Source organism: Colias philodice, chromosome 8 (assembly GCF_061535455.1).
Source record: "Colias philodice isolate Cphi_HAF_F1 chromosome 8, ilColPhil1 Martin Lab GWU primary, whole genome shotgun sequence".
NCBI lineage: Eukaryota > Metazoa > Arthropoda > Insecta > Lepidoptera > Pieridae > Colias > Colias philodice.
The window spans coordinates 403,498-546,042 of NC_143093.1; the positions used below are offsets into that span (position 1 = coordinate 403,498).

General features: G+C 33.9%; 8 protein-coding genes and 1 pseudogene across 11 annotated transcripts; 4 read left to right on the forward strand and 5 right to left on the reverse strand.

Moving 5' to 3' along the window:
- Positions 1 to 1,845: 1,845 nt before the first annotated feature.
- On the reverse strand, positions 1,846 to 46,444 carry lqf (epsin homolog lqf). 2 transcript variants are annotated; one of them, XM_089697720.1, is made up of 11 exons: positions 46,233 to 46,444; positions 27,752 to 27,841; positions 24,904 to 25,195; positions 23,428 to 23,600; positions 22,775 to 23,010; positions 21,427 to 21,562; positions 19,427 to 19,531; positions 18,521 to 18,644; positions 16,346 to 16,509; positions 5,825 to 6,316; positions 1,846 to 5,163 (listed from the first exon to the last, which is right to left on the reverse strand). In XM_089697720.1, the coding sequence occupies exons 2-10, from the start codon at positions 27,818 to 27,820 to the stop codon at positions 5,831 to 5,833; spliced, it is 1,785 nt and encodes a 594-aa protein (XP_089553846.1). In that variant the 5' UTR covers positions 27,821 to 27,841; positions 46,233 to 46,444; the 3' UTR covers positions 1,846 to 5,163; positions 5,825 to 5,830. The 2 variants fall into 2 exon arrangements, with proteins under 2 accessions (XP_089553846.1, XP_089553847.1); XM_089697721.1 differs by lacking the exon at positions 46,233 to 46,444 and adding an exon at positions 45,793 to 46,166.
- A 2,141-nt stretch (positions 46,445 to 48,585) lies between these two features.
- On the forward strand, positions 48,586 to 56,015 carry Nup75 (nuclear pore complex protein Nup75). Its single transcript, XM_089697717.1, has 9 exons — positions 48,586 to 48,795; positions 48,874 to 49,563; positions 49,800 to 49,922; positions 51,723 to 51,935; positions 52,322 to 52,431; positions 52,984 to 53,201; positions 53,802 to 54,011; positions 54,815 to 54,914; positions 55,104 to 56,015. Exons 1-9 carry the CDS (start codon positions 48,721 to 48,723, stop codon positions 55,306 to 55,308), a joined length of 1,944 nt encoding a protein of 647 aa, XP_089553843.1. The 5' UTR covers positions 48,586 to 48,720; the 3' UTR covers positions 55,309 to 56,015.
- A 225-nt stretch (positions 56,016 to 56,240) lies between these two features.
- Positions 56,241 to 56,982, reverse strand: LOC149486259 (oxidized purine nucleoside triphosphate hydrolase-like). The gene has a single exon (XM_089697781.1). It carries the CDS (start codon positions 56,899 to 56,901, stop codon positions 56,401 to 56,403), a length of 501 nt encoding a protein of 166 aa, XP_089553907.1. The 5' UTR covers positions 56,902 to 56,982; the 3' UTR covers positions 56,241 to 56,400.
- A 3,294-nt stretch (positions 56,983 to 60,276) lies between these two features.
- Positions 60,277 to 63,027, forward strand: LOC149486260 (ecdysone oxidase-like). Of its 2 annotated transcripts, XM_089697941.1 has the most exons (4): positions 60,277 to 60,317; positions 60,556 to 60,699; positions 61,184 to 61,317; positions 61,390 to 63,027. In XM_089697941.1, the coding sequence occupies exons 2-4, from the start codon at positions 60,561 to 60,563 to the stop codon at positions 62,983 to 62,985; spliced, it is 1,869 nt and encodes a 622-aa protein (XP_089554067.1). In that variant the 5' UTR covers positions 60,277 to 60,317; positions 60,556 to 60,560; the 3' UTR covers positions 62,986 to 63,027. The 2 variants fall into 2 exon arrangements, with proteins under 2 accessions (XP_089554067.1, XP_089554066.1); XM_089697940.1 differs by lacking the exon at positions 60,277 to 60,317 and having other exon boundaries at positions 60,442 to 60,699.
- A 142-nt stretch (positions 63,028 to 63,169) lies between these two features.
- LOC149486261 (uncharacterized) lies at positions 63,170 to 64,562 on the forward strand. Its single transcript, XM_089697943.1, has one exon. The coding sequence runs from the start codon at positions 63,200 to 63,202 to the stop codon at positions 64,457 to 64,459; it is 1,260 nt and encodes a 419-aa protein (XP_089554069.1). The 5' UTR covers positions 63,170 to 63,199; the 3' UTR covers positions 64,460 to 64,562.
- A 1,434-nt stretch (positions 64,563 to 65,996) lies between these two features.
- Positions 65,997 to 74,007, reverse strand: LOC149486262 (uncharacterized). Its single transcript, XM_089697868.1, has 9 exons — positions 73,962 to 74,007; positions 69,990 to 70,103; positions 68,986 to 69,122; positions 68,104 to 68,464; positions 67,844 to 67,997; positions 67,255 to 67,360; positions 66,864 to 66,959; positions 66,370 to 66,528; positions 65,997 to 66,041 (listed from the first exon to the last, which is right to left on the reverse strand). Exons 1-9 carry the CDS (start codon positions 74,005 to 74,007, stop codon positions 65,997 to 65,999), a joined length of 1,218 nt encoding a protein of 405 aa, XP_089553994.1.
- A 7,148-nt stretch (positions 74,008 to 81,155) lies between these two features.
- On the forward strand, positions 81,156 to 83,516 carry LOC149486263 (uncharacterized). The gene is made up of 6 exons (XM_089697782.1): positions 81,156 to 81,230; positions 81,338 to 81,451; positions 81,748 to 81,888; positions 82,112 to 82,306; positions 82,460 to 82,702; positions 83,246 to 83,516. The coding sequence occupies exons 1-6, from the start codon at positions 81,176 to 81,178 to the stop codon at positions 83,428 to 83,430; spliced, it is 933 nt and encodes a 310-aa protein (XP_089553908.1). The 5' UTR covers positions 81,156 to 81,175; the 3' UTR covers positions 83,431 to 83,516.
- Positions 83,517 to 86,133: 2,617 nt separating this feature from the next.
- LOC149486264 (uncharacterized) lies at positions 86,134 to 88,886 on the reverse strand (annotated as a pseudogene). The gene is made up of 6 exons (XR_016315936.1): positions 88,637 to 88,886; positions 88,192 to 88,269; positions 87,933 to 88,107; positions 87,850 to 87,886; positions 86,983 to 87,237; positions 86,134 to 86,405 (listed from the first exon to the last, which is right to left on the reverse strand). The product of XR_016315936.1 is annotated as an uncharacterized LOC149486264 (transcript).
- A 12,398-nt stretch (positions 88,887 to 101,284) lies between these two features.
- Positions 101,285 to 102,324, reverse strand: LOC149486265 (hemolymph lipopolysaccharide-binding protein-like). Its single transcript, XM_089697768.1, has 2 exons — positions 102,074 to 102,324; positions 101,285 to 101,753 (listed from the first exon to the last, which is right to left on the reverse strand). Exons 1-2 carry the CDS (start codon positions 102,252 to 102,254, stop codon positions 101,590 to 101,592), a joined length of 345 nt encoding a protein of 114 aa, XP_089553894.1. The 5' UTR covers positions 102,255 to 102,324; the 3' UTR covers positions 101,285 to 101,589.
- Between the last annotated feature and the right edge of the window lie 40,221 nt (positions 102,325 to 142,545).

The window sequence follows — 142,545 nt, forward strand, 5'->3', positions numbered from 1 at the left end:
AGGAATTATATTGTCTGCATGACTGCAGCAGTAAGAACGGATTTGGCCAAACGTCACTTTAATGTTGGTAGCTCATTTTTATATAACAAAATAAATAAGTCTCTCAATATTTACTCTCTAACCTGTAATAAAATAAAACCGATTTTAAAGGAATATCTATTAAAACTATCATATGAGGACACTGAAGCTCTATTATTGTAAAGATCATAAAAAAAACACACACACACACACACACTCTACACAAACGTATACACACATTCACACACCCATACATACTCTCTTACATACTCATGTTTATTGTAATGTACTTAATGTAATTTTATCTCCAATGTAATGAAATTATAATATAAACTGTAATTTTAATTTTAATTTTAATTTTAATTTTAATATTAATTTTAATATTTAATTTTAGAAATAACATAGTCATTTCTAGTTAATTTGAGGGGTGGGCGCAGGTGTCTGTAGCACAGTTTTTACTAACACAGATACCGGAGTTCCTCCTATTTTTATTGTATAATTTTTCAAATAAGTTTATGATATTAACTTTATGTGTAACTTTATGTGTTATTTTGCTGAATAAATGAATTATGAATAAAAAAAAAAAAAAAAAAAAAAAAAAAAAAAAAAAAAAAAAAAAATATTACATTCACATAGACCGTATCTAAATGAAAAGTGCAACAAAGGCATATTTTCACACAAGTAAGTTTGCTAAAGTTTCCAAAACAAATGGAGAAAATGATGCCATTCCGGTCTCGATAGATACACACCCGTAATTCCATAGTTGCAAAGTTGCAGCACTCAAGAATATAAAAGATTTTTATCGAGTAGCGCCTTGTGTTTTCAAATTTACAAAAACATCTACTATTCTCTAACTCGACAATAATATTCTGTAATATAATTCTGAGGCGCTTTTTTTAAAACACTTTCTCAATTGCAACAAAAGTCAATATTTAGATACCTAGTCATGAATTAAGTAAGTTCTGAATGAGCTCGATTGTTGATCGTTTTTACTAAGTTACATTTTGATATTGATAATAGGTAATTAATATTATGATCAAAGATTACGATTGACCTAGAGATAGTAACTAGGTAATTAAAATTTAATTGGGGTTGCGTATTTTAAGGCTTTATTTCGCTAGATAAAATATATGTATAGTCATTTAGGTGATTAGTTTCAAACCTTTTTTACTGTATAATTGAATGCAAGACATGTAAGCTAATGAATTGAATACATTTTTGTTCCTATTTTTTTCATAGTGACTAACTGAATAACAATTGAATCTGATATTTTTGGTTTTATGGCATTCAAATGATTTATAAATATATATTAATAACAAACTTATTAAAGTAAGGGTAAGGCAAAAAGTAACGGTCATAATTTTAACGCTAACTTTAACCGCTCGTGTTCGGTGTTTCCCCCGATAAAGCTATTGTTAACGTTAAATAACTTGACAGTTATTGACAGCTACTGACTAACGTCAAATACAAAATGAGATATTATTTGACTGATAACTTTAACTATGCTAAAAATACGCTGGTGCAACCAATTTCGCTGTCACTGTAAAATAACTTTTATACCGTTACAGTTATTGTTAAATTTGACATTAACGTTAACTATAACTGCAATGGTGCTACCGATCTTAATTTTAATTATATCCTTTTCTATATTTGTAATTGAAGTGGGCGATTTTGCAGGATGTGCTTGTATTTTTGTTTTTATTCTGTTTCAACTATGACGTTTTACCTAAATAAATTAGATGTTGCATTTTGCTTTGTGTTTTGTTGGTACCGGGGTCACGTTAATATAATAAGGTTAAGGATAAGGATTGAAATAAAAGTACAGTATACTGAAAAACTTATATATTTTAATTAAATAGTTACAGTTATCTTTACAGTTCTCCCTAGCTAAATGACATATTGGATTAGCATCGATGCATTTTATTGGTCAAAATTAATATATTAAAAATAATAATTTATCTACATAACTGATAAACAAAAATTAATAACCATTGAAACCGCTACTTATAAACTCATAGTAAAAGAAAAAAAAAAACATATACAAACGTAGTCAACGCAAAACGGTAATAAAATATATTCAGCAATAAATCCATTTCGCGCCAACTAACTGTCGAATAATTAAACATGGCGACTTTCGAATTGACATTAACGTCAAATTGACACAGGCCAAAGTTCGCCGACGTACAGATGCGTGAAATAAAATACAAACGTAGGTAAATTAGCACATACGACATATAAATGGAATATTTGTTCACACACATGATGAGACTTACAATAATTTCCAAAAACATACGATCAAAGCAATGATATAAAGATAATTCTATTTAAAATACTGACAGTCGCAATATTAAATGATAACTTCACACTGATTCTTAGATTTCTAATAAATAACGGTGTAAAGGCAAGACTGATGTCCACGGACATATAGATTTAGTTGCAAACGAACAGAGTACAGATCAAACGAGTGTACAAATATAGAGAAACTAAAAACAATTGCTTACAAGTAATGAGCAAATTATTTTGAAACTGTGTTAAGAAATGCGTAGATTGTAGTATAGATCGATGCAGCGAAAAATACTATCAAGCGAGATAGCGAATATTTGAAACGTTATTTCTGAACGTGAAATAGACAATACAAAGAGGAAGTTAGAAAATCGTGAACGTGTCGTGTGTTACGAGTGACAAACAGACAAACAGATAAATGTAACGACTGTCTAAGGCACGATCTCCCTCGTCGCGTCACACGGCCGAGTCTCCACAGTGCAGAACGCGTGTAAATGAGACATTTTTATTTATTTTATAAAACTTATACATCTAATATACACTGTCTATACGCCAAGCCGTTATTGCATTTCATTACTTGCAGTTTGGTCAACTCATTCTTTAGTTACCTTTGACATAATTGTATAATAATAGTATAATTATTATTAGAAACCTGCACTGTGCAAACCCAAAGTACCTTACTTGTTAATTCAGCCGATAAGTTATTTTGGACTGATATTGCTATAAATTATCACTATTCAAATATAGATACGTCGATTGAGGTCACAATAATAAATTGATCAATACATTAGTATAATATAACGTTTGAAAATCTTCGAGTTACAGCCATGTACATGCTTTATAATAATTATTATTTTTATAAAATCCGTTATATTCTAGTCAATCAGTGTCTATCACTCTAATGTTTTATATTATAGCTATATATTTTACGGACATTGCATAAATTGCTTGTTGCGAGAAATTTTTTAAGTTCATGTAAACAAAGCCTAACAGGCTCATTGGATTAAATTGACGTACTATAAACAACTACACACAATCACTTATTAAAACAAAATATGTCCGATCGACTTTGTATAATCATTCATTGAAATTAAGACCTTATTTCGTGGCTGTAACGTTCAAAGTCCATTGTATCGCTCATTATAAAAGTCTGCCTTTTAGACGCGGAGGCAGAGTTTTTCCTTAATTCTTGAGCGCAATTGTGATTATAGTTGTTTTTAGTATGTCAATGTTAAATTCCGATAAATCTCGACATACATATTACTTTATACATAAAAAATGCACATTGTACGACGTCGGTCAACAACTAGTCACTAATTTTCAGCCATATATTATTTTTTCCTTTATCATAACTTTTTAATCATTTCTATACGATTCCGTATATTTAGACCGCCCTTTTCACAATGTGACCTCAACTCTGGCAACCCTAGAACGTCGTTAATTTAATAAAATACAATTTGGTGTTGCTAGTTTCCGCACTATTGCAGTAATAAGGCAATTTTATCAAGTTTCACTTCACTCGTGTTACTTTCAACTGTATAAAAATAATGAAACAATCTGTTACAGCTGCACAAAAAGACAACGAAGCACCTGATATTTATATATTTAGTTAGTAGGGAAATTACTGAATAATAATTTAATATTTATCATATTTTAGTTTTATTGCATTTTTCTATCAATTTTTTTTAAACTATTGCATAGCTTCTATCGCAGCCTTGAGCGCGGGGACCGAATCCAGAAATTCCGTAACGAAAAAACCTCACGCGCCCCACTCCGACGGGCGCGGAGGTGTGGCTTGACTGGTGTGGCTTGCATGCAATAGCTTTACCGCGGCAGTCCCCGAGTGCCACACGTCTTTTTTTTTATTTGAAAGTTTATATTTTCATAGAATCCTCTTTTTATAAATTTATAGACAAAAAGTCGCGTATTTCAATTAGTTTAAATAAGATTTACTTTTTCGGTTTTTCTATTCAAAGTGAGTCTTACTTTTATTTAATATATTGCAATTTTTACTTTCAAATATTAATTTTATTGTAGTAGCGATGATGTAGGTATTACAAATACGCTCAACCAAAATTAATAAAACTATCTTATTGATAGCGCATCACCATATCCATTTTTTACGACCGTAACCAATTGCTTCAATAAAATCCATTGTTATTTAATAAAATAAATTAATAACAGCATAATTTTGTATCCTTAGGGCTGATTTTTCAATCCTTGGATAAAACTTATTCGTCGAATAATGTATAAAACTACTATTTTCAAAACGTATTCTAATTGCCCGTATTTGACAGTTTGAGTGACATTTTAATATTATCGTGTAATACTTTATTGGCCGGATAAGATTTATCCAAGCATTGAAAAATTGGCCCTTAATATATTTAGTTTTAAAGGCAACTAAGTTATCAGCCTTCTAGCTAGACCATTTAACACGCTTTTATTAGCTTCACCTGTATGTTTGTATGTAATTCCTTTAGAATCGATTAAACTTTAAACCAACAGATTAAATTCAAACATTGTACACTTATCAAAGATTGTTGATAATACAATATTTTCATGAGCTCGTCTTATCGCGTGTTTTTTTTTAATTTTTTATTATATTTATCACCAGAGCACAAAAACTGAGTCAATGCAGCTGCCACAGATAAAAAACATTTTATTACATGAATAAACATATTTTCACCTATTTTCGATTGTCAATACAGTCCGCATCTAGAAGGCTCAACAAAAAATGCGGGTAGTTACAAAAATACTACTTCGATCGGATGCGGGTAGTTACAAAAATATATATTATCTAGCACAGTCCCGTCGGTGTGAAGCGAGGCGGTGCGGGGCGACGACCAGCTGCTACGCGGCTCTCTGCGGACAAACATACGAAACTTTTAAGCATTTGTAACAATTTACAAAAAAAAAATATGTGTGCGTGTACTAGTGTACACACGTAAGAAGTGAAACTTCTTTATGACCTTATTTTTCAAAAAAAAATTTACTATATGCAACTTTACAGAAATACGTCGAATCAAAGATGGCGCGTAACGGAAAAATGTCACGCGTAACGAAAAAATGTTACACAAAATTTTTTTCCAACCCCGATAAAGAAGTTTCACTTCTATAATTATAAAATTAGTGTAATTTCGTTGTTATTAATAATATCAATTAAAAGACGGCAAAATCGAAGTTAAAAGTGACTCAAATAGGACAATTTTAGTTAGAACGACGTATTGAATACTGAGAACATCATTGTAATGAGTCCAGTTACTTATGCATGTCATGCATGCAGTCAAAACGATTTAGGAATGAGGTTGATTGATTCGAAATGTTCATTGTTCTTTATGGACAACGAAATAAAAAGACTTCACAATTTAGTTTAGTCTAGTCATAATATGCTGTCATTAAACTACATTTTTAACGTCTTCTCTAATTGCAAAATATTTTTTTATAACAATACAGTGGTCTTTGAATTTCGTACAAAATACAAGTCATTCCTGTTTATAATATTAGTGTAGATAAATATACTCACTAGTGGCTAGGACAGGAAGGGGTTCGGCGTGTGCCTAGTGGGGGGCGGGGACCACGGGGACGAGGACCTTGCGGGGGCCCACGGGTCAGACGCTGTGGCCCCGGGGCCTAGCCCCATGTTCCCAAGCGGGGCCATACTGTTCCCGAGTGGGGCCATACTGTTCCCGAGTGGGGCCATACTGTTGCCAAGTGGGGCCATCGTGGAGTTTAACGACGCTGCGGTGCTAAGCGGGGCCATGGTGTTGTTTAGAGGGGCCATCGTGTTGTTTAACGTGGGCATCGTGTTGTTTAACGGAGCCATTGTGTTGTTTAACGGAGCCATTGTGTTGTTTAACGGAGCCATCGTGTTGTTTAATGGGGGCATGGTGTTGTTAATTGGGGCCATGGTGCCGAGTGTGAGGGGGGAGGAGAAGGCTGGCGATGAGGAGGGGAAGCTTAGGTTCGGCGCTAGACCCATCTGCTGCTGCTTTATCTCGTTGATCGATAGTTTTGCCTGGAATATAAGAAAGAATATTAAATTTTTAGTTTTTAATGAAATATAAGCTTAGGGGCCGTTCAAGTATTACGTAAGCAGATTTCTTACCATTTTTTACCCCCCCGCCCGCCTTGTCATCAAAAGTAAGCAAAGCACTTACCCCCTCCCCCTATGCTTACGTAAACATTTTTAGTAATAAATGTTTTTTTATATTGTTATTTTTAAAATTGGAAAATTCATGAAAATATTAGGTTTAACTGATACACATAGAGTAAAGCGCGTCACACACGGTGAAGATACTATAATATTTTATCTTAAGATACTGTTATATCACCTAGTAGTAGTAGTATCTTCACCGTGTGTGACGCGCTTTAATGACAAAAAAATATAATCAGAAATAAAGAACATAACTAACATAAAGAATATTTTCGGAACACATTAACAGTCTTCAGTCCATAAAACCTGAATCCACGATTCTAAGTTATCGTTGACATTGGATTGCTGCTCAGTGTTGTGACTTGTGAGTCTGCTAATTCACCATAGAAACCCTTCACATACAGATATTGAAAACACCGTGTATTTTGTGACCAATTTCCGGAGTCGATCTTCAGAAATAAAATATCATTCATTTACCTTTTTACTTTGAGATAGGCCATCATATATTTTTTTACTCATAAGTCGTTTTAATTGTTACAGAACGTAAAGAGAAACTCTGTACTTATATTTACTCACCTTGGAGAAAAAAAGAAGCAGATTGGATTTATTTTTAGTCGCCGCTTGCAATTCTTCTTCAATTCTCTTAGATACAATAATATCTAGTTCCTTATCTGACTTTGCTTGTAATTTATAATTTCGCCAAACTTCGATAACTAACTTTTGTACATTTTGCACTTTCGTACCAGTATGAGATTTTTTAAAACTTTCGAACAGTTTTTGGTATAACTTGGATTTGACAAGTGAATAGCGCACGGTAATTTCCCTAATGCGCGGTAATTCCCCTAACTAGTTCTCAAAGCGAGTGCCTACGCATTAAATGTATTATTTGCGGGAATCCCCGAAAAACTTAAATAACTAACGATGACGTAATCATCATCTAGACCCCCCACCCCCCATGTCATCCAAAATAAGCAAAACAGAGAAATTGATGCTTACGTAATACTTGAACGGCCCCTTAAGGTGATTGCAACGATCTGTTCCCAGCCAATATCCCGCTAGATGGCGCTGAATTCTACATTTCTAGTTTATTTGAGTTTTTGCGTAATTGGAATAGTCATCAAACCTAGGAATAGTCATGGCGGTTACTGAATATTATATTTTATTGAAATATGTTATATCATTGCCTTAAAATCCACCCAATTCGGTAAAATTATGCGTTTTAACATCTGTCATTGCATACAGGGTCGTTTACACACACAGACGTATACAAAAATGATAAAGATTTAACTCTAGATGGCGTGAATGTAAAGCGCGTCACACACGGTGAAGATACTACCTATAATATTTTATCTAATCTAGTAATATTTTATATTACAGTATCTTAAGGTATCCGGTATCAGCGTTCTGACCATCATTTTTCTTTTTTCGCTGTAGAACCGCCGCGCCATCCTGTTACAAATGACCCACAAAGGAGAATGACCACGGGTGGTATCGGTAAAATTTTAGTTGTGCCACGTATTCGTTATATTGTTAATTCCTATTTGTATTTATAATGATCATATGTATCAATATTAAGTCTTAATTAAACCGGATAAATTGAAATAATAGTAAAAGTAAAAGTTTTTCTTTTGAAACATGTATGACTACGTATGGAATCGGTAAAATACTAGTTGTGTCACGTGTTCGTGATATTGTTAATTCCTATTTGTATTTATAATGATCATATTTATCACTATTAAGTTGTAATTATACCGAATAAATAGAAATAAAAGTAAAAGTTTTGTTTTGACACATACCTATATCTATCTCTCTTGCAAACGTCATATGTCATAGTTTCTATTTGAAATGTCAAATGAATGTGTTCGACGCATTGTTCGATGTTATTTTGAAATAATGTTTAAATTACGATTTACTTTTCACATTTGTCTTGTAAATTAAAATATTACCTATGTAATAAATGTAAAACTTAACGTTCATCGTTAGTTTAAACTCGATTAAGTAGTTTTTTGAAGTGTTGAATAAAACTATTGTTTTATTTTTATTGTCGCGAACTGCGGCTTATTTACATAAAAACTTTAATCATATCTAAAAGTACTAACATCAAGCTTTAAATTGAGCTATATTTCATCTTGACACAATAAGTTTGATTGCGATACCAAGTGCCATAGTCACTTGGGCAATCTCCTGTGGTTTTCATTTTTCTGTATGGGTAGACAAAACTTCAAAACGCCACCTGCTACGGTTTATATTATTATGAACGATTAGCTTTCCGCCCGCATTTTCAAAAAAAAAACCCGTATAGTTCCCGTTCCCGTGGGGTTTCCGGGATAAAACCTATTCAATGTGTCCAAGTTACGTTCTATATGTGTGCTAAATTTCATTGTAATCGGTTCAGTAGTATTTGCGTGAAACACACACATACACATCCTCACAAACTTTCGCATTAGTAGGAAGTAGGATTGTTATAAAAATAAAAGTTATATTTGTTGGCGTAAACTATTTTATTGTAATTTTGGGAAATAAATAATGTCAAAATTGATTACCTACAATAAAACGCAGTTTTATTTTATTACCTACATTACACTATTGTTTTTTTTTTATCAAAACATGTATTTGAAGTAGCAAATATGATATTATGCTGATCCAAGCATTTTCACTCAAAACTAATATCACTAATGATTTGTAAAAGTAAATTATTTCAATATACATTTCATAACCAACAAGTAAGAATAATTATTCATAAGTACAACAACAAATCAAAAACACTATTTACTATGGAAAAAAAACCAGGAAGGTGAAAAACATATTTACGATTTCGATGCACTCGACTTTTAGTAAAATAATAGGTAAAAATATTATTATGGTTTTGATCACAGACATATCTGTGGTTTTGATTTTAGCTACTAGTATCAGAAAGCTGCGTGTTCAATGCACGTCGGGGTCCCACAACTGTGGAGGAAGGAAGGTAGAATACCTCCATCGAATAAGTGAAGTTTCTCGACATACTCGATTTGCCGGCCGGCCTCAATGAAGATTGTCCGAAAGTTGTATATGTGCTCTGTAACGAAAAAATTTCACTAGCGCGATTCAGAGTGAGGTGTCGTACAATATACCTAATGAAGTTTTTCATCTTTTTATTTTACTGCAAATACAAAATAAAAATTAAACAATGGTAATGTAAATTCTAAACAAACTACTAAGTACTACCAATATACAATTAGAACAAAAATCATTTGACTTGTTTATTTCACCCAGAGGCCAGAGGCGGCTCGTGACAAAATTGTATAGGTGTTCACTTGAAAATTGAAATAAAACAACGAAAATACAATAGCGTTCGGGATGATTTATTACAAAAAAATGAGCACCACATTTTATAAATGTCTATAACACTAAAAATTACAAAGTACAGGCTATTTCAAAACGAATTCAATGACTAGGTATCAATAATTAGTAAATCACCGAATTTGCATTCGCGAGCGTAGGTATCCATAGTGTTTGTCACTGACGGTCACTGACCTCTATAACTTATAGTTATAGAGGTCAGTGGTGTTTGTTGTGTAAACATGTATGTATTTGAGTAGTTAGTAGCATATTATATTCTGAATTTCTGATCCATGCCTATTCACTCAAAACTAATAACACTAATGATTTGTAACAGTAAATTATTTCAATAGGTAGGTATTTGAACATTTCCCAACAAGACGTAAGAATAATTATTCGTAGGTATACAAGATACAATAACAAATCTAATACACTATTTATTATTTTATTATTTACTAGCGGTCCGCCCCGGCTTCGCCCGTGGTACATGTTTACGTTTTCTCTCCATAAGAAGTAATAGCTAGAGAGCTAGCGCAAAGCTACCTGTATGTATTTGACCAGACCTGGATTTTTGTGTGTTGATTCCCCTATACCTACTATACATGAGATGAGGAGTCACTAAGCCCAGAGTGGTGGACGGGGCGCGCGCTTAGGTAAGACAGGTGGAAATTTTTGGCGAACTTTGAAACCATTTGACCACGTCTGCCATTTTGATATTTGAAAATAGATTATTATTACTATCGGAAAATAACAATGGCAGACCATTATCACGCGGATAACATTCTGGCAGACACTTATGAAAGTGCTGAAAAAAATACAATTTTGAAAGTATTTGACCAGATCTGCCATTCATATATTTTATTTATTAGGGTCTTAAAAACTTATTTTCGAAACGGCAGACATTTTCATTGCGTACAGACTTCAGCAGACAACAAAACTTTACAGACTTCAGCAGTCAACAAGACTTAGCTTCTACATGGTCAGATGTATATATGTATTACGTTCCCTGACCTTACATCAATGATTTACTTTATTAATGTTTTTATGGTCATTTACATTTAATTTTGAAAACTATGGAATAAAATTTATAAATTTGATGATACAAAACTAAATATACATTTGTAAAGAATCTCAAATATAAAGTTGTGTTGCAAATAACAAATCATCATTTAAATATTTAGTTTATTTCTTTATTTAAGAAACAATTAACAATTACAAAACAACATAAAAAAACACGCATGCATTTATTGAAATGTTCATTCATCATCACTATCGTATGGCGTTGTGTGACTCGTCTTCATAATCCATTGAATCGGATTCTGTAAAAGTAAAACGTAAATTATATAATAAAAGAAATGAGTCATTATAAACTTACCTAGTAAGGCAATGCCTTTGATGTCGCACGATGCCGCCGCGCCGCCAGTGTAGGTACTTCTGCTGCTACATGAAAATATGCTAGGGTTGCAACAAATGGGAAATAAAACAATTGTGATTATTACTATTATGATGTAATCATTTATTCATATTATGTACATTCAAAACAATTGCTATTATTAAATCTGATGTAATTATTTTTTCATAAATATATAATTATTATTAATTACATAATATATTGCACTGTGAAATATTTACGTATCACTTTATTTTTGATGTTCTTAATTGTCTTTTATAAAATTTAAGTGACGCATTCGCATTGGGATCAACAATCCGATAAGAAAAGAATGGAGACAACATATACATAGCTTTGATTTCAATTCTACAGATACAAAATATACAATCTATCTAAAATGATACAACGGATGTTTCCTGCGTTTTCTCGTCAAAATACCGAAACAACGTAATTATTGTATAGTAGTTGGGCGTGAAAGTAAAAAAACAAATGAAAAGTGTTTTCCATATGATTATTTATTAAATTTACGCGATTAAGAATAATTTCAACGATACAATTTAGTAACCGAGAATTCAGAGGATTAAAGAAAATACCTGCCTGATCATTTTATCAAACTCTAAAAGAATTATGGTTATTTCGCATCACTCGGTTTATTAGTTTGGTAATAATTATTAAAGGTAGTTACAACCCTAGCCATTGAGTCGAACGGTAGGCAACACAATATCGACTTTGTGCGGGTACATATGGTATATTTCTTCTTGCTGTGAAGCGTAATTATTATTATTAAGATTTTTTAGGCTATTTTGAATCAGCTGTTCTAATTTAATTCTAGAAATTTATTAAAACGTGATTTTTTTAAAAGTATATTATGAGTTTATAAATACCTCAACCAATAGTTATTGTGTCCTATCCTCATTTCTTTATATCTTGGTAGTTAACTAAAGTGTTAAATTTACATAACCTCAACAACAACATTTACACTGCCACTGCACTAAAACTAAACTAACTAGCTCTCTAGCTATAAGAACCATCCTCGTACTTCAAGGGATATAATAAAAAAAGAATTATCGAAATCGGTTCAGCCGTTCTCGAGTTATGCGCCTACCAACACATTTTGCGATTCATTTTTATATATAAGACTAGCGGTCCGCCCCGGCTTCGCCCGTGGTACATGTTTACGTTTTCTCTACATAAGAACCATCCTCGTACTTCAAGGAATATAATAAAAAAAGAATTATCGAAATCGGTTCAGCCGTTCTCGAGTTATGCGCTTACCAACACATTTTGCGATTCATTTACATATATATACTAGCGGTCCGCCCCGGCTTCGCCCGTGGTACATATTTACGTTTTCTCTACGTAAAAACCATCCTCGTACTTCAAGGAATATAATAAAAAAAGAATTATCGAAATCGGTTCAGCCGTTCTCGAGTTATGCGCTTACCAACACATTTTGCGATTCATTTTTATATATAAGACTAGCGGTCCGCCCCGGCTTCGCCCGTGGTACATAATATTTACGTTTTCTCTACATAAAAACCATCCTCGTACTTCAAGGAATATAATAAAAAAAGAATGATCGAAATCGGTTCAGCCGTTCTCGAGTTATGCGCTTACCAACACATTTTGCGATTCATTTTTATATATAAGAAGATAAGATTATGTGAAAATAACCAGGAAGGTGAAAAACATATTTACGAAAACATAGTAACATAATACCTATGGCTGTCGCTACAATAATTATATTTCAATTTTATCTTTTTATACCTAGTAGAACTGGCCGACGAATAAAAAAAATCGTATTAGAATAAATACAATAAATTACGGAACAAAAAAAGGATTGTAACTGAATTAGGTATGTTTGTTTCTGGGCGCACCGTTTTCGACGACGCGACGCGCGACGTAAGCGTATAGGTATAGGTACCTACTTTGCTAAAACAAACTAATAAAATTGTGTGTCTGTCTGAAAATTCGGAAAAGCATATTTTGCAAGTTTGTAATTACTTTGATAGTTTACCGATTTATAATAATTGTAATTGTAATTGTATAATATATAATTTGCAATGTGGTGAAATTTCATAAAAATCACGGGCCAATTTTTTGTTTTGAATCCCACCGAAAATATAATTGCGTTATTAGAATAATTAATTACTATACCTACCCACGATCAATTATTACAATATAGTCTCAAATGCATACTAGAGAAATATTGCAATTTGATTCAATTAAAATGCATAGCATACAAAAATAAATTCACAACACAAGAAATTCCGCGCGCAAATCATAGCGCGTGTCAATGAAATCAAGAATGTTTTATATCAAGCCGACGCGGACGACGACGCGACGCCGAACAAAAGTACCTACGACGGACGACCACGCTTCGAGTTGCCAAACAACATGAGTAATAAATTGTTTACAAAAAAAACAAGTTTTCCATTTTTCTGTATGAGTAGACAGAACTTCAAAACGCCACCTGCTACGGTTTATATTATGAACGATTGTTATAAAAATAAAAGTTATATTTGTTGGTGTAAACTATTTTATTGATCAATAATTGTGGAATTTAAAATTGTCAACATTGATTACAATAAAACGCAGTTTTATTTTATTACACTATTGTTTTTTTTATCAAAACATGTATTTGAAGTACCATATAATATTATGCTGATCCAAGCATTTTCACTCAAAACTAATACCTATCACTAATGATTTGTAAAAGTAAATTATTTCAATATACATTTCATAACCAACATGTAAGAATAATTATTATTATTCCTACCTACAACAACAAACCTAAAACACTATTTACTATGGGAAAATAACCAGGAAGGTGAAAAACATATTATTATTTACGATTTCGACGCACTCGACTTTTAGTAAAATATAGTAGGTAAACATAATATTATGGTTTTGATTTTTGCTACTAGTATAAGAAAACTGCGTGTTCAAACTACTTGTTTGTCTGTCTGAAAATTCGGAAGTACTTTGGTAGTTTACCGATTTATAATAATATTGTATATATCGTTGTTTAAAAAATATTCAAACACAATAAAATATGATATACCTACTGATTTATCACTGGTTTCAGTGATGAACTGATGAGTCAATTATAGCCACTATACTTTCGTCATACGTGTGTATGATTGATGTGATTTGCAACGTGGTGATATTTCAGAAAAATCACGGGTCAAATTGTCCCACCGAAAATATAACTGCGTTATAAGAATAACTATACCTACGATAAATTATACATAATACAATATAGTCTCAAATGCATACTAGTGAAATATTTTATTTGAATCAATAAAATAAAAAAAAAATAAAAAATAATAATAATACAAAAATAAATTCACAACACAAGAAAATCCGCGCGCAAATCATAGCGCGTGACAATGAAATCAAGAACTTTCGAGCCGACGCGGACGACGAAGGAGCCTAACAAAAGTACCTACAATCATAGGCGGCTCGTGACAAAATTGTATGGCCGTGTTCACTTGAAATAAAACAACGAAAATAGGTACCTACAATAGCGTTAGCAGTACAAAAAAAATGAGCACCACATTATAAATGTCTATTTATACACTAAAAATTATAGAGTATTTCAAAACGAATTCAATTATTATTTAGCAATAATTAGAAAATCCCCGAATTTGCATTCGTGATCGTATTCATAGTGTTTGTCTACACTAATATTATAAAGAGGAAAACTTTGTTTGTTTGTTTGATTGTAATGAATAGGCTCATAAACTAGGTACTGGACATTTTACCAATGTTTGCAAGTTTGTGATTACTTTGATAGTTTACCGATTTATAATAATTGTATACTTATATCATTGTTTAAAAATATTCAAACACAATATGATATAGGTACTGATTTATCACTGGTTTCAGTGATGAACTGATGAGTCAATGTTAGCCACAATACTAATCACTTTCGTCATACATGTGTACGAACTATGATTGATGTGATTTGCAATGTGGTGAAATTTCATAAAAATCACGGGCCAATTTTTTGTTTTGAATCCCACCGAAAATACATATATTACTAATTGCGTTATTAGAATAATTAATTACTATACCCACGATCAATTATTACAATTTACAATATAGTCTCAAATGCATACTAGAGAAACATTGCAATTTGAATCAATTAAAATGCATAGCATACAAAAATAAATTCACAACACAAGAAATTCCGCGCGCAAATCATAGCGCGTGTCAATGAAATCAAGAATGTAATTTTATATCAAGCCGACGAGCGACGACACCGAACTAAAGTACCTACAGTACCATTTACCTTCAGTGTACAATACAGTTTACAGACCTACGACGGACGAACAATAATGAGTAATAAATAAAAAAAAACATAGTTTCTAAGGTCATTAGTTTTATTTTATTTTATTGTTATTTTCTTTGAACGATTGGAAATGAAATTACTCAATTTTTACACAGAACTTTGATTTATTAGAATTATGCTCATTATGCATAAGATAACGAACGCGAATGCACGACATCTAGCGCGTCAATGTCTAAACATCGCCTTTCGTTAAGACATTGACGCGCTAGATCTGTAATAAGTATATAGTCTATGCGCTAGATGTCGTGCTTTATGTCGTGTTATGCTTGGCAAAAGTCACGCACACTACTGTAGAAGTGTCAAATTTTTCCGGTATTTTACTGTTGTTTTTCTAAGTAAATATTGTAAATTATTGATTAAAAAGGTCGAACGCGCACACATTTCATTATAGAGAAGTGATAAAATGATTAGTTTTAAAGAAATAGTGTCTGTGTTAAGTGTTTAGAGGTAATCAAAAATGTATGGAGGGACGGTCGGAACATCAACCTTAAATAGAAAGTTTTTTTTCTAGAACTCATACTATAAATGTATATTGTATATATTATGGTTATAAATAAATTATGCAGTTGTTTTCCCATCACGCAATTACAAATTCCAGTTAAACATTTGAATGATATAACTGGGATTAGCACTAACGATACTTTTTCGGGGGCTTCTGTCTATTTCTGTTATATTTCAAGGATAACAATATTATGTCAGTAGTCAAATTGGCAGTTTGTTTTGCGATTTACACGTCAGTGGTAATTTATCGGGAGTCAGTGGGGGGTTGCGAGGGGTCCACTTGTGTAGTGCGCTATATATGTTGGGGGTTGCGGGCACTCACCGGCTGCGGGGTTGCGAACATCTGCTTGGGGGGTTCAGCGGCGAAGGGGTTGGGGGGCGCGGGGGGCAGCAGCCGCTCCAGGTTCACCAGCGACGAGTTCTCGCCGAGGAACGCTGAGGGGGACTTCTTGATCGCCCCCGTGCTGCTGGGGGTCAGGTTGTCGTCTGCAAGTGGGAGGGGTGATTAATGATCGATGCATTGCTACGTAGAAATCAGTTTATATTTGTGTCTGTATTAATTATATTTTACATATTTTTACAAATTACATAGGTATTTAATTTCGCTATATTTAGTGTATGTGCGAGTATTTACGGACGTGACATTTACGTGCGAATAGCTTAGATCATTAAGTAATGGATAACACTCGCAGGCGTTTCCCCTTTTGCCGAGGTATAAGATTATTCGCATCGAAAAATCTTATGCTTTCATAAAAACTACTTGCGTAATCGATTACAAGCACTCTGCGTATTCGTAAGACATCGAAAGGACGTCTGCGAGTGCTCCGCTAAAAATGCCGTTTTGTACTGTCAAGTCTTGCAGAAGCAATTCAAACATGTTGAATATTAAAAAAGATGGAATAACCTTTCATTTGTATATATTTTTTTATTTTTTTAACGTACATTTCTAATTAAATGCAATTTCTAATAATCGTCGATGTATCGTTTAGCGATATGATCAAGACAAATAATCGAGTCATGTTTACTCGATCATTGATGCGGCCCCACGAGACTATCATGGAAAGAAAATATACAAATTTAATCTTTATGAACTAGGAGATAAAGATGAATTTAAAACGCGTTAATGAACCGCATTCCTTACGAGACTATCTTGTAAAGAAATACAAATTTAATCTTTATGACCTAAGTGATAAAGTTGAATTTAGAACGCGATATTGAACCCCACTCCCCACGAGACAATCTTGGAATGAAATACAAATTTAATCTTTATTAACTTAGTGATAGAGTTGAATTTAAAAACTCGTCGCTTAAAAGGTCGTAAATTTTTACGACTTTCGTGACACAAATTATTTTTGTGAATGTGTGATTATGTTTCATTGTGTTTCATCAGTGTGAGTTACCCTCCCCGCACCAAAATCAGCAGAAAGTTTAGTTCGAACATTTGCCAGCGTACTCCATCCATTACTTAATGATCTAAGGCGAATAGATAAATTGCCGTGAATGTGTGCGTTATATATGCGTATACGGGTGGGTAAGCACACATACATACTTTTACACCCGCGTGTATGAGTAAGTACACATCAAGTGTCTTATATTATGTATTCATATGCACGTACTAACATATAAATATGAACGCGCGCACGTGTGTGAGTGTGTACGCGTCGAGTATCTTGTTTATGTGTATGCTCGTGCTTTGCGTGTGTTCATTATGTATATATGTCACGGCTAAAGGTAGGTGAGAACATAAACTTAAGATTAGCCGGCTAAACTTAGGTTTATTTTCGACGAGGTGTTAATGTTAGTTTGTTCTATCTTTAGCCGGCTAAACTTAAGTGTAACCGCAGGCCCGTGGCTAAAAATGTCGGGGTGGGTAGATTTGGTTAGCGCCGGGCCGGTGGAGGGCTTGAGGGGCCCGCACAGTGCCAGAAAACACTCGCCCTGTTCCTTACATGTATTATAGTAACCAAATCTACCCACCCCGACTCAGGGCAGAAAGCTGGTGGCTAGGTTAGGTTAGGTTAGAACTCTTAAGACCCGCACGAGCCGAGCGAGCGCAGCGAGCGTGCTGCGGCAGCAGCCGGCGAAGTGCCAGAAAACACTCGCCCTGTTCCTTACATGTATTATAGTAACCAAATCTACCCACCCCGACATTTTTAGCCACGGGCCTGCGGTTACACTTAAGTTTAGCCGGCTAAAGATAGAACAAACTAACATTAACACCTCGTCGAAAATAAACCTAAGTTTAGCCGGCTAATCTTAAGTTTATGTTCTCACCTACCTTTAGCCGTAACATATATATTATTAAGCTATTGCATAACTTCTATCGCGGGCTTTGAGCGCGGGGACCGAATCCTGAAATTCCGTAACGAAAAAACCCCACGCTCCCCTCCCCACGAGGACGGGCACGGAGGTGTGGCTTGAAGGCATAGAATGCAATAGCTTTACCGCGGCAGTCCCCGAGTGCCACACGTCTTTTTTTCTGTGTGTATGTACTCACTAAGCGCGGATAGATCGAAGGGATCCGCTTCCTGTGCACCGCGCTGGACCGGCCGCTGCGACAGCGCGTCGAACTGCTCCAACTCAGAGGACGGGGACGATATCACCGATACCGGCGATTTGCTCTGTGAAAACAATATACATTTCATCTTATTAGTATTGTAAAGGCCGATTTTTCAACCCTTGGTTAAAATTTATCCGTCCAATAAAGTATTACACGAACATTTTAAAATGTCACCTGTAAACTGTCAAATACGGACAATTAGAATACATTTTTGAAATGGTAGTTTAATACGTTATTCGATGAATAAGTTTTAACCAACGATTGAAAAATCAGCCCTAAATGTTGTAGTTTGTGCGGGATGTATGTTTGTTAGTATTTAATGAAAAATTCTGAATAGCTTATATATTACGCTACTATCGAAAGGTATCTTATGGGGTTTATAAAGCGAAATCCTCAACGCGGTATTCGTGTTGTCAAATCGTCAACTTTATTCTCATGGATACATAGTATAGTCTCTGTGTCTGAATAATCATTACGCAACTGACTTTGATGAGGGATTTTTCAATAGATATAGTGATCCATGAGGAAGAGTTTATTATATCTTATCTTAATATATGTATATAAATCTCGTGTCACAATGTTTGTCCTCAATGGACTCCTAAACCACTAAACCGATTATAATAAAATTCGCACACCATGTGCAGTTCGATCCGACTTGAGAGATAGGATAGGTTTTATCCCGGAAATCCCACGGGAAAGGGAACTATGCGAGGTTTTCTCTAAAAACGCGGGCGAAGCCGCGGACTGAAAGCTAGTAATTTAATAGGTTTTAGATAGCGGAAAGCTAGTAAATTATACACTGAACTAAAACTTATATGTGTAAGTATGAATACAATAATATACCTGAGCCAACGGTGCCCAAGGGTCAGGATTAGAGTTAGCCGCCAACGGAGCCCACGGGTCGCGCGCCGGACTGTTCACACCCGACCACGCTTCTGAACTTGTATCCTGCGAAATATCATTATTAATTTTAAAGAAATGTCTCAATTTTATCAAATATTATTATTAATTGCAAGTTTAAGGGTAAACGTAGGGTACAGTTATTACCTAAGTAAAATGAAAAGTGCATAAGTGAAGTCCCGTGTCCCCGAGAGGGGTAAGGGGAAGATGCATTATGCATACATCTGTTTCACTGATCGATTTTCTTCAGGGACAAGTAGGTGATCAGCCTTCTGTGTCCTGCCAGACCGAGACATTTTTTTTTCTTCGTCTCCACCGGGAATCGAACCCAGGACCCCTCGGTTCTACGCTCACGCGTCAACCACTGTACCAAGGAGGCGGTCAATTGTAAAATGAAGTGTATTTTAAATACATTTACAGGTCACTAAGAAAATACAATATTTTTCAATTATTTCGACTACCTACTAAAACTTTATGACATTTTGCAATTATAATTGGAAACCTTAATTAATAAGACACTACCTAACATGTGCAATATTGAAAATTTATAAAAGATTTAAGTGATTTCAATATTGAAGATTCTCTATCTAACCACAAATATATCAATATTATAATTTATAATATTCATAACAGCATTATTTATAATCCGCTAATACAATAACACAAAATCAAAGGCGTGTATTATACACGCTAGCATATTTAGCACTAATCATATAATGAGATAATATATTATAGCACATGGCCTATTACATAACATGTAGCTCAATGAAGTTTTTTTTATATAACCTTGTTAGAGGATTCAACGTATTTATATATTTAAAAAGATATATAAGCCGTTTTTTATTTATTTTCATATCTGAGACGAAAGTTGCCTAATATGTATGTTGCAAATGAAATATTAATTACCTTTATTTTAATATATGAGAAATATAATAAACTGACTGAGAAAACGAACTTGAGTTACCCTCAATTCTTAAATTACGTGCGTGAAGTCGCGAACTGGAGCTATTAATATTAATTGAAAATATTAGAGCAAAATATGTTTGATAAACTACACTAATAAATTGATGAGATTAGCTGAATATACAAAACGAGATTTGTCTAGCTCAAGTCTTTCTTACCATTGAATCCGAAAATATACTAACATCCAATGTATCCGGCTAGAAATTATTATGGGAATTAAATTTAAGTTTATCTCTGAAATTACATTAAATCATATATCAGTTAATAATGAGAAGCTTATATTTGCATGTCAATATGATCGATGGACGTATTGTATTTAGTACAATTTGTAAAACTACATTTATGCAAATATAGTTAATATTATAATCGTCCTATTCATTAGTAGGATAATAGGAAAGCGAGTGGGATACCCCACTACATGGTGAACGGATGATAATAATCGTAGTATTGTTGGCCACAATTGGCGGTTAAGACCGAGAGCTCATTGGTGTGCTTTAAGATGCCTACGTCCAGAAGTTGTCTACATCTGGACGTAATATTAATTATGAATGGAATTATGTTATCTCTAATGTCTAAAGCATTCACAAATGCTATAAAAATAATACATTTTTGAAGAAGTCGAAAGACGCAGTTTCAATTCCCGCCGGGAATCGAATCATAATTATTTATCTTCATAGTCGGTAGTCTCAAGAAATCGCTATATATATATAAAAAACTCAAAGGTGACTGATATAGTGATCTATCAACGCACAGCCCAAACCACTGGACGTATCGGGCTGAAATTTGGCATGCAGGTAGATGTTAGGACGTAGGCATCCGCTAAGAAAGGATTTTCCGAAATTCTTGCGGGAACGGGGAAAAATGGGGATGCACGTACAAAGTCGTGGGCGGAAGCTAGTAAAGCAATAAAACCGCCGATTGTGATCCTTTATAAGGTAGTTTCATTGTAAAATTTACAGTATAAATAAATATGGCGTCACCTGTTTCTGCTCCTGCGGCCAAGGCTCTTGTGGTAGGGTGACATCGAGCAGATCAAGCAGATGGGATTGCTGCCCGTTGGTAGTCCCACTCGCCCCACCCACTGCCCCCACTGTACCACCACTCCCTGTGGGCGATCTGGAGACGAAAAATATATTTTATATAACAAATATAGATTTTACATTTTTTTATTTGTTGTTTCAAATTATACACAACAAAAGTTTGCAAACTGAAATAGAATTATTATTTCTATTTAAGAGACTGAATTCAAATTAGGAGCTTTTTATGTAAATAAATAATTTTTATATTCCGACCGCTAACATACTAAAATCTAAACTAAACAAAATATCTATGAATTACAAAATAACAATTCGTTATGAATGAATTTCGAATTTATGACTCATTCTTTCAATGTTTATCATCTGACTGTGTATCTGACGATTACTTGATTACACTACTTAAGTTATATTTTTTTTATAAATTAACTTTTATTTTTTGTACCCCATTACAAAAATTGTTTAAAACTCACCACTTAAAAATATATATACATTTCTTTTAAATACATATAATTTATTAGGAAAATAATTTATTAAAATAATTATTAATAATGTTCTACACATTACAAGCTACTCGCGCAAGTTGGCACAAACTCAAGTGACGTCACTAACTGAATTACATTCGGAAAGCAGTCGACGGTGCCGAACACCCAGCACTGGCATAGCTTCGTTGTTCTGCGCAAATAGCGCTTTAATCTGTATATAATAGGGATCAATTTTCAATAGCAATATTATTTTGTATTACTTTCAATAGCGGATTATGGATACATATTTTTGAAATATGTAATTTTATTTTAAACTAGCTTTCCGCCCGCGGCTTCGACTGCGCAGTAAAGAAAAATTCGCATAGTTCTCGTTCCCGTGGAATTTGCAGGATAAAATTTTATATATGTCGCAGTCATGTGGTTGAATTTGCTATTTGATTGACTATTTAGCGTGTTCATTGAATTGATATTTAATTCAATGACTAAAGGACAACTCGTTAAGTTGTTGAATGTAACGTTCAACGTTTTGACTGAACGTGGATTATTCGATCGAAAAAGGAAGGATCTTCGATCAGTCTACTCGATTGGCCTGATTGGATTGATGTCGGAAAGTTGTTTATATGCTTTGTAACGAAATCATTTCGGTTGCGCAATTCAGAGCGAAGTGTCACTACAGATCGAGGCGAGCAATTTTATGGGAACAACTATGTATAATAACAAATAAAATTGGCACAATTCCACTCATATGAAGTCGACCCGGTTTCTAGTCGCAACTGAAGCTCCCCACTGAGTGGTCACCGGTCACTCACTGGAAGTCGTTCTGCGACTGGCTGATGGCGAGCTGCAGGCGCACGTCGTCCGAGCGGCGCCGCCTCTCCTCGCGCTCCGCCTCCTCGCGCGACATGGCCAGCGCCAGCTGCAGCTGCAGCTCCTCCTCGCCCGCCGTCAGAGGCCGGGCCAGCTCGGCCTCCCGCCCTGACCACGAGCTCCCGGAGCCCCCGGAGCCGGCTGCACCAGCTGAGCCGAGCGAGCCGCCGCTGCCGAGCTGTGGATACACGCCAATTAGGAATGTTTCGAAACGACCTAGAATAGTAGAGAGCTTCAAGAGTTCAGGCATGGGTCGCATGTGCAAATTGTGGCCATAATTTGCTACATTTTTAGGATTGAACTGCAAATGTTCTAGTGACTATGTCAAATATAAAACTGTAATATAACTATAATAAATAAACGTTCTTTCTTCTTTCTAATAATATGCTGATATAATTTTTTAATACAACGGAATAATTATATATATATATTTAACAATTCTGTAAAGATGTAATGCCAGCCAAATATTAGTCAAAAGCAATTAATTTTACTGATTACAATTTACACTTTTGACTTCTTTTTCACACACTTCTTATCATTCTAACCGACACATAAGAAACAAAACATGTCCAATATTGTAAAACAGGCTTCTCACCGCAGGATACGTAGGACTCGAGGGGGTATCAAGCGCTCCGTCACTACCAAACGCACTAGCGCTTTGTGCAAAGCGCTGCTTCGCTTTGAGCGCACGCGCACGCTCGTTCTTTAGCCGCTCCTCGTCTTTCAGCAGGTGGACTAACTGCTTCGCTTTCTCGCGGACGTTTAGACCTGGAAAAGTTCAGACGTGGAGGTTAGCTGAAAGTTTATAGTTGAATATACTTCTTTATGAAGACCTTAATTTGATGTTACATCGATTTTTAGTAAGATAAATATGAAGAATGTTTGCAAAACCCATAAATCTTACAAGATGCACAATATCTAGTTTTCCTAATGGACAGATATATATAAAAAAACGAAATGGAAATAAGATGTTGATGATAATAATATGTTAAATTATTATTCATTGTCACCATCAAAATAATTTTGCAATAAAATTGCCACACGTTCGTTTATATCTTTCTAAAACAATCTTTAAAAATACAATTTAAATTTGGCTGACCTTTCGTTAAAACACAACTGTTCTCCCCGATCTCTTTAAACAACTACTCCCATAATTTTACAATTTACTAATATATGTTACTAATTTATAAATGTAATTTATGAAAAACCCAGTTCTGTTTAGATAACGAATACGCCCACGTTTAGTCATTTAAAACAATACCTTCAAATTCTTTTGTACTCTTAAAAATGAATTCTATACTACAAGAGTTAAAAACTATTGTGATTTTTTTTTAATTACATACAATATAAAAAAAATTATATTGTGAAATTTTTAAGGACCCAGGGAAACAATTACACACGAGGCGCGTTTCGCATATATTGAGCATTCAAATGCTATAAAACTAAATATGCATTGTTTATCTACCAAGTTACAAATTTTAACTTGGAAGATAAACAATTTTAACTTTAAAATCATTAAAAATATCTATGTAAAATCTGTTTTGTTTTGTCCTACAAAATATTTGTTCGAATGACAGACCAACAGCTTACGAAAATGTTTAGCAGCTCTCCCATCTCAACAGACATTTACTGCCTAAAACTCGAAACACGTACGAAATTAGAGACGTCGAGTAATTCATCAAAGTAATTGATATCACTGGCAGAAATCGATACGTTAATTCGATTAGACAAGCTGTTTACATCGCAAGAAGACCTGCATGTGTTTTAATCAACGTGTGTATGACATGTTGGATCGTAGTGCGAATCCTGAGTTCTGTAGGAAATATTTGGGAAACTGATTCTAACAAGGCATATTTCCAGTCAGCAATTTATAGTTCACTCTTAGATACAGTTCATGTTAAATTTCCTTTCAAGTATAATGACAAATTACAAAAACTGGCACACCAGACAACAATTTTTCTATTATATTACACATACATACATGAAAAAAGGCACCTTGACCATTCCTAACGATCATTAAAGCAATAAATTGTATATTTTCATTGAAGAGTCAAAAAAAATGCTCACAAACCTTGATCCTTCCCCTCCTCCATATACTGGAAGTCCTTCAGCGTGTGTATTGCAAATATATTCTCTTTGCACTGCATCGCCACCTTCTCACTGCCCGTCTTGATCAGGTACTCCATGAGCACCAGCGCCTTGTACACGTGCCGCCAGTTCTTGCCGTGGTCGTTGAGCCGCTTCCATATCATCTGCATGATCTCCGTGAACGCCATCACGTTGTACGTGAGGTCGGCGATCTCCGCCATCAGCGTGCTGGACGGGCCCCATGGGTCGTTTGATGTTGCTTCGCGCACTTTTACCTGTAATACGACGGTTGTATCTATGAAATATAGGAATTTAGTCCTCTCCTTATTCTAATCCTGCTTATTGACAAAACGTTCGTCCAATTCCACATTGGACGAAGTTTTGTCAAAAAGGCAGGATTTTTACTAGTTTGGCAGTTCGTTCTGCCTGCAAGACATATCATGCGCTATGAAATTAGGTGTTATATGACGAATTTTGGCAATATCTCCAGATTTTTGAATAGTGTTGCAGTTCTTATTTGCCTACGAGTCATGTCATGGGCTTTTGTAGAGAATGAGGATTACGTTATTATGTGTGGTATTTTTTCGTAATATTACTTTTTCATACGCAACGCATCTCGAAAATTGTTATCTTATCTTTACAACTTTACAGAGACAATTAAGCAATACTATTTCTAGCTGGATAACGAATTTCACTATCTCTGATCATAGTAAGTCAAACCCAGAAAAATAGACTATTACACATTTAAATTGAATTTGCGTTATTAAGAACTGATTACATTCTACATAGAAAAACGCTCCTTATTAAATAGAAATCATTATGGATTAGAAATTGTACCCTTGACAGTAATATTAATTAATAATATTTTCTTCGTTACCAAGGCTGTGGTCTATACAAACAGTTCTTACACGTGGTTGGTGAAATTTCTAATTAGCATTCAGACGGTGTTCCGTGTTGGTTGTATAAGAATGTAACGGATTAGTCCAAGGGCGAATGCCTTTGATGCGGGTGTTAACGTAACTCACTTGCCTAATTTAACTCGTTTAGTTTCTCTAAGAACTTAGTATTGAAGTAAATCTCTACGACTCTGACAAAGCGTGAGAGTAGGTAATAGGTAAGTGAAATTCTGGCAACATTAAACTTGTAAATATCATCGAGATCATCGATTGATCATCGGTTAAATAAAAACAAAGTTATTCTCTATTTGATATTTATTCCTTCACAAACGGTAAATATATTAATTACGTACGCTTACAATGTAATTTTGACACTTTTAGGAATTCCCAATACACATCGTATTAACACCATCTGGCGCTTGTCACTAAACCCTAACCAATGAGTCGTCAATAATGCATGCCACGAGGAAATTTACATTTCCGAAGCTCTTATATCCCCATTATGACCTATAGAAAGAACCAAAGATATCCGTAAAGTCAGGCATGTTTCTTGTACGAAATTACACAAGGTCAAGGGTCCCTTCCGCACCGCAAACGCCATACGAATCTCAATAACCCCACTTATTTGGTATTCATCGAGCCTGTAGGAAGAGGATCTTGTATCTTCATAACTCAATTGATGTGCACTTCCGCTGTCTGTTTATCGCGCCATGAACTATCATTCGCTGATGGAATGAGATTTATGTTTTTAACTTTTTATGATGCAGGAAAGCAAAAGTGTGGACGTGCTACTTAGAGATGACTAGACTATCAATGTAACATTCGATACTGTACTAAGGGAAAAAAAAAAATATTAAAAAAAAAGAAAAGGGGATTAAAAGCTACTCTACTAATGTTGTTCATAATTCGATAACGGAACAATAATTTTTACCGAAGACAAATAGCTTACTATACTAAACTTAAGTCCTACAAATTGACACACATTAATTAATACCAGCGCGGCGGCCGGAAGCCGGACGAATTTCAAATCATAGCTTAAAGGCTTATTAGACCACCCAATTTTTAGGGACCCTAACCCTAACTAAGAGTGGTGTAATAAGACTTAGGGAGTTAGTGTCCCGATTTAGGGCGATCGGGTCTGCCCGATCTGCCTAGCTCCCTAAGCGCCCTGCAGATTGGGTGATGTAATAACGTTTAGGGCGGTTAGGGAGCTCAGTTGCCGCGCGACTAGTGCGTGGAGTGGCTGCTTTTGTATGTAAGGTGTCACCAAACTTCCCTACTACAGGTTTATATAACTTAAAAGGGAAGTTCCAAATGTTTGTGATCACACCGCCATGTTAACAAATAAATAAATTGTTTAAATCAATTGTTTATTTAATTGTTTTAAAACTCAACAAGTGTTCAAATTGTTCTGCACCTACTCTAATTAATTCATTAAAACTCCCGGTTAAAGCACGCTTAGTATTTGCATATTTGAAAGCTTTTCACGTAACCGCAAATACTCTTTCATCCAGATCTTTCTCTTCTTTTTTTAATATTTGTTATTGCGTCAACGGTTGCCACTGCTACAGTAACTTTTTGAAGTTTCGATACTGACGGCGGCATAATGTAAAATGCAACAATACGTTTATCTCTCTAGACATTCGCGTATAAACTGAGTTAGGGCCCAATTCGCAGAGAAGTGTAATAAGCGCCACACTAACTAGGGAACACGCCCACCCTAGATGCAGGGCCCTTCATATCGGGTAGTGTAATAAGCCTTTTAGCTTAATACTAAATCACATTTACACCTTAACGCGGAGTATTTACCCATAATCACCTCCTATTAATTGTCATAGAATCTAGCTAGTGTCGTATACGTAAGCTAATGTATTTACGTCACAACTAGCAAATTGTCAAGTCATAGTGCGACAAAAAAGGATTGAATCTTCTCACCTGAGCATCAGAGTAGTTGTGCGCAAGATTCTTGATATTTCTCCTTAGCCCCGCCACGTTTACTTGCATTTCGTCCCCGTGAAGGGAGTTCTGGAACAATACAGAATAACGTATTAACCACAGAACATTATTGAATTTATTGTAAACTTCTTTTCAGTTGCTATTAGTTACCAACTAATCTAGAACAATTTTGGCTTAGGAGCTTAGACGGCGCCAATGTAAAAGGCTTCTTCACTGTAGAAGGTTAGTAAAAAGCAAGTCATTCTCATTCATTATGTAAAATAACTTGTTGAAACAATATTATATTAACCTACCAAGTTAGATATGAAATCATCCCAAAATGTAATCGCATTTGTTTGCTGGATCTACAAAGGCCTGTCTATCAAATAGTTTTCATTAGATATAGGATTGGCTTTTCATATCAACTATCGATTCCCTATCTACAAATGCACATAAAGACAAATAAATGCAATCCAATAATGTTTTCGAAAGTCGATTGAGACAAAGGCTTACCCAGGGGCTCCCGCTCAGTCTACGCTTAGATAAAATTAATTTTTACAGTGCTATTGACCTGCGCGACCAATGTTATTTGTTACGCTTTTAAATTGCACAGATAAGATAGTTCTATTGTATTATCGCTGTTTGCGCTCATGATACAATGCCATCACATGTGTATTGTTTTAGCGAGTGTGAAACAACCTTCGCACAAAGTATTTTTGCATAGATTAATGACTTTTGAACTGATTTCAAACTCGCTTTAATCACGCTTACTTGTTTAAGCTGTAAAGACGTGTTTGCAATCAAATAAATCACCGACAAGGTTTTTTCATTTACCTATTACCTCATCTGCGTTTTTCTTCTACACATTTAGTATTGCGATAGAAGACAACCCGATGCCGGACAACATGTCGTATTATTTTATCCTATCCTACCAGTCACATATTCCTACATAAGAGTATTACATCCTGTTGATAGCTGTATTATAAATGAATACAATTTTCACGGAGACACCACAAAACAAATTCTGATTACACTTGGCAGTTAAATAGCTTATACATCAGAACAGCCCATAGGCTGTAATTTACTATAAGCTACTGCCTAAGGTCGTGCGAGTAAAGCCGGGACATCATCTAGTTTGCTTACATAAGCCACTGCAGCCTTCTACGTGGTTATGAGCGCTGCAGTGGGAGGAAGCCCTCCTCCGCCTGGCTGTTGGCAAGTGAACATTATTGCATGTTCATGTAATGGCTTACATAAATTATGATATAGTATTAGGTTAGAATCTGGAGCGTGTGAAAGACATTCTCGCTAATTCTTATTGAGACGACATTTTTAATCGCATTTTTAGGCACTTGTTGAAATTAAATTTGAGTATCTGAGTATCGAGTTTAGTGAGTCAGGGTTGTCGAGGTAATTACAACTAAACAGCAATTATTATCTATCTGGGGTATTATCTGGAACGATTGGATGATTTTGAGAAGACTTAAAACTATGCTGATATAGCTCTAGTGGCATCTCTTGTAGCACTATTAAACGAATCACGAAATAAGATAGTTTGTTACATTTTCTGAACAGGGGCGTGCACAGAGTTTTTGGACAGGGTAGGCAGAAATATTGCAATGATAATAAGTCATAAAAACTAATATTTCATATTGCAGTACTGATATTTGATTGGAGATACATAGGTATAGTATTTCCGCAAAATAATGGAAAACATATCACGAACATAGGTCATATTATCTATAAAATAATTTTCAAAGTAAGTAGGTACCTAGTTAATAGTTATGATATCCTAACTAGCATTCTATATTATGTAATTAATGATTAACTTTACCTTTGTGTATTACAAATTCCGGTATAGATCCATTTATAGATCGGCCTTTTTCCTATCACTCTCTGTTTGATAAAAGTTTATTCATAAAACAAAAATAAGAATTTTTCGTTAAATTAGGTATGCCTTATTATCTTACAAAATACACTGATGATATACATAATCTATTTAGTTACTCTCAAAACACTTCACTTGCAAATTGTAGTAAACATTATTAATTTTCTCAAAAAACAAATTTAACCTCAAAGTAAACGTTTGTTATTTCCAAAACAAAACAAACGAATAATGATACTATTTGCAGATGGTCTTGACCGCTACAAAATTGTATACATTATCACACTTCTTAAATTGGTCGCATATTCAACTTCAGTTTCGACTTTCGATGTAGTTCCGAATTCGGTTCGTACCTAATTCGTATATCTTCGTAAAAAGACACTGCCTACCTTGTGTGTTTGTGTGCGTGGTTTTATTACATCAGTGTGCCGTGCTTATAGGCACGCACACATATAAAATATGCGTAGACACGCAGAGCATACATATAAAAACTTAGACACGGATAGTTTGTGTCTTTGCCGTCCCGTGACGTACTGGGTCCTGTGGCGGCGCTAGTGCAGCGCATGAATAGTGACTTGAGCCGAGCCGGTGTTATAGAAATTAGACAATGTAGTCCATTGAATAAAAAGTTCTAGAGTGCGTGAGTTAGTAACGTAAGATGTTTCTTCGGAAACATGTCAAGAGTCCCTAGGTAATAAACATACTAAAACCCCGGGCCACTAGGAGGAGCCCCGGAGTCGGGGGAGGGGGGAAATGGGTCCATTTTTTCATTTTTCGCTTAAATCTCAAAAACGGTACATGTTACAGAAAAACTTTCAAGGAAAAGTTGAAAGGCCATAAAATTATCTACAAGTTGTACCTGAATCATTTTTTCCTATATCCTACCGTTTCTGAGTTATACGCGGTATAACATGATTTTGGCTCAAACAATTTCCACATCAATCGATCAAAAAATATTTCTTTCTTCCAAAAAACTCAAATGTGCAACTTGTGACCGGTACTGATAGATTGCTCTTAATTAGGTCTATAATTGGTAAAATAAACACATTCCTCCATGGAAGCCTTTAGGAGGAATCGATTGTCAAAATATTATAATATGGTAGTTTGAGTTACTGAACTTGATCTTTTTATTTTTTTCTTCCAAAAAACTCAAAAGTGCAACTTGTGACCGGTACAGATAGATTGCTCATAATTGGAACTATCATTGATAAAAATACCAGATTCCACCACGGAGGCGTTTACGGGGAATTGAATTTTATTAGGGTAGTTACGATACTTGAACTTTTTATTTTTTTTCTCCAAAAAAACTCAAAAGTGCAACTTGTGACCGATACTGATAGATTGCTCTTAATTAGGTCTATAATTGGTAAAATAAACACATTCCTCCATGGAAGCCTTTAGGAGTAATCGATTGTCAAAATACTATATTAGGGTAGTTTGAGTTACTGAACTTGATCTTTTTATTTTTTTCTTCCAAAAAACTCAAAAGTGCAACTTGTGACCGGTACTGTTAGATTGCTCTTAATTAGGTCTATAATTGGTAAAATAAACACATTCCTCCATGGAAGCTTTTAGGAGGAATCGATTGTCAAAATACTATATTAGGGTAGTTTGAGTTACTGAACTTGATCTTTTTATTTTTTTCTTCCAAAAAACTCAAAAGTGCAACTTATGACCGGTACAGATAGATTGCTCATAATAAGGTCTATCATTGATAAAAATACTAGATTCCACCACGGAGGCGTTTACGGGGAATTGAATTTTATTAGGGTAGATACGATACTTGAACTTTTTATTTTTTTTCTTCCAAAAAAACTCAAAAGTGCAACTTGTGACCGGTACCGATAGATTGCTCATAATTAGGTCTATCATTGATAAAAAAACCAGATTCCACCATGGAGGCGTTTAGGAGGTATTGAATTTTATTAGGGTAGTTACGATACATGAACTTTTTAACTAACTACCCTAATAAAATTCAATTCCCCGTAAACGCCTCCATGGTGGAATCTGGTATTTTTATCAATGATAGACCTAATTATGAGCAATCTATCTGTACCGATCACAAGTTGCACTTTTGAGTTTTTTTGGAGAAAAAAAATAAAAAGTTCAAGTATCGTAACTACCCTAATAAAATTCAATTCCCCGTAAACGCCTCCGTGGTGGAATCTGGTATTTTTATCAATGATAGACCCAATTATGAGCAATCTATCTGTACCGGTCACAAGTTGCACTTTTGAGTTTTTTGGAAGAAAAAAATAAAAAGATCAAGTTCAGTAACTCAAACTACCATATTATAATATTTTGACAATCGATTCCTCCTAAAGGCTTCCATGGAGGAATGTGTTTATTTTACCAATTATAGACCTAATTAAGAGCAATCTATCAGTAGCGGTCACAAGTTGCACATTTGAGTTTTTTGGACGAAAGAAATATTTTTTGATCGATTTATGTGGAAATTGTTTGAGCCAAAATCATGTTTTACCGCGTATAACTCAGAAACGGTAGGATATAGGAAAAAACGATTCAGGTACAACTTGTAGATAATTTTATGGCCTTTCAACTTTTCCTTGAAAGTTTTTCTCTAACATGTACCGTTTTTGAGATTTAAGCGAAAAATGAAAAAATGGACCCATTTCCCCCCTCCCCCCACTCCGGGGCTCCTCCTAGTGGCCCGGGGTTTTAGTATGTTTATTACCTAGGGACTCTTGACATGTTTCCGAAGAAACATCTTACGTTACTAACTCACGCACTCTAGACCCCCCTTGGAGGGACTCATTCAATGGACTAATAATGCTACCAAAATACCGATAGATGGATCTAAAATATATTTGAAATATATTTTTATTTCATAACTACATTGCGCAATTAATAAAATTTAATGACGCTGTGAATTTCATTTATGCATATTAAATATTGATCAGAGTTTGGTAAATGGTAGGGTAGGCAGTGTCTTTATGTCTTTATGGAATGCACGCCACTGTTTCTGAATATTAAAAAATCCTTGAAATCACTTTTTATAGCTTCACTTCCAAAGGCTGCATATTGCCAAACGGAGCGTCACAGACCACAGTGTAACGGTTTCATCTTTCTTAATAGATCCACTACGTTTTATCAAGGCCACGCAAAAAATTTTGCGTTCGTGGTCGGAATTCGAATACATATAATGTAAGCAAATTAATATGTAACTAAATATACACTTATTTTGTTTTTATTGGTATTTATAAGAGAACCAGTTGATAACGTCAATAATTAAGGTCAAATATATTTTCAGAACACCTAAAATGTTAAGGTACTTACCAGTACCTGAGCGTATTTATAGTAAGTAAGTATCTGAAGTCAAGTAGATATCATTTAATTTTTAAAATTATTCTTTTTGTTTATTGATTTTGGCGTTGTTTATGTACAAAAATTATTTACCTTTATAACTAATTATCACTAATTATTTATTTAACAAATAAACGATAGGACGGTAAGGAAGGATATTAATAATCATTTTTCAGATTAGATTTGTTAACATACCACCTTTTCCTGATACAGCTATCACATACATAATTGGTACATTGTTTACACAAAGTTATTTTAAACAAAGTCACTTATAATATTGCTGTTACTTTGAAAATAGCAAGTCACGATACTTTTAAACTATCTTCGCTTGGCTTAGCTTGCATGACGTCATCGTACAGCAGACAGGCAAGGCGAAACCAAGGCTGTTGCACGGAAAAGTGATAACAGATAATTAGTATGTGTGTTCATATTTATGGTAAGTACACAAAGACGTTGCCATGGTAACGCGACGAGGAAAGGGATAGTTTGACCAAGATGGTCAGAACTCAGAAGGGATCAGCTGTTCAAAGAGTTATTGTATTAGTAGGGTCAATGGTCAAAATTAGTCATGAGACCACACATATGTTACGCCGCGATCATCATGCTTCTTAGAAGGACTACTCTTGAGTCTTGAATACGCAGAAGCCCACGGCCGCGGCGTGTTAGATGAATTACTTGTATTTATAATATGATATCATCGACGATAAATAATGACTGTATAAAAATAGTTTAACGTCCGGAAGTTAAGGGGGGTTAGGCGGTCAGCGAAAATTCAGCTATTCGGGCCTGAGGTAAGCGGTGAGGGGGTCCGCGTTTAGTATGGAATCAACGTGCTCGAAACTGAAAATCGTAAGCGCCATTCACATTTTTATCAAAAAGTGAATAAAAATATTTAGTATTTTCTAAATCTAAAACAGACACGAAATCGAGAAGGTAAATAGTAAATACCTATGTATTTGTGATTTTATACGAATAGGCATGACGACAGTATCCATAAATGATCGAATTAGTGTTTTTAAGGGAAAATTTATAATAAAGAAATTAAAAATAGTCACTTAGAAATAGTAAAAACATTAAGATTAATGAGATTATCAATAAAATAAAACATTGAAATTCTGCAGTCGGCCATCTTGACTAAAACACGCGTGACGTCACGTCTATGTAAACAGCTTCGCGTCAGGTATATATGTTGAGAATACGCATTTTTATTTATTTTCTATTTTTAACGTATGCTTTATCGACTCAGAACAGAAATATAATTGCGAATTCACGAATATGTGGTTCGGGTTTCTCTCCGTCCAATTTATACAATCATTTCATATTATTTTCTCTTTAATACTTTTTTTGGGTATTATTTTTATGTAGATTCACATTGCAATACTGCACACCACTTATAAACTTTGAAATTAGATTCTATAATACTTAATAATTAAATATTTGTTTAATTTTGCTTCGCTATGCATTCAGATAATTACGTATTTACGTAAGAGTGACGTCACGCCTACGCCATGACACCTGTGAGCTGTTTTGGCACAGTTAATAAATATTTTTTGGAAAATAGCTTTTATTTTATCTTCGTTAAATTTAAGTATATTAGCGAAATACAGGGTTTTTCTTGTTTAATAAACGTATACACACATTATGGAAGAGGTTTTGAAAATCTTTCGTCATGCCTATTATTATCGTAAAATACAGTTGTAATGAGAATTTATATGATATTTTAGAGGTAACTTTAAGATTTTTTTTTATCGAGCAAAATTTTTCCAATCGTGTTTTGGAAACAGTCATCCCATCACACATACGTTCTGTAATACATATTAGAAATTTCAGTGCGAAAAAACCTCAATATTTTCAATTATAGCTCATAGAAAACAGTCCATTTTTCCGTTTTCACCTACTAAGGGCCCTTAGGGCTCTTTCAATTTATGCGTTTCGTATCGGACCGCTACAGTGCCGTAGCGGTGTGTTTGTCGTACGGCGCACGGCCCGTCGTTTGTTTTCATACAAAATGCACGGTGCGGCAGCAGCGCGGCGTCCGTACCGCGAACGCTCGACATCAGGACGGCAACGTCGCAAGTCCCATAGGGATGTCGGAAATGCAATAAAGTATCGATATGTATATCATATCGATGTTTTTCGAAAATATCAATATCGATATTGATATTTTTATTAAAAAATATCGATATATCGGTATGATTTGACATATTCGTGCTCTAAAAATTAATTTTTTGGTCTTATCTAATTCGACCATCTTACATTTCTACGGGCACTCAAGTACAGAAATACGCGCGTTTTGAGGTTATAATGTATAAGTCAGTCGTGGTAATAATACGGACGGGCAGTTGAAATTGAAATTGACTAACAGAGTTGCCAACTTAAAAACCAAACTATAAATTTAAAACAGCACTAGCATACAAACGCACGGCAGTCAGATACGCTTTCAATTTAAGCGTTTGGTAACGGACTGCTACCGTACTACAACGGCACGGCAGCGGGTTATAACTAGCGGCACGGAAAACGTACGGCAGCGGTCCGATAAGAAACGCATAAATTGAAAGAGCCCTTAACCTCAGTGGTAACATTTCGAGTCCCTTAAAAATTACGCGATACAAAATTTTCGCGGGTTTCATACATCAGCTGTTCATTAAATACTGCTCATACATTATAATAACTACAACATATTCACGTACATACATACACAAGTATATTATGTATAATAATCACCGAATCGTATCAGGTAGCTCGGTTCGGCGACCGTTCATATGTTAGGAAGATAGGGTATTGAACCGTCGCGCGTCGGAACGCGTCCGGTCGCGCGCGCTGTCGCACTATCTTCCTATTCGCTAGCCACGGTGATGTATGGCAATTTTAACTGATTTTCAGTAAGATAAACGTTTAGAAACAAAAATATAACATTGAAAAAAAAAACATCTAGGTACAAACAAAGAATTAAACCGAAAGATGAACGAGAATTTGATACTACACAAAATAAAAGAGCGAATATCGAATACTAACAGATTTTTCTTCAAAAAATTTCATAAGAATTTCACGTTATGTTGTTATCACGTCTTAGAAAAATAAGTTGCATTTTTTTTCATAATCTAACGAATGAATGATAAAAGCGTTTTACAGCTTATCAATTACGAACAAACAAATGTAAGTAATCTTTTTGATAAGTATGCAGTAAAACAAAGTCGTGCCACTATAATTCAGAACGGCTGGTCTGATTTTTATGATATTTAGCTTGTGGGATTTATTAACTCGAAGTACTATAAAGTTTATCCTTCTTTATTTATAAGCAGACTCACTAACCAAACCATGGAAAAATCACGATAAAAATATAAGGATATTCATGCCACATTAAGTTGTTCGCAGTCAACTAGTAGGTACATATTATTATTTATTATCATGGATATAATAGATAGTCGAAAAGATTATAGTAGGGGAGCCCAAGAGGGGATTTTGGGATTTACTCGAGCGCGTCAGATTACTATAAGGGACGGTACCTTAGCTATTCATTAGTACCTCTAGTCAATATGAGCAGTTATGGTTGGTGGGTGCGCTCAGGGGCCCCGCTGGAAAATTTGAATAATCCATAATTTCCTAAGGTTGAGCTCGAATCATCAGATTAGCGAAATGGGGACTTCTTATATTGTAATTAACCCCCCCATATATTAATCTGACGCGCTCGAATAATATTACTTAAATTTTTTACCCTTTCTTCATAGCGATTAAATCGCCACTTAAATCGTCAGATTAACGTATACTTTTTTTCAGTGACGTCCTGGAGCATGCAAAATATCAATATCTAACGCGCTTGAGTATTTCCAAGCCAATTTTTTTCTTTTTTAAATTAAAAAAAATCAAAAAACCCTTCCCCACCGCTAAAAGTGAAAACATTATAGGACCTTTTTTTCTCGCTATGGTCTAATCTACCAATTCTAATAGGTTCCCGTGACGCTCGAGTAAATCCACATTTAGCATCCTGGGCTCCCCTACTATTAGCTGACGTGACGTTGATAAAGTTTTAGTTTAGTCATCAACAGAACACAAACATGGAGGGTTTCCTGAGAAGTAGGTGTGTAGCAGTTGGCAGCTTGCAATAAAGCGGAAGAGTTTGTTTGTTTGAACGCGCTAATCTCAGGAACTACTGGACCGAATTCAAAAATTCTCTCACCGTTGGATATGTACGTGATAGGTAGTTACTACAGGTTACACAGTACATAATTCGTAATTTGCCACGGGCGAAGCCGGAGCGGACCAGTAGTTATAATAATTAATAATAACTATAACTAAACAAGACTGTTGGTTTACTGACCTCCATCCTGAGAATTGGGCTATTTTGGTAAAGACAAACACATTTTGCAACAATGTCACATTAACCGCTCCTGCGAGGTCGACGCACACGAATTTATGATTACGTCCAACGCGATAGAGGTCACTTCGCTTAGCACGCTGATAATTATCCTGCATCTTGTTTACCTAGTGCTTAATATAATCATATCGTTATTTTTAGTTGATCAAAACGCTCAACATCAAGACATGTTACATGATAATATAAATTGAGTAGATAAATACAAATGAATCCCGACATAGAAGAGGTCGTAATCTCTTATTCGATTCAAAAGGCAGATTACGATTTTTTGTCATGTCTCCACATTTCTTTAATAATTCATCCAAATCCGATTATGAAAAGCTCAGTCTTGAAAACGATTTTCGCATTTATACTATTGGTATACATACATGATTTGTGCTAATTATCATCATGACGAGCCGAGAAGTGCCTAGGGATAATTTATTTATTCGTATTTTATTAAGTCATAATTCTGAAAATCAAAAATATCCTCATAATTTTTGTATGCAAACTATCATCACGGGTAAAACCATTGCAGCTTCATGTGAATCTCCGAGATCCTGCCCATCTGACTCACATTAGTTACCGCGAATATTAATCATGTTTAAAACGTAACAATGTAGATAAAATATTTCGCATTTTATCAATAATATTTGGAAAGTGAGCGCTAATTTTAGATATCGATTCATTTTTGTTTACACGATCTTGTCTGTGTTTTTAGTAGCCTATGTTTTAAAAGTTATTATATTATATTATTATTATATCAGCCTGTCGTGTCCCAATGCTGGGCAAAGGCCTCTCCAAGTCGCTTCCACGAATCGCGGTCTTGTCCTAATGAGAACCAGTCATTTTTAAATTGGTGAAGTTCATCTCGCCATCTCTTCTTCGGCCTGCCGCGACGTCTTCTATGTGTTCCTGGGCTCCACAAAGTGGTTATCTTGGCCCACAGTTCGTCCGGCATGCGACTTATGTGTCCTGCCCAACTCCATTTCAACGCAGCGGCTTTTTGCGCTACATCGGCAATTTTAGTTTTGGAGCGCAGCTCGGTGTTTCGAACACGATCTGTTAATTTAACACCCAGTATACTTCGCTCCATTGCCCTTTGACAGACCTTCAGTTTGGACTTTTGTTCCTTTGTCAGCGACCAAGTTTGCGCACCATAAGTCAAGATAGGAAGAATACACATGTCCATAAGCTTTCTTTTGATGTTGATAGGGAGATCTCCTTTAAAAAATTCCTTCATGGACCAAAAACTCCTCCAAGCATTTTCTATTCGCCTTGTGATTTCGCGATCTTGTCTTGCCTGGAAGGAGAGTACTTGTCCGAGATATATGTATTCTTGGACATATTGTATATCTTCGTTATCGATGGTCATTCTGATCTTGGTGGTATTGGTCATGATTTTGGTCTTGGTCCTGTTCATTTTTAGTCCAACCTCAAGGCTGACGTTGCTTAGGTCTTGTAGCATTTCTTGTAGTTCGCGAGCTGAAGAAGAGAATAGAACCACATCATCAGCAAAGCGCAAGTTGGTTAATTTTGCTCCACCGACAACAATGCCCCGTTCCATCCAACCAATCGTAAGTTTTCTAAATATATATTCCAAGGTACTATTGAATAATTTAGGAGATAATGGGTCGCCCTGTTTAACACCCCTTTGGATTTGAAATTTTGGTCCAATTGTTTGCAATTTTATTGAAGCTGTGCTGTTGTTATATACATTTTTGAGTAAATTAATATATGTAGAACCTATATTTTGAGTTTGAAGGGCGTCGAATATTGAATTATGTGTTATACTATCAAACGCTCTAGAGTAATCTACAAAGGCCATGTACAATGAGATGTTATTTTCTTGACATTTTTCAATAATTTGATTGATTGTATGAAGGTGATCGGTGGTGGAGAGTCCTGCGCGAAATCCAGCTTGTTCGGGTGGTTGTTCGTCGTCGAGTTGCTTTGCAATACGGTTATTGATAACCTTGATGAACATTTTATACAAGTGAGATACTAGGCTTATTGGTCTATAGTTGTTGACGTCAGATTTATCTCCTTTTTTATGTAAAAGAATAATATTTGAATGACAGAACTGTTCAGGGATATTACCGGTTTTTAAAATTGAATTAAACAAATTGCATATATGTGGTAGTAATTGGTGTTTGGCTATTTTTAGCATTTCCGTACTTATCCCATCCTCTCCAGGCACTCTATTATTTTTCATTGTTTGTAGTACTGTGTTAACTTCAAAAGCTGTGATCGGTGGTATATCATCAGAACAAATATAGTTAATTGGTGATGTGATGTTTTCAAATGAAATGCTATTTTGGGAATATAGAGATTTGTAGTAATCCGTGCATATGTCCATTATTTTTTCTCTATTGCGTTGTTTGACTCCATTTTGGTCTTTTAAACAAGTTATCCAATTTTTGGATTGTGAAATTCCGTATTTAGCTGTTTTTAAAGATCGGGTGTTCTCAATGGCTGACATTATTAAACTGTTATTGTATCGTCTAATATCCTTTCTAATACTTCGTTTCACTTTCTTGTCTATGGTTTTAAACTCTGCACTGTTCTTATTGGTACTTAATCTTTCATTTAATAAATTTTTTGTGTAATTTGATAATTTGCGTTTATTCGAAGGAACTTGTTTGATTGATTTACATGCATTCTTTAAACTATTTTCTATATTACTGTATTGTTCCTGAACATTTTCACTCGACATATTCAGTGCACTAAAACTATTTTCTAATTGTATGCAAAAGTCATCCTTGTTATTAATTAGGGTTTCTTTATCCAGTCTTTTAATTCTGTTGCTAAATGTTTTTTGTCGCTGAATTTTTGTGTTTAATTTCAATGATGCTCTAATTGGTCTGTGATCTGATTTAAATTTAATTCTATTTAAAACTTGTATATTATTGACAATAGTTTGTTCTGAAATCAATATGTAGTCTATTTCGTTTTTAGTTTCTGTATTAGGTGAGATCCAAGTCCATCTGCGGGAAGATTTCTTATGAAAGAAGCTATTGCTAATGAAGAGATTTTGAGCCCATGCAAACTGAATAAGCCGTGTGCCTCTATCGTTTCTTAAACCTAATCCGTGGGGTCCTAAGAATTGTGTATTATCGGTGGGTAGTCGTGTACCTAACTTGGCATTGAAATCACCTAGCACGACATTCCATGTTGCTCTGTGACTATCCAGAGCTTGATTTAATAAGTCATAGAAGTCTTCTATCTCATCGTCTGTATGACTTGATGTAGGAGCGTATATTTGTATTACAGTTAGAGAATATTTATCCGAAACTTTAAATTTAAGAAGAGCTATTCGGTCTGAATATGACACAAATTCCAATATATTGTTTTTCCACTTTTTGTTCACTAAAAATCCTACTCCATATAAGCTTGTGGATGTACCATAATGATAGAATATGCTATTTTCCCTTTCATATGTGTTTTCGCCCTGTCTTCTTACTTCACATAATCCCACTATATCCCATTTTATTTCCGATAAAGCATTCTCTAGTTCCAATAGCCGTTCTTCTGTTCTCAATGTTCTTACATTATACGTTAAAATATTTAGATTTTTATCGGTGTCCTTTATCCTAGCCTTAGTTGTATGACGGTGCATCGATCCCGCCCGGAGATTCACCTGACCCCGAGCTCCGGAGCTTGTCTGCCTACCGTCATCGGCAGGGCTACCAGAGCCGCCGGGCACTAGGGGTATATTATAATTGTTGCGATTCATGTTTCTTTTTGGAGGTTTGGACGTATAACCCACCATGCTCGTCCAGTGCATGTTGGTGGGTGAACGGTAGACCGACTGACTTGGCCCAGGACTACCACCCTTAACATTACAAGAATGTTCTCGGCCACTAGTCTAAGTTGACATCCCGTTCTAATATCAACTGTTCCAATAAAGCCTGATCTCTATATATAAAATATATAGTACATCAGCCTTATATTGGCTATTTCACACTCTTAAGAGTATGCGACAGTTTAAAGTCTTATCTGTGTTTTTAGTAGCCTATGTTTTAAAAGTTATTATATAGTTATTACATAATCGTGTATACTTACGTAGATATACAGGTATGATACAATGTAAACAAATTAACACAAAAGACAAATGTTCACACTTAGGTAAATAAAAATAAAAATGATAAACCTACCTACACAGATTCTCCGAAACTGCTGATGATATTAGAGTTTTTGTTAAACTTTGAAGGAAATTCCAATTGAGAAAAATATACATTTGAGAGCCCTAAGAGCTAGCGCGCACGAGCAACTTTGTCTCCGCAACTATTTTGTCTCTCCACCCATGGGCTAGTATGAAAGTGCGCGCACGTAGCGACGCAACTCCCCATACAAATTGATGGGAGAGACAAAATAGTTGCGGAGACAAAGTTGATCGTGCGCGCACTGTCTAACTAGATTTTTTAATGTTTTTGAAATAATAACTATAGGATAGGATACATAATCGAGTATACGTCATCATAAGAAATCAAAAAGTGACAGATACATGATCATAATGCAGACTACATACAAATTAATTACTTTAACATAAAAAAGGCGTAAAGCAGATATCCTTTAGTCGGAAGACGTTGGTACTACGCGTACCGACATCCTCGTGGATTCAGTCGTACTAATGCCATCAAAGATCGTATCAATCTCAAGAGTTCCTTCAAACATTTGTACGAAACCTTGACCATATAAACATTCAAAACACTACATTAAGTGAAACAGGTCACGACGATATTACCTAGTTCCCATTTAATGTAATTACGTAACCAACGACCTCCGCAAGGCCACCCTGAGTCGTCGAAGTAGTACCTATCACGCGGGTAGGAAGGAAAACACTAAATATAAATGGAAATCGATCGTCATGAGCTTCAGGGTGAAACGAGAGTTTCCTACCTTCCGCATATTGAGAAAAAATCTGCTACTTCCACATTGAGCGCACTATGTAAAGAAGTATCGTTAACTACCTCCTGGCTAGCCCATTGAGCCCCGAACGGCCCGATCGGGCCACGACACAATAGATTTTCTATTGTGTCTGTGATTCTGGGGCCTGAGTTACTAGTATGTTTATGTGTATGTGTATGTGTACTCTTCAGCTTTTTTGTGTGAAAGAGTAACTGCACACATCTATGTATCTCTTCATAAACTGAAACTGACTTTGGGCATGTCTCGTGGATTAGAGGATGATGCCGAGATTCTATGTGACACAACTTTTGAATACCTCTGGTACTACCACATGTGATCGCTGTACAAGTGTGCATAAATCGTATTTAATTAAGTTTATTTTTAATTTTATGATTTAATTTTAACAGTTTCTTATCGATTTTTCATACGAGAAACAACATTGTGACTTGTGATAGTCGTATAGTCCTAATTGGTGGTAGTTTAAAAAAATGACATTGCAAAATAAATAAAAGAGTTTTAGATTGAATTTGATGAGATTTCTATCCAAATCAGGCATGTGAAAGTTACCTTAATATTTTCATCTGTTTAAAATGGTAGTGCACCGTTCTTTACTACAAGCTCTGTGTAGCTGAACCATTATAGCTGTAACGTTTACGCAAACTGCAAAGGTAGCCTAGGTTACGCATGTTAATTATACAAGGGTTGTTATTTACCCACTGGGGCGATAGTTCTGGCCTTTATAGATAAGGTATAAATACTACCTTGCACCTTTTATTTCATCTAAATATAGACTTTTACATAGCTTCGCGTAGCCTTCGACTTCGTGATACAGATAGTTGATTGATCCAAATATGAACCAGGAAAGTAAAAAATACTCTTTTGCAAAAAATTTGTAAGGTTTATCCAGTAAACTCTAAACTTTAGAGTTTAAGAGAAGTCACTTTTACCCTTTAGACTCTAAAGTCTAAAGGGTAAAGTGACTTCTCTTCACTGACTATTCTACTAATCCCGCTTATATTATTATCAACGCGTAAGTTTGTAAGATCGAATATTTGTTACTCTGTCACGCACAAACCACTGAACGGCTTTCGATGCTACTTGGCAGTTATATAGCTTATCCTCCAGAATAGTACATAAACTATAGAAATACTTGCTTTTGGGCGAAAGCATGCGGCACAGGTAGTTGATACTCAGTAGTAATGTAAATATATATGTATTGTGCAAATACTAAATTTGAAATTAGATCACATCAAAATGAACAAACCTACCGATTACAGTTTATATTTACATAAATACATACTTTTGCTTATCACACAATGGCGATAGCCGACGTCGTCACGATAAAAACTAACATGACTAGAATTTCCGAGTAATCCATATAAGGCGAGACTTGTATACAGTTGTTTCTGATCTACTACGTCTAGCGGGAATTCTCGTGATTTATCAGTTCATATTATAAAACAAAGTTCAGTCCGTCTATCTGTACGAGTAAATCTCCAAAACGTTATTTTTTCGATTTTCATTCTGTTTTCACGAATGCACTACGTGGTTCTTTGAAGTGTTTTAAGCAATTTGTTAAGTTTTGACAATGCTGGAGAAACCATGGGCGGAAAGAGAGTTGTATATAAATACATTAAAATGTTTGTCAGTAGATAGAGTACTACATAACAGCTGTATTGATTTCACTAATTCTGTATAATAGACATTCATCATATTATGTTTAGTTTGTGATAGAAACTAGGCAGGTTTCTATAGAAAGTGGTAAATTATTAATAATTCTTAACCAAAGCTATCAAAATCTTCGTACATCGGGATGAAAACTTCAATTTTTTACAATATGGTCTAAGACCCAAACAGAATTGGTTAGTTTTGCTGTTTGTACATTCAGTTGTAAATTTCAGCAATGTAAATTTCATCATTATAATACGAAATACATTCACGGTTTAAGTATTTAATACTCTATTGACATGATTTTAAAAGACTAACTATGGCATTTCTTGCTGGTTCTTCCCCATAGATACTGCTTTCCGAATTGGTGGTAAATGTTAAAAATATGTAATGAAGATTCGAAAGTGCTTCTAAAAGAAGTCTAATTGAATAAATAAATGTTTGAGTTTGAAAAAACCAAAACATTCATAAAGAGAGTGGAATGTTCATAATTGCCATACTTAAAACAGTAGTATTATTCTTGTTTTTAATTTATTTTGTTTCAAAAACAAGAATCTTAGTCAGATTCAAAAAAACCTCTTAAAACACCTATAAATTATTATCACGCTACTTTTTCATATATCCATACTGTCCATATCCATAATATTAAAACATTTTACATTGGTTGGCAACTGTATATAAAGGACATTTATCAAGATGCGAACACAATAAAAATAAAAACAAAGGAAGAGGAAATATAATTGTTTGCGACAAACAAATGTTCTGCCAGCGAGACCTTCAAATATAAAATAAATTATCACACGCATTAAGAGGCTAAATTAGTTAAATGTAATTGCAAATCCAGTTATGCAAAACTGAATAAGTACATTATGTATTGAGTAATCTATGGAATAGCATTTAATTTATAAGCAAATTAAATAAATTAATTGAGGGCATTGATATCATTTAAATATGTATATTGCAGTTTGCACACTATACCCATAAAAAATTTGCAAATATATAGATGATTAAGCTTTCTCCTAAGATAAATAGGCATTGTAAGATAATTTTATATTTTTTTAATGAAATAATAATATTTAAATATTGACAGTGGATTGGCAATATAAAATTTATTTTTTCGGACACATTTAGTTTAATTGCATTTTTGGACTTATGACAAAATATTTTTCAAAATATAGGTAGACGCACATACAGCAAAAAGTTTTAACAATTATGCCTTCACATAAAGATTAAGATAAAGATTTTTTTTTTTATTTTTTTTTTTTATATAGATAACACTGATATGCATTTAAAAGAAAGCTATTACTTTCATAGAACAAATACTTTGTATTTACATTATTATAGATATTACTGTATAAAAAGACATCCATGTTTGATAAATCATCTGATAAAAACCACAATCTTTGTGTAGATATATTCTTTATATTTACAAAGCTTATTTACTTTGTTAAAAAAGTGAATCATTCATATTATTATCAACTTAAAATTGATATTATAGTGCTTTTTTTTATTAAATATATATTTTTATATTAGGGACACAAACAACAAAACCAAACAATTATATAGAGATGAATAATTATATGAAGGTATTTTTATGAAAATGAGTAAGAACAGGTGAAAATTATAAAATGGACAATATTTCTTAAGAATTTCTCAGATCTTTCACAATGAGTGTTAATTATATTGTGTATTATTTAATTAATAACTGTAGAGAAACCTAGAAATTATAATTGGTAGCTAATTGAATTAAGCTTTGCAGATTTATGTAAAGTTTAACTATCACATGGGTTTTGATGTGGAATATGATCTATATTTCTGCACAGACCATACTTCTCATATATTTTATGACCATACTTTACATTTAGCTGTATAAAAATTACTTAACATTTAAATACTTACTTTTTATAAAAAATCAGTCAGGTATAAAACACAACACAAGACACAATTTTTTTACTTTTCAAATTGTCATGTACACGTTCATACTAAGAATGGAAACCCAATCTAAATCATAGCTATCAGATAAAGATAAACTTTTATCATATCGCAAACTCCACTAACACTAAGATTTTTCACCTCATACACAATTGACGTCACAATACAACCATCCAGATCATAAATACACAAACAAATACGACACTAAACGAATATCCACGGCCTAAATTTAATTTCCTTGCATGTTTACCGCTACGTCATTTCGTGGCATAAATATCATAACTTAGCGAATGCATTGTAAAAATACGATCAGACGAGGTGAAGGTCCGTCGATTAGTGCACGGAACTGTGCCTCGGTCGAATAAATACTTTAAAAGAGTGACAGGAAAAATTAACGCAACACTTACCAAATAACTACGAAGGTCCTAAAAAAAGTTTCTTTTTATAAAACTTATTTAAGTAAACATATATCAAACATTATACTATTATCACGGTACACAGCACGTTATCACTAAACTTACTATTTAATTTTGTACAAATCTTTCTAAACAAAACACTTTTGACGAATTGACAAAATCGCCTCTCAATCCTTCATGACAAATCAACATGTCTTCCAACAGAACATCCGGTCAACAAGGTGACTCTTTTTTCAGTGATTTTTTATATTTGGCAAAATACTAGCCTACTCAAATAAAATAATATTTAATTCTTTAAATAACGTGAAATATAAAATACACGCATATGAATACCAACAGGGGTCATTAAATGTAATAAAAAATTAGTCCCAAAAAATAGTTGTTGTCTATCATTATCTTTATCTGTGGTTCTGTGGCACGTCAAGTTGCTTGCAGCTTGAATGAGCGAGCTTTAAAGTGTAATTATTATTAATAGTAAATTTATAGTATATTGTGGTATAATTATGTAAATAACATAGTTAAGTAATTGTTTAGATCGAAAATAATCGACGAGATAATTTACTAGTTTCTATAACTTATCCAATTCGAACTACGAATACAATTTAAAACTCTGTGAATACCATTATATTATTTTATAAATTAATGTAGGGTACATCCAGCACCGCGGCCTTGAGCTGACGTACGTCAGGGATGGACCGTGAATAAGACGCTTTAATGATCTAAGCTGTGAGCTGTAATAAAAATTCAAGAATCTGCTCAAGTTTGGCTCAATTAAGCAATTTGTGCAATACACGCGCTCTACACTATTGTAATATATACTATATGCGGCTTATTTTGTATGACACAGCTGTAATAAGTGGTTCTGTGGATTACAGAGTACCGCAGAGTACAGACTACTATATTACTTGCTCTGTGGTACAGACGGTTTTGACAGATCACAGATGACAGATATACATACACGTAGACAGAGAAACCAATAGACAAATTGATATCTTATGTCGCATTCACACAAGAAAAAGAGAAACTTATGCCGGTGTTGTGTAAAGAAATGAGAGAGAACGATAAAATTTTTTGTTTCACCCAGCGTGCCACTTTTTTCAAGAAAAGCAACCTACTTTGCTAAACAAAGTTTGACAGCTAACTATCGTCTTCCCTAAAATATAGTTTTTACATGTTATAAGTTAGAAGTAATTCATTGTGTTTGGTTTTGCATAATTTAAACTTACCGTTAATACCTTATAAAATAATACCATGGTGCGGTGTAGTGTTAAAGGGTGTAAAAGTGATAGTGGAACGAAAATGCCTGGATTGTCTTTTCACTCGTAAGTATACAACTCTTTATCAGTTAATAGGCCTTCATGATATTTTAGCGTGTTAATATATTATGTATCACGTGCTGTTGACTTGAATACATTGTTTAAAAACCACAAAAATAATAATTATAAATTTTAACCTAAAAAATTTTGTGTTGCCAACTTTTCTACAAATTGTTACCCACTATTATGGGAAATCTTAATATATTATATAAATCTCGTGTCACAATGTTTGTCCTCAATGGACTCCTAAACCACTTAACCGATTATAATAAAATTCGCACACCATGTGCAGTTCGATCCAACTTGAGAGATAGGATAGTTAAAAACATGTAGGTACCACGGGCGAAGCCGGGGCGGACCGCTAGTAATAATATATATTCTGCAGTGTGTATTTAATTAAATATCTGAAATATTCAATGGCTTTTTCCCGTACTACGCCTCCTCATTGAATTATACAGTATACCTACTATTTTCTGTAAATTGACACTTTTAAAAATTCGTTATATCTTTTGAATGGAATATCGCGGACTTTCTTGTAGATATTGATCCATTCTATAATACCGTAGAACATTTTTTTGTTCTATCTTCAATAGATTCCGCAGCGCACGCGATGACAGAATTTTTATTAAGGATACATTATTGCATTTTTGGTAAGGATCTCTAATTTTTTTGAAAATGCAATATAGCCTATGTTGCTCAGTGAAGATGCAGCTTTCTAATGGTGAAAGAATTTTTGAAATCGGTCCAGTAGTTAATGCGTGAAAACCATACATACATACATAATTACAAACCTTTCCTCTTTATAATATTAAGTATAGACATGTAAGTATGTATCTACATAATATCATAATGTGGATATCTCATTATTATCCACTTATGTGAATAATGATATTGAGAGATTTGTATCTTACAAATTGTGGGGTAAATTTTCCCTCACATGGTAACCCTAAATATTGTGACGTAATCTTTTCTATCCCTTTCTGCGACACGCATTGCCGGTGTCTATTGGATTCTCCGTCTACGTACATACAGCAAGTGATGTCATTTAGAAAATAGCAACCGTTTTAATTCATTAATCCATACTGTTTTGTGATATTAACTGTTTTTAAAAAAATTCTAAATACGTAATTATTAAAGTTTGCTAGTACAGAAGAACAGACAAAATGGAAATGTCTAGGTTTTCAGACCCTTCTCCTGATTCATTAGAGAATGAAAAATCAAAACGCGTCAAAACATTTGTAAGTAACAGATTATTAAGGTTATGTATTTTATTTACCTTTTTTTGAAACTAACATGAAATTCCATTTATTTTCTAGATACTGCCAGACAAATGTTTCGAGAAAAATGTCGCGTGTGCTTGGAGACGCGGGAATAAGTTTGGTATATACCCGCGCGCGCAAAAAGCCGGCAAAACATCTGATGCATGTGATGACAAAATTTTAGACATACGACAAGAAATTTTTCTTTTTACGCCTATTTTCCGAAAATTTGTGAACGAAGCGAATGGAGCATTCCTGTCCGTGCAAGAAGAAGCTGAAGCGGCAAAGACGTCGGATAATCCAGTTGAGTTTGTGAGATTGTCTCGTCTGTATCGTTCTATACTGCGAGTATGCCTGGAGAGCTTGCAAGAAGCCGCAAAAAAGGAAACAGACGGTGTCGAAATCAAGAATCTTCATACATTCATAACTATAATCTATTCAATTGAGTGTGTTTGGCATTTATGCGAGATACTGTATATAGATGTCATACCAGGGGAAGTTGTTCTGCCGTTCATATTGGAGTGGGTCAGATTCCACTTCCCATGTCATGAGCAGAGTGCTGCTGTTATGTTGGAGGCTTGTGAACGAGGTTCGGAAGATAATCCTGAGTATTGGGACACAGTGATGGGAATGGTTATTCAAGGAAGAATAGATGTCGCAAGAGCACTACTTAAGCTTCACTCAAATTCGGATAGTAATGAATTTAAGTTACTTGATAATTCATTGAGGACCATGCCTATGTATAGTGTAAGTATTTTTTTATGTTATTGGTAAGGTAGGATACTTATCTTTGAAAGTATCAATACATAATAAATATTTTTTTTTTGCAAAAATGGTAAAATGCTTAAAGAAACTTAGTTGCCTAGCTGATAACAGCGTGAATATATTCTATTAAATATTTGGGGTTTTATGAGGAAAAAATTATTTATATTTATAATTCTTTTAGCAATAAAATTTAATTATAATATTTGTTCACATTGTAGGTTTACAGTGGGATATCAAGTGGAGAGTTCACAATAACATGGAAGCACTGGCAGGCGGAGTGTCGGTCAAAACTGACCAGTCGAGTTTTGGCACAACAACCACAACTGGAACTTATTTTGAAGGTATTTTCGTTTTTAGAAATTAATGGATTTTAAACATGATTTATTTTTTATATTATTAGGCCGGTTGCAGAGCTTCACCGACCGTCAGTGTGTACCATCGGTCCTGACGATACGCATCAACAATGTGTATGACTAAACAATAATATGACACTAATACGTATGACAATACGCGTGCGTATGGTCGGTCTAGCTATGAACGGTTTTATGAATTTCCATACATATGACAAGCGCAACTGACGTACGCACTGATGGTCGGTCAAGCTCTGCAACCAGCCTAATCTCAACATTTTGATCTGACTTCCATAGATCGACGACGCGGTTGGCGCAGTGGCAAAGTAACTGCCTATTGAGCCGACGGTCCCGGGTTCGATCCCCGGTCAGGGCAAATATTTGCGTGATGAACTTGATTATTTTTGTTCTTGGGTCTGGGAACACCCAGACCCAAGAACAAAAATAATCAAGTTCATGAACAAAAATAATCAAATATAATAATTTATAAATACATATATAGATAACAATCTATATGTCGTGGTCATATCGTAGATTTGATCATTTCATGATATGAGTGGCCATTTCACGAAATGGTCGCATATCGTGAAATGGCCAACATAATTTGATTAGATCGTTAAATCGTCAACGTTTCACGATTTGGTCATCCACATTTGGCCAGATCGTATAAAATATAAAGAGTCCATAAAATATTAAAAAAATTCAGAATAACTATATTCTAAAAACTTGTTTAATGTCATTAAAGTTAGTGCCGCGGCAGCGGCCGGCGAATGCCAGAAGCGAATCGTTTTTGCAATAGAAAACAGTTAGGTTAGGTTAGGTTAGACTTTGATAAACAACGCACGAGCCGAGCGAGCAAAGCGAGCGTGCCGCGGCAGCGGCCGGCGAGTGCCAGAAGCGGATCGCTTTTTAAAAAACAAACAATTATAATAATATAGTAGTAGTTTCTTAAATTATTTTATTTAAGTCGCATTTTTTCTTAAATACATATAAGATATCCACATTTTCCATAGTACTCGTACCTCTTCGTCGTAAATTCTTTGCTATGACTTTCTTCATAATATTGTTATTAAACGAATTATGAAGTTTTTAACTGCGAATAATTTAATTTTCGCCAGCGGCCGCCATCTTATCACATAAACACAGAGCTTGCAGCGCCTCTACCAACGATTAATGTAACTATTTTACGATATGATCAAATAATTTTGATCATTTCATGAAAAAACCGTGCGTTAATTGGCCATATCGTGAAACGATTTCTTATCATTGATCTGCCCAAACCACATCATGATGTGGCCAAACTAAATTGGTCATTTCACGATATGCGACCATTTCGTGAAATGGCCACTCATATCATGAAATGATCAAATCTACGATATGACCACGACATATATATGTATTTATAAATTATTATATTTATCGTCGTCTAGTACCCACAACACAAGCCTTAATTGAGCTTACTGTGGGACTAGGTCGATTTGTGTAATATTGTCCTTTGATATTTATTTATTTATTTATTTATTATAGATGTCAGTAGAAAAATTATTGTTCTTATAAATGTACACATATTATACTACACTAGCTGCTCCGCGCGGTTTCACCCCCGTGGCTTCACTCCTGTTGGTCGTAGCGTGATGATATATACCTTCCTCGATAAATGGGCTATCTAACACCGAAAGAATTTTTCAAATCGGACCAGTAGTTCCCGAGATTAGCGCATTCAAACAAACAAACAAACAAACTCTTCAGCTTTATAATATTAGTATAGATAATATGTGTTAAATCTTGTAGATAATGATCGGCGACTACAATGCGTTCGAAACGATCCGCGCCAAATATTCTTCATGGTTTGACGTGATCGGTGGTTGGATACTATTCACGACACCGTGGGCGAAGCGCCGGGAGCTGTCGAGCGCTGCGTCCGCGTGCGCAGGCCTAGCGACTACCACACGGACACATTTGGATGTTATGGTGCAGGCTGTGCTGGAAGGTGATTTGCATCAGGTGGGTTTAACTAGCTGTGTCGCGTGGTTTTATTCGCAAAATAAGGGCTGTAGCTTATGTGTTAATGTGGTACTTAAGCTACATCATTGCCGAGTATCATCAAAATCGCTTAATTGGTTATTGTGTGAAAGAGTAACAAAATTATCAATTTCTTCAAACTTTGATTATCCAACAATGATATTAAAAATGTAGTTTTCAACATATAAATAAAAAAGGAGAATGCAAGATTTAGACAATAACAACAACCCTGATGTTTGGAAGTTACAGAAAACATCAAACATCTACCCCATGGTTGAAATAATATTGATCAATTAAGAGAATAAGAAGAGGAAGACATAATATTGAGTTTTTTAATAGTTAAAACTACATAACCATATCTCTTTCAGGTCATACACGAAATACAACAAATATCAGACAACGGCTGGTTCGTCACTCACCTCACAGACATGCTCTACCACTGCGGCAAGCTGCAGATCGTGGATAAGCATCAAGTTGAGTAAGTTATTGTTAAAATTGATATTTAGTGTTTTATGGCATTCAAAGCTTTGTAAATATAAAATTTAAAGAATAGAAAAAATTCGTTCATGAGGTGGGATTCGAACCCGCGTCTTGCGCCTTTTTTTTATTGGTCTAAAAAACATGTTACAAATGCTTTTCAATTATTTTACTAATTATGCTAATATGCAGTTGATTCGTAACCATTCCGGGGCGTCCCCGACGCTGAGATTTTTAAATGTTAACTGTGGATAGTTAAAAAAATGATAAAAGCTAGTTATGTGTGAAGGTCATGAAAATATTTTTTTTTTCGGTGGGTAGTTTATTATTTGATTTCTATACCAAAAATGTTCAAGGATGATATAAGTTTTTTTTTGCTTATAATTTATGATTCTTTATTTTCGCAAGCTTGGTTTACAAAATTTTACATTTGACAAATGTCAAATATGCAGTTCATTTTACCCTTTGATATAATCAGATTTGAGGATATTTTGTACTATTTGTAATTATTTCAATTGTGATTATTTTTATTTATTACATTTCTAAATTTCAGTGTTACAGCCCGGCTGCGAGACAGTCTAATCCTCGAATATGGTTCGCTCATGATGGAACACAAATCCCTCTGGTCGGTGGGGCTATCGTACCTGGCGACATGTCCACCAGAAGGTCTGAAGCGAGCCGAGCTGCTGCTGGAGAGGATCCCGCTGGATTCAGAGGCGAAAGCCATGAGGATTATTGCAGAGGCAAATAAATATGGGTTGAATGAAGTTGGTAAGTAACTTTTTGGTTGTAATTTTTTTTGATATTTGTCAAATACACATTTAGTTTGTTATTTTAAAATGTTAATTTATGTTTATAGGAAAGAGAAATAGATATAGAAATGTTTTTGAAGTGAAAACTTCTTTAGCGGCATTGAGCACTTTTTCTGTAATGGGTATAAAATCTTAAACTCGCGTCAGGACACGTGACCTGATCGAAAAAGCGTAAGACGGATTTTTTTTTTTTAGCCCTTATATTCCATGCGTTAAACGGATACCATTCCAAAATATCAAACATGCTGAACGTTGCTAATTCAACAATAAATTATTTGAAGTATGTTTTTTGGCTATTTATATTTTAATCTCGAGACTTTTTACGTTTGCTTTGGTGTAAATATCGCCTTATTGGATCGTTATAATAATTTGAAGTTGCTCAACGTTAAGAAAATTACTTAAAAAAAACTCAAATTTTGCGGATATATGTTTTTGACTTTGGTGTTAGTTTTCAAAAATATGTTGCCGTTTGGAATCAAATAAAAAGAAGTTTGAGATTTCGCTGCCACGTTCAGTTGAAAATGCATCCTATATATTCTATTCGGTGGGAATGTTGCAGTGCAAACAGTATGCGGGTGTATGTCAACCCGGCGGCTGGGGGCGGGGCTGGTGGGCGGCGCGCTCGCGTGGGGCTCCCGAGCGCGCGCCCCCGCGCTGTGCCGGCGCGCCGCGCACAGCGCGCTGCGGCGCTACTGCGGCGGGGCGCGCGCCGACCTGCTGCCCGCCGCCGGCGCCGCGCTGCTGGTGGACGGCGCGCTGCTGCTGCTGGGTGAGCGGGGATGTTATATTTATTTATTTATATAAAACCATTCCTACCATTACAGTTTACCCAATGCGATAGGGAGGTCTGTACGGTTTACGTATTACATCGATAGTGGACTGTATATAGGTCGCGCTAAACGCTGCTAATAATGATATGATATTATGGGAACACTTTAATTACGGCTAATAATTATATATAATTTACGCGGATTCGAGCGGATATTGCTTAATTATTGTAATATGTAATGTAGCTACAGATAAAAAGTAATAAATGTTTAAAATAAAATATTTGTTCGCTGCTCGAACAAGGTCAAATTTACAATACAATTTATTCATTAATACAAAAAAATATTACATTAATTAAGATTGCAATATTATACAACCGCTACAATTATGTTTGATACTCTAGTGACTAGTCAAATATTATTATGATATATAGCCTATAGCCTTCCTTGATAAATGGACTATCTAACACCGAAAGAATTTTTCAAATCGGACCAGTAGTTCCCGAGATTAGCGCGTTCAAACAAACTCTTCAGCTTTATAATATTAGTATAGATAATATAGACTGATCAGCTGATGGTAACGTGATATTGGAGATGTGTGCGTGGTGTTGACACGCCACATAGTGTCAAGGCAGCTGCATATCTGCAGTGCAACTGCAGGCCGGACGAATCAACTGGGTGCTATTTTGACTGCTTGTTATGTGAACCGCAGGTAACTTGACGAAATATCCTACGAGAAGAACATAGGTAATGCTCTGTTTTTGAGGAAGTAAAAATCAGATGTTCATAATTTGTTGTTTTTCAGGTAAATACTGCGACTTTCACAGACTGTATAAAGGCAGGGAGTTCAAGAAAGCTGCAAAGTTACTGGTCTCTTTGATGACTTCCAAGATTGTTCCTGACTAGTAAGTATAACAATTAACACATACTGATAATATACCAGATATTCTAAATGTAAATAATTGCGATTTCTTTCCTCGTTTGTTATAAAAATCTGTAGTAATTCAATTAAAAACCAACTTCAGAGCATTGATGCAATAAGCCTTGTCAAAAAAAGCACTTATTAATATTACTAACAAAATAAATAATTTCAGTTTCTGGGAAACACTCCTCCTAGACAGTCTGCCGCTCCTCGAGACAGAGACACCGGTGCTATCCGCTGAAGACACATACGAGATCATGCTGTGCCTCGAACTCCGTTCTGCCCAACTCACTGGGGATAAGGCTGAACTCCTGAGGCTCGCGCTGGCTAGGAACCTAGCGAGGACAGCGCTGATTGATGATAAGGATGAAGAATAGTGACTGTGATTCAGTGTTGTGCTGTGCATGTCAGTGTTAAATTAAAAAAGGATATGATGTGAAAAGAAATGAGATGTTTACAATGGAGGGATGGCCAGGTTTTAAACCAACAATATTGTTATTTTATAACCGCAAATTTTATAAAACAGATTACAACATGTTCACTCGCCCACACAAGTCAGGTAATTACCTGACTTTCGTATTGACATTCTGGAGTGTGTACAAAATTTATATATAAAATATTTGTGGCAAACAGAATTTTGGAATTTTATTGTAAACAATATAAACTGATATTATAACAATGTATTTTTTGGTTTCTAATTTTTTATGTAGACACTAACATATTAAAAGAATGAAATTCATATGATCACAAAATTTAAATGTGTATCAGTTCTCTTAGTAATTAAGCCTCAACTTAAATAATAATGTATACTTACCATTAAATTTATTATTTCATAAACAAAAATTGCAATTCAAATAAGATGGATTGAGTTAATGACGTGTTTTAAAACATTTCCGAAAATGTGAGTCCTGAAGTAAAACCATAATGTAATATTAAAAAAAATTAGGATTATGATTTTTGATACTTTGTAAACAAATAATATCAAAATAGAATAAGTTTTCTGTTTATGTGAAACACTTTTAAAGGAGCTACTGTGTGGCAAAATAGTTATAAGATAGTAAGCTAATAAAAAAGTTGATTTTGATTGGGTTTTATTAATCATTATCTTGTTATATTAACAAATATCTCTCTCTCTCTCGTCTTCATAAAAAATGTGTAATTTCTCTATAGAATTTTAGTTTGAAAGAAAAATTATGCATAAATTGACTTTGATTTGATTCAAGGTGGAATTGGAGACGTGTAAATTTAAAAGGGACTCTGCGATAAGTATATCAATAAACACACATCTCATGATATATTTTTTATTCATATTAAAATCACAATACTGTCATGTGCTATTAAAACATCATAAATTATAAAATAAACGTAATAACTAACATACATAGTATGAGAAAACTGAAAAACAAACACTTAAACAATGAAAGATTCTCTATTATCACAAAAAATCAAGCAATATCAAAACATGGTTTTTACTTATGCCTATCATAAAACAATTCCATGGATTCTAATTCTTCGATGTTATAATTTAATATAGTATCCAAGCCCTTGTAATGGAATTTACCATAAAATAATATTCCCTTTAACATATATGGGAACCAAATACGGTCATCTGGCCACATATCGTCGAATGGTACTTGGTCACAATGAAACCATTTGGGACGCATTTCGTCAGTTTCTTGAGGGATTCCTTGAAAAATATCAGTAGAAAAAACTCGCACATCCATCAGTGTAGGTTCCCCTTCGAATGTAAATTCCAAATGAGCTATATTCTTCAAATCGCCAGTTTTTACATCGACACAGCATTCTTCTTTTAGTTCCCGGGCTGCAGCTTCAACGATGGATTCATTCGGTTCCAGTTTCCCGCCGAAACCATTCCACTTGTTTACACCAAAACCTCGTTTTTTAAAACCCAATAAAATCTCACTGTCTTTTCTCAGGAAGACCAGAGTGAAGACTTTCTTTACCAACATTTTTATGATTTAACTGATCACCAGTAGATATTATTTATTTCATAACTTAGGTATTTATTTCTAACTAGCGGTCCGCCCCGGCTTCGCCCGTGGTACATGTTTACGTTTTCTCTACATAAAAACCATCCTCGTACTTCCAGGAATATAATAAAAAAAGAATTATCGAAATCGGTTCAGCCGTTCTCGAGTTATGCGCTTACCAACACATTTTGCGATTCATTTTTATATATAAGATAAATCAAATGAAACCTGTTGTAATTTCTGCGGTTTCAACTCGTCCATCGCAAATGTCAATGTCTATTTGACAATAATAATAATATTATCACAGATCAATAATATAATATCATGCTTGCCGTGAGATGCTTGCTGTCAAACTGACCTCGAAAACAGATAATAAATGGCTACTAAGTTACTTATTGACTAATTAATTAATTAATCAAATCTGGAATTGAGATATTTCGGACTTTATTTGATTTACATTTTTTGTATTTTTGGTACATTTAAAATCATTACACAAAATTTCAAATGTTTATTCACAGCGACTTTTTATTGGTCTGTCTAGGTATTTATTATTTTATCAAGAGTGAAATTCACATTTAACTGTATACGAATACAAAGTTGAGTGTGCCATCATCTATTTTTATGGTGTTAAAACAATTTTTTATATTTAACTGCACATAAAATCAGAAACATTCTCTGGTGTTGTCGAGTAGATGATTTATGAGCGGGAATACAATCGTAAAATAAATAACAGCGGTTTTGCGATTCCATACAGCTTCGTGTGCAGTACCTAATTAAATTTTCTTAAAAAAATGTCTTATAAAAAAGTTTGAAATTCAAATTGTCTCTGCTAATATTAAAAAAGATGAAGGTTACAATTAATCTTTTCGCTGCCACTGAACTATCTCATATTCTTTCTCAGGTGTCTAGAAACAATCTTCGTACCAAATTTCATCAAAATCGGTTCAGTTGTTTAGGCGTGAAGAAGAGACAGACAGATAGACGGAGTCAGGACAGACTTTCGCATTTATAATAATTTATGTAAGTAGGGGTAATCCTTAATTAGTAAGTAGGGGTAATCCCTTAATAAGGGGTTAATCCCACAGAAAAAAATAACTATTTTTGGTTCAATGAATCCGTTTAATTTGAATTGAAAGAAGTTGGAAGAATGTTTGTTATATTGATTTTAATTAAAATACGAAGTATTTAAGTCCGGCTGTAGAAGCCCTAGCCCTTCTGGGCTAATCCGTTTAATTTGAATTTTGAATTGAAAGAAGTTGGAAGAATGTTTGTTAAATTGATTTTAATTAAAATACGAAGTATTTAAGTCCGGCTAGCGTTTGGCTACTATTATGTATTCTGTGGTCCGGCTGTAGAAGCCCTAGCCCTCCTGGGCTAACGACAACACAAAATAATCGAAGTAGTAGGGAGAGTTTATTTATTTATTTAAAGTTAAACAGGATACGGAGAGAGATTACGATGTACGTAAACTCAATTACATACTTGAATCACAATCTTATTCTGATCACATTGGTCACAACTTTTAAAACCTAAGTACACAAAATTTATAAATTTTCATACACAAAATAATTTAAATTTATACTCAGGAATAAGTAATTTTGTATCATCCGGCATTATTTTTATTTAGATATCATTTTAAATTACATACCATTTCCTGAAAGAGCAATATTATTGTTGTCTCGAAGTTGACGCTAGAAAAACTTCGGAAAATAGTTGTAAACATCTGCTACACATTGGTTCTGTTGTAAACTTTGGCACATAAATAAGTCTTTCTGGCAGATCTTTGATAAATGTATATGGCAATCATTTTTCAAACAACAACTGGAACAATTTAAACGTAAGCTTCATTTCCTCAACGGTTTCAATTAGATTAAATTTTACATTTGTGATAATTATAAAATATTATATGGATGTAGTAATAATTGAAAATGTATGCCTATATATAAAGCTTTTTACTTATTGTATGGATGTAGTAATAAGTAAAAAGCTTTATATATAGGTAACCAACATAATATTCGATCACCAAAAAGGGCACACTAACACACACATTAGGCGCCAAAGCAAGATGACATGATTCAGTTATAGTGACTAATTAGACGAATTTGTCGCTTATGGAGTGCATTTAGGCTAAAATGCACTCCAAGAGCGGTGAAATGATAAAAGCTATCTTCATCTTTCTACGTATAATTTAGGTATTTGGATGTAGGTACGTTTGTTAGTCTTTCGCATGCGAACACCTCTGAACGGATTTTGATAATACTTGGCAGTAATCTGTAGACGTGAATATTATTCAGACTGATATATTATACTAATTACTTACTAATTACTTCATAGTAGGTAATCTAAGCATTTTTGTATACTTATAGCATTATAATATCATTATAATGCTATAAGCACAGACTAATAATAATATACTACCTATAAGTATACAAAAATGCTTAGATTTTATATTTGTTTGTTATTAGGTGTCGTTTTGGAAATAAAATTTTACTTGTGGTTGGAAGGAAGAAATGGATGGAAATAATAAATATACTTACTATAGTTAGTATATAAATAATATAAGATCGGCTTAACCTTTAAAATTGGTACCACATTATTATAAGGAGCAGTTATTTCCTGCCCCACCTCTTCATTTTGTCGAAGACAAACTGGATCGCCTACCTATCAATAACAGGGGGTTACCATGATGTCTTAAAGCAATATTATTTCCATGGTGGGAAAGTGATGGCGATACGCGATCTAAATAGCACTGTCATATTTCCTCACTGGAAATAATAATGCTTTAAGACATCATGGTACGGGGAGAGGTCGATGCAATCAAAGACATATGGCTGATATTAGTCAAGACGTCTATTAGATTGATATCAATGCAGTCTGTGCTCAATGGAGCAAAATGATTTATGTGTGCCAAATTTGAAGTGTACCTGTGTGAGATATTATGTGAATTTCTCTGAAACTAGCTTTAGCTTTGTCTATGACACAAAAATAAAATATGCACTCGGAAATAATGTATCTTGCTTGAAATAATTTTCACAAAAGATTGTTTCGGAGCTTATTTGGTACCTACAGCAAGACAGATTTATAATAAAACCAATATTATAATAAGTACCTACTTGTACTCACAGATACACAATAGAAGATTAGAAGAGCAGCTAATATGCTACTTATATAATTTACAATTTAGTATTTAATTCCAATTCATGGAAAGCAGTCGTATTGATTAATATTTCATGTATAAATTAATACGAGATCAGTGTGTCAAAGTGATAAGATAAGATGTGTTTATTTTATCCATGTTGTATTTAATTGATAATATTATTTTGTTTGTTATAATAATTTTTGCTGATATTGTGGTCTGTGAGGAGATTATTGGTTCTTTTAAATATACACAAATTGTAATTAATTTAGCATTACCAATGATACTGGTCTAGATTATATTTATTTCTATTTCTCTAGTGTATGTTACTCTATAATACATACTAATATTTCAAATTCAGTCACTAAATTCATAAAAAACTTATTTCGAGATTTCTCTCTAAAAGAATGTTGCCGAATTTTTCGAGCCGTTCTTGTTTCTTGTTCTTGTCGAAATTTACGCTTAGCAACATTTGGTGATTCATTTTCCTTACATAGATAACATGGCGTGTACCAGCCAATGTCCAGACTTTCTGCAAGGTGCTGCTGGAAGCACCTTCGCAAATTTACTGACCCATCTTCTTGCTGCACAGTGCTTGATATCAGAACCCTGGCCTAAAGATCACCTGGACAGAGTTGCAGGTATTATTTAATAGCAACTTAATTTATTTATTTTTAAAAAGACTTTCTCTTCTTTTATTTACATTCTCATTGTAGTGCTATTCTATGGTGTCATTTAGATCCAAAATCTTTATCTTATATATAAAAATGAATCGCAAAATGTGTTGGTAAGCGCATAACTCGAGAACGGCTGAACCGATTTCGATAATTCTTTTTTTATTATATTCCTTGAAGTACGAGGATGGTTTTTATGTAGAGAAAACGTAAGTACCACGGGCGAAGCCGGGGCGGACCGCTAGTCTAATATAAAATTGACAAATATAAATATCAGACACTAGATTAAAATTCAAAAGAGGAATAAATTAAGGGTTATGTAGGAGAGGTGTAATAAACATGTATTTATATTATCTTGTCTGAAATTGGCTAAGCATTAGATAATTTAAAACCATTACAACAAAATGTATCATTATTCATGTGTCATTATTAATTAATGCTTTGATTTAAGATGGCGATTCTTTCGACTTCATCATCGTCGGTTCTGGAACAGCTGGTTCTATAATTGCGAACAGATTAACCGAAGTCGATCATTGGAAGGTCCTGCTTATAGAAGCTGGTGGCGATCCACCTATAGAATCTGTCGTAAGTTTAAATTGTTAAGTTCAATTTTACTTGAATTAATTCCAAAGCTTCAAATTATTTTTGTATTTTCAGATACCCAATTTTTCTGGTGCTACTCATAATAGTATTCACGCTTGGCAGTATTACACAGAAAAAGATGAAAGTACAAACAGAGGATCAGTAAACGGAACGTCCTTTTGGCCACGTGGAAGAATGTTAGGCGGCACTGGCTCGATCAATGGTCTGCTTCATATGAAAGGCAGCTCTGGAGATTACGAACCTTGGCACCTTAATTCAAACGATGGCTGGGATTGGCCCACAATACAAAAATACTTTAAGAAAAGTGAAAAAATTATCGACCCATACATACTTAACGATCCTCAGTTAAGAAAAAATCATGGAACGAGCGGAAATTTTATTATTGATCAGTTGAATTTCACGCACACTGAAATCGTTGATAAACTTATGGCTGCTTATAAAGAAATGGGATTAAAATACCTGGACGATATAAATGGACCAACTCAAATGGGATATGGTAAAATCCGTGGTAGTAATTACAAGGGTAGACGAGTGAGCACTGTCACGAGCTTCCTTAACAGTATTAAAGATCGCTCAAATTTATACATACTTAAAAATGCTTTTGCCGAGCAAATCATTTTCGAAGATAGAAAAGCTATAGGCATAAGGGTTTCCCTTCATAATGAACAAAAGGCTACATTCTATGTAACTAAAGAAGTTATAGTTAGCGCAGGATCTGTTAATACACCAGTGTTACTTATGTTGTCTGGTATTGGACCTAAATTACACTTGGAAGAGTTACAAATAAAAGTTGTACAAGATTTACCAGTTGGTGAAAATCTTCAAGATCACGTTCGTATTCCTATACCAGTAACATTAAATACCGGAGCCAAACAAATGGATGACACATATTGGTATAAAGCTGCAGTTCAATATTTGTTGGACAAGACTGGTCCACACTCTACAAATTATGATCAGCCCAACATAAATGCTTTTCTATCTGTGCCAGATGGCAAACAGTTACCAGATGTTCAAATTGATCATAATTATTTTGTCCCTAACACAAGTTACGTTTATCCAATGCGCAGAAAGATAATGTCGTTTAATGATGAAATATGCAAACAGTTTGCAAAAATGAACGTGGAAAGTGAAATGATCATATTTTTTGTGGCACTCTGTAGGCCTCATTCTAAGGGTAAAATATTGCTTCGTTCAAACCTTCCTACAGATCATCCAAAAATTTATTCAAAATATTTTAGTGATGACAGAGACATGAGTACGTTTATTAAAAGTTTGAAGCGAGTTACAAATATAGTTAATACTGAATCGTTTAAAGCGGCAAGAGCGGAATTACAAAGAATTTATTATGAAGATTGTGATGGTTTAGAATTCAGAAGTGATGAATACTGGGAATGCATGGCAAGAACTGTGACATACAATGTGTATCATCCAGTAGGATCAGCTAAAATGGGTGCCGAGGATGATAAAGATACTGTAGTTGATAGTAAATTGAGAGTTTTAGGTATAAGTGGATTGCGGGTAGCCGATGCAAGTATAATGCCAACAATTCCTAGTGTTAATACAAACGCAGCCGTTATGATGATTGCCGAAAGGGCTTCTGATTTCATTAAAGAGGATCATTTAGTTTCTTTCAATAAGGACGAACTATGAACAATTTTGTAAAGTTTTGAATAAAATCGTGATTTAAAAACATTTTATTTTGATAATTTAAGCACTAAAATTATGTCCTCGAAAGTACTAATAATAATTGAAATTATATAATTGATACTTTCTATATAAAATAAGTTTATATAGTAACTTCTCCATTATCTACCACAAATAAAAAAGAATACTGATATAAGTGACATTGTCAATTGATAATGTTATGTCTAAAAATATAGTTTCCTTAGTTTTTTTATTAGTTCACTTTACTGCAATCGTACCAATATCAATCGTAGATACAGGCATTCTACCTCTTATTAAGAACTCTATAGGTATTCAATTTTATATAGATATTGAAAACGAAGACCGATTTCATACTTGCCAAATACATACAGTAAAACGTAAGTGTTGTTTAGTTGATCAAGGACATAATGCCTGTCTTTCTATGGACTTATATAACGAGGCCTATGAGGTAGTCAGACCAAGAGACCGTAAGACGATTATATACATTTATCCTGCGATATATCAACACGATTTGAAAGGATACTGTGATATAAATTTAGCTTATCGATGTAATACTTATCAGGACATTTTACAGACTGAAATTGGATTTGATACAAGGATTACGAAGCGATCAAAGAGATTATTAAAACCTTATTTAGGCGCTTATAAAGGAAGAATTTGTGATACAATTGATCAAGATCCATTGAATGGTTGTGCTCCAGTTAATTGTGATTTCAAATATCTAGGTTATAAGCCGTTTTATGACAAGAGTTTAAAAAAATGCATAGAAGCCGCCACATGTATCGGTGATTTTGAAAAAGAATTACCTGACATTGTGTATATTCCTGATGTGAATTCTTGCAGAGACTTAGACACGCCAATGACAGTTCAAGATATTTATGCAATAACGACAGGTTTGGGAACCGTAACTCAATCGTCATCGTATGACGACGTAAGTTATGTCGAAGCAAGGTCTAATTGCTCCACAATTTCCCAGAACATTAATCTTTTAAGGGATTTGTTGCATGGTAAATTATGTCCATGTTCAGAAGATAAGGTGATAGATTTTAGTGGGTGTTTCCGATCAGCGTTATTGGCTATCATTCTTTGTATAATCAGTGCTGTAGCTGTACTGTTTTCTTTCATTTGCTGTATCAATGTGATCGTTAAATTGTACAAACTATGGTCGAAAGGGGAATTATCGGAGATTTGGCGAAATGTGAAAAGCTGCTTGAAGAAGAAAAAGAAATGTAAAAAGAAGGTATCTTACGTTGATAAAGAAATAAGGAATGCACTTTTAAAAGACGTTATAGTTAGAGATATACCGATAGAACTGAGGGAGAGTGTTGTGAATGTGTGCGACAGGATGGGAAGGGAAGTGGGAAAGAAGAAACGATATCGCGATACTGATGTTGGTAGTCAGATAAGTTTAATAAATGACAAGGACAGTGTTACTACAACCACGAGCTCAGATGAATAATGTCTGATGATTAGTGTAAAGTAAAATTTTTCAATACTTAAATAAAGGGCATGTGGTAATTCTAATGAGGCATTATTTGGAGGCTTTCTTAAAAAAATAAAGAATGTCCGTAATTTATGACTTATTTTTCATTTTCAATCGGATATTTATAGTTCTATAATTATTTAAAAAATTACAACCAATCAAGAATAACATTGAGAAATTTCTACAATCATCACTTGACTGACTTATTATCTTTGTCATTCATAGAGGGTTGCCATTTTAGATTACAAAGCTTATTTATATACAAAAACAGACCAGAATATCGTTAACCAAAGTAGCAAAAGCCTCATATCCGAGGCATGCCCAAAATTACTTTGTAACTTTGTTAATTTAACATGGAAACTGAACCGAATTCTTGACGATACGAAATTAAGATGTAAAACTTACTCAAACTTTATTATTGTTGAGTATTTAACCGTTTTGAAGCAATAGCTAATATATTTGCTTAGATTAATTATTATTAATAGAGTTAGAAGGGTCGTAAGGTTATTTACAGTAAGGTTCGAATTATTGTACTGCGTATGTGCGAGTCAGACTGCCTTCTTGGTGCAGTGGTTGACGCGAAATCGTAGAAATAAGATGGGTTCGATTCCCGAGAAGGCAAACAAAAATAGTTTCGGTCTGGCTGGATACGTATACAGATGTATAATGCATATCTGTTTTATTTATGAAAGGGACGCTGGACTTCACATTACTATTTCAAATCGAATGAACGATCGCTATTTTTAGGAGCGTAATCTTAATTTACATACCTACTTTTTTTAATTATTGACTGAACTTCGTTTGCTTAATTTTATCTAAACATTAAAGTATCATTATAAATGAAAACCAATAAAAATTGTACGATTTCCTCAAATGAAAATCGAAAAATAATTATGTAGGTATTTATAAAATGGTTCATATTTGCTAAGATATTTGCTGTTGATGAGGTCCGGCCGGATTAATATTTTCAGCCTTAATTACCTACATACCAAAATGATTTTTCTCTATTTTGAAGAGATTTATTAATAAATAAATTAATTAATAATGTTGGGTTTGCGATTTAAAACATTTTTCTTTGTAATGATTGTGTATTAATTATTTTTCAGTTTTCAAAGGTATCGAAATCATGACTCATTTAAATTCGTTATACTACTGTTTCCAATTTAAATTATATTACCGTGTTGTTGAAACCTTTAGTATAAAGAACTAGCTTTCCACCCGTGGCTTTGTCCACTTTGTTTAAAACCTAACAAATTATATACTTAAAACTTCCTCGAGAATCACTCTACCTTTTAAATAAAACTGCATCAAGATCCGTTGCGTAGTTTTAAAGATTTAAGCATACATAGGGACGGACCGACAGTCGTATGTATTAAAAATTGCATACACTTTTTTAGCATCAGAGCCACAAGTGTAAAATTGATTCCTTTTAGATAAAATAAAAGCCCTTTTATATATTATAATCAAATTTATTTGGTACTATATTTACCGAAATATGTTGACTAATTACTTTTTACGATCTCAAGAGCGTGTACATCGAATATGCTGTCTGCATTATCTGAAACAAGAAGAAATATATCTTATTAACATTATAAACGTGAAAATTTATTTTGATGTATGTATGTTCCTCTTTCACGCAAAAACTACTGAACAGATTTTGATGATACGTCAATGATATGGCTTATGTTCAGAATAAGACAGAACCTATAAAAATTTAAAATACTTGATTTTGCGCGCGTGACGCCGCAAGTTCGTCCGCAGAAAAACCGCGTGGCAAAACCAGTAATTTAAAATGTTACAGTTTCTTTATTTTATTTGAACAGGTATATTATGTAGTGTATTTGTCATGTAACCACAATAATATCGCTTATAAAGAGAAAACATACCGAAACAAACATCTTCATGTTATACGTGAGCATGTCATACGCCTTGAAGTGCGTGGGCACCTGCGCGCGCGCAAGCATGATGGCGACGGAGCGGCGCACGCCCGTGTCAGAGGTTGCCTCCCAGTTGCAAGCGTATATACAGTTAGGTACTTCGGCCATCTGGGTAAGCAAAGCCATGGTAAAGTTAGACAACAAGAATTATTATTATTATAAAAAATCCCGACTGCTTATTTATGCCCATGTCACTACACAACAATTCTGATGATTACCGACACCTTATAAGTTATCCACTCAGCGGTTTAGGCGCGGCATGGCAAAAAATAAACATAAACTCGAAAAACATAAACTCTTTCTTTTGCAGTTGGAAAGGTGTATAATATGCACAAGGAAGATGTTGTCTCCTCGTAAAGCAAGTTTTGTTTATCAGGGAAAGAAGCTGTAGGTGTGGTCGCAAATAAATAATAAAAAAATTATCTAGAAAATAAATAGCTTACGTTGAAAGTAACATCAGAAGTGAGATAGCAAGGCAGGTAGATGTGTACAGCCGTGGTCACAGCAAACACATAGTAGATGATATTCACTTCACTTTCCTAAATAGAAAACGATGAAGTTATAATAAATTAATTTTGACATTTTTCTTATTGAAATTACCACATTAATTTGGTAATGTCTTCAATTTTATTGAATTTAAAAACTACCTAGCTGAAAATAATAATATTTTACAGTTTACACAAAAAGTCAGTAGGTAAATACCGCGTAGCGTAGGCTACAATTTGATTTTTTTATCCTGGAACATATCAGGTGAAGCCGGGACAAGTGGCTTGTGTAAAATAACTTATATTTAAGTGAAATAGTATGTGTGGACAGAATAACATGGATACGTACACCTTTTGTAGCGGTCTGGCTTAGAGCCATACCTATTTGTACCACGGATATGAGAAATATTCCAGCCAGCCATATTTCAAAGCTCGTCTGAATTTGTTTGATAAAACTGCAATTGTGAATAAGATAATCGTTATCAAACGAAAATTTTTAACACTAGCTTTTCACCCGCGGCTTTGTTCAAATGATTAAACGAAAACTCTCATAGGAATGCCATGTTTCATCGCAGTAAAAAGTACGCTAAATCAATCATATACCTACTCACTAGTAATGAAAGATATGCAATAAATAATGTCATCATTAGCTCATTTTATTCCCACTCCGAGAAAACAGACTTTAGACTTTTGACCCAGAGAATGAAGGTTCACGTAATAACCCACCACATTTTTTTTCATTAGAACAATGTGTATATTTCATCAGAAAGTTTTGTAAGTATATTTGATTGGAGCAGTGGCGATGAGTACTATGGAGATAAACTGATTTGTTTTCATTTTTAACCTTCTGAAGACTTATAAAGCTTTAAGCTTTAAATCTGAGCTACTTCTACTAACTACGTTAAAAATAATACGTTTGTCTATATGTTATATACAACCTATGAACATCGCACTGGTCTCTCACGATGGAAGCAATTCTTTGTTTTATAGTTGGTACATCTGTGTCGTCCATTAAATGCAAAAGCTTGTGTGAAAATAGCTTTATTTTCAACGATATATGGAGTATGCATACAGAGAATATGCCGTCAAAACCTACAAAACAATATTTTTGAATTTAATTATTAATTAGTTCCAAAATCCAAATAACTAATAAAGTAAATGAAACATGAAGACTGGAAAACAAAAAACTAAATAGTACCCGTGTATCCAACGAAGACCAGCCAAACTATATACAAGCTGTATACCGCTTGGATTTCAAAGAACGGAAACGAATATTTCTTATCATCGATAAAGGGCATTATGGTCTCATGAATCATGTGCTTTCTGGGGTTCTCCGTGAAAGACGAGTAGACTGTAAGAACACAGGCAAGAAGAGGGAAAGACGCTGCAGCAGAACCGATGATGAGAATCCATGCTTTTTCCAGCTTTTGAGTCTTTTCTATAGCTTCAGTTGCGATGGCTAATTCTTCTTCTGGCAGGCTGTTGAACCTTTCGTAGTCAGCCTCGATGACATCGTAAATCACTCGTAATTCTTTCTTTCGGAATATGGTTAGAAACATCTGAAAAAGAACTCATTTTTGTAAATGTTGTAAATGTCGAGTTATAATAATATCTCTAATTTGAGTTAACGATAATGAAAAATTTGATTTGTAGATTTCATTTTATTGTGTTAAATGTGAGATTAAGTTAAACATTATAATTTTGTGATTTTTATCAAATAGTTTTACTACCAATGAAAACAATTCAGAATGGTAATAATTATTCTATAATTTTGAAGATTTTGAAGATAAACCCACTAGAATGAATGATATGAAGTTTAAATTTGAGTTCTTTTTTCTTATTTGTCTTCTCATAGACTACATGCCCATGTTGTAAGATTTATGGGTCATTTGAACCACCAGGTGACCTATCTAGAACGATATAAGAGCATAAAATAATAACATTAAGCACTATGCCGTGACTTGTAAGCTGTCTACCTCAGTGCAGATGTGCGGCCTGTATGTCTATCAAATTCGTGCTCTAAAGCTGCTGCAGTTCTCTCTTCTGTTATACATTTTAATTAGTTTTGAGTTCATATTACCTTAATTAAAACGAACAATAACACGATGGTAATGACCATTTGCCTGACGAGATTTTCCATATCACCCGTACCAATGCGAATGCTTATGTCGTACAACATAAAACCAAATTGGGGGACACAGGACAGTGCGATCATAACTGTAAGATAAGATTAATCTCTAGTTAATCATCACTACATAGTATAAAACAAAGTCGCCTTCTCTGTCCCTATGTATACTGAAATCTTTAAAACTACGCAATGGATTTAGATGCGGTTTTTTTAATAGACTCAGCGGGCGAAACCGCGGGCGGGAAGCTAGCAATATATGAAGCTGTATTTGTTTGTTAGTTTGAACACGATAATCTCAGGAACTGGACAGAACTTAAAAATATTTTTTTAATCATCCCGCGGTAAGACCAACAGAAGCGGAGAAATGCGGGTAAGCCGCGGGACACAGCTAGTAGTCTATATACAGTTGTATGGGTTATGTATTTGTGGTCTTGTAAAACTTTAAAGGGTCAGTTCATACAAACAAAGTTGCAAACAAACATTGTTTGTATGAAAGTGTTGAAGGTAGCAGGCAAAACCTTAACAAAGGGACCTCAATCTTGTGCTATTTGATTTTTTCCAGTTGTAGCAGAATTATATAAAAACAGACCATTTGGTGAGAATAAATTAATAAAGAAATTTTTTATCTTTATAAGTGTTTAGTTGAAAATATAATAAAAACTATCGGTCCGCCCCGGCTTCACCCGTGTTATCTACATGTTAACGTTTTCTCTCCATAAGAACCATCCTCGTACTTCAAGGAATATTATAAAAAAAGAATTATCGCAATCGGTCCACCCGATCACGCGTGATGCCATGACCAAGAGAAATGGGGATTCATTTTTATATAGAGTATGTATAGAGATTACGAGTAGCGTATTTAAATTTCTTTCTGCCTTCAAAATATTAGAATGGATTTAATTTTATTTCATAAAATACGTTATTGAATGAAGTAAATAATAGAGATAAGTATTTACCTGCCCCAAAAAATCTGGCTTTATCTTTTGCCGGATTAGGATACATCATGAGTACAGTTAGTATAAAAGAATATAGTTTATACATTTTGGGTATGTCTTGAAACTTCTTACCACCTGAAATAAAGTTTTAAATGTATTTGCATAGGTAGCAAATATGCTATTATACCTTGTACAAGGTAGCTTGATCCTTTTGACAGACGGGCTAGTGATGGGAAACAGAAAGTAATAATTTATAAATGCTAATTTTTAACATTAAAGTACAAGAAATTGAGTAATCGCTTTATTTTCATAATTACCTCATCTTTTTAAAGCAAAATATTTTCTAATTACATTACATTTCCCATTCATATAAAAACATTGTGGGTTCCAAATAAGTCATTAAACATAAATTGAAGTTTTTCAAGAAAAATTAGCTTGGTGAGACGGGTATAATTTTCCAGAAACAAATCATGTTCTCATAATGGGATTTTAAGGTTAAGGTTCCCAGGATACAAATCCGTCGCAACTAATTTGATTGTTGATGGATTCATGCTCGAAAACTTTTTGATTAAAGCATTTATACTAATTACTAATATTATAAAGAAGATTTTGTTTCTTTGAACGCGCTCATCTCAGGAATCACGGCTCCGATTCGAAAAATTATTTCACTGTTAGATTCTGATGTTAGTCCATTTATCAAGGAAGGCTATAGGCGATATATCATCAGACTAAGACCGATAGGAGCGGAGCAATGCGAGTAAAACGGTGGGGCACAACTAGTGTGTGTGTATTATTATATTATAATACTAGCGGTCCGCCCCCGGCTTCGCCCGTGGTACATATGAAAAATAGATGTTGGCCGATTCTCAGACTTACCCGATATGCACAGAAAATTTCATGAGAATCGGTCCACCCGTTTCGTAGGAGTATGCAGACTAACATTGTGACACGAGAATTTTATATATAAGATATTATTAATGCTCAAGGAATAGTCCTAAATTGTTATATAATGGAAAGAATACATTCTGAAGATGTCTCATTCAGAATATTTTCTATCTACACACTTTTTACTTTTTTTTACACATATTAAGACCATTGCCTCATGATACTCTTATCACTTCAAGCAGTAAATACGTGTCTAAACATCGCGCCGTTTAACAGCGTGTTTTATGTAAAACATTTGACAAGATTTACGAATAAATAGCACTCAAGTCTCAATGGTTCGCAGCTCAATTACACAGTAAAATATACGTATTACTGTGGTGAAGAATCGACGGTGATACAGCTTTCTCTGGGGAAATTACCGATGACGAGTGTCACACACTTTACCGTGAGACAAGTGATATCGAGTGGTTTTTCGAGTAAATATATATTCGTAGACATTTTTATGTACCGCTGAAGGTTAGGCTAGCTTCTTCGGTTGTTTTGGAAAAACGCTTGAGCATTTAATTCTTAAATAAATAAGCTGTGGAAATAGTCTGCATAATAATACATATGTGGTATTACCACAAAACAATTTAAACACAGTCTAACTTTAAACCAGGGATCTGTCACTTTAATAGTTGTCTATGTGAAATACGACAAAACCAGATTAAAGACAACCCGCGCTTAAAGTTAAACGCTGTCTAAAGTTTTTTGTGGTAAGACAGATAGAGTTTATAATGACAAATGTTTTAAATCATCTGACCATATCGCAATATAATTAGGTTAAGTTTCATTGTAAAGTTTTAGCGCAATAAATAAATAGTATAAAAGTATGTCTTACTCATTTTAGGTGTATCTAGAGCAGACGCTTACAAAGGTAAAGGCTTCGTATGTTATTATCCAAAGCTTACGAAAGCTCTGACTCAAGAATTACGTCAATCAAACTAAAGCCTATTAATCAGGCATTCACTTGATATTAGAAGGTTTCAGCACAAGATAATGTTTTAACAATTCATCACTATTAATTATTAATAGTTTCCCTTTAATCTTTATTTCTGTACATTAATACGAAGAGCGTCTTTTCGTACGAATTCATTTCTTTCTTTAGAAACACTGATGCTCTCCAAACCGTACTTTACAAACAGTAAACAATTATAATATTATACCTATTACAATTATAAATATACTAGCTTTGCGCCCGCGGCTTCGACCGCTTAGTCTAAAACCTAATAAATAATATACTAAAACCTTCCTCTTGAATCACTTTATCTACTTATAAAAAAACCGCATCAAAATTCGTTGCGTAGTTTTAAAAGATTTAAGCATACATAGGGACATAAGGATAGAAAAAGCGACTTTGTTTTATACTATACATAATATTATAGTGATTGTGTTTTTTCATATAAATAATGGTTTAATTTAGATGAGCTACCACAGATTACCAAATAATTACTAGGTAACTACTGCGTGCACAAGCCCTCGTGTGTGTCTTCCGCCTATTAAACGGACAGATAATTTGAATAAATCTTGATGTTAATTATTTTAATATATTGCTAAGTAGCGGTCCGCCCCGGCTTCGCCCGTGGTACATATTTCGCAATAAAAAGTGGCCTATGTCCTTTCTCTTTAAATTTCTTTCAAAATATCTCTATACCAAATTTCATGCAAATTGGTTCAGTAGTTAAGGCGTGATTGAGTAACAGACAGACAGACAGAGTTACTTTCGCATTTATAATATTAGTATGGATGTGCTATTTATTAAATAGGTTTGAAGTTGGTGCCAAACAATAAGCACTTAGTATTAAGCCCGTGCACCGACATCAAACCTTTTTAATAAATAGCACATATAAATAATATGTAGTAAATAATAATGTCAATGTCAAATCTTTTTTATTTCTTACTTTTCCGTTTTTGAAGTCGATTGTTTTTAACGCAGTTATTTTTATTAGTGAATATTAAGCTTTCCGTGCGATTAGAGTTTTTTATGAAAATTAAGCTCTCCGTGTGATTAGAGCCTTTAATGAAAATTAAGCCCTGCGTGCGATTAGAGATTTTTGTGAAAATTAAGCTCTCCGTGCGATTACAGCTTTTAGTGAAAATTAAGCTTTCCGTTCGATTAGAGCTTTTAATGATAATTAAGCTCTCCGTGCGATTATAGCTTTTTTGAAAATTAAGCCTCCGTGCGATTAAAGCTTTTTGTGAAAATTAAGCTCTCCATGCGATTAGAGCTTTTTGTGAAAATTAAGCTCTCCGTGCGATTAGAGCTTTTGTGAAAATTAAACTCTCCGTGCGATGAGAGCTTTTTGTGAAAATTAAGCTCTCCGTGCGATTAAGAGCTTTTTTGTGAAAATTTAGCTTTCCGTGCGAATAGAGCTTTTTGTGAAAATTAAGCTCTCCATGCGATTAGAGCTTTTTGTGAAAATTAAGCTCACCGTGCGATTAGAGCTTTTTGTGAAAATTAAGCTTTCCGTGCGATTAGTTTTTTGTGAAAATTAAGCTCTCCGTTCGATTAGAGCTTTTTTGTGAAAATTAAGCTTTCCGTGCGAATAGAGCTTTTTGTGAAAATTAAGCTCTCCGTGCGATTAGAGCTTTTTGTGAAAATTAAGCTCTCCACGCGATTAGAGCTTTTTGTGAAAATTAAGCTCTCCGTGCGATTAGAGCTTTTTGTGAAAATTAAGCTCTCCATGCGATTAGAGCTTTTTGTGAAAATTAAGCTCTCCGTGCGATTAGAGCTTTTGTGAAAATTAAACTCTCCGTGCGATTAGAGCTTTTTGTGAAAATCGGTCCGCCCCAGCTTCGCCCGTGGTACATGTTAACGTTTTCTCTCCATAAGAACCATCCTCGTACTTCAAGGAATCTTATAAAAAAATAATTATCGAAATCGGTCCACCCGTTCACGCGTGATGCCGTGATCAAGAGAAATAGGGATTCATTTTTATATAGAGTATGTATAGAGATTACGAGTAGCGTATTTAAATTTCTTTCTGCCTTCAAAATATTAGAATGGATTTAATTTTATTTCATAAAATACGTTATTGAATGAAGTAAATAATAGAGATAAGTATTTACCTGCCCCAAAAAATCTGGCTTTATCTTTTGCCGGATTAGGATACATCATGAGTACAGTTAGTATAAACGAATATAGTGTATACATTTTGGGTATGTCTTGAAACTTCTTACCACCTGAAATAAATTTGTTTTAAATGTATTTGCATAGGTTGCAAATAGGTATGCTATTATACCCTGTACAAGGTAGCTTGATCCTTTTGACAGACGGGCTATATGGGAAACAGGAAGTAATAATAATTTATAAATGCTAATTTTTAACATTAAAGTACAAGAAATTGAGTAATCGCTTTATTTTCATAATTACCTCATCTTTTTAAAGCAAAATATTTTCTAATTACATTACATTTCCCATTCATATAAAAACATTGTGGGTTCCAAATAAGTCATTAAACATAAATTGAAGTTTTTCAAGAAAAATTAGCTTGGTGAGACAGTTATAATTTTCCAGAAACAAATCATGTTCTCATAATGGGATTTTAAGGTTAACGTTCCCAGGATACAAAATCCGTCGCAACTAATTTGATTGTTGATGGATTCAAGCTCGAAAACTTTTTGATTAAAGCATTTATACTAATTACTAATATTATAAAGAAGATTTTGTTTCTTTGAACGCGCTCATCTCAGGTTCCACCACGGTTCCGATTCGAAAAATTATTTCACTGTTAGATAGTCCATTTATCAAGGAAGGCTATATAGGCGATATATCATCAGACTAAGACCGATAGGAGCGGAGCAATGCGGGTAAAACAGTGGGGCACAACTAGTGTGTGTGTATTATTATATTATAATATATTATTAATGCTCAAGGAATAGTCCTAAATTGTTATATAATGGAAAGAAAACATTCTGAAGATGTCTCATTCATAATATTTTCTATCTACACACTTTTTACTTTTTTTTACACATATTATAAGACCATTGCCTCATGATTCTCTTTTATCACTTCAAGCAGTAAATACGTGTCTAAACATCGCGCCGTTTAACAGCGTGTTTTATGTAAAACATTTGACAAGATTTACGAATAAATAGCACTCAAGTCTCAATGGTTCGCAGCTCAATTACACAGTAAAATATACGTATTACTGTGGTGAAGAATCGACGGTGATACAGCTTTCTCTGGGGAAATTACCGATGACGAATGTCACACGCTTCAAGTGAGGCAAGTGATATCGAGTGGTTTTTCGAGAAAATATATTGTATTCGTAGACGTTTTTTTGTATGTACCACTGAAGGTTAGGCTAGGTTCTTCGGTTGTTTTGGAAAAACGCTTGAGCATTTAATTCTTAAATAAATAAGCTGTGGAAATAGTCTGCATAATTATTAATACCTATGTGGTATTACCACAAAACAATTTAAACACAGTCTAACTTTAAACCAGGGATCTGTCACTTTAATAGTTGTCTATGTGAAATACCAAAACCAGATTAAAGACAACCCGCGCTTAAAGTTAAACGCTGTCTAAAGTTTTTTGTGGTAAGACAGATAGAGTTTTAAATCATCTGACCATATCGCAATATAATTAGGTTAAGTTTCATTGTAAAGTTTAAGCGCAGTAAAAAAATAGTATAAAAGTATGTCTTACTCATTTTAGGTGTATCTAGAGCAGACGCTTACAAAGGTAAAGGCTTCGTATGTTATTATCCAAAGCTTACGAAAGCTCACTCAAGAATTACGTCAATCAAACTAAAGCCTTTTAATCAGGCATTCACTTGATATTAGAAGGTTTCAGCGCAAGATAATGTTTTAACAATTCATCACTATTAATTATTAATAGTTTCCCTTTAATCTTTATTTCTTTACATTAATACGAAGAGCGTCTTTTCGTACGAATTCATTTCTTTCTTTAGAAACACTGATGCTCTCCAAACCGTACTTTACAAACAGTAAGCAATTATAATATTATACCTATTACAATTATAAATATACTAGCTTTGCGCCCGCGGCTTCGACCGCTTAGTCTAAAACCTAATAAATAATATACTAAAACCTTCCTCTTGAATCACTTTATCTACTTATAAAAAAACCGCATCAAAATCCGTTGCGTAGTTTTAAAAGATTTAAGCATACATAGGGACATAAGGATAGAAAAAGCGACTTTGTTTTATACTATACATATAGTGATTGTGTTTTTTCATATAAATAATGGTTTAATTTAGATGAGCTACCACAGATTACCAAATAATTACTAGGTAACTACTGCGTGCACAAGCCCTCGTGTGTGTCTTCCGCCTATTAAACGGACAGATTATTTGAATAAATCTTGATGTTAATTATTTTAATATATTGCTAACTAGCGGTCCGCCCCGGCTTCGCCCGTGGTACATATTTCGCAATAAAAAGTGGCATATGTCCTTTCTCTTTAAATTTCTTTCAAAATATCTCTATACCAAATTTCATGCAAATTGGTTCAGTAGTTAAGGCGTGATTGAGTAACAGACAGACAGACAGAGTTACTTTCGCATTTATAATATTAGTATGGATGTGCTATTTATTAAATAGGTTTGAAGTTGGTGCCGAACAATAAGCACTTAGTATTAAGCCCGTGCACCGACATCAAACCTTTTTAATAAATAGTGTACGGACTATGGTTCGTACACCTGGGATGCTGCTGCTAGATACTAATAAAACTAAGCTGCTAAATAATATGATTTTATTGCTATGCTGTAATGAGTTACATACGTACGCGGCTCGCGACGTTTTAATGTGAACTAACGCTATATGAAAATGAAAATGCTGTGATATACAAAAATGATGATTTTGCACTCTGTGCGGTTGCACCGTACATGCTCCCGGGCAACAAGAGTGATGGAAATGAAAGCTATGATAGATATGACGATGAGCTAACCTATTACAAGGTGAAAACAATATTCTTAAAAGCTATTAACAAATGATGCCCGACAATCATCAGATATCGATCTTAAGGCTACACTTTTCTAAAATAGGGAATTGTCTTTTATTGATTCACTGAATGACGCACACACACATTGCTCTGCTTTTTTGTTTCACACACACTTTGCTCTGCTTTTTGTTTTACACACTTTACACTCACACACTTATCACTAAAACTAACACATGGGTCACTGATGGCACGCTGCGCGCTGGTACGCGGCAGGCGCTCGCGCCGCGGAGGGCGCTCGCCGCCGCCGGCCGCCACGCACACCACAGGCCCGCTGCTGCTGCTATCCCCTGGATGCGCTTCCCAAGAGCTAGCAGGGAGTCGTTGTAGCTTTTTGATCTGTGCGGTTGCACCGTACAAATAGCACATATAAATAATATGTAGTAAATAATAATGTCAAATCTTTTTTATTTCTTACTTTTCCGTTTTTGAAGTCGGTTGTTTTTAACGAAGTTATTTTTATTAGTGAATATTAAGCTTTCCGTGCGATTAGAGCTTTTTATGAAAATTAAGCTCTCCGTGTGATTAGAGCTTCTTGTGAAAATTAAGCTCTCCGTGCGATTAGAGCTTTTTGTGAAAATTAAGCTCTCCATGCGATTAGAGCTTTTTGTGAAAATTAAGCTCTCCGTGCGATTAGAGCTTTTGTGAAAATTAAACTCTCCGTGCGATGAGAGCTTTTTGTGAAAATTAAGCTCTCCATGCGATTAGAGCTTTTTGTGAAAATTAAGCTCTCCGTGCGATTAGAGCTTTTGTGAAAATTAAACTCTCCGTGCGATGAGAGCTTTTTGTGAAAATTAAGCTCTCCGTGCGATTAAGAGCTTTTTTGTGAAAATTTAGCTTTCCGTGCGAATAGAGCTTTTTGTGAAAATTAAGCTCTCCGTGCGATTAGAGCTTTTTGTGAAAATTAAGCTCTCCATGCGATTAGAGCTTTTTGTGAAAATTAAGCTCTCCGTGCGATTAAGAGCTTTTTTGTGAAAATTTAGCTTTCCGTGCGAATAGAGCTTTTTGTGAAAATTAAGCTCTCCATGCGATTAGAGCTTTTTGTGAAAATTAAGCTCACCGTGCGATTAGAGCTTTTTGTGAAAATTAAGCTCTCCGTTCGATTAGAGCTTTTTTGTGAAAATTTAGCTTTTCGTACGAATAGAGCTTTTGGTGAAAATTAAGCTCTCCGTGCGAATAGAGCTTTTTGTGAAAATTAAGCTCTCCATGCGATTAGTTTTTTGTGAAAATTAAGCTCTCCGTGCGATTAGAGCTTTTTTGTGAAAATTTAGCTTTCCGTGCGAATAGAGCTTTTTGTGAAAATTAAGCTCTCCGTGCGATTAGAGCTTTTTGTGAAAATTAAGCTCTCCATGCGATTAGAGCTTTTTGTGGAAATTAAGCTCTCCATGCGTTTAGAGCGTTTTGTGAAAATTAAGCTCTCCGTGCGATTAGAGCTTTTTATGAAAATTAAGCTTTCCGTGCGATTAGATTTTTGTGAAAATTTAGCTCTCCGTGCGCTTAGAGCTTTTTGTGAAAATTAAGCTCTCCGTGCGATTAGAGCTTTTAGTGAAAATTAAGCTCTCCATGCGATTAGAGCTTTTTGTGAAAATTAAGCTCTCCATGCGATTAGAGCTTTTTGTGAAAATTAAGCTCTCCGTGCGATTAGAGCTTTTTGTGAAAATTAAGCTCTCCATGCGTTTAGAGCGTTTTGTGAAAATTAAGCTCTCCATGTGATTAGAGCTTTTTGTGAAAATTAAGCTCTCCGTGCAATTAGAGATTTTTGTGAAACGTAAAATAACGTAAAATACACTTACGTGCGATTAGAGCTTAATGAGAAAAATTAAGTTCTCCGTGCGAAGAGAGTTTTTTGTGAAAATAAAGCTCCGTGCGATTAGTTTTTTTGTGAAAATTAAGCTTTCCGTGCGATTAGTTTTTTTGTGAAAATTAAGCTCTCCATGGGATTAGAGCTCTTTGTGAAAATTAAGCTCTCCGTGCGATTAGAGCTTTTTGTGAAAATTAAGCTCTCCATGCGATTAGAGCTTTTTGTGAAAATTAAACTCTCCGTGCGATTAGAGCTTTTTGTGAAAATTAAGCTCTCCGTGCGATTAAGAGCTTTTTTGTGAAAATTAAGCTTTCCGTGCGAATAGAGCTTTTTGTGAATATAAAGCTTTCCGTGCGAATAGAGCTTTTTGTGAAAATTAAGCTCTCCATGCGATTAGAGCTTTTTGTGAAAATTAAGCTCACCGTGCGATTAGAGCTTCTTGTGAAATTTAAGCTTTCCGTGTGATTAGAGCTTTTTGTGAAAATTAAGCTCTCCATGCGATTAGAGATTTTTTGTGAAAATTAAGCTTTCCGTGCGAATAGAGCTTTTTGTGAATATAAAGCTTTCCGTGCGATTAGAGCTTTTTATGAAAATTAAGCTCTCCATGCGATTAGAGCTTTTTTGTGAAAATTAAGCTCTCCGTGCGATTAGAGCTTTTTGTGAAAATTAAGCTTTCCGTGCGATTAGAGCTTTTTGCGAAAATTAAGCTCTCCGTGCGATTAGAGCTTTTTGTGAAAATTAAGCTTTCCTTGCGATTAAAGCTTTTTGTGAAAATTAAGCCCTTCGTGCGATGAGAGTTTTTTTGTGAAAATTAAGCTCTCCGTGCGATTAGAGCTTTTTTGTGAAAATTTAGCTATCCGTGCGATTAGAGCCTTTAATGAAAATTAAGCTCTCCATGCGATTTTATGCGGTTATTTAATTCGGCCGGTATATTTTTTTTTTGTATGTACACCGATTACTCCGAGGTTTCAGAACCGATTTAAGTGATTCTTTTTTTGTTCGATGCGGGATGGTGTCGAATTGGTCCCATAATTTTTTTTTTCGGATAGGCCCAGTAGTTTTTATTTTATGAGCATTTTTGTCTGTACTCGATGACTAAGTTGATATGTAGCAAGTAACTTTGATTCACTTCCCGGTAACCGATTGAGCTGAAATTTTGTATACGTATGTAAATTTGATAGCGATGAAATATTATCATAACATGAAGCTGATTTGATGATTGAATCGGAAGGTGGCCATAGGAACTCAGTAATATATTGACTCAACCTTATCGAGTTTGGGCTCGTTTGATTCGTGTTGAAAAATACACTAAAAAGTATTAAATAAAAATAACTGCGTTAAAAACAACCGACTTCAAAAACGGAAAAGTAAGAAATAAAAAAGATTTGATATTATTAACTACTACATAATATTATTGTACATATTTCGCAATAAAAAGTGGCCTATGTCCTTTCTCGGGTATCAAAATATCTCTATACCAAATTTCATGCAAATTGGTTCAGTAGTTAAGGCGTGATTGAGTAACAGACAGACAGACAGAGTTACTTTCGCATTTATTATATTAGTATGGATTAGTTGATTGAATTATAACACACAGTCGTATTTCCTTTAAAGACAGTTTAATACTGTTAAGGTAACGTAGGTACAAAGCGCGATATATTATTACAGAACCCTTACGTCTAGTGCCCTAAAAGTCAGTGTTTGACAAAAATTGAATTTATTTCGCATACACGATGAAAGCTTTACAATCTCATAACCATCCTAATAGCGCCATTACATGGAAAATGCGAAAATTCCGGGCTGATGCCATCAACAGGCAAACTGACAAGATATTTGCATTTTTATTTAACCTGAATTTAGGGAACACGTGATGTAATGTGTATAAACACTTTGATGTTTATATTTTATTCATTAATGGGACACATACATTCAACAACAAATACATATTACACATATTATAAAAAGACATTAACATTATCATTAACCAACTGTATCGAATGTAGTAATCAATTGACAAAATATGATACATAATATTATGTAGTTAGATGTAAGTAACATGTAATGTAAAATTATATTGTATATGGACATGATTTTAAAAGAGCAACTATGGAGTTTCTTGCCGGTTCTTCTCCATAGATACCTACTGCTTTTCGAATCAGTGGTAAATTTAAAAAATGTAATGACGATTCAAAAGTGCTTCTAGAAGAAGTCTAATTGAATAAATAAATGTTTGAGTTTGAGTTTGAGTTTGAATTATAGGTATACACAACATTCGCAATAGTAACACTTAAGTACCTATACAATTATCTTACATGAAACGAAAATAATAAAACGTGATAATGTCAGATATAAAATAATTTTTTCATAAAATAATATTTATCTGTATGTTTGTATATTATTTTCCCACAGTTCTATCATTAAAACCACATCCTTGATTAAAATAACTTATTTCAATGTATTGAAATAACAATAAATATTTACTGTATATTATCAACCACTGACAAACTGTTGTCTACCATGGCTTTTCTTTTATTTATTTTAACTCTTTATACAGTTCTATTTAACTGTATCGGTAAGTGTATCTATACGTTAATTAACGATCACACCAATAAGTTTCAGATAATGATTTCATATTTTAATATTATCTAACAAAAAGCTAAACTGCTTTCAAATGGTCAGATTGCAGACAGTTCCGTAGTGACTACAAATTTTATCAAGAGGTGAATGCCTGGGTCAAACTGCATCAAGTGCCTGCCACTTGGGAAGATGCCAGACTTCGTTGTGAGTTGGAAGGTACCATGAAACTTTTATTGGTTACAAATTCAACAGGATGCAGCCGATACTAGAAATTCTTTGTAACACACAAACATTATTGCTTAACTTGAGGCTTGTTAATAAACATCTAAAACATTTCACTTAAAAAAAAAACACTTAAAAGTCGACAGAAACTAATTTAAAAAAAACATCCTCTATTTATAACGAATGACAACAGATAGGTATACTTTTTAATAAATTGAGTCATCCTGTCGACACCAATGTCTACCAAATTGTTCTACCAAATTTCGTATCTCAACAGTATTTATTCGCAGGTGCAATCCTGGCATCACCTCACACACAAAACTTGGAGCTAATCATGAGACGAGTGATGGCTGATACTCACTCGGAGGCCTCAGGGGTATTCACAGGGGTCCACGCGACCTTCTCGAAGGGAGACTTCTATTCAGTCGATGGTAATTTCCTTCATTTTGATACGAATGGATAAGAAAGATTTTTTTAATAAATAAAAATACAATTCAAAAGTGCTCTTTTTTCAAGTAGGTATATCTATTTAAGAAGCATAAGCCAAATACTTGTAAACATGTAAATGCATTAAGTCATTTTGAAGAAAGTTAGAAAGGGTCAAAAAAAATAGACTGTACTTAAGATTACTTTTTAATGTTGTACAATTTTAAGGTATACCTCTTCGAAAAATGCCAGTCCAATGGATGCCAAGCGAACCAGATAATCTGAATAACGCAGAAAGCTGCATCGTTATGGTTTCCAATGGTACAATAGCTGACGTGAGCTGTGACGAAGTTTATCCATACGTTTGCTTCAAAAAGAGGACTAAAAATATGATTATGAATATGTGCGGTACTACTGACCCAGGTATATGAACCATGTGTATTAATAACATGCGGGCAACAAACAATGATTCAGGTATTATGGGTGCATATGGGCGACGTGGAGAACTTACCATCAGATGACGCCTCTGTTGCTTCGTCTGGCACAAAAAAATGTAAATAATGTTTTTAATTGTAGAATATAAACTGGACGAGAGAACGGGGAATTGCTACAAGTTTCATTTGACTCCTCGGAACTGGACCAGGGCGTTCATGGTGTGTTCAGCAGAAGGAGCACACCTGGCCATCATCAACAGTGATGAGGAAGCAGAAGTTCTGAAGGAGTTACATGGGAAACACAAGGCGGAGAAGCTGCCGTATGACACAATATTTTTGGGCTTCCAAGATTGGGGAGAGGACGGAGTCTGGACTACCATACATGGTAATCATTCGTTTTTAACAAAAAACATAACCCCCTTCAAATTGTTCGATTTAAACCATAGAAATCTAAATAACAAGATGATTTAAACCAAAGTTGAGTAGGACCATAGAGCGTGCAAGGCATCAGATTTCAAATAATAAATAAAGGATTGTCCAAATCGGTTCACCTAGTTGAAAGTTCCGAGGTAACAAACCTAAAAAAATACCGCCGATTTGAAAAACACCTCTTTTTGTGTCTGTTGATAAAATTTGATTCACGTCATGTTTAAATATTTAATTATATATTAAATATTTTTGAGTACTTTGATTCTGATAATCTTTTTAGTCTTCTACTATTTCAATATAATAAAAAATAAATAAAGATGTTTGATTACTAATAATGTTTGACCATTACTACTACTTACTACTACAACTAATACGATGGAAATGAAATCTGGTGTAAGATCAATTGTGGCGTTAAATTATGCTACTGCTAACTATATTCAGGAAAACGTAATAAATAAATTAAATTAAATAAATAATTAATACAGTCTGTTCAATCCAGGGCAATCATTAGAGGACGCAGGATACGCGAAGTTCCACCCAGGCGAGCCAGACAACGCCAACCCTGGTGAGCACTGCGGCTCCATGTTCAGGAATGGGCTCTTCAACGACGCCTGGTGCTATGTGAAACTCGCTTTCATTTGTGAGAAGACCGTCGAAAGCCTCCTCGATGACACGGATGTTTAATTAGTAAAGAAAGGAAAGAACAGGGGGTAACCATATGCTAACAGCTAAAACATTATTGATTTAGAAATTAAAGACTGTATAACTGATCTAAATGCGTATTCATTTCATTACTTAACCAGACGTTTATAAAACCGACTACACACTTACCAGCAGCAGGTACAATATTGGAATTGCACCTTTAATTGGCTCCTTAATTGTGATGTGCATAGGCAAGCAGGGGCAATTTACAGAACAACTGAAATTGCTCCGACCGCCGACCAACCGAGATTGTTTCAATGTTGCCCCTACGGCAGGTACGTGAGTAGCCGGCTTAAGACGCTCTCGTATAAAATCAAACAAAAAAAACTATTAGCATTTTTTATTCCAATGCGGGAAAGTGATGGCGCAAGATGACTTATCTGGCTCTGTCATTTATCCACACTGGAATTAATATGACTAATCAATAAACCCTGGGCAGAAGTTTACTATAAATAAGTGTAGTTGGCTAGGTGCCGTCTGTTCATGTTTAATAATTAGGTTCAGAGTTATTGTAATCGTAAATCTTTACATAAATTAATTGTAGTATCTTATATATTTGTTATTGCTCCAATGTCCTATAAATACTTACTTTATAATATAAAAAAATATATAATTAAGATGATATAATTGTGTATATTCTTTGGAATGATAAATTATATGTATATCAAATCTGAATCAGATAATGTCCAACAACAATTGCAGTTTCCCCAATTGTGAAAAATACGAATTTACTCCGTAAAGAATGGTGCTTATTCTGACATATTTATGTGAGCAATAAACTTTAAGCGCAGCAATATCTTATTTAAAACTGCTTTATCTGATAAATCCTAGAGAGGAACTTTAGGTTTAAAGGACATAAGTCGTAATTCCTTAAGGCAAGGCTTATGTACGACTCGAAAAGTTGGTAGAAAAATAATTGGAAAAAAGTACTAAAATTATAATTAATCTGAGTGTCTGTGATGACTTTTTATTTCCCGTAACAAAAAAATAATTCATTCAATTAATGATCAATCTTATGTTGATTTTACGATCGTTGATTAAATCAGAATAAAAAAGGTAATTTAATGTGAAAAATAATTAACGACTATTATGTTTAATTAATTAAAGTTAGCACGGAATGGGGAAATAATACGGTTCACGATTTATGATTATAGGTAGGAAAAGGTGGTGGCACACATCGCACCGCACGAATTTTTAACACGCTTTTGTATTAATTGACTTCACCTGTATGTTTGTTTGTAACTCGTAACTGACTCATTTAGACTGCGATTTGACCAGCCTGTAACGGACACTAAATTTTAATCCAATTTTACACATTTATCAAGGACCGGTGACACTTGAGTGTTATTCTGTAAAAATAATCCTTAAAAGTCTTGATTTTAGTTGATTCTATAATTAAAGCGTGTTTTCTAGATTTTTAAACTAATTTGAGATTATTTAAAGTGAAATGAATGCTGAGATTTACAAGATTTAGTCTCACCCCTGGTATACAAGCCGATTCCGATATATTAGAGTCGCACATATTGAACGGATTTGGAACTATATTTTTAACAGTTAACAAACAAACTTAGATCAATACTACAAAATACTAATTTATTAAAATTCTTTGTAACCTATTTAAAAATGTCCACGAATAAAAAAGTTATACGTTTAGTTTTTTTTATATAATATGTCCAGTGTATCTCGGCCTTTATCCTCTCTGATTAATGATAGCTAATTACGAGCGAACTCAAAACGCTTTTAATTAATCAAGCAAATCTCAGTTAACCAGAACTTACGGGTAGTTAGAAAATAATATAAGCAAGTTCCTTATTACTTAGGGCAAGGGGCAATTTATAGGGTGAAAAAGTATGTCATGTTTTTTAGATTTTTTTTCTGTAAATTATGTATTGTTTTTATGTTGAAAATTATGTATATCATACAATGATCTCAACAGTGTATTATGTATTTATAACTATGGGAAAATACACAATAAAACAATCATTCATAATGAAAAATATTTAAATTTTCAAACCAATGCGCAAATCTTAAAATTTAAATAAACTGAAATATAAATGTTGTGTGTTTTTAATTAAAAATCAATACCATTAGTAATTCCAGTCTATGAAAATTAGAACCAGTCTGTAAAAATCAGTCATCAGGTAAAGATAGAGCTCTTAATGTAATGATAAAATTTTCGACCAAAAAATTGAATGAAATGAATGAATGAAATACTCTTTATTGTACATACACAGTAATAAATTTTGTTACATAGTTAAGATAGCTTATAATAGAGATACAAAGAGCGGCTTTATCGATCGTGAGCGATTTCTTCCAAGCAACTCGAAAAAATTGTATGCGAACAGAGTCACGACCATATGCTTACCCATCTCCTGTACTATAAGATAAAATACGGCTTAAAAAGCTTTCAAGGCGCTTTGTTCTTGTCTTTACTTAAGCAAAAGTTTACAAACGTTTTAAAGGGTGGCCTATCTTTAGACTTACAAGTCTTAAATAACGAAGCACTCCTATTTAGAAAAATACATATTTTAATTATTCTTAGAAACTTTAGTGACAACAAGCTAGAGGTAAACAGATAAATGGACATTCGGACGAAATTCCGGTGTATAACTGATGTATGATGACTTGTAAATTGGATAATATTATACTTAGTAAAATAAGGGTTGAAACAGCTTAATATACATGTATATGATCAACAAGGATGAAGTCATGAAGATGCAGACGTTAATTCAAACATAGTATGTTTTTACGTTTTAATTCTTACGTCTAAAGCCTTGTCTTACAGTCGTTAAATTACAATAGGCTCTCAAAATTCTTTTCACAAATGAAGGGGAATCGACTTTCACACTTCAGGTCATTAAGTTTTCTGTGTCTGAACATTCCACCACATTTTTGAGGATACTCATCAGGTTGGTGCTCCTCGAATTGATAATAGCCTGCTTCTTGTAAGGTTTGTCCTGTTAAAGATAAAACATTAATTTCATGGTATACAAGGGTAGAGTGAGACCCAGTGCCGACCGATCTTACTTATTTTCTGGTTAATTATTCAATTTTAAGCTATTGCATAGCTTCTATCGCGGGCCTGGAGCGCGGGGACCGTATCGAGAAATTCCGTAACGAAAAAACCTCACGCTCCCCTCTCCGACGGGCTCGGAGGTGTGGCTTGAAGGCATGCTATGCAATAGCTTTACCGCGGCAGTCCCCGAGTGCCACACGTCTTTTGTATTTTATAATTTTGTTATGTGGAATATGTACAAAAATCAATTTTACAATTTAAGTTAACCGTGCTTTTAAGTTGTCTTTTGCAGGTGATATTAGCAAATAGTCAGTTTTTTTCATTTAAAAAATAAGATCTGGTACTGGCAAACCAGAAAAGCGCTAGAAAGGCACTTTTAATATTACAACATTATTCAAATTAACTTAATTATAAGTTATTTTTAATAGAACAATATTTATAAATCGCCTGATTAGTTCTTTGGTTTATTCCATGTTTAATCAATAAAAACAAAAAATATTGAATCTACATGAACTTACCTTCTACAGTCGTCCATACTATATCGTCTCCCCAATCATTGAATCCCAAAAGAGCGAGTTGCCCGTATCTTGTAAAAAGCATTTTTTCAGGAGGATATTTTGCAGCAAGGTCGGCTAGAACTGTGGCTTCCACTTCACTGTTAATGATGGCCAAGTGACCACCTTCTGCTGCGCAAGTCATGAAGGCCCTGGTCCAGTTTCTGGCCACCAAATGGAATTTGTAGCACTTGCCAGTTCTGTTGTCCAAAACGTATTCTAAAGAAGAGGAAAGATTGGATGCAAGTTTCTAATATTTTCAAAGAGTAAACGAGTATACAATATGGTTCTAAAAAACTCAGCTGATTTTAATTTAATGTAAGTACCTATTTATTGTAAAAATTTTTGAACACACATTACACTGCTCTACAATGACAGTATACAAAGACAGACTGCGATGTTTTGCATTATTATTTTATATTTTTTGAAGTGAAAACTTCTTTAGCGGCGTTGAGCACTTTTTCTGTAATGGGTATAAAATCTTAAACTCGCGTCAGGACACGTGACCTGATCGAAATTAAGCGTAAGACGGATACCATTCCAAAATATCAAACATGCTCAACGTTAATAATCAAGTTTTCACTTCTGCCGGCACTCCCGGAGTGCAACCCGTCTTTTTTTTTATTGTACAATAGGGGAGTGCTTGGCCACAATCTCGCCTGATGGTAAGCTGAGATGTGGCCTAAGATGGAGCGCGCTTCCCTAGAATAAATTGAAAATGAAAAATTATTATTTCAGCGATTATGTTTCCAGTCATAGCAGAGCATGAAACATAATCATTGATCTTATTTACTAACTAAATTATAACGCAAATATGACTGTATACTTCACCTCTATCCACAGTCCCACACTCTGTCAACCCCACACTCTGCTTCCCACACTCTGCTTCCCACACTCTGCTTCCGAGATAAGACCCAACATGTCCCATGTTGGGTCTTATCTCGGAAGCAGATGTAAGGGTAGACATCGAAGCAGTTGACATCAGCTATCGTCCCGTTTGCCACCATTACGATGCATCTCTCGTCATTCCCTAGATTATCCCTAGCTCATAGTCCATCCATTTAAGGGGCATTTTGTTTAAGGGCACACCTGTGTTTAAAATGTCACTTATTATTTAAAATCAAATGAATGGTTTACTAAATTGAATTCTAGGATATTATAGTAAAATTGTGCGTTCCGAGTGGGTATCTTTGATGGTCCTCTTCATCACCTCCTGGAGGTTTGCTGTCTTCGGTGATAGTAATATTGCACCTGATGACAGAAAAACATGGTGAACAATTATTATTGCTTCTTCTAGTTCGGCCTACTGAAAAATTGCATAATCAGGAACAGCGTTCGGACAGTTGACAATTAACGAGCGTCGAATTGTAATTCAAAGATTATCGAAAAATATAGCGTTCAATTATATTTTATTATAACTTAAAGGTGCTTATAATTTTTAATTTTAAATAAACTATTTTAGAAAACCTTGTTTAAACTTTTTGAAGGAGTTTATTTTTTTGTTGAAAATACTTTCTTATATCGAGGTGTGGACTGTGGTGATGTCTTTGTTTAATTTTATTGAGTGCACTACAACATTTTCATACTTTTAGTCTGACCACCTAACACCCAGGGTTACCTTCAAGGTGACACCGCAGCCTGGCCTCCTGCCAGGTCGCGGGGACCTGATGATGCTTGATCCATCCACTCGCTTCGTGGCTGTACTCGTAGTCGTACCGGAATATTATACTATCTGCAAAACCACCATTGGATAGATTAATTATATTTATAATTTGGAATATCCCAGCCAATTTAACGACACGGACGTTATTATTTATATAAAAATAAACACAAAATAAAAGAAATTCGAAAAACAAAATGATATGCATTAAAAAATATAACGTTTACATCATTGATGTTAAAAAAATATAGACAAAAAAGAAAAGACTTGTTAAGGTTGATGTTCCGACCGTCCCTCCATACATTTTTGATTACCTCTAAACACTTAACACAGACACTATTTCTTTAAAACTAATCATTTTATCACTTCTCTATAATGAAATGTGTGCGCGTTCGACCTTTTTAATCAATAATTTACAATATTTACTTAGAAAAACAACAGTAAAATACCGGAAAAATTTGACACTTCTACAGTAGTGTGCGTGACTTTTGCCAAGCGAAACACGACATAAAGCACGACATCTAGCGCATAGACTATATACTTATTACAGATCTAGCGCGTCAATGTCTAAACGAAAGGCGATGTTTAGACATTGACGCGCTAGATGTCGTGCATTCGCGTTCGTTATCTTATGCATAATGAGCATAATTCTAATAAATCAAAGTTCTGTGTAAAAATTGAGTAATTTCATTTCCAATCGTTCAAAGAAAATAACAATAAAATAAAATAAAACTAATGACCTTAGAAACTATGTTTTTTTTTATTTATTACTCATTATTGTTCGTCCGTCGTAGGTCTGTAAACTGTATTGTACACTGAAGGTAAATGGTACTGTAGGTACTTTAGTTCGGCGTCGTCGCTCGTCGGCTTGATATAAAATTACATTCTTGATTTCATTGACACGCGCTATGATTTGCGCGCGGAATTTCTTGTGTTGTGAATTTATTTTTGTATGCTATGCATTTTAATTGATTCAAATTGCAATGTTTCTCTAGTATGCATTTGAGACTATATTGTAAATTGTAATAATTGATCGTGGGTATAGTAATTAATTATTCTAATAACGCAATTAGTAATATATGTATTTTCGGTGGGATTCAAAACAAAAAATTGGCCCGTGATTTTTATGAAATTTCACCACATTGCAAATCACATCAATCATAGTTCATACACATGTATGACGAAAGTGATTAGTATTGTGGCTAACATTGACTCATCAGTTCATCACTGAAACCAGTGATAAATCAGTACCTATATCATATTGTGTTTGAATATTTTTAAACAATGATATAAGTATACAATTATTATAAATCGGTAAACTATCAAAGTAATCACAAACTTGCAAACATTGGTAAAATGTCCAGTAGTTTATGAGCCTATTCATTACAATTTACAATCAAACAAACAAACAAAGTTTTCCTCTTTATAATATTAGTGTAGACAAACACTATGAATACGATCACTAATGCAAATTCGGGGATTTTCTAATTATTGCTAAATAATAATTGAATTCGTTTTGAAATACTCTATAATTTTTAGTGTATAAATAGACATTTATAATGTGGTGCTCATTTTTTTTGTACTGCTAACGCTATTGTAGGTACCTATTTTCGTTGTTTTATTTCAAGTGAACACGGCCATACAATTTTGTCACGAGCCGCCTATGATTGTAGGTACTTTTGTTAGGCTCCTTCGTCGTCCGCGTCGGCTCGAAAGTTCTTGATTTCATTGTCACGCGCTATGATTTGCGCGCGGATTTTCTTGTGTTGTGAATTTATTTTTGTATTATTATTATTTTTTATTTATTTTTTTATTTTATTGATTCAAATAAAATATTTCACTAGTATGCATTTGAGACTATATTGTATTATGTATAATTTATCGTAGGTATAGTTATTCTTATAACGCAGTTATATTTTCGGTGGGACAATTTGACCCGTGATTTTTCTGAAATATCACCACGTTGCAAATCACATCAATCATACACACGTATGACGAAAGTATAGTGGCTATAATTGACTCATCAGTTCATCACTGAAACCAGTGATAAATCAGTACATATATCATATTTTATTGTGTTTGAATATTTTTTAAACAACGATATAGGTATACAATATTATTATAAATCGGTAAACTACCAAAGTACTTCCGAATTTTCAGACAGACAAACAAGTAGTTTGAACACGCAGTTTTCTTATACTAGTAGCAAAAATCAAAACCATAATATTATGTTTCCCTACTATATTTTACTAAAAGTCGAGTGCGTCGAAATCGTAAATAATAATATGTTTTTCACCTTCCTGGTTATTTTCCCATAGTAAATAGTGTTTTAGGTTTGTTGTTGTAGGTAGGAATAATAATAATTATTCTTACATGTTGGTTATGAAATGTATATTGAAATAATTTACTTTTACAAATCATTAGTGATATAAGTTTTGAGTGAAAATGCTTGGATCAGCATAATATTATAGTGTACTTCAAATACATGTTTTGATAAAAAAAACAATAGTGTAATAAAATAAAACTGCGTTTTATTGTAATCAATGTTGACAATTTTAAATTCCAAAATTATTGATCAATAAAATAGTTTACACCAACAAATATAACTTTTATTTTTATAACAATCGTTCATAATATAAACCGTAGCAGGTGGCGTTTTGAAGTTCTGTCTACTCATACAGAAAAATGGAAAACTTGTTTTTTTTGTAAACAATTTATTACTCATGTTGTTTGGCAACTCGAAGCGTGGTCGTCCGTCGTAGGTACTTTTGTTCGGCGTCGCGTCGTCGTCCGCGTCGGCTTGATATAAAACATTCTTGATTTCATTGACACGCGCTATGATTTGCGCGCGGAATTTCTTGTGTTGTGAATTTATTTTTGTATGCTATGCATTTTAATTGAATCAAATTGCAATATTTCTCTAGTATGCATTTGAGACTATATTGTAATAATTGATCGTGGGTAGGTATAGTAATTAATTATTCTAATAACGCAATTATATTTTCGGTGGGATTCAAAACAAAAAATTGGCCCGTGATTTTTATGAAATTTCACCACATTGCAAATTATATATTATACAATTACAATTACAATTATTATAAATCGGTAAACTATCAAAGTAATTACAAACTTGCAAAATATGCTTTTCCGAATTTTCAGACAGACACACAATTTTATTAGTTTGTTTTAGCAAAGTAGGTACCTATACCTATACGCTTACGTCGCGCGTCGCGTCGTCGAAAACGGTGCGCCCAGAAACAAACATACCTAATTCAGTTACAATCCTTTTTTTGTTCCGTAATTTATTGTATTTATTCTAATACGATTTTTTTTATTCGTCGGCCAGTTCTACTAGGTATAAAAAGATAAAATTGAAATATAATTATTGTAGCGACAGCCATATTATGTTACTATGTTTTCGTAAATATGTTTTTCACCTTCCTGGTTATTTTCACATAATCTTATCTTATATATAAAAATGAATCGCAAAATGTGTTGGTAAGCGCATAACTCGAGAACGGCTGAACCGATTTCGATCATTCTTTTTTTATTATATTCCTTGAAGTACGAGGATGGTTTTTATGTAGAGAAAACGTAAATATTATGTACCACGGGCGAAGCCGGGGCGGACCGCTAGTCTTCTTATATATAAAAATGAATCGCAAAATGTGTTGGTAAGCGCATAACTCGAGAACGGCTGAACCGATTTCGATCATTCTTTTTTTATTATATTCCTTGAAGTACGAGGATGGTTTTTATGTAGAGAAAACGTAAATATTATGTACCACGGGCGAAGCCGGGGCGGACCGCTAGTATATATATATATAAATGAATCGCAAAATGTGTTGGTAAGCGCATAACTCGAGAACGGCTGAACCGATTTCGATAATTCTTTTTTTATTATATTCCTTGAAGTACGAGGATGGTTCTTATGTAGAGAAAACGTAAACATGTACCACGGGCGAAGCCGGGGCGGACCGCTAGTCTTCTTATATATAAAAATGAATCGCAAAATGTGTTGGTAAGCGCATAACTCGAGAACGGCTGAACCGATTTCGATAATTCTTTTTTTATTATATCCCTTGAAGTACGAGGATGGTTCTTATAGCTAGAGAGCTAGTTAGTTTAGTTTTAGTGCAGTGGCAGTGTAAATGTTGTTGTTGAGGTTATGTAAATTTAACACTTTAGTTAACTACCAAGATATAAAGAAATGAGGATAGGACACAATAACTATTGGTTGAGGTATTTATAAACTCATAATATACTTTTAAAAAAATCACGTTTTAATAAATTTCTAGAATTAAATTAGAACAGCTGATTCAAAATAGCCTAAAAAATCTTAATAATAATAATTACGCTTCACAGCAAGAAGAAATGTACCATATGTACCCGCACAAAGTCGATATTGTGTTGCCTACCGTTCGACTCAATGGCTAGGGTTGTAACTACCTTTAATAATTATTACCAAACTAATAAACCGAGTGATGCGAAATAACCATAATTCTTTTAGAGTTTGATAAAATGATCAGGCAGGTATTTTCTTTAATCCTCTGAATTCTCGGTTACTAAATTGTATCGTTGAAATTATTCTTAATCGCGTAAATTTAATAAATAATCATATGGAAAACACTTTTCATTTGTTTTTTTACTTTCACGCCCAACTACTATACAATAATTACGTTGTTTCGGTATTTTGACGAGAAAACGCAGGAAACATCCGTTGTATCATTTTAGATAGATTGTATATTTTGTATCTGTAGAATTGAAATCAAAGCTATGTATATGTTGTCTCCATTCTTTTCTTATCGGATTGTTGATCCCAATGCGAATGCGTCACTTAAATTTTATAAAAGACAATTAAGAACATCAAAAATAAAGTGATACGTAAATATTTCACAGTGCAATATATTATATAATTAATAATAATTATATATTTATGAAAAAATAATTACATCAGATTTAATAATAGCAATTGTTTTGAATGTACATAATATGAATAAATGATTACATCATAATAGTAATAATTACAATTGTTTTATTTCCCATTTGTTGCAACCCTAGCATATCTTCATGTAGCAGCAGAAGTACCTACACTGGCGGCGCGGCGGCATCGTGCGACATCAAAGGCATTGCCTTACTAGGAATGACTCATTTCTTTTATTATATAATTTACGTTTTACTTTTACAGAATCCGATTCAATGGATTATGAAGACGAGTCACACAACGCCATACGATAGTGATGATGAATGAACATTTCAATAAATGCATGCGTGTTTTTTTATGTTGTTTTGTAATTGTTAATTGTTTCTTAAATAAAGAAATAAACTAAATATTTAAATGATGATTTGTTATTTGCAACACAACTTTATATTTGAGATTCTTTACAAATGTATATTTAGTTTTGTATCATCAAATTTATAAATTTTATTCCATAGTTTTCAAAATTAAATGTAAATGACCATAAAAACATTAATAAAGTAAATCATTGATGTAAGGTCAGGGAACGTAATACATATATACATCTGACCATGTAGAAGCTAAGTCTTGTTGACTGCTGAAGTCTGTAAAGTTTTGTTGTCTGCTGAAGTCTGTACGCAATGAAAATGTCTGCCGTTTCGAAAATAAGTTTTTAAGACCCTAATAAATAAAATATATGTATATATAATGGCAGATCTGGTCAAATACTTTCAAAATTGTATTTTTTTCAGCACTTTCATAAGTGTCTGCCAGAATGTTATCCGCGTGATAATGGTCTGCCATTGTTATTTTCCGATAGTAATAATAATCTATTTTCAAATATCAAAATGGCAGACGTGGTCAAATGGTTTCAAAGTTCGCCAAAAATTTCCACCTGTCTTACCTAAGCGCGCGCCCCGTCCACCACTCTGGGCTTAGTGACTCCTCATCTCATGTATAGTAGGTATAGGGGAATCAACACACAAAAATCCAGGTCTGGTCAAATACATACAGGTAGCTTTGCGCTAGCTCTCTAGCTATTACTTCTTATGGAGAGAAAACGTAAACATGTACCACGGGCGAAGCCGGGGCGGACCGCTAGTAAATAATAAAATAATAAATAGTGTATTAGATTTGTTATTGTATCTTGTATACCTACGAATAATTATTCTTACGTCTTGTTGGGAAATGTTCAAATACCTACCTATTGAAATAATTTACTGTTACAAATCATTAGTGTTATTAGTTTTGAGTGAATAGGCATGGATCAGAAATTCAGAATATAATATGCTACTAACTACTCAAATACATACATGTTTACACAACAAACACCACTGACCTCTATAACTATAAGTTATAGAGGTCAGTGACCGTCAGTGACAAACACTATGGATACCTACGCTCGCGAATGCAAATTCGGTGATTTACTAATTATTGATACCTAGTCATTGAATTCGTTTTGAAATAGCCTGTACTTTGTAATTTTTAGTGTTATAGACATTTATAAAATGTGGTGCTCATTTTTTTGTAATAAATCATCCCGAACGCTATTGTATTTTCGTTGTTTTATTTCAAGTGAACACCTAGGTATACAATTTTGTCACGAGCCGCCTCTGGCCTCTGGGTGAAATAAACAAGTCAAATGATTTTTGTTCTAATTGTATTTTGGTAGTAGTTTGTTTAGAATTTACATTACCATTGTTTAATTTTTATTTTGTATTTGCAGTAAAATAAAAAGATGAAAAACTTCATTAGGTATATTGTACGACACCTCACTCTGAATCGCGCTAGCGAAATTTTTTCGTTACAGAGCACATATACAACTTTCGGACAATCTTCATTGAGGCCGGCCGGCAAATCGAGTATGTCGAGAAACTTCACTTATTCGATGGAGGTATTCTACCTTCCTTCCTCCACAGTTGTGGGACCCCGACGTGCATTGAACACGCAGCTTTCTGATACTAGTAGCTAAAATCAAAACCACAGATATGTCTGTGATCAAAACCATAATAATATTTTTACCTATTATTTTACTAAAAGTCGAGTGCATCGAAATCGTAAATATGTTTTTCACCTTCCTGGTTTTTTTTCCATAGTAAATAGTGTTTTTGATTTGTTGTTGTATGAATAATTATTCTTACTTGTTGGTTATGAAATGTATTTTGAAATAATTTACTTTTACAAATCATTACTGATATTAGTTTTGAGTGAAAATGCTTGGATCAGCATAATATCATATTTGCTACTTCAAATACATGTTTTGATTAAAAAAAAACAATAGTGTAATGTAGGTAATAAAATAAAACTGCGTTTTATTGTAGGTAATCAATTTTGACATTATTTATTTCCCAAAATTACAATAAAATAGTTTACGCCAACAAATATAACTTTTATTTTTATAACAATCCTACTTCCTACTAATGCGAAAGTTCATACATGTTTCAAAAGAAAAACTTTTACTTTTACTATTATTTCAATTTATCCGGTTTAATTAAGACTTAATATTGATACATATGATCATTATAAATACAAATAGGAATTAACAATATAACGAATACGTGGCACAACTAAAATTTTACCGATACCACCCGTGGTCATTCTCCTTTGTGGGTCATTTGTAACAGGATGGCGGTTCTACAGCGAAAAAAGAAAAATGATGGTCAGAACGCTGATACCGGATACCTTAAGATACTGTAATATAAAATATTACTAGATTAGATAAAATATTATAGGTAGTATCTTCACCGTGTGTGACGCGCTTTACATTCACGCCATCTAGAGTTAAATCTTTATCATTTTTGTATACGTCTGTGTGTGTAAACGACCCTGTATGCAATGACAGATGTTAAAACGCATAATTTTACCGAATTGGGTGGATTTTAAGGCAATGATATAACATATTTCAATAAAATATAATATTCAGTAACCGCCATGACTATTCCTAGGTTTGATGACTATTCCAATTACGCAAAAACTCAAATAAACTAGAAATGTAGAATTCAGCGCCATCTAGCGGGATATTGGCTGGGAACAGATCGTTGCAATCACCTTAATCAAAACAACTGTTCTATTCTTTAAATAAAAAATATGATATGATTACAAGCTTGTTTTGAAAAGGGATACTAGGAAATTCGCGGCTCTATAAGAGCTCGTGGCTCCGTCGCGGTCGGTTAAAAATTGAATCCTTGTAGACGTTTGGAAAACGTGCATTATTAGTGGAGTGCCTGGAACATTCAAAACCGTATAACCTCGGATTAGAGTTATAGTGAATGAATTAATATGATCGATGTGGGATATTGTTTTTTAAACTTTAAATTGCAATGTTTACCCAAATTTTTTTTGTGCACTCCATTGTTTCGTTGTTTAAAAAAAATATTATGAAAAATTAATGTTTGACCATATATTTTCACTTTAAACAGTATTTTTTTTATTTATATGTTAAATCTTACTTGAGTAGACATATAGGAATATTTTTCAAAGATACTCGTATAGGAGCTACCAACGTTGACAAGAGAGCATTTTAGTATAGTTGGTTCTTTGATATACTGTTCCTCTTGCTATTTCGGTTAGAGTCCGGGCTGTCTGGCTGGTCGCAGTGGTTGCGTTTAGTAGTGCGCATCTCATCTGCACAGGATAATTTCCCTAATTTGAAGTCATTTTTTAACGCGTAATTTTTAATATTTTACCTTTAGATAGATCCATCAGACATAATTTTTTTATTGCAAGACGTTTTTTTCGTTGTTAAATAGGTGCCAGACGCAATTTTTAATTTCGTTTTTATAAAAAATTCAAATTATTTTAGAATGTCTGTAAATTTCATATTATGTTCTTCAAACATAATATAAATCTAAAATTAATTAGCCAGACGCTAATTCGATTGTTAAGTATTAAATAATGTGTATAAATAAAAAAAAGTAATGAAGCATGCAGCTCATCAGCTAGTGTATTTTAACTATGCGACAGGAAATAATTGCAAGAATACAATATTATTTACACTTGTTCTTATAAATAAAAGCTAAAATGAAAAAAAAAAACATAAAAGTGAAAAATAAATTAAAGTTACCATACATTGAAAAGAATGGAATAAAAACTATATCAATGAAGGTTAAACAATTACATTGTTAAATTTAAAAAGCCATCTTCATAATCATCATCATCATCATCTTTCCTCACACTGTCAGAATTATTTATGTTATCGTCTAAGGAATTGTTATTGTTTTCCAATATTCCATCATCTGTAAACAACTAGAAAGTTTGTTTCAATATTGATGTACACACGTACACACACACAACACACACACACCACACCACACACGACACACACACGTGAACACACACACACACGCATGTTTAAGTTTGTATTGAATTTAACTAAAGTAGTTAGCATGAATTTATATAGGTAGGTATACTAGCGGTCCGCCCCGGCTTCGCCCGTGGTACCTACATGTATAAACTATCCTATCTCTCAAGTTGAATCGAACTGCACATGGTGTGCGAATTTTATTATAATCGGTTAAGTGGTTTAGGAGTCCATTGAGGACAAACATTATGACACGAGATTTATGTATATACAGGGTGACTGGTAATTCGACGTGATCCTTCAAAGGGGTTATACTAGAGGTCATTTGCAACAAATTAAGTCCAGTTAACCAGGGGTCAAAAATGGATGGTTATTGAGCTATGACGGTTTTTTGATCAAAATTTAAATTACGTCTTTAATCTTTTTATTTCGATCCCATGCAAAAGTAGGTAATATTTGTGCCTTTTTAGAAAGCTTATGAAACAAGGAATTTACTTCTTTAATTTGTACACCAAGTTTACTACATTTTTTCGAGTAATAATCAACTACTTATGGAAAATTTACTACAAAAATAAGTTTTATTCCACCTTAAGACCCTTTTATTTTTAAGGTGATGCAAGTTTTGGGCAAGATTTTTTTTTAAAGTGATCGTTCATTCTTCGGTTTACAGTGTAGTAGTTTTTTCATAATTAATTATTTTTGGTAAAAGGGAAGAAAATTTCTTAAAAATCAAAAAACCGTCATAGCTCAATAACCATCCATTTTTGACCCCTGGTTAACTGGACTTAATTTGTTGCAAATGACCTCTAGTATAACCCCTTTGAAGGATCACGTCGAATTACCAGTCACCCTGTATATTAAGAATTAAGATTAATGAATTAATATTGTTATCATCATCACTACATAGTATAAAAAAAAGTCGCTTTTTCTGTCCCTATGTCTCTTTAAATCTTTGAAACTACGCAACGGATTTTGATGTGGTTTTTTTAAATAGATAGAGTGATTCAATTGGGAGGTTTATATGTATAATAACATCCATTAAATAGTGGAGAAGTACCTACTGTTATTTTTGAGGTTTCTAATGTGATTACGTAAATAATTACAATTTTTCCACTTACAGTGCAAACGGAGGCACCCTACGAGTTTTATCAAAATACTTAATGTACTAACTACATTGAAAAGGTCTACAGAAAAGTCCGTGCTGGTATATGTCTATCTCTTATGGATAACCCACAATAACTTTTTTTATCATTTACTTTTTACGACAAATAATGGCTAATTTTCGAAGCGATTTTAACCAATACAGCATTAATCCTTAACCAATTAAAGACCTTGAATACATTGTTCATTTAATATAGATCTACATGGCCCTTTACACCGTATGATTTGAGTGAATATTTTCGAAGATATTACAGATTTAAAAATTGCGGGACGTAGCGTTTGCGGCGGTACCAGCCGGCCGCCCGGCTATATCTACACTAATATTATAAAGAGGAAAGATTTGTTTGTTTGTTTGTTTGATTGTAATGAATAGGCTCATAAACTACTGGACCGATTTTAAAAATTCTTTCACCATTCGAAAGCTACAATATCCACGAGTAACATAGGCTAGGTTTTATCCCGGAAATCTCACGGGAACGGGAACTATGCGGGTTTTTCTTTGAAAACGCGGGCGAAGCCGCAGGCGGAAAGCTATGTTTTTATATTCAACGTTCACAGTTTTTCTGTAGTGTATTTAGCGATTATTGCACCCGTGCGAAGCCAGGGCCGGGCGGGTCGCTAGTTAATATTAGATATATATTAGAAAATTTAACTTGTATTGGCAACACTGTATTTTGTTTGTGGTTCTTTTTCTTCTTGTACGCGGTGTGTAATGTGTGGTATTAGGCAATGTGCTATTGGAAACAATATACATAAGTTTATGTAATCGCTGTTTTCATTTAAACCCATAACTTAATAGATAAGTAATAAAAAATTGTTTTGTATAGAAGATTGTTGATGTACCCTAATAGTTTATTTTTTAGCCTAAGGAATAAAATGTACCAATGGAAGGTACTTGTTCCCACAACACAGGGAATCCTAGAGTAGGAACAATTCAATTTCTATGCATCTTAGGTATATTTTCGAAAAAAAGAAGTTATTTTTTATTGCTATTTAATTTTCGCGGCCGACCCTTTCTATCTCTCTTGCACTTTAAACTATCTCTCCATATACACAATCATCAAATTGTTATACTTACCTACTTTCACTACGTTTTTATTTGTACATATTTAATACTTAACAATCGAATTAGCGTCTGGCTAATTAATTTTAGATTATATTATGTTTGAAGAACATAATATGAAATTTACAGACATTCTAAAATAATTTGAATTTTTTATAAAAACGAAATTAAAAATTGCGTCTGGCACCTATTTAACAACGAAAAAAACGTCTTGCAATAAAAAAATTATGTCTGATGGATCTATCTAAAGGCAAAATATTAAAAATTACGCGTTAAAAAATGACTTTAAATTAAGGATAATTTCCTGTGCAGATAAGATGCGCACTACTGAACGCAACCACTCCGGCCAGCCAGACTGCGCGGACTCTAACCGAAATAGCTAGAGGAACAATATATCAAAAAACCAGCTATACTAAAATGACTTCTTTTTCAACGTTAATAGCTCCCGTACCATTACGGGTAGTTAGAAAATAATATTAGCAAGTTCCTTATTACTTAGGGCAAGGGGCAATTTATAGGGTGAAAAAGTATGTCATGTTTTTTTAGATTTTTGTTCTGTATATTATGCATTGTTTTTTATGTTGAGAATCACATATATCATATTTCTCAATAGTGTATTATGTATGTATTACTATTGGAAAATACACAATAAAAAATCATCCATAATGAAAAATATTTAAATTTTCAAACCAATGCGCAAACCTTAAAATATAAATACACCGAAATGTTGTGCGTTTTAATTAAAAATCAATACCATTAGTAATTCCAGTCTATGAAAATTAGAAGCAGTCTGTAAAAATCAGTCTTCAGGTAAAGATTAAAATTTTCGACCAAAAAATTGAATGAAATGAATGAATGAAATACTCTTTATAACACATACACAGTAATAAATTTTGTAACATAATTAATATAGCTTATAATAGAGATACAAAGAGCGGCTTTATCGCTCGTGAGCGATTTCTTCCAAGCAACTCGAAAAAATTGTATGCGAACAGAGTCACGACCATATGCTTACCCATCTCCTGTACTATAAGATAAAATACGGCTTAAAAAGCTTTCAAGGCGCTTTGTTCTTGTCTTTACTTAAGCAAAAGTTTACAAACGTTTTAAACGTTTTAAATCTTTAGACTTACAAGTCTTAAATAACGAAGCACTCCTATTTAGAAAAATACATATTTTAATTATTCTTAGAAACTTTAGTGACAACAAGCTAGAGGTAAACAGATAAATGGACATTCGGACGAAATTCCGGTGTATAACTGATGTATGATGACTTGTAAATTGGATAATATTATAGTAAAATAAGGGTTGAAACAGCTTATACATGTATATGATCAACAAGGATGAAGTCATGAAGATGCAGACGTTAATTCAAACATAGTATGTTTTTACGTTTTAATTCTTACGTCTAAAGCCTTACAGTCGATAAATTACAATAGGCTATCGAAATTCTTTTCACAAATGAAGGGTAATCGATTTTCACACCTCAGGTCATCAAGTTTCCCGTTTCTGAACATTCCACCACATTTTAGAGGAAACTCATCAGGTTCGTCCTCCTCGAATTGATAATAGCCAGCTTCTTGTAAGGTTTGTCCTGTCAAAATAAATATTAATAAATAAATATATAACACAATATTCATAAATAAATATATAACTACAATTTTGCATATATTTTCTATATTTTGTAATGGTCAGTTTTTTCATTTAGAAAATAATAGAAAATAAAAAAAGAAATTAGATCTGTTACTAGTACACTAGAAAGACACTTTAAATATTATAACATTATTCAAATTAGCTTATAGTGTATTTTTAATAGATGAAAACATTTTTATAATTGCCTGATTAGATATTTATTCCATGTTTAATATTGATTAATGATGACAAACAAAAAATATTGTATCTAGATGAACTTACCTTCTACAGTCGTCCAAACTATATTGTCTCCCCAATCATTGAATCCCAAAAGAGCGTGATGCCTATATCTTGTGAAAAGCATTTTTTCAGGAGGATATTTTGCAGCAAGGTTGGCTAGAACTGTGGCTTCCACTTCACTGTTAATGATAGCCAAGTGACCACCTTCTGCTGCGCAAGTCATGCAGGCCCTGGTCCAGTTTCTGGCCACCCAATGGAATTTGTAGCACTTGCTAGTTCTGTTGTCCAAAACGTATTCTAAAGAAGAGGAAAGATTGGATGCAAGTTTCCAATATTTTCAAAGAGTAAACGAGTATACAATATGGTTCTAATAAACTCAGCTGATTTTAATTTAATGTAAGTACCTATTTATTGTAAAAATTTTTGAACACACATTACACTGCTCTACAATGACAGTATACAAAGACAGACTGCGATGTTTTGCATTATTATTTTATATTTTTTTTATTTTACAATAGGGGAGTGCTTGGCCACAATCTCGCCTGAGTGAGAGTGCATATTCTATTATCATTTCCTCCGCCTACGTTATTAAATAATCAAGAATATGCAAATGATTCTCTGTTTATCTGCACAGGATGGATTATGTTTGCTATGAAAACTATATGTTTAAATTAATTGAGTGAAACAGATGAAATCTAATATACAGGGTCACTTGTTATAGGTGTAAAAGTTTTAAAGGGGTGAAAGTACAGCTCATATGGAGTAAAAAAAAGTAAATATTACCTCGCCGAAACTTATTAGTTTCAGAAATATTTTACACTAGATTTCCGCCCGCGGCTTCGCCCACGTTTTCAAAGAAAAACTCGCATAGTTCCCGTTCCCGTGGGATTTCCGGGATAAAACCTATCCTATGTGTTAATCCAAGTTACCCTCTATATGTGTACTAAATTTCATTGTAATCGGTTCAGTAGTATTTGCGTGAAAGAGTAACTTTCGCATTTATAATATTAGTAGGATAGGATTTTAACTTTTTTTGAAAATTTTAATTGAAGGAACCTAACGTTTGCATACTCTATGGGCTTCATAATTTCGATTGGTACCTATAGAATTTGTTTATTATTTACTGGTATTTTAATTTTTAATTAGTTAGTATTAATTTGGTTATTGACTTAAATTTGATAGGGGTGCAATATATAATATAATAGGTATGTTTAATCAAATAAGCTACTATATATTTTATTTTGATACAATGCACGATGAATGCAATAAATTCAAGCATTTATCATAAAAACATTGCGTGATGATAAGAATACCACTAGCCCATCCTTTTATTATCATTGTTTTTTGATAAATTTTAGGGGCCCGCGAATGCCTTTAGGTATCAATAAAAAAAACTCTTTTCAATATTCATAAGTTACTAACATTGTATATTATACATAAGTAAGTAAAAAACATATAAATAGCTCATTAACGACAATTAACGGTATTTTTATTTTTATATAAAATTCATCCAGAACTAATAATCTATATATGTAAACGGAAATGTGTGTAATCCGTCATTGTATTATAATTCCTAGGAAATGTATGTAATTCCTAAAATGTGTGAAATAAATTATTTTATACACATTTCCTAGGAAATCTATACATTTCTTAAATAGCAATCGGAAATGTAAAACATCTAAGATATTGGAAGGTACGCGGGACGAGGGGTATGTATGTCGCAGTTGGATTGTATAATCCGCAGTATTACAAACGGCCGGCATTTTGTTATATGCCGAAAATTCGTAATCAGAAATTTTTGGTTTGGATACGGGGGTGGGTTAGGTTAGGTTCGTGTTTTTTAAAACTACACAGAAATAGGAGCCCCACGAAGTGGGGCTCCGTCGGTTCGCGACCGTCTTTTTTGTAGAATTTTGGAAAAAGACGAATTTCGGCATATTACAAAATGCCGGCCGTTTGTAATACGGCGGATTATACAATCCAACTGCGACATGTACACGGGGACAGCGGGACGAGGGGACTGATTACTTACCAAATGAAAATTTGATTTGATTGAATATAAGTTGATTTAAGAAATGTTAATTAGTAAGATTTAAGAGTTTAATACGATAAAACTATTGTCACAGATCCTTGATTAGTTTACAAAGTTAGAATTAAATCTGTCCGTTCAAAGTGGTAATCTTTTAGTGTAAACGAAAACTCGTATTCAGTGTTGTCCAGTATTAGAACATTGCATAAAGAATGAGCATATCCGATTCGACACTATAAATTCAGTATTTTGATTCGAAAATTATTAAATATGAGATTACATAATTAGATAATTTTATTTATCTACTCATATTGCTGTTCATGTCAAATTTCAGCCCGTTCGGTTCAGTAGTTTGGGCTATGCGTGTAGTTAGTTACTTTGAAAATATTGAATGCAAATTTGTAAGAATTTGTTTAAGAAGTAATGGCATTTCTTTCAACTTCTAACTTTTATTGTAAATATAGTACAAAAGTAAGAAATTTATAAGTATTATCTCTAAAAGGCTTGCATGATTGATGATAATACTGGGACTATCGAATATCAATAAGTTGGATAGAAATTTAGTTCTTTTTACATATTACGATATGATGTATCGTTCTTTAAATAAATACCTAACGTAACTACACTATGTACGTTCAATAAAAAATACTTCCAACGTTACATTTTCTGTGCTTAAAATCTAAGTTGCTTTTCTTTTTACATCGGATTTAAAAAAGGAGGAGGTTCACAATCGGGCTGCATTTTTTTAGGTTTGAAACCTCAGAACTTGCGGCTGAGCCAATTTTGATATCTTTTTTATTTGAAAGCTCGTGCCTGCCATGTGGTCCTATTTGAATTTGGCCTAGTTCTGACGGTGATGAAAGATGGTTTTTAATTTTTTTGTTAAAATTTTAACTTCTGACTTATTGTTTTCAGACATCTCATTTTAAACGTCTCTTTTACAGAAATGGTGTCTGGAAGAGATAGCTATATCATTTGTGCATATTTATCTTGTACATATGTGTGTTCTTTTAAATTATGTGTGCAATAAAGAATTAATTGTTATTTTATTTTAAGGGGTACCATTACTAAGAATACCAATAAAATGGCTGGAAGGTGAGCGTAATAAATGCTGATTACAGTGAAGAATGTCTAATTTTAACTAAAGAGGGTCTTTCTGCAGATGTTAGATGCACTAACCGTCTCCCTTATGTCTGCTTTTTGGTACACGAAAAGGTTGTTCCTAAGAAAAAATGTGGTACGGTGGACAATATTTAGTAAAACAATTCCGATATTACCGGTATTAGACATTTGAAATAACAATATTTTAAAGCCGAATATTGGTGGAGAGCAGGGTGTTCAGTAACAAAAATGTTTAAAAATCCCTATCGATCCTATGTGTGCAACAATAAATATTCGGGGTCAAAGGTTAAAATTTGAGGCTTTTTGCAGTTTTTATCAAAAACGGTAAATTTTTATAAAATAAAACTAAGATTATAGATCTTAAAATTCTCTACTAAAATGGACTTCATGATTGCTTTCCTAAGTTAAGTAACCAATTACCTGCGCGATTATAAGAGACACATTAAACAATACTAACATTACGGTTGCTCAATTCGATAGTTGTTTCTATATTATCTACTATAATTTAATATTTTGTGTAGGTATATTTAACCCATTGAGCCCCAAGCGGCCCGATCGGTCCACGACACAATAGATTTTCTATTGTGTCTGTGGTTCCGGGGCCTGAATTATTACGAAAAAAATATTGCTTTTTTCATGATATACCTTCAACGAGAAAACCAATAGTTGTTACAAGTTCAGGCCAAAGTTGGAATACAATATAACCCGGCGGATTGTAGAGACTACGGATATTATAAAAACCAGTCGTTTATTGGTATTTATAATTGGAAGGATATGGGCTGGCACAGTTTGTATGGTTTTTTTTTTTTTTTTTTTTTTTTTTTTATCGCTTAAGCAGGCACACGAGCTGGCGGGTCACCTGATGGAAAGTGATGCCCGCCGCCCATAAGCATTCGCGATGTTAGGGCCACCGCGAATGTGTTGCCGGCCTTTGAGGTACAAATATGCCCTTTTCTTGAAGGTCTCCGTGTCGAATCCGTTTGGGAACACTGAGGATGGCAAATCGTTCCACAAGGTTGTCGTTCTTGGTAGAAAGTGTCGACAAAAGCGCACTGTGGTAGACCGCCATGCATCCAGATGGTGGGGGTGGAACTTTAATTTGTGGCGAGAAGTGCGATTGTGAAACTCAGCAGCTGGAATGAGTTCAAAAAGTTCCTCAGAACAGTCCCCGTTATAAATCCGGTAGAACACGCATAGAGATGCAACATCTCTCCGCAGTGAAAGTGGATCCAGCGAATCGGAAAGCTTAGGGTCATCAATAATTCGGACGGCTCGTCGCTGAACGCGGTCTAATGGTAGGAGCTGGTATTGGGGCGCTCCGGCCCAGAGGTGGGAGCAGTACTCCATATGGGGCCTGACTTGTGCCTTATATAATTGCAGACGATGAGCAGGCGTGAAATACCGTCTCGCCCTGGCGAGCACCCCAAGTTTTTTCGAAGCTACTTTAGCTTTGTCCTCCAAAAAACCGCGAAACTGGACATCGGGCGTAATTTCGACCCCAAGAATTCCGATGCTAGGTTTAACAGTTAGGGGAGTGTTCTGAAACCGAATGGAAGCGGCAAACGGACTCTTTTTGGCGGTAAACGCGCATACCTGTGTCTTGGCCGGATTGAAATCGACTAAGTTCGATCTGCCCCATGTCGAGATTTTTTCGAGGGTGTTCTCAATATTAGACACAAGGTTGTTTCGATACAGGGTAGTTTGTTCCAGGGAGGTTTTTGCTTGACCTGCGTAATAGGCGTCAACTGTGCTGTCATCTGCATAACAATGAACGCTGCGTATTTGCAACATATCATTGAAATGCAGAAGAAACAGCGTAGGCGATATTACACTACCTTGCGGCACACCAGCGTTAATAGGCATGGGTTTGGAGCAATATCCGTCGACAACGACTTTGATGCTACGTGCCTTAAGAAAACTAGCGGCCCAATTGCAAAACCTCTGCGGTAGCCCATATGACGGGAGTTTGGAAAGAAGCCCCTTGTGCCACACCCGATCGAAGGCTTTCGCTACATCCAAGCTTACAGCTAGCGCTTCCCCCTTATTCTCAACTGCTTTAGCCCATCGATGAGTCAGGTATGCAAGAAGATCACCAGCCGAGCGACGATGACGGAAGCCGTACTGTTGATCGTTTAACAGCTGGTGATCCTCTAGATAGCGTAAGAGCTGACTGTTAATGATGGACTCCATCACTTTGGAGAATAAGGAGGTGACTGCGATGGGCCTGTAGTTGGATGGGTCGGAGCGTGAGCCTTTTTTAGGGATCGGGTGTACTAAGGAGGTCTTCCAGGATCTAGGGACTATACCGGTGGCGTATGAATATCGAAACAGGCGCGTCAATACCGGGGCCAACTCTGGAGCACAGGTCTTAAGTACGATCGCAGGAATGCCGTCAGGCCCATTTGACTTGTGAGTGTCGAGAGAGAAAAGGACTTTACGAACTGCCGATTGCGTGAATTTGACTTCATGCATCGTGCTATTGCAGTGTAATATAGTTGGTGGTACTTTCCCCTCATCATCCAACGTCGAGTTCGATGCAAAAAGAGTGGCCAGAGCATCGGCTTTTTCTTTAGCGGTATGGGCTAAGGAATCATCAGACCTGCGCAGTGGTGGAAACGACGATCGACAGAAATTCCCTTGGATAGCCTTGGCAAGAGACCAGAATGCGCGTGTGCCCGAAGGGTAGTGTGTTAACTTCTTACCAATTCTATTAATGAATGCTGATTTCGCTTCTGATATTTCCCTCTTGAATGATCTGGAGGCCGAGTTGTACAACTTTTTAAGATGCTTGGCTTCGGGATCCTGTGCAACTCGCGCTTCTGTCCAAGCTTGATAACAATCCTGTTTCAATTGGGAAGCCTTTCTACAAGATTGCCCAAACCAGGGCTGAGACTTGCCACCGACGGGAACCACAGAGCTAGGGATAAAGAGTTCCATGCCCTGCAGCACCACATCAGCGACATAGTCGGCGCAGGCATCAGGGTCTTCTTCCGCGAAGCAAACCTGTCTCCAAGGATAAGAAGAAAAAAACGCGCGCATCCCATCCCAGTCCGCCGACCCATAGTGCCAGACACGTCGGCTACTAGCTGGACGACACCGAGATTGGCGTGACAAAGGCACTGTACACCGTATAAGGCAATGGTCCGAAGAACCAAGAGGAGCGACGACGTTGACCTCATAGTTGTCAGGAGAGGAAGTTAGAAAGAGATCCAACAAAGATGGTGTGTGGTCCTCTATATCAGGCACTCTCGTAGGTGAAGGTACCAGTTGGGTGAGATCGTAGGCCAAGGCGAAATCATGAAAAGATCGTCCTGCGTGATCAGTAGTGCGAGAGCATAGCCAATCAGCGTGATGTGCGTTGAAGTCGCCTAGGACCGTTAATTCGACCGTTGGAATCGTTTGAAGCAGCGTGTCGATCGAAGTTTGAAGTTGCTCAATGAGTCGGTCAGTTTCGGTATTACCGCTGTGTGAAAATCTTGTGATGTAACTCTATCTATTAGAAAATTGAATTAAAATCCGTTGTTGTAAAGATCTAAACATATAGGGACAGATAGCGGGAAGTGACTTTGTTTTCAACAGATTTAAAAAGAAGAATAAATTCTCAAGTCAACTATATTTTTTTGTAACAAAAGAACTTTTTATGGGTGACTTGGTGACCCGGTTTTCATGTATTTATTTTATTTGAAAGCATTCCGGATAGATTCATGGTCCCATTTAATGTCCAGGCTTGACTGGATTTGAAGACGGTTTTCAAACTTAAGTTATATTATTCTAAACAAAAATAATGTGTCGATATGGATAAATAATAAAAGACGTGTGGCACTCGGGGACTGCCGCGGTAAAGCTATTGCATAGCATGCCTTCAAGCCACACCTCCGTGTCCGTCGGAGTGGGGAGCGTGAGGTTTTTTCGTTATGGAATTTCTGGATTTGGTCCCCGCGCTCAAGGCCCGCGATAGAAGCTATGCAATAGCTTAATAAGTTTCTTAATTCCTTTCCAGGTAACACGACTCTTATACCAGATTATACACCATGTAAAGTGTTCCTGGATTCCCTAGGCGATGGAGACACTTGTGCCAGTGAAAACTTAATAACATCAAAATTTAGCAACACCCCGGCTTGTAATTACAAACTACCCTACATTTGTGAAAAAGCACCAGATAGCTTATATATGTTAGTTCGAAGGGACATTTTTAATTGAATAAATTATGTTAATAAAAGATAAATGTTGTACGTTGTTTTATTTTCCTCCCTTTCTATTTGTTATAGAAATTAATGGCTCTATATTAATAACAATTAATATTATTAATTATAACGATATTATTTGTCGATTGTAAAAAAGATCACTTTGTCGACTAGAATTATATTATTTTCTGAATGCATGCAGACTATACCGTAGGCATCCGCTAAGAAAACTTTTTGATATATTTTATGCCCAAGGGTAAAAATAGTTTAATAAGTTTGTTCAATGAAAATATATCTTGCTCACGCAGGCAAAGCTGAGAGCAACAGCTAGTATTAATAACAGAATGCGAATAGTAGATAGTCATAATAAATAAGTGGATACGGATATCCGTTTATGAGGTTACCGCACGGTTACCGGTAAATACGAAATATCACCCGGATCCGGTTAACGGTTATCCGTTATCCGGGTTAAATAATTTATTTTTTTAATTCAATTAAAGTCGTAGCATTCGAACCAAATAATTACTTATGTATCGTTAAAAATTGTTGACCCGAAAGGAATAAAGATTGTTGCCAGAAAGAGGAAAATAAAATTATCTCTCATTTAAATAGACAATAAAAAATGTGATGGAGTCTTAGGGTGATACTATACGAGCGGTTTTCCCGCCGCGGGAATCCGCTTCTGAATCGCACTAGTCACAATTTAATATGAAAGTTGTATGCTGCATACTACACTGCGCGGTTTCCCGTCGCGGTTCACAGGCGGGACAAATTCGACCGCCGCGCCGCATGCAGCGTCAAACCGCCGCTGATAACCGGCGCGGCGCTTTAAACTACACGGGCAGTTTCCTGCTACGTGTGCACTAAACGTTGAATGAAATATCCCCGAAGTTAACCGATTACTTAACACTGGTTCCACCCACACATTGATAAAAAATGTGTTGTAACCTTGAAATAATTTTATTTATCACAAAAATGACACTATGTGTACGAAACTCAAATATTCGTAAATTATTCTTACTTTACCACAGCTTATACATAAATATTTGAATGAAAGAGGCGATTGCAAATATTTTTTCAGTAAGTTGGTAAGAAGGATGGGTCTTTTTGTAACTTTGTGCTTAATTCTCTTAGCTGAAGTTAAATGTAAGTATTAGCATGAAAAATAAAGATTTACATGAATTCTTTTTGTGTTCAAGCTTTTTGGTGAAGTGGTAAGAGAGCGTTACCATAACGTTACTATCAAAAGAGGTATATGGATTTGTGTATGGTTTCTCTGCGAGGAAAAAAATACCTATGTTAACATACCTATGCGGGTTCGAATCCCGACCACATTATTTGTTTCATGTATTTAATACGTATTTTGAATAACTCGAGTAAAGTGTCAGTTAAAACATTAAACTATTTGTTTTTCATTTGTTTTAATCAATTTAAGCAACCGACCGATTTTAAAGTTTATTTTAATCTTTTACTTACCACCAAGAACATCTTTATAGAATAACATAATATTATTTATTAACTAGCTGTGTTCCGCGGTTTTACACGCATTGCCCCGCTCCTGTTGGTCTTAGCGTAATGATATATTATAGCCTTCCTCAATAAATGGACTATCTAACACCGAAATAATTTTTCAAATCGGACCAGTAGTTCCTGAGATTAGCGCGTTCAAACAAACAAACAAACCAACTTTTCAGCTTTATAATATTAGTATAGATTCGACTAGAAATAAATAAATATTATATTACTTCTTTCATCCCGGCTTGTAAGACGAAGCCAGAACAAGCAGCATATATTTTATCTCATTTTCATAAATATTTTACAGGTAAAAATGTGTATCGTTTCGATTACACGTAGGTATTACCCCTAAATCGGAGGGTCAATAAAATCTAATATTATTCCGGATAGGTGGCCGAGCGCAAATCATCGATGTACCTATTGCTGAAGGTTAGTTTAATCACTGCATAGTATAAAACAAAGTCGCTTTCTCTGTCCCTATGTCTCCAGAGATTTTGATGCGGTTTTTAATAGATAGAGTCATTCAAGAGGAAGGTTATAATTTATTAGATTTAGAAAAAGCGGGCAAAGCCGCGGCCAGAAAGCTAGTATTTATATTTATAGGTAATATACGCTTGTAATTCTAAAAATTATTTTATAAGTATTAGGTAGTAATTCAATATATAATTTTTTAACACGCTTTCGTTAGCTTCACCTGTATCCATACTATTATTATAAATACGAAAGTAACTCTGTCTGTCTGTCTGTTACTCAATCACGCCTTAACTACTGAACCAATTTGCATGAAATTAGGTATAGAGATATTTTGATACCCGAGAAAGGACATAGGATAGGTTTTATCCCGGAAATCCCACGGGAACGGGAACTATGCGGGTTTTTCTTTGACTGCGCGGGCGATGCCGCGGGTGGAAAGCTAGTCATGTATATGTCGACTTTTGACTTAAATAATTTTTAGAATTACAAGCGTATATTGTTAGGCACGGGCCTAAAATAAATTTATAATTATTATTAATGGTGCAATGATGGCATGGCCTCAAGACAAGAAGACGTTGGACATACTGACGGGGATCATGCGCAGTCAGGACACACCAAGAGTGTATACAGGAGTCCATTCTATTTACTCGCATGGGGCCTTCATTTCGGTTGATGGTATGTAAAATGTATACTAACATTTTCAACCGAATTAATAATAAAAGGTATTATTTTCGATAAACAATATATGTACACAAAAACAAAATAGAAAAATATTTTTCTTGTTGAAATTAAACTAGAACACAAAAAAATTAAGAACAACATCCTTTTTTTTGTGTTTGTTATCTCAGAATTTGAACTGGATGAACCGATTTTGAATCTTTTTATTTGAAAGCTAGTGCCTTTGATTGGTCACATGTAAGTTTTATTTGGACCATTTGACCAGGACCAGGTGGTTTAGATTTTTGCAAAAAATAAATAATATAAAAAGATTGATTTTTTGTTTGTATGATAAAACTACTCTACCGATTTTTACCGTTAGAAACCTAAATTTATATACTTAGAGCAATATAAGCTATATTTTTTATCTCGGGTGATCACGAGGGAAATCGGAACAAGAAGCAAGTACATTTGCAATTGAATAGTTAATACGTCTTAAATTACAAGCATATCTAGGTATGTTTGTAATATATTTTTTCTATCTTTCTTTTTTTATAGTAAGAGCGCAGAATCATTTCTTTCAATCATCAATCAATTTCTATACCTACTCATATTAAATCAATATTTCAGGGTGGGAATCGAACCCACGACCTCTGGCTTGGAAGGCAGGGCCACTACCAACCAAGCCAACCGGTCAGTCAAAATTATTAAATAAGACGCTTTATTTAACACTGGATGATTCATACTCAATAAAATGAAAAAAAATAAATAAATAATAGTCGGATATCCGCACAATACCTATACTCTAAACAAATAAAAATGGATATAACAAAGGCCCTTATATTATTTCAAACTTACATTTTCATTGAACTCAACAGTCTTTCGATACAGATACACAAAACCAGAATACTTCCAAAGAAAACATAATAGAACTTCATAATAATACATAGGATTAAATTAAAATATCACGCCTGAAGGTGTTTCTGTAGTACATATCTTCGATACTATCAAAATGCTATAAAAAATAAATATTCCTAGTATTGTAAGAAATACTAGAGATTCAATGCTTTCAAGTCAAACTTTACACTTAGATTGGTGACAATAAAATAATTTCATAAGTTTAAAGGTATTTTTCAGTTTTTTGAAGTGAAACTTCTTTAATCGCGTTGAGAGTAAAATTTCAAGGTCGCGTCATTGTAATACGGTCGCGTCATTGAAAAAGGCGACGATTTTGGTATCTTTGAATTTTGCCAAAGAAGTTTCACTTCTGACAATAATTGTGCGCAGCACATACGCTCTTTTTGTTTAAATTATATTAATTATCATTTTCAGGAATGCCCATGGATAAGATGCAGTTGAAATGGCTACCTGGCGAACCTGACTTCGCAGACGGTAACGAAGATTGTCTGGTTATCACACAAGAGGATTTCTATGCTGATGTCAACTGTTCCCACTCTTATCCTTACATGTGTTATAAGAAGCAAGATAGAAATGTACAGAAGAATAAGGGTGGCACTGTTGATCTAGGTAAAGAAACATATTTTTAATCGATATTGAAGGCTTTAGGGATCATAGTAGTGTTAAAGAATTTAAAGATGGATAGGTGATAAATGTAGACATATATATCAAGTTAGTAAATTAGATGTCTGCAAGAGCTTCAACTTTCGGTTCTATTTGCGTGATACCGCTTGTAATTTTATGTGGTTGTCCAGATTTTAATGTGTCCCTGTCGTGATCTTTATTCAAATTCTGTAAGTTTTTGAAATGAAATGAAATGAAATGAAAATGAAATGTAAATCCTTTATTGCTATAGACATAAAAACAAAAAGCAATATAGACAATAATTTTAAAAAGCAAAGGGCGGCCTTATCGCTAGGTAGCGATCTCTACCAGGCAAACTTTACAGTAAAGGAAAGAAATAAAACAAAATGTGGGTGAGCAAAAACAAGGCAACTCAAGAAGAAAAACAAGAAAATTTTTATGCGAGCGATTACTTCTAAATTCTAAATTCCAACATTTATAGCAAGGGTAGTAGTAGAGTCCATCTAGTCAAAATTTAACATTTATTTAGTCAACATTTAACCTAAATAAAACGGCCATTAATATACATTATATCATTCCTTTTCCTGTATACATTTTCTTGTTCTGCCCCGTTCCGTATCCATTACTCTGATTAATTCAATAAAAATTGCTTATTAATGGAGTTGCGGTGAAACAAAAATTGTTGCTTCAATTTTCTGGTGAAGTTTTCCGATATGTAAGGCAATGGAACAGAAATTAATAACATTGAAAATCAGTTGATAAAATAATTTTTAAACATAAAAGACTCATGATTGACAGAAATCGTAGATAAAAATAATAAAAAATCGTGTGTCTATCTAACATAATATGTGATGTGTTCTTCTATTTTTGCATTTCTAATGAAGCAGTAAGAAGCTGTTCTTCTATAAGACTATGAATTTTTTCTTCTTTTCTTCTTTCCGGTTCATCTATGTAGAAATTACTTTTCCGCCGCTTCTAAACGAGTAATAGTAGTTAAGATAGTAATTTTTTATTAAAGTTTGTTTATCAAACATAAATATTATGTGTTTTTCATATTTTAAATAAGTACAATTGCAAATTTTTTAACATTACCTATATTGGACTTCCAGGTGACACGTCATTTATAACAGGAAAGACGGAGTGCGAGAAATTCAGTCCTTTGCCAAGAAATCAAGATTTATGTGCTAGTTTGAAATTATACTCTCTTAGAATATTCGATGGTCTGTGTCATATTAAACAGCCTTTTATTTGTGAGAAGAGTCCGGAGAGTTTACTTTTGCCAGATAGAGGAGTAGGTATTTTAGTAAATTTTAATTGTAATAAAGAGTAAGTTTCTTGTATCTTGATTTTTAATTTATTTACGTGTGTACTTGTATGTATATAATGCCCTGTTTTTAATTAGCGCGCAGACTATTGTCATGTTATAACAATAATGAAGAATAGATTCACAAATCACATATTTTATTATAATCAATGAATGGAGAACATTCAAAAATAGAAAACGTATATTTTAATGTACGAAAACATCCTTTTTCCATATTTAATTTCGTGAAGTAAGCGGTCAAGTGTAAACACAACAAAGTAATAATGTTTTCCTAATAAACACATGTGAGCACTCGTGCGTGAACGTAGCAGAAACAATTTCAAAAACACCTAATATAAGACGAGTCTGCCGTGGACAGGGGTATATCACACCCTTATTAAATATGTTGTTTTTTTAGCTGTATTTATTTCGGTTCTGTATTACATATTAAAAATATATTAAACTACCTGTGCTCCGCGGTTTCACCCGCATTGCTCCGCTCCCGTTGGTCTTAGCGTGATGATATACATATAGCCTTCCTCGATAAATGGGCTATCTAACACCGAACAATTTTTCAAATCGGACCAGTAGTTCCTGAGATTATCGCGTTCAAACAAACAAACTCTTCAGCTTTATAATATTAGCCTAAATATTAGATGAGCAGCTTAACGTCATAATATAAACATAATATGATACTTATTTATCTGTGTTTTGTTTATTCCATTACAGGTTATTTGATCCAAGGACGAATGTTAATCCATAAAATAAAGTCTGTCATTCTTCAGGGATTTTGTGATTCATTTCATAAACTCAAACTCAAACATTTATTTATTCAATTAGACTTCTTTTAGAAGCACTTTCGAATCGTCATTACATATTTTTTAACATTTACCACCGATTCGGAAAGCAGTATCTATGGAGACGAACCGGCAAGAAACTCCATAGTTGCTCTTTTAAAATTATGTCAATATTACAATTCAATTTTACATAATATGTAACTACATAATATATCATTATATCATAATATGCCAAAGAACTGTGCTGTGGTTCTTACGCGACAACCCTCCATGGATTTTCATCTTCCATATAATTATGCTCTCTGAACTAATACATTTTTTTTTACATACTTCTTCAACAACCTTCTTACTTAGCTCTACCAGCATACGATTATCACTGAACCTTAGGGAAAACTATTGATCTATCAATCAGTTCTATGATATCTATTTTTAATTGAGATGATGATCAAATTTTTATCAATAAGCCTTGGCTCTATATTTTAATAAACAATAAGTTGGCTTTATTCCTCTATACCATATCTTTGGTGTGGAATACTTTATTGTTATCATAACTATCATGTTATGAATTTTAATGCGGTTATATATAATCAGAATACAATATTTGCAGGTGATAGGGTCGCGTTAACCTTGTTATGAACAATACGTCTTGATTACTCTCTGCTGTTTTGAATAATCGAGTTTGATTTTAGTCCCAAAGGTATATATTTAGCATGTGATATTTCTATGAGGAGTAAATATAGTTTTTCTATGGTTAGGTTTGTGTATCTGTGTTTTATTCATGGTAGAGTTATTTATTTTGTTATAAAGCTAAAGTTACACCTGGGAATATAAAAGTTCCAGTTTTTAGCTTTCAGCTATCTTTCAGTTGAATTTGAATGAATGAATATAATACTTAACTGTTCTGTTCTGATCAAACGCAAGTTGATTCATCAAAAGTAGCCTACGAATTCGTTTCGATCGTTAAGAAAACGTTTAAGCTGCCATTTACAATTGTATTTATAGAATTCGGATGTATTAAAAACAATATGAATTAATACACTTTCCTTAAAAGGTATAATAAATATATGTACTACTTAGAGTTAGACGTTTTTATTTTTGTCCAACGTAGTATATTGTCCCCACGTTTAGTTCAGCTCCTAAATACAGGATTATTGAGACAATCCTAAAGCTGGACAGTGTCTGGGAAATATGAAACAAAAGAAATAAGAATGTTCACCCTGAGAATAAGCTAAACATAATACATGTTTTTAACTTAATATATAAATCCCTAAATAGTACGTATGTATAAAGTTAAGGAAAAACAACAAAGGAGTAGTTTCAAATGCGACAAAAGCTAAATTATTGTGTTATATTGCAAATTCTTTATATAAATATTGAACTTTCTGTTTGTTCCTACGGTAGCTGAATAACTTCGAGGAAATTGCATCTATTTATTTATTTACTAGATTTCCGCCCGCGGCTTCGCCCGCGTTTTCAAAGGAAAACCCGCATAGTTCCCGTTCCCGTGGGATTTCCGGGATAAAACCTATCCTATGTGTTAATCCAAGTTACCCTCTATATGTGTGCTAAATTTCATTGTAATCGGTTCAGTAGTTTTTACGTGAAAGAGTAACAAACATCCATACATCCATACATCCATACATCCATACAAACTTTCGCCTTTATAATAGTATTAAGAAAGATTTATTCTTCATTGTATACTTAGTGAAATAATATAGAAAATGAAAAATATAGTAGAATATTTGGCCGCCATTTGTATATAGCGTATATAGTATATAGCGGCTATAAGCTATTTATTTCAGGCAACTGATGGGTAAAGGTTAAATATACAATTACTTATAGCTATTTCTGTAGATGAGAGAGAGCAGTGGTGGCTCAGTGGTGAGACCTCGGACTTCGAATCGATAAGTCCGGAGTTCGAGACCAGGCGAGCGCGCAGCGCGCAGGAAATAATTTGATTTTTCAATTTATCTGCGCATGCTGTAGCCTGTAACATCACCACTGCTCGAACGGTGAAGGAAAACATCGTGAGGAAACCGACATGTCGAAGAATTAAAAAAGTTCGACGATATATTGTGTCATCCGCCAACGCGCACTTGGCCAGCGTGGTGGATTATGACCTGTACCCTCATAGGAGGCAGGGCAGGGCTGATGATGATTTCTGTAGATACAATGGTATAATATCGTCGCCACGATATATCCGATATATACTTAATACTATTATTGGTATACGTATAGATAAGTGGATGTTTTTTTATATGTATTTACATTAATCTTACCTTCAGCCTCACACTTATGTCGTGCTGCAAACCATTTCTCTGGTACTATAATATGTAATTTTAGAGACCCTTCTATCTCTGGATAATAGGTATAGTCAAATCTATAGATGTTACTATCGGCTGTAATCATATAATGTTACTGTAAACATAAAGTAACAAAAAAGAGTATCATACAAACATACAGGTCTAGGCTTATAAAAGCTTTTTAAAAAGGTGAATATAAACTTTTAAGAATACCAAATATTTCGCATTTTTACACATAAAACTGGCCTTTTACAATATAATAAACTTAATATACGGACAGGAATAGGACAAAAACAAATTATACAGTAATGTTTCCAGGAGTTTAAGATTAATTAACTTCAAAAATTATTAATTATGGAAATGTTTGTAGCCATTTTTAGGATGGTTTATTATGAAACCATAATATAGTTAAACGCTTATTTAGCCTTTTACCACATGAATTCTTTTTAATAACAGATGTAGGGACAAACGTATGCAAATGCGGGAAATTTTAAAATAACTAAAATTATTCCATGACGTGTGATCCTTTATTTTGAACAATAATTATATCCATGGACATGGACATTAAAACTAATTATTTTCCATTCCAAATTTTGACAGAAAATAACTTTTGTATTTCTCAATTTAAATAGGTTTCCATTAAATTACTCACAATTAACTCGGGAGAAAAACAATTAACACAAAATGAAAATCATATTTCCGAAGCACTTTACACTTGTAAAGAAAAAATTGGTTGTCTGAAAGTCGGTTTACTGACGATAGTTGAACGTGACAACGTCCGATTGTGCTTCTTTGTCGCTCGTTCCGCGCTCTCGCTTGCACTTCAAGCCTTACATGGAACGCCTCAGAGCGAGGTAACGCCACATGAGTCATGTTTTTTCGTGCGTGCAGCCGGCGCTATCGAATTATAAGACGTTGTCACGTCAAAAACGACAATTCAATTTTTGTTATTTAATTTTTGTTTGGAATTGGTTAAGCGCGTATTTATATTACAGATGAGGGTTCTATATAAAAATCATTGCTTATTTTATTCAAGCTTTTGATCATTGCTTCACCTGGTGAACCGCCTCCGAACCGAGGGATCTTGAGTTCGATTCCCCGCGGAGACGAAGAAAAAAAGATATTCTCGGTCTGGTAGGACACAGAAGGCTGATCACCTGCTTGTCCCTCAAGAAAATCGATCAGTGAAACAGATGTATACATAATGCCTCTGCCCCTTACCCCACTAGGGGACATGGGACTTCACTATCACCTTATGAAAAGCGATAAGTATGGTACATAGAATGGAGCATGCTCACCTTATAAATACCTAATATTCACATTAAATACATAAATAGACAAGTCTGTATGTCTATCTGTCCTAACATCTGTTCACAGTTTTTTTTGTTTTGACAAAATTGATTGAATCAAAAATGTTATTAATTATTATCTGTAATAAATTAAATAATGGATTAAGATTGAGCCGAACCCTATAAAATGACGAAAAATATAAATTTTATCAAGCTTTGGTTAGGGAAGGAAGCGGCGGCTTTTTATCTGTTAAATTATGTAAGTACCTATTGGTTTAAACCGTAACATAATTACAATTAAATAGTAACAAAGTCATATTTATAAGATAACTTTTTGTAAAACTTTTCCCATAAAAAATCTGAAATAGGTGAGAGAATAATATCCTTTATTAATACAAAGCGTAATTTGTTTACGTTTATTAAATTGAAACATATCAATATTAGCTTATGTAGGTATGTAAACACGTATGAATAAACATACGGTAGCAACCTGACTGAATTTCAGCCTTAGTAACCAGTTTCTATTGACACCCGTCAACACAGCTTGCCAGTTTAAAATGCTCTAACATGGCTCTAGCAGTATTTCCGAACGAATTTTACACGAAGCCTAAATTTTGCTGCTCAAATACAAAACTTAATTACTTTGACCATAAATTGTTTACCAAAAAGATAATTCATACTGGACATCATAAAATACGCAAACCAATATGTATATAGGTGCTAAAATAACCCGTTCCATAAATTATTTTAGGCTTTCATTAAATCCCAAAGTAATTAAAAACACAGGCCTAGTTGTTTCCATGATTAATGAATTCAGGTAAAGCTTTTGTTAATATTTTGGGCTCAAACATAGCGTATCAATCTTTTCAACGACAACCTTGTTTACTGTTTGTTAAAGTGGTGAGCTGAAATCTGAAATATAATAAGACTAGCTTTCCGCCCGCGGCTTCGCCCGCGTTTTCAAAGAAAAACCCGCGTAGTTCCCGTTCCCGTGGGATTTCCGGGATAAAACCTATCCTATGTGTGCTAAATTTCACTGTAATCGGTTCAGTAGTATTTGCGTGAAAGAGTAACAAACACACACACACACACACATCCTCACAAACTTTCGCATTTATAATATTAGTAGGATTTAAATACATACATTTATATTGGTCTGATGTTGGTCTGATATACATTGAAGGTATTTTAATTTTTGTAAGAATGGAAGATACGTGTGGTGTGATGCTGAAGCCTTTATTATGTTATGTAAACAGTTGAACTGTCTGTGGAATTTACCAAGATTTAATAGAATAAATTCAATTAAATCTTGGTAATTATAGTATACATAAATAAATAAGTACCACGCAGAATATCGGATGATTTACATCATAAAATTAAGTACCGTTCTCCTGGGAGAGGGGAAAAACAAAATGTGAATCATGTCGTAATTAGGTCATTTGTTTGTTATTTGGTTTTATTTATTCAGAAAAGTTCCGAGGTGAAGCCTATCTTAAGCTCATAAGTCATATGTGCATTGTGTATCACTACATAGTACAAAACAAAGTCGCTTTCTCTGTCCCTATGCTTAAATCTTTAAAACTACGCAAAGGATTTTGATGCGGTTTTTATAGGTGCAGTGTTTCCAGAGAAAGGTTTAAGTATGTAATTTATTAGGTTTTAGGCAAAACGGGGGAAGCCGCGGGCGGAAAACTAGTAACTTTTAAAGTATATATTCGATGAACGACAGGCGCGTGTGTTGCGTTATGAATAGATTTCAAAAGAGCAGTTTAAATAGCTTCGAAGCGTGATTTATCGATGTCGTTATAATGGGTTCGGTTCTCATCAGCAGCAAAGTGGAAAGATGTGACATCATCTTTACATTTTGCTTTGTAAGTTGTTGTAATTTACATACCGCTGAGCTTGCTCATGGATGTCTATTGTCTATATCAGCTTAAGACAGTAAATTCTGATAACCTGTCGGGATGTTTTATCTATACTAATATTATAAAGCTGAAGAGTTTGTTTGAACGCGCTAATCTCAGTAACTACTGGTCCGATTTGAAAAATTTTTTCGGTGTTATAGATAGCCCATTTATCGAGAAAATCATCACGCTAAGACCAACAGGAGCGGAGCAATGCGGGTGAAACTGCGGCGTCTTTCTACTCATGTGACTGCGGAGCACAGCTGGTTTATAGATAAATTAGAATTTACAAAATTAATATTGATACTTATCTGTTTGTTAAAAAGTGTTGCAATAATATTGTTTTCAACTGGTGACGAAAACCATTCAAATCCTTTCATGCAAATGGAGTATTTATTTAATTAAATAATTTCAGAATACATGAATAAATTCTTTCTTTGGTATAATTAAACAAAGCATTCACAATCCCGAAACGCCGGACGCAATGGTGTAAATTTTAATTAAAATAACATTGACGTAAATTTTCAATATACAATAAATAAAATACATATATCAATATCTCATTACATATTGCATAAATAGGCTAACAACTTGTTTGTTTTACTACAAAGTTGTTTAACTTGAGTCTGCTCTGTAAGTAATAAACTTGTCTGACGTTAGAACTCTCTTAGATATTTCATAGTTTTCAATATTGGAAATCCTGACACTAAATTCCCATTGGAGCTGAATATCTTAGCTTTTGTTTGTAGTTTAAAATAAAACAGCTTCAAACCTTGACTTTTTTTTTTATAGTAACCCTAGCAATAGGGCAGGCGACTCACTTGGTGGTAGGTGATAGACGCCGCCCATGACGATCACAGCGTTGGGAACACTGCGATCGTATTGCCGTCTTTAAGGTGGAAGTTGGTTTTTCAGGAAGGTGTAGGCTCTTTGCTTGAAGGTTCCCATGTCGTATTGGTTGGGGAACACGGAAGGTGGTAAATTGTTCCACAAGAGTGTAGCACGGGGTAGGAAATGACGATTGACTTTTATTTTACGTCAAAAGAATTTTCAATACTATGCTAGATACTAATATTATAAATTCGAATGTTTTAAAGAATGTATATTTTTGTAACTATTTCACGCGAAAACCACTGGACGTGAGTCCATCTTAGCCAAAAAAGTTCCCTTCTGACACGTGTGCTCAGCACACACGCTCTTTTTTTGAGCTATGATCGGACTTGCGTAGGTATACCTGTATCTATGGTAGACCGTATATGGCTTACAAATTCATAAATGTAGATATCGCCTCCAGGGAGAAACAAACATACAAACATCAACATATTGAATTAGTAAGATAAAAGCATTGTCCGGGGTTTCTTTGAAAGGTTTCACGTAATTGAGTTTGTATCCTTTAGGTTGAGGTATTTTGCATTATTTTCATGTTTTATTTGTAATCACATTTGAAGGGTCAGAGTAAATAAGGAATGTCAATGTAATATACTCCCGTTTTATTGTTTTGGCTAATGGATTTTTTATATGGAATGTTCAGAGTTACCTCATTTCGGATGGTGGACCTGCCTTGATAGAACTCTGTGTGATATGGCAGTTTTTGCGGATCAGAGTTCAAGTAACACTGGTTTTATTCTCCATTTTTGTAAGTGTTTTTTTTTTCTAAACATCTATGAAGAGACTAAAAATGCGTTTTGCAGTATTTCTGTACGTTATTATATAAATAATACAGGTCCCTGGAGAATAAAGGCCATCAGTGAAATATATACTTTATTGTACCTAATCAAACTTTTTTATGAAGAAAAAACAATTTTACATTTTTACGAACATTAATACAATTGTTTAAAATCAGTATTTAAACAAAGGAAAAAATTATAATAGCTGTAACATTAAATGATCCGTATTAAAGGGGTGACTTAACATTAAAGCAATCACAACCATCCCTCGAATCAACCCCATTTGTATTGTGAGTGACCAGTCGGTGGAATAAAGCGTCCCGTGATAAATATTTTGTTTAAATGTACTGTATTTTTCACTTTTAAACGTAAAGATAAGGACCGACTGATGAACGAATTTTTTGACAACAGAAACCAGAAACAAGGTTGTCTATATGATAATTACTATTTTATTTTCATTTTTGTTTATTTTATTATTTACTAGTTGTGTCCCACGTTATTACCCGCATTGCTCTGCTCCTTTTGGTTTTAGCGTAATGACATTAATAGATAATAACTTTCCTCGATATATAGTCTACTAGTGGTCCGCCCCGGTTTCGCCTGTGGTACATATTTCGCAATAAAAGGTAGCCTATGTCCTTTCTCGGGTATCAAAATATCTCCATACCAAATTTCATGCAAATTGGTTCAGTAGTTTAGGCGTGATTGAGTAACAGACAGACAGACAGAGTTACTTTCGCATTTATAATATTAGTATGGATTGTTTCAATACCAGCAAAATACTTTTTAAATATAAAAAATTGGATATTCCATTCAAAAGATATAACGAATTTTTAAAAGTGTCAATCTACAGAAAATAGTAGGTATACTGTTCGAGCAGGCCGTAGTGCGGGACGGGGTAAAGGTGATTTTCATGTGATTAAAAAATTAAACCTATGGTCCGACCTGTAGTAGACTTTTCACTGTCACGATATCGCTATCTATGCGGGTGAAACCGCAGGGCATTGCTAGTTATGTATAAAGTAAGTATTTATAGGCAATACCGTCACGTCATGTCATAACAAAATCGTCACCTTACTCCATGGAGTTGGTATCTGTGAATATTGCCAAAGAAGTTTCACTCCTAACACGTGTCCTCGGCACACACGCTCTTTTTTGCAGTCAGTTTTTCACAATACCTTTACGAAAACATTAATGTTAATAGCGTCTTAATTAAATTAGGCTTAATTAGTAAATCTTTACGGTTTTACATTACGAACCGTTCGGTGGTCGTAAAATGAGAATAAAATGTTATAAACCCTCACAGCACCTGCTTTTAGAGTGTAAGTAATTGGAATGAAGTACCAACTCAACGGAATTGGAAATTTTACAAGTTTTTATTCAACTGTGAAATGAGGGTAAAGTTTTTCAAGTATTTAAGTTTTGAGTATATTTTAGAGTGTGTGCTTTAGGCATAAAAAATTACTAGCGATTAAATCTGTTTATAAGTTTTCGTTTATCATTTTTTTTGTCAGTAAAACAAGTTAATATACCATAACAGAAAATGTAGAGTATCGGAATGGAACAATAAAAACCTTTAATTTTACAACGCGTCCCCATGTTCATGTGACCGTGTGTATATGTGTGCGTGCGTCATGCGTGTGTGTGCGTGACAAACAAAGATTATACAGGGTGTCCCAAAAAGTAGTCATGAACGGAAGCTGGGAGGTAGAGGACCTAGAGGGCTATCTGAATCACCCCCATGTACATACATGAAATAGGTGAAAAATTTAAAACAAAAAGTCATACCTCCGAAAATACGAAAAATCGCATAAAATACATGGGGGTGTTTCGGATAGCCCTCTAGGTCCTCTACCTCCCAGCTTCCGTTCATCACTACTTCTTGGGACAGCCTGTATAACTAAATAACTCGGCAAATATAACTTTTAATTTGTTTTACATTTTGCACAGTCAGTAAGTATTTTAACACTTTGATTAATCATAAAACCTAATTGTTATTAAAAGGTGGTTCTCTTTAGTAATTCCTTCGTATCAAAGCGTTGTTATTTTTGTTTTACACCTTTTGTAATTACAATTGTAATGCGAATGTAAAGTGTTTGGAAACTTTGGGCTTATAATTAATGAAAATAATAGCTTTCAATTATATGAAAAGATTAGTAGAGAAAGTTTTATGTTTCCTTTAATTAATTATTTTAATTCAATTATAATATCTGAATTTTATAGAACCGAATAGCTTTAAGCTTCTAGCTCTATATTGGAACCATGTCCGGACACTGTTTGTATTAATGGTAAAACTAAAGGTACACACAGCAGAATTACTTACCTATCTGTTGAAAACACATAAGAAAAAATACTCAGATAGACTAGTAAAATTTTACCCAAATACGATCTACACTCAAGCATATAGTAAAAAATAACCATCCTCACAAACACGCATATAGTTTGCTTTGTGAAAATACTTATAATATGTTACCAGAAATGTGTTGAATCTAGGAAACGTATACAACTCCTAGAAATTGTATACAATGACGGATTTAATACATTTCCTGTAACCTATATCATCCCTCTACTTAACGAAAACGCTCTACTAAATAACGTTTCCAAAACTGGAGTTTATCAAAGTTAAGGACACAATACAAGATGAATGCGTAACTATCAAGCGATATGCAAGCTAAAGGCCTTCGTCAGCAAGCATAGCGCGATACCGCAGCGTTACGTGACCTGATTGAGAGTTGGGTTAGGGCACTAGTATATTATGCTATGCTAGTCTATGCTATATTTGTAGTAATAAAAGAGCTTCTCAATGTGAGTGTATGTCGAGATGGCATTGATTGATATTTAGTTTCATAGCAAGCAAAGACTTTATTCTTTAAAAAATTCGCATTATATATTCATTTCCTAGGAATTGTATACAATGACGGGTTTGATTATATTTGGTTACAGGCCTTCGTCAACAAGCATAGCGCGAAAGCTTTATAACGTAACACTAGTAGATGTGCTATACTATGCTATGTAAACTAAAAAGAGAGCTTTTAATTGTGAGTGTGTGTCAAGATGGCGTAAGTACATATCTACATATTTCGTATTATACCATTCTATTGAGAAATTTTTAAAGAGTAGAAGGATCGCGAAGCAGGATTTTATTAGGCTATACTTTTATTTTTATACTGTTATCGCCTAGCATCTTATAGAGCGCGTGCTTAATTGCGGATATAAGTTACCTGTCAGCATACGAATATTGAAATTCCCGTACTAAGATTTTTTTTGCTAGTTTTTAAAGTCTTTTTATTTATTAAACGATATTATAGATCATTTAAATTATTTAAATATTAAGATTGATTATACATTCTGTTATTGTTCATATCATGACATACAGACGTTTCTAAATATATGTATTTTTTTGTAACTTGTAATTTCTAATTAATATTTTTGCAGTTCACTGATGTTTTAATTAAAATTTGAACAATTAATAACAACAGCTTTTAATTTATCGGACTTTGTTTAAATAATACTTAATTTAACAAAAAATATTTCGCGGGAGTTGTCTAAACCATACTAATATTTAGTACATTATTTTGGGGGTTTTGTTTTTTACAAACGTTGTTTCACCAAGGTTTCACCAGATATGCGACTATAAATATAGAATTCTTTTTCTTGAGATTTTGCTTACAAAACCTTAGTAGGGGACAAAGTGCACTTGATGGAGTCACATAGCTCGTTTTAAATTTCCATTTTATTATACAACGAGAAACTGTATGGATTAATGTATCAGAAATGTTGTATATTTATTAGTATTTATTAGTTTTCACAGATCGAAATCAAATGCAATAAATAATAATATGCAGGTAGGTATGTATGCGACTACTCTTGAAACAAAAAAAATTGGTTGTCTGTAAAGTCGGTTTACTGACGATAGTTGAACGTGACAACGGCCGATTGTGCTTCTTTGTCGCTCGTTCCGCGCTCTCTCTTGCACTTCAAGCCTTACATGAAAAAAAATACTTAAACCTTCACTTACATCAATAAATCAGTAAATAAATATTAAATAAGATCTTTTCATATGAGAAAGTTTTACACACTAGATATTAGTTAACAAAAACGTTCGAAATACGATTAATTATGTAATGAAGAAGCAATACTGATTTTCAGCCCTTTTACAAGAGTATGTATATGCATACGTGTGTGTATGTATGTGTCTAATTTGGTAAACAACGTAAAGCAAACTTCCCGCTTTGGTTTTTACGATGACGACTTTATACAACCCTAAAAAGGTTTATATATTTGCAAGGTTTACATTTGTGTGTTTTGTCATCAATACCTACACTAGTGGAAGGATAATTTTTTTTTATTAAATCAATGATATTGCTGCAGTAGATTTAGCATAAGTAGTAGCATAAAATAGAAATTTTTTAATAGATATGACTTAAAATATACAACAAAATTGAAAGACATTATGTAAAAGCAGTGTGTACTCAGCATTTTTTGCATATTACTGCACAGCGTAAAATAATCTGTGATTCAGCGCAGAATTTCAGCAGTAAAAAAGCCAGTAGGTAATATTGTGTTCCTAATATTTGCAGTTTTCAAAAAAATAGACAAAACTTACCGTCAAACCTTGTCTTAGAATAATTATTAGCTTGTTTAACCTAAAGTTTTTGATATTTTTCGCCATCTTTACACAGAAGAAACTCTTTATTTATTCCAAGTTATTTTATTTCACGTTTTATTTTAATATTCATGTTCACGTACCTTTAAAATATAACCTTTGCACCAATATATTTTTAAACGTTTACCCATCCATGTAGAAGTCTATTAATACACTTGACATTAAAACTAATCAATAGTGCCTACCTAAAACGAGGTTCATCCTAGGACAAACTAGTTAAAACTTAGTGTTCATTTTAAATTGTATTTAGAGTTTTAAAATTGTAGGCTTGAGTAAAAAGTTCATGTAGTTATATAAAGTTTTAAAACAGCATACATTACATTTATTTGAATTTCTTATTATGTTATATTTAATCTTAAATGTTTTTTTTATTCACTTCAAGGCTCTGGAAAAGAGTGAAATGCTACAATCAACTTTTTAAACAACAATAATGTTAATTGTTTAAAAAAATATCGTATCAGTTCATCTGTTTCTGCTTTTTATGAACTAATTCTTTATCTACCTATAGGTATGTTCTCGACACAATATGAACTTTTATATTATGTACCAACATAAAAGTAGTCTGTATATTAGTTCTGACAATATCGTTATATTATAATACTAGCTGCACTCCGCGGTTTCACTAGCGTGGCTCTGCTCCTGTTGGTCTTAGCGTGATGATATATAGCCTAGAGCCTTCCTCGATGAATGGGCTATCTAACACCGAAATAATTTTTCAAATCGGACCAGTAGTTCCTGAGATTAGCGATTAGTTCAAACAAACAAACAAACTCTTAGCTTTATAATATTAGTATAGAGTATAGATGATGATAGTAAGTCTCGGTAAATGTGAACATTAATATAATCACGAATTCTACTATCAATATAAATTGTGTTATAAATTATCCAGATATCTATTTAGCGCAGTACATCAATTGTCTATTCCATCTATTATTAGAGTCACAGAACAGATAAATTCCACCCAAAGACAATTTGTAACAATTGGTTAGCATTATAATATTTTCTGTGGCAGTGTATCATTTGTTCTCCCAGTCCTATCTAGATTGGAGAGGTTTCGGTGGAACCTGTCTGGGCCTAACGAAAAGGTCACATTTGTGGTAAGGATCGCGTATTTGACTATTTTTGACATGATATTTTTTAATCTATAGATTTCCGTTCGTGTTGTGTAAAGCTTAAAAAGTTATGTACTCTATATTGGTGAAAACAATTAAGATAGTGTAGATTTTGAGTTCGCTAACAGACGTGGCAGAGGAATTTGTTTTATGATAATTATATGTAGAGTTTTGTTTACTTGGAAGGCGAAATAGTCTATTTTTACATCGTTTCCAGTTTTTTTAAATACCTAATTTTCAAAAGTGTCTACGACCGCATCTCTTAAATAATTAATATTGTATATAGGGCGTAGTTAGACCAAATGCTTTAACCGTAATCTCAATACTTAGAATCAGGCTAAATAGTGGTTCTCAGCCGACCATTACGTTAAGTATTCATTATGTATTTGCTGATAATGATCAGCTTTTATCTTTATATATTTTGACAAGGGCAGGGGCCTCTATATATTGATACTATCCGCTTGCCCTGGCTTCGCTCGCGTAAACCAGGGCTAAAAAGATAGCCGTATTTAGTAAAGCTTAAGTTTTCTAATAGACTTTGACTTTATGAGTATTTTTGAGATAAAATCTACAAAAAAACCCTTCAGCATCATTTTATCATAGAAAATAACTCTGATCAGTGAGTTATTATCTACAATATGTACTTGTTACCAAGAGTATAATTTATGTATTTTATGCGTCATATACTATTTTGAAATTCTTACCCATTTTTGATGTTAGTATTTCTAAGTTGGTCATTATAGACCGGGAGATACTGACACAAAATTTCGAGTCATTTGTAACAGGATGGCGGTTCTACAGGGTTCTTAGTACGCAATGACAAAAAGAAAAATGATGGTGTGAACGCTGGTACCGGCGGCTTAGTCGCGTGGGCGTTAGTCGAACTCGTCGGAAAATAGCGAAAGTCAAACGATTTGTAACAGTATGGCACTTATTTTTCCTGTTAGTTTGAGGATCAACGAATATAAATACAAAATTTCAAAGATTTAGGTGTTGGAAATCTTCACTTATATAAATTAATACTAAATTAATTTTTCAAGTATGACAGCACTTTTTCCCCCTACTAGAAGTATGGCAAATATAATAATGGTCACATTTTATCAAATACTCTCCAAAAATCCAAATGCAATACTGGTACAAAAAGTTTGGCGAAATAAAAATTTTTTGCAGATTTTCGGCGGTATGGCGACCATTTGGAATCGTCCGAAAAGTATGGCATGGCGATTTTCGTAAATGGCTGCACGTCGATGGTTACCTGTGCAAAAGTTAGCCTGATACAAATGGTTGAATAATTGTTTTATTTAAATCAACACATTCGCGTCGGTATGGCGGGCTGTAAGTCACACCGGAAAAGTATGGCATGACACTACCGCCTACTTCTTTTTTATGGGCTATCGGGAAATTCTAAAATTTTTGTGTTACAAATCGTTTGACTTTCGCTATTTTTCCGACGAGTTCGACTAACGCCCACGCGACTAAGCCACCGGTACCAGCGTTCACACCATCGTTTTTCTTTTTGTCATTGCGTACTAAGAACCCTGTAGAACCGCCATCCCGTTACAAATGACTCGAAATTTTGTGTCAGTATCTCCCGGTCTATTATGTAGAATATTTATTTAATTCGGCAATAGGTACCGTGGGAAACTCTTTTCATTATCTTTTGTATTTTTTACATTTACCCTTTCCATAATATGTTTAAAAGGGTAACAAAAAGCACTTAGACTAAGTAGCAAAAAACCATTTGAACAGAAATTGAAAACATAACCCTTATACTAAATCAAATGCAAAATCACTGATACACAGTTAAAATAAACAGCCGTTACTCTGACATGATAAGCGATAACAGCGTTTAATTAAATCCCCCCCTCCCCCCTCTCAATCTGGTCATTATTCCCCAAATTGTTATTTCTACATTCCCGGAAGGTAAATCATTTAGTACAAAGTTTGTAGGCGTTGATCAAATTTGCGAAACGAGCCAAATTTAACGCTAGATTGAGGTCGTTTAGTGTAAAATTTTGATGGGCTTTAATTATATAGCCGGGGCACAGATAATATAATTCCAGAGATAATACTATACCAGAGTAAATGTACTTTGGTATACCTAGACCCCGTTTTCCAATTACAGCACTAGAGCGCATTATGCGGCATAATGCTTAACGTTGAATGTTCCAACTACAGCAACGCTTCGCACAATCGAGCACAAGAAAAAGTAATGCGCGTGAATTGATGCGTGCAATCGATTTATCGTTAGTAATTATTAATTGTTGGAAAAAATTTTAAAGCTTTCGTTTCATTGTAGTTTTTTCGAAATAATCAAAGTTAATTCAAATTGTGTTAAAAAAATCAATATAAGTATGGATGAAGGTACAAACATTGAAAAAAATGTTAATGAAATAATAAAAATCCAAATTACTTAAAATAATCGTAAATATTTTTCAACCAATTATTATGTACATACCACTTTATTTACACATTAATGAGGTTATTGCTAACTCTATGAATATTTTTTTTTCAACACTGAACTTAGCGCAACCTGCTGGTGCGTTTCACGTTCCAATTAAGCATCAGCATAATTCGGCATTGTGCGGCACTGAGTCGCATTATGCTCTGTAATTGGAAAACGGGGAGAGTATACACGTACGTGGAAAAATGTGTGATTTTGCTTAGTAATAAAAAAAATAGTTAAAGAGAATGTAATTTTAATAATTTTTAAAATTATGTAGTTTTATCCTGTGCAATTTACAAAATCAATTTAGGAGTTTCTTCTATCTGATTTACTAGCTAGCATATTTACAAACAATCGGTTTCCTGCATATATTACGAGAGTGATAGATAAGTTATTTCCAATCAGTTAAAAACTTCAATGTAAACTCGGAATCTAAATCAATCGAACGTAAGTTCAGATTAATGCCTGTAAATCCAGATTTAGTGCAACTTGGCAAACCTGGGAAGTGTCAGCTTTAACTGGATAGTTAGAAATATGGCCGATTTCGCGCCAACTCCTGCCAAGTAAACAGTAACTTGATGATATTAATCGTTCGTCAGACTGCGGTAGCAATTAACAAATGTTAGTAATTGAAAATGTACGGCGTTATTCTATTTCTTAAAAGATTGGATAATGGATAAACAATAAACATCCATTATGATTTTTTCAAGCATTGGTTGCCCAGAACAATAGATAAATAAATATTTCGGGACAATTTTCACACACGGCACGATCTGATCCCATACTATGCTTTCGCTTGTGTTAACCGAGCAAACATCTACGTTCATCACACAAATATGGAAAATATGGGTGGGAATCGAACCCACGACCAGTGGCTTGGAAGGCAGGGTCACTACAAACCACGCCAACCAGCCAGTCAAAATATATATTTCGCATCTTTGCCTTTCTCCTCGTGATGGTCTTGCAGAAATCACTGCATAGGGATAAAGCCGCCCTTTGTGCTTTTGTTTATTGTAAAATTGTTATTTTTATGTACTTGGTTTATTGCACAATAAAGTGTTAAGTAAACTGAAGAAAAGAAAGCAAATAGATGTAAGGTTATAGTCCGCTTGAAGGTAGATGTGATAGAAAACGCTATCTACCATATAAAGAGTAATTAATTGTAAGTCGTAATTTTAATGGAATGGAATGGAATTAAATAATCATATGGAAGCAACAATTCCGCTGTTTTCTGGTACGTATTTTAGTTTGTAATTTTTTTTCGTAGTGAAGATTGAAATCAAAGAAAATCTTGCTTGTTTTTGACGATCTACGTTACTTGTCAAAACAGCTGAAGGAATCTTCATGAGCTTTTGAATATAAATAGCACTTTAGAGAAAGAAATAGCTACTTTTGTTGCGAAAAAGATCTTTCACACAGTAAAATAGAGTATTGAAATTTGTATGGCTACCGCTATCGAGGCATATTGTAAACTGCTGAACTTAAATGAGTCAAGACTGAATAAAGCAGAAAAACATTCAGTTTTCAATACGATAAAAGTTATTTCAGGTCAGTTCATTGTAAATGTCGGATACGAAGAGACAATACTGTCGGAACTGTATAAAATATTATTGTTTCAAAGACATTTTGTTCTGTCGCAATTTTTCAGTATTTGGAAAATAATTTTTGTGGCAGCTGATCAATTTTGCTTTGTTATCTCGGTATTTTGTCCAATGTTTTTCTAATTTAACAGATATTTAAAAATATTTATAAATAACCTTTCCATGTAAAAAGTTATCTCGGTAATAAAAATATATTTCTAAATGGAGTAGGTAACATGTAGAAAAAAGTTTGTATTCTGTTATTTGAGTAGCTCGATACAATGATAATATAATGTGTACAAGAATCATAGGTCTATTGGGACAGAAGTTTAGGTTTCACATACAAATTAATATTTGTAATGTGATTAACGTCAACTTGTATATGGTTAAACCAGCGCTACAGATCGTGCTTCTTTACTTTTGTTGATTTAATAATAATACTATTGTGATTAAAATATATATATTATATATATATATATATATATATATATATATATATATATATATATATATATATATATATATATATATATATATATATATATATATATATATTATATATTATATATATATTATGAATTAAAATTCGTAGAAAATATGTAATGGATTAATTATAAACACTTTTAAAAATTTCTTAGCAATAATTCTTTAGCTTTTAAATTATAAACTTAAACTTTACTAGAGAATCAAAAATCGTTACGCAGTTGGAAAGATTTAAGCATAATGGAGACGGACAGACAGCGACAACGACTTTGTTTATTCTGTGTAGAAATTATCATACATAGGTACTTATTACAATAATAATAAATGAATAATATGTCTCTATAACCATAATAAAATAGTCTCTATCAGATAAAGTTAAAATTACGGTACTATTACCTGAAATTATATTTATGGGTTCTGTGGTATCTGATTCTAATGTTATTACAAAGCATTATGATGCGTTATGAATATATTATATTATTAAGCTTTAGTAAAGGTTGGCTTACACGTAACTTTTTAAGGATTTTGTAAAATTAATATAATTGAAGTGAAACTTCTTTATCGGGGTTGGAAAAAAATTTAGTATAACATTTTTCCGTTACGCGCCATCTTGTTTTTATCCCTACCACGCGTGATTCGACGTACTTCTGTAAAGTTGCATATAGTAAATTATTTTTTGTAAAATAAGGTCATAAAGAAGTTTCACTTCTTACGTACGTGTGTACACTAGTACACGCACACATTTTTTTTTTTGGTTATTTCTATGTGTAACGTACTAGTTATGCCCCGCGGTTGTACTCGCATTGCTCCGCCCATTTAATTTTATGGTCAAATTAGTGTTCTGTTTTATTTAAATTCTCTTTACACTCTGTATGTTTAAATAATTTTTCTTTCGTACAAACACGCGTGAGACAAATTTACGAGGACGTTGTGACTTCATTGCAGACATTGATAGATATATGCAAGTGGTATTTGTATCTCTTTCTTTCAGTCTATCTCCTGGATGCTTGTATGGTGCATAGAGAATTTATAAATTATCACAGTACCTACTTACATACGGATTATATTAAAATGTACAGTAAATAAACATTTATAAGCAATATTAACAAAGAAAAAACAATTGAAGATTCTTGCTAAATATTTGTATTTTGTCCGCAATAAATCCCTGAAATATTTCTGATTTTCCTGTCTCAATGCTAGTTTTAATATTCTTAGAAAACTGTACCACAGTTTCAGTATAAAATGGTTATTTTGCTAACACATTTACATAAATTCGACTTCATACGGGTCGGATATTAGTTACATATATTAGTTTGTTGTTTGGAGTTCAGGAAGGAAATAAAATAAATCTGGTCTAGACTAAATATAAGACTATAAATTCCACATTGGCAACTTTGGGTCAATTATTTCGAATTTTGTTTGGCGAATTAGGTTATTTGCAAATATATGTTGTAATACGTGTTTATTATTTATTTGAAGAGATTCTTTGTTGCATATTTTGTGTAGACAGGAGTCTGGGAAGGACTGAATATACAATGTGGAATATACGATGGGCCCTGGAGGGAAAGTACTTTAAAAATACTGGAATTAATACTGCTTTATAACATAACTAGCTTTCCGCCCACGGCTTTGCCCGCTTTGTCTAAAACATTATAAATTATTTACTAAACCCTTCCTCTTGAATCACACTTTCTATTAAAAAAAACCGCTTCAATATCCGTTGCGTAGTTTTAAAGATTTAAGCATACATAGGGACATATGGACAGAGAAAGCGACTTTGTTTTATACTATGTAGTGATAATAATTATTATTGTAACCCGCTGGTAATTAATAAAAATATTTAGTATGTTGATGTCATAATTTGTTTAGTCTTCAAATTTTTCTGGATGGTATTAAAAATTTTTCTAGAACTTTACAAGTTGGAGTATTTTTTTCTTCGGCGTAACAAGATCGAAGAGTTGAGAATTTTCCAACATTATCATTTATTTATTAATTTATCTTTGCTAATCTTAATGTATATAAATCTCGTGTCACAATGTTTGTCCTCAATGGACCCTAAACCACTTAACCGATTATAAAAAAATTCGCACACCATGTGCAGTTCGATCCAACTTGAGAAATAGGATAGTAATTTAAACATGTAGGTACCACGGGCGAAGCCGGGGCGGACCGCTAGTAATTATTTATGATTTTGCTCTATTATTTCGTTTGTTTAGTCTGTGCTTAGCTTATCGTTGTGTTTTCACGCCTAGTCTGAATTTAAAGCGACATACTGTTTATTTTAGATAAATAATTCATCATTATGTGATATGTTTTCACATTATTGATTAACATTATTATTCAACGTATCCCACGTTGAATAATAATGTTAATCTGTTATTAGAGCCATATTATTTAGAACTATTCAAATTCAAATTAAAATATTTTTATTCATGAATATTGGTACAATTCAGATCTTATACAAACATAAGTCCCGCCATATCCTGCCTGTTAGGCATATGAAATTACAAATACATATTACAGCTAAACAAATAATAATTTTATCTTTAGGTCTAATTCACACGAGAGTTAAAAAAGCGTTGCGTTAAAACCCGGCGTTGGCGCTTTTTAAACGTTCTCTCTGTGGTTGTTCATACTAACGCTTTAAAATCACTCATGTCTCGTCTCTGGCTTCAGTAAGACGTGGAAATGGTTTCTGCTAAATTAATGGCACTAGCGATTTGTGTTATTAAAAGACGAAAAAGAAAACAAAAGGCATTCTGGGTACATCCTCTGAATGAACAGAGATACTTAAAAGGGCAGTTTGTGACACTGTACGAAGAGTTAAGGCAATACCCCGGAAATTTTTTTAATTATTTTCGAATGTCTATAACAACTTTTGACGAATTGTTGGAAATAGTGGGGCCTCAAATAAAACTTCAAGATACCAACATGCGTTTGGCGATACCACCTGTACAACGACTGGCTGTTACTCTGAGGTAAGGCGCTTTTTTAGCGCTCGTCTGAATAATAGTAAGAAGTTTCCTATGGTCTATTTTATTTAACGCCCAACGCCGAGCGTTGAAAATACAACACTGCGCGATAAAAAAGCGTCGCGCTTTAAAAGCGCTGACGTGTGAACATATACTTGGGAATGCATTTGTTCTATTTGGACGCTTTTTTAACGGACGTTAAAAAAGCTCTCGTGTGAATTAGGTCTTAAAGTCCAAAATTATTTTAAATTTAAGTCAAATACATTAATAAAATAAATATACACTAATAAGTCATATAGTGGTCATATATATACAACTAATACACGTGATAGTGTGGTGCGAGTTTTTTTTGAAACTAATCTTCTTTCCTAGTTGCTCAGCCCGGTCAGCGGTTCTGCAACTAAAGGAATGCAAAATATGTTACATAGGAATAATATAGCTTTCTATTATTATTAATTAATGAATTATTTTTAAACTGCTCCGGCAGTTTTTGAGGTAATTAATATACAAACAGACAAATATCAAATGTTCGATATTAATGAAGAAATTCAAAAGTTTTAATATCGAGGATGTTTATCTTTCATCGATATTTAAATTTTAAATATACGATGTTTCATGTTATGTACCTAATAAAATTTAAGTCCTAGTTAAAGCTAAATGGTAATTTGCGTAATTTGTGGTTAATAATACAGTAACAATTAACAAAACACTAATCAACAATTTATTAACATGCAAATATTTTAATCGCTTGTCAATTCAGTCAGTTAATTAACACAAACAAGTTTACAATAAAACAATTTTCATTGTAACAATAGTTTCATAGTTAGGTATATTATAATAAATGAATTGGGATTGTTTCGTTGTCAAACATTTAATATGACAAGACAGACATTTAATATGACAAGACAGAGACAGATTTTTGCGAAGTTAAACCACAGCACAACTAGTGGAAATTTTCTTATTAGGTATACGGAGGATCTTTGGCAAATGTTTGTATTATTACAATGAGGCATTTATTATAAATGTCTGTATGTTTGTAGAAAATACAGAGAAAAGCCATCTGGGTATTATTACACACTTGATCTCTACTCAGGTAATCTATTTCAAATCCAATACCCATTGACCACCGAGCGGCCCGATCGGGCCGAGACACAATAGATTTTCTATTGTGTCTGTGATCCGAGGACTGACGGATTAAATAGGGTCAATCTGTTGAAAACTAGGTAGATTACAATCCCCTAATGAAGGCCTTTTCTTGCAGTTGTGTTTTTTAAATTATTATTCTAAGTGGTATTTTCTATATAAAAAATAGATAACCAAACCTTCAAAATACTCAGATATAACATTTATTTCAAGGACATCACATAAATGAAAATACAATACAGCAATATTCTAGTATATTTATTCAAATCGGTGTATATTAATGCATCAAATGATTGGCTCGGTCCCATGATGATACGAACTATTTTATTGTTTGTATTAACATTACTCTGAAATTGCAGTATTAGCTTTAGTGACGTCAACATACGTGAATATGAATGATTTATAACCGACTGCAAAAAAGGAGGTTCTGAATCCAACCAGTTTATTTATTTTTGCTAATGATATTTGCTTGTTTGCTAACGTGCATAAGTACTGGAGGTTTTTATAAAAGGCAAAAAAAAATCAGTGTTTAAGATAATGTACTAGAAAATTACGATCAGATTAGCAATGTGGAATTAAAAAGTTACATTTGCATGGTTTTAATGAAGATAAATCAAAGAGCAATAGATAATTTTACTGTATTAATTTGTACATTCCAAATACGTACGAAAAATAAAGTAACGTAAGTGAACTGAAGTAGCGTGCTTTTGATAAATGCATTTCCATAAATCCAAAGAATCCACGATTACATTACACTCAAATCGGGCAATAAATATATCCCAAATACCATTTTTATGTGTGACTGAGTTGTAGGAAATGTAAACGGTAACACATCTGTCAAACACTCCATTGACATTCACCTAAATCTGAAAAAGTTGACAAAGCATTCGTGAGACTGGGATTCTCAACATTTTGGATTGCTGTTTTAACTTATAAGTACCGTAGTAGTATTGTATGTTGAAGCGTAATCTGTCTTATATAGCGTGTTGTGTGTGTGTGTTTGTATGTTATATAATATCATGTTGTAGCGTATGTATTAACACGTTCACTGCGGCACCTAAAATGCCAAACTTACCGTTCTTGCGGCATGTCTTCCATACTTCACATCGGCAAGTTCACCACTGTGCGTCATGAGCCATTTTTATCACATCGCACCTACTGACTTTGAAGGTTAATAATTTCATGAAATTTCAAGATATTTCAAAATTTTTTTTTTCGGATAATAGTATATATAGTCTTGTATATACCGCATAAATAGCTTTTAGTTTGACCCAATAGTTTAAAAGATATGAGGGAAAATGTAAACCCCTGATTTTGTGAAAAAATATTTGCCATCCCGCACTGCGTTGATACGGCATGTTTACAGTAATAGAGATGGGAAACACTGTAAATAAAACATCGATATCGATATAAATCAATTTTGTATATTTCAGTCTGTTTGTTAACAGATAACGAGATCGTCGATACAAAAAAAAAAACACATATAAAACAAGGTACTTGATAGAGTACTATCAGGAAATGGTTCAGTAACTTTTGTTTTAATTTGTTCAGTAACTTTTGTTTCAATGTTTTATATTATTTTCACAACTGTCATCACATTTTTGCATTTATGCTACGAAATAAAAGAAAGTAAAAAAACTAAAGCCTCTAAGGTATCATTGTCATTTAAAAATTTGATAACGACGCGTGCGGTCCTGGTACATCACTATGCGAGACTGACACGCGGCGCGCTCGCAGTACAGTGCGGCATGAGGTGCTTGTCCATGGCAAAATATTTGACATGCCGCACACAAAAGAAGCGGTTTCTCTTCTATGCGTGTGTCCAATATTTTGCCATACGATTTTTAAACGAAATTGAGTCCTACTTCAAACTGTGATCACAAAAATATATTTGTCTCTTTTCTAGTCATTGATTAACATATAAAAAACCTCGCCGCACCACGGTGAAAACTGCGATTTTGGGCGCCGCACTGTGGTGTAGTCGCTGATGGCCCGATACTGGACATGCCGCAGTGAACGTGTTAACACACACACACAATGTGTTAACACACGTACACATCTATGACGAATTCTGTGTTATAAAGTGTGTTACTCTAACACAAACTTTAAACGTATAAAAACTTTAACTTGAACTTTAACTTTAACTTTAACTATATTCACAAGCAATATTCACAAAATCAAACTTTAAAGGTACAATATAATATTATATCGGAGTTGAAACTTTGAGAGCACACAAACCCATTGATCCGCCCTAGCCCTTCGCCCTACCGATAGAAGCGATCCGTCACTGTCACAGACGGAAAACAGACTGCGCTTCGTATGATCTATTGTCATATTGGGCGCCATTTTTCAACCTTTATCCGATAATCAGGTGTGCTTAGCCGATTTGAAAAAATGAGGTTTTTTGTTTTTAGTAAATTTTGTTTTGAATGGTGTAATGCGTATCTCCTTACATTAGTAAAGGTTGTCATGCGAAGGTCTCTTCTTCATGCCTCAACCACTGAACTGATTAGGATGGAATTTTATAGAGAGCAAGTTTGAGATTTGAGAAATGATATGGTTATATCCCAAAAACCCCCAGGAGCGTGAATTATATGGCTAATATTTGTCTATACCTAATTGTTTAAAATATCTAAAATAGAAATACTTCTCCTTCAGTTGGTAATCAATAAATAAAAGATTATTTTTATGAAAATTAAAGACAAGTTATGTAGGCATGCAGTTTACTTTTGTTTCATAATAACCATGAGTCGAGTTAATTATGATGTATTTTATATACGTAATTAAAACCGATCCATCAAGCAACAATATACTTAATTATAAAGGATATTGTTTCAGTGATGGCGAAATATTATTATATTATTTTACCCAAAAATTTATTTTTTCCTCAATTATTTTTCATGTGTCTTTTGCATTTACTAAATATTGATTTTTATCGCAGCCTGTTTGCTTTTTAGGAACTTAAAAGACAGTTCTATCTCGGAGTTAGAAATCTCATAATTCATTGTTCGACTATTTAATTAATGGCTAAAAAGAAACAAACTTACAAATTACAGGCAACCTACTTTATTTTGCACTTACAATATTATAACAGTTAAAACACTAGAATTTTGTAGCAAAACATTGAGCTACTGTATTTATAGAAATTTTATCAACATAATATTATATACGCAACATTTATTTCCACGCGTCGGTTCAACAATCAGAGCTATTATGGGGGTTTGACAGGGGGAGGGGGTGACCCAATTATTTATGGCAACACCAAGTAGTTATAGTATAGGAGCGCAATGGATATTACTCTAACTTATCTTATGCGGTATATTGTTATTATTCAAATTATAACTGAATTAAATATTATGAATATATGAGACATGTAGGAAATAGCTTTAAGTGTATTTCATCATCGTGTCTTCTGATTATAATTATGTAGTCTATAAATTTAAGTGCCAATTATTTTGTTTAGTATATCATGATATAAGCATTTAATTTATTAATTACTAAATATTGTTTTTTTTTTAAGTTAATATTTAGCGAACTGTGATATAGGTAATCAAATTGAAATATTTAAATGTAGATAGTGAATCACACCAAAACAGTTGAATGGAAATTTGTGACAGATATAAATCTGTCTGGAATAGCATATAGGCTACTTTTCATCCCGGAAAATTGCTGTATTCCCGTGGGATTAAACACAATTTGTTATAACACGGGGCTGTGATATTATGGTTGTTTCACATAAATCATATATTTGCCTTTTTGTGTTTCTTTTACTGATTTCAAAAATAGGATGTGAGATTTTTTATTGCGACGTGACGGTGGTAAAATAATTCTAACGAGTTTTCCCTGCAATTTTTTTATGTGATCGTTTAAATTGTGTCCCGGTTTTCAAGATATTTTTAGATATTTGAGTAATTTGTATTTATTCAACTACCATTTTCATACTTTGAGTCAGTTTACAATCACACAAATATTTTTTTAATAAAATATTAAAAAAATATTTGTGTGAGTGCAAATCACGGTTAACCAATTTTATACTACAGGAAATATGCAGGGTACTGCTTTTATTTACATACTACCCACAGGATTGATCCCCTGACAGTCATTTGATGTGGTTTATTTAAATAGGAAATATAAACGACATTGCAATTAAAAGACCCCTGTAAATACCGCTTTTCCCTGTTTACATGGGTTAAATAAACATTTAAATCATACGTTTGAGAAATTTAGGACTCTTATATCATCGACCTATTTTGTTCTCTCTCCAGAATAACTAAGCTAAACTAACTAAGCTGAAGCCTGCGCGGCTTATTTATGATAATACTTGCTTTAAACGGCGGCTTCACTCGCGTTGTACACAATAAAAACATTCATAGGTACTTATTTAGACTATATAATATGTGCTTAATTTAAAATAGGTCCTATATTCTATACGCTATTAAATATAGCGTATTATTAATCTATACTAATATTATAAAGCTGAAGAGTTTGTTTGTTTGTTTGAACGCGCTAATCTCGGGAACTACAGGTCCGATTTAAAAAAATATTTCGGTGTTAGATAGCTCATTTATCGAGGAAGGTTATAGGCTATATATCATCACGGTACGACCAACAGGAGTGGAGCCACGGGGGTGAAACCGCGCGGAGCAGCTAGTCTTATATATTTATCTATACATTTTAAGAAACTATGATTATAATGTGAACAAAAACTAACAGCTATCTCCTGGTCTATACATGCTGTGAAGCCTTCATGAATACATTTCACTACACAAACACAAGACAAAGAGGTTCGAACAATATTATATTAATTATCTTATAATAAGGGAATAGTAATCAAAAGGAATCTCATGAGTGAACTTTTGTACAAGGTGTTATGTGGTAATGGCTTTGTCACGTTTCACACAAGGGGAAATAACGGTAAACACTTAAAAAACCTATTTCAATTGTTTATGAGTTTAAAAACTTAAAAAGAAAAAAGTGTGTGCCGAGTATAGGTGTCAGAGGTGAAACTTCTTTCAATTCAAATTCAAATATATACCAAAATCGTCCCCTTACTCCATGACGTGACGGTATTGCCATGACGCAACCTTGAAATTTTACTCTCAACGCGCCTAAAGAAGTTTCACTTCAAAATATTTTATTTCAAATTTCATCTTTTTATGTAGATGGTTCAGCCTTAAAAGCGTAACAGGCAAACAGACTTTCTGTCTTTACCTATATTAATACTACGTATAGATAACTTTTTACAACATGTAAGCATAAATAAAATTTAATAACCAAAATCCCGTCAACCATTGCTTCACAAGGTATTATCGCAAACATAAAAGAC

What these genes read in the sequence shown, in the direction of transcription:
- lqf (XM_089697720.1), bottom strand. Translation starts at nt 27,820, where the DNA reads ATGCAAGTAAACGTGGCGGGGCTAAGGAGAAATATCAAGAATCTTGCG. An exon ending in CGAGTCCTACGTATCCTGCG is followed by an intron (nt 23,011 to 23,427) that starts GTGAGAAGCCTG and finishes GTGTATCCACAG; the next exon opens with CTCGGCAGCGGCGGCTCGCT. An exon ending in CTTGGGCACCGTTGGCTCAG is followed by an intron (nt 18,645 to 19,426) that starts GTATATTATTGT and finishes TTGTTTTCACAG; the next exon opens with AGCAAATCGCCGGTATCGGT.
- Nup75 (XM_089697717.1), top strand. Translation starts at nt 48,721, where the DNA reads ATGGAAATGTCTAGGTTTTCAGACCCTTCTCCTGATTCATTAGAGAAT. An exon ending in AACTGGAACTTATTTTGAAG is followed by an intron (nt 49,923 to 51,722) that starts GTATTTTCGTTT and finishes TAAATCTTGTAG; the next exon opens with ATAATGATCGGCGACTACAA. An exon ending in TGGAAGGTGATTTGCATCAG is followed by an intron (nt 51,936 to 52,321) that starts GTGGGTTTAACT and finishes TATCTCTTTCAG; the next exon opens with GTCATACACGAAATACAACA.
- LOC149486259 (XM_089697781.1), bottom strand. Translation starts at nt 56,901, where the DNA reads ATGTTGGTAAAGAAAGTCTTCACTCTGGTCTTCCTGAGAAAAGACAGT.
- LOC149486260 (XM_089697941.1), top strand. Translation starts at nt 60,561, where the DNA reads ATGGCGTGTACCAGCCAATGTCCAGACTTTCTGCAAGGTGCTGCTGGA. An exon ending in TCACCTGGACAGAGTTGCAG is followed by an intron (nt 60,700 to 61,183) that starts GTATTATTTAAT and finishes CTTTGATTTAAG; the next exon opens with ATGGCGATTCTTTCGACTTC. An exon ending in ATCCACCTATAGAATCTGTC is followed by an intron (nt 61,318 to 61,389) that starts GTAAGTTTAAAT and finishes TTGTATTTTCAG; the next exon opens with ATACCCAATTTTTCTGGTGC.
- LOC149486261 (XM_089697943.1), top strand. Translation starts at nt 63,200, where the DNA reads ATGTCTAAAAATATAGTTTCCTTAGTTTTTTTATTAGTTCACTTTACT.
- LOC149486262 (XM_089697868.1), bottom strand. Translation starts at nt 74,007, where the DNA reads ATGTATCCTAATCCGGCAAAAGATAAAGCCAGATTTTTTGGGGCAG. An exon ending in AGCCAGATTTTTTGGGGCAG is followed by an intron (nt 69,123 to 69,989) that starts GTAAATACTTAT and finishes CTTATCTTACAG; the next exon opens with TTATGATCGCACTGTCCTGT. An exon ending in CTTCTGATGTTACTTTCAAC is followed by an intron (nt 66,529 to 66,863) that starts GTAAGCTATTTA and finishes TTGCTTACCCAG; the next exon opens with ATGGCCGAAGTACCTAACTG.
- LOC149486263 (XM_089697782.1), top strand. Translation starts at nt 81,176, where the DNA reads ATGGCTTTTCTTTTATTTATTTTAACTCTTTATACAGTTCTATTTAAC. An exon ending in AGTTCTATTTAACTGTATCG is followed by an intron (nt 81,231 to 81,337) that starts GTAAGTGTATCT and finishes TCAAATGGTCAG; the next exon opens with ATTGCAGACAGTTCCGTAGT. An exon ending in GTGCGGTACTACTGACCCAG is followed by an intron (nt 82,307 to 82,459) that starts GTATATGAACCA and finishes TTTTAATTGTAG; the next exon opens with AATATAAACTGGACGAGAGA.
- LOC149486265 (XM_089697768.1), bottom strand. Translation starts at nt 102,254, where the DNA reads ATGACTTGCGCAGCAGAAGGTGGTCACTTGGCTATCATTAACAGTGAA. An exon ending in AGTTTGGACGACTGTAGAAG is followed by an intron (nt 101,754 to 102,073) that starts GTAAGTTCATCT and finishes TTATTTTGACAG; the next exon opens with GACAAACCTTACAAGAAGCT.